Below are 144,179 nucleotides of genomic sequence, written 5' to 3'. Positions count from 1 at the left end.
GTTTGCGCTCCTAACACGAAGAGAGACGTTGTTTCGTATTTACCGGAGTGATGTGTGGCTTATGAGCAGCCCCTCGACCACGAAATCCAAGTTTTCTCACTTGCCGCCTAACTGTCATAGTACTTGCAGTGGATCCTGATGCAGTTTAGAATTCCTGTGTGACGGTCTGGGTAGATGTCTGCCTATTACACATTACGGCCCTCAACTGTCGGCGGTCTCTGTCAGTCAACAGACGAGGTCCGCCTGTGCGATCTTGTGCTGTAAGTGTGTATTCACGTTTCCACTTCACTATGAAATTGGAAACAGTGCACCTAGAGTTGTTTAGGAGTGTGGAAATCTCGCATACAGACGTATGACACAAGTGAAATCCAACCACCTGACCATGTTCGAGGTCCGTGAGTTCGGCGGAGGTCCCCATTCTGCTCTCTCACGATGTCTAATGACTACAGAGGTCGCTGTTAAGGAGTACCTGGCAGTAAGTGGCAGCACAATGCACCTAATATGAAAAACGTATGTTTTTGGGGGTGTCCAGATACTTTTGATCACATAGTGTACAAGTACTTAACTAAAATACAAAGTAAACGGAAATACTACGCAAATACATCTACTGCCTAAGAACTAAGGAACCTGTTGATATATGTAGATAGAGATTTAATTAAATACTAAACTATATACAACATATTTACAAGCAAGCGGAAGCATTATGAAAAAATTATAGGAGACGTGTAAGCTAAGGAGAAACGACAAAATAACGTGAGATACGTCAGATGATTTTACAGGGTAAATGATCATAAATGGTAACAGAATAAATGAATTTAAACAAAGTATGGAAATATCGGCGGACGTATGGAATGACCAGCAGCCACCGTGCTACGTAATGTAATTAGTTTTATGTTAGTTTTTTTCTTTCAGCGACCAGTGCATCGTCACGCCGCAGAAGAGGAGAATTACGTCGAGAGCAGCATGTACCAAATGAAGAAACGGGCCGCACCTTGAGTGAACAATTTAGTTTTAAGGATATTTATACAAAGGTCATAAGGCAAATGAAAAATGAAATATGCATCGTCGCAGTGTATCTCCGTGACAATTATCAGTACCTATTCGCTGCAGGGTAGACATAAACATTTAAACATGAGATTTTTATTGTGTCACATGAAAACTTGAATAATGACATTTCCAGGTATTGAGAAAGATAAGTTAACAATGGTTAAAACGTCATATTTCACACAAAGCTACACGTGAATTTAAGTAAATAGCATTAGCACATGAAAAACAACGTGATTCTACGTGAATGATTAGTCAGTACACATTATTTCCATGAAACAAAAGTTCCATTGCAACTAGTCCATGGCTATGTGAGTAACATTTCCTCATAAATCCTTGAACCACTAGATGAGTATTTCCTTTCTTTCCTCCCAAACAAAGGAGCCGGCGCCAAGCGTACTTAGGCCAGCAATGCTTAATGCTTTAGTCCTCTTTCCAGTGTTTTTCTCCCTCCTCTACCTAAGGAAGAAATGAGTTCCCGTAAGTGACGAAAAGTCTGTCTATAAAATGAAGCACAAATGTATCATATGCTGGTATTTGTATATGTAATGTGAACGAAGATAAGTTGAAGCTAACAAACAAACTGTAGTATCAGAACCCAATTACTCAAAATTTTATAACATTTAAAACTTAAGAAATTTATGCTCGTAGTATAAGCGATGGATGGAATGTCAACTATAGGTATAAGCTATCATGTATATTGTTGTAACTCAATGCTTGTATGAATTTTTATTGGAAATCAAACTCCAACTTAAGAAATGAACTTCAAAGACAAGCATTTTATACTATGTTTTGGACGGCTATATGTGTTTTTCAACAAGGGGATGGTCAAGTGGGGTGACATGAACGTGCGTGCGCAACGAAATAATTTCTGAGTATCGTGCTCACAACGCTTGACACATTAACAAGTGAACTATAGTAGTTCGAGCCGGTATTTACCTCTTCGACGGATGCTGTTGGTCAGATTTCTCTCCGCTGAAAACGCGAGTATGACGGGTAATAACGACGCCCGGCACTTAAAAATGGAGATCTTCTGCCACAGCGTCGGATTTTGAATAATAAGCACACACTCACTGCTCCCAGAACGAAGACAAACGCCATGGAAATTCTTCAGCATGTAACACTCAGATGAAAGTGTGACCCTCAATGTGAAATCAAAACTAAGAAAACAAGTGCACGCACTTGCGACGGTAGCAGCTGACATGTTGACCCTTGGTGAATAGTTTTTTGTCGCCAAATACGCCAGTGCGCAAGTGCGAAACCCGGCAGTGAGAATGAAGCAAACTGAACATTATTGTTAGCGTACTAAATTCAGATATGTAATGGACTATCATATTATGTATATAATCATTTAATTCCTTGTAGAATTCTAACATACACAGGATAAGCTGACATACCCATTCCATTAAAAAAAGGAGAATCCGACAAATAAAGGGCATCGACCCCTATCGGCCATTGTAAACATGTACAAGCATAACACACTGTACGTCTCCATACCGTGTTAACGTACAGTGTGAAATGAAAAAACCACCATTCTTTTTTTTTTGGGTCATGACTTTGTTACATACACTCTCTTGTATATAGAAGGCCTGTTAAGAAGTGTCGTTCGGAGGAGACGGGCTACGAGTGTTTTGTATCACACACGTTTCGAAATTTGGTACCAGTATTAAGTATTTTTTTGTGAAGTGAAACTAAGTGAGGAGGATTTTCTTAATTATGACACGCACTAGTGTACCTGGAGTCCATTGTCTGCATCTACTATTTAAATATAATAGAAGAAGTCCGTTAGCCTAAAAATTAGTACAAGCACAGAAGTTTTCTAATAACGCAACTTTATTACCCTTTTAAATGTTTTCATACGCATTTTTTATTTATTTATTTTATTTACAACACAAGGTGTAACTGTTAAATTCGCCAAGTTGCGTTTTGGTTGTAGCAGCATAAAATTGCCCGGACACATTGTAAGCCCTGCTGGTATACGACCAGATAAGAGAAAATTAGACGTTATTCAGAATGGTCCATCGCCTAGAATCAGGAGTAATTGAAATCTTTTCTTGGATTAATAGGGTCTTATAGGTGGTATATGCCTAATAAAATAATGAATTGTCTAAACCATAACCTTCTATGGAAAAAGTCCCACTGGTTGTGGGATGAAAAGTACCAGAGTGAATGGGAAACCGTTAAAAATGCATTAGGTAATTCAAAATTGTTGGGACACCCTAATTTAACAAAGTTTTGTATAGCTGTTGATGCATCGGTTGATGAAATTGGTTGTGAAGTATTTCAGGAACGTGAGGAAGAAAATGGTTTGAGATCTCATGTGGCTATAGCATTTGCTAGCAGGATGTTATCTGCTTTTGAAAGGAATTATTCTTCAGAAAAGACGACATTAGCTGAAGTGTGGGCTGTGGAAAAGTTCAAATATCTATTATATGATCATAAGGTGGTAATTGATTCAAAACATAAATCATAAAAATTTCTGATGACGAGCAAGTTGTTGCATACCTGTTTAATAAGGTGGGCATTGTTTCTTTAGGACTATGATATAGAGATAAAGAACACAAAAGGAGAAGAGAACAAGGTACCAGATGCCCTATCTCGATTACCATTAGGAATGGAAGATGATATTAATTGTTTCGAAATTGTGAGTCGATTTACGGTGTATAAAGTTAACCAATGAGTATGAGAAAGAGGTAAAGGAGATGTGCGTAGACTACAGGATTATCAACAAAGGGGTGATAGGTTAAACAGAGTAAAACCTAAGTTGTCAATGACTGAGAATACAATTAATTGGAAACAACAGTGATTATACCATAATGGGTGTGCTGTTCCATAAAAGCAGGAAACGATTAAAGCAGTGGCGTGTGTGTATTCCTCAAGCAAATGTGAGACAGTTATTATGGTATGTGCATTATAAGAACAGGCATTTTTGAGTAAAGAAGTGTTAGACTCTCATCCAAAACCATTACTATTATAAGGAAATCAGTAGGATAATATGAAAAGAGTTAAAGACTTGTAAGGTGTGTCAAAAAGTGAGGTATCCTAATGAAAGATGTAAAATAAGGTCTTATCCTATAATACCACAGCATCTGTATGATGTCCCGGCAATGGAAACTACAGGCCCCTTCCTCATGGATGTGGTAGCGTAGTATATGTATTAGTGGTCCTTGAAGTATGGTGTAAGTGAGTACAGCTGTACCCCATAAAAGCAGCTACAAGCAGAACCATCATACGTATTTTAGAGCAGGAATATTTATCCAAAATAGGAAAACCACCCAAATGCTGATCTCTGACAATCGTGCACAGTTTGTGTCTCAAGAGTTTAAGGAATTTCTGAAGAATAAAGGTGTAAAACATTTGTTAACAGCTCGATACCATCCCCAAGTGAACCCAGCTGCGAGGGTAATGAGGGAATTAGGACATTTAGAACGTACCTACGCACTCAGAGACATTCGAAATGGCCCATATTTCTGACTGAGCTTGAAAGTATATTAAACAAAATGCCACATGATAGTACCAGAGTAGCTCCAAGGGATACAGTAGAAGGAATGAGTGTGGGAGACCGGTTTTAAATATGATAGATTATCCACCCAAGGAAACAGGGTGGGAAAATCCCATGACAGAGTTTGTAAATAATAACTTGCGATAAAATGTGGAAATGAGATCTAAAATATGAAATAAAAATGTGAGGATGGTTAATTTTAAGATAGCGATGAGGTGTTAGTAAAATCACATTCAAAAAGTAGTAAATGAAATAAGAGCATTAAAAATTTTCGTCATCTATATGATGGTCCATTTGAGATTCAGGCAATGCTCCATCCTACGACAGTAATAGTAAAAGTAATGGATTCAGATAAAGATGTGGGAAAACACCACCTGAGTGAAGTAATACAGTATGCCCTTTCCCATAAACATAATTCTATTGACTAGGAACAGGACATCAAAATAGATATTAAGAGTGTTGATGAGAACGATTTGAATAAAATATTTACTATCAATTAGAAACCATAAGTAAAAACTATGAAAGGGACTATAAGAAGAGAGTGGACTTTTGTAGTTTGTGAAGTGAATCTACTCACCAAAGCTACCTGACAAAGCAATAAAGATACCGTGTCATATTTTAGTTTAATTTCTAGTGGTAATTGAATTGTTGATGGTTTATGTTTTAATGTTAGTGTGTTACAGTTATGCTGTAGAATCAGAGCTAATTCGCATTTAAAGAGACCATAGCTATAAGATGCAAGATGATTGTTGCAGCTATGGGAGGTATGGATCATTAAAAACTTTGAACGAATTACGGACCTCCAGTAGGGCTGTGACCACTTTTTCCATACACGTGAAAATTGGGAGAAGACGATGATGCCTATTGCTAACTAAGGCACTAAAACAGTCGTTTATTACTGATAAGCTAGAATACTGCAAAATGAGGCACTGACGAGCAAGGATTTAAAATAGAGTTTAATGTCTTATTGTCAACTGCTTCCTAGTAGACTGAAACGAGAAGGTAGCTTTGTAACATGACCAAATTAATTTTGAACAGTTTCATGTTGACACATAAATAATGTGATCATTTCAATCTACTATGACAGCAGCAAAATGCCGTAAAGCAGATAACATGTGCAAAAATGCTTTATTTCTTGTAAATTAATTCATTGTGAGTAGTAGGGCAACATGCACATTACCCCACTTTCCGTTGTTGTCAAATTTATTCAAGATGGCGGCGATAGATATGGCAAAGTCCAATGATGTCATGGCAGGAAGTTCAAATTTTGGTGGGAAAATAGATCAATTGGGCCACTTCCACTAACCTAAGTCATCCAACCACCACCTCTTCCTAGAAATTAATGCGAAAAGGACTCAGCTTGTACTGCGTAGGATGGACATAAGTCTTCATTTTGCAGGCAGTCTTTATTTAAACAATTTGAGGCAGTAGCTCCATCCAGTTTGTTCACCATGAGATCCAGAATCCAGCTGACCTAGTACACAGTACTGCCACCAGAGGGCATTGTCATCCCTCTTGTGACGTATTCCAAGATGCCGGTCTGGGGGGTAAAAACGGCTGGGAAAGAACTCAGCCTGTGCTGGGTTGCTGAAGAGAAGAAGGAGTGTACTTTATTCATTTTTGGAACAGCTTATTTAGGGATGGATTTCACATAGTTTATTTATTACACTGATACAAAACACTCACCCTGACGTGCTTGGGGTCACAATACACAGCATACAGACCTGCAAATTACTCGTAAATCACCCAAATAATGCAGTATCCTGATGTACAGACACGCAAACAACTCGTAAATTGTCAAAATGCTGCATGTATAACGCTCTGTAAACAAACTCACTAATTCTAAACTGTCCAAATAATGCGGTACATAGCCTACAGAGCTGTAAACCACTCTTAAATCACCCAAATAATGCATATATAACGCTCTGCAAACAAGCTCAGAATACTTAAACAACCGAAAATAATTTAGTGCACAAACACTCATTGCATGTAAAAAACGCTTTCAAACTACTGCCAGCCACAACATATCAGAGGCTCCAACATGTGCACATGCCAATGCCGCCAACAGCAGCCCACAGCCAGCAGGTTAAAGTCACGTCTATTTTCGGATACACAATTAGAGTTCTATGAGTGTTATACTGACATCACATGTCTGTGTAAATAAGAGCCAAATCACTCTCTTTACCACATGCTGAAGCATACCTACCGGTCCAGAGCCGAGAGAGATGTTTGCATAGTGACTCACCCTTGCAGATCAGCTGAAAGGTTCTCAATGTTATACTGACGTCACTGGTCGCACTGTAGAAATCTGTTCCAATGCTTCCCAGAACAGCACAGGGTGTATTGTTCGTAGAGATCCTAATGAGACATGTGAGATGCCTCTGGCAGCATATGTGTTTACTCAGCCAACATGTGCACCTGCTGGTCCCACACAGGCCTAATTGCCAAGTGTGACATGTTTGTGAAGAGGCTCACCCGTGCAGGTGAAGCTAAAAGGTTCTCAATGTTATGCTGACATAACACGTTCATGTAAATAAGAGCTAATTCTACCTCTTGGAAATAGTAAAGTGCTGCAGAAATAGTTAACGATCGCCTTTGTAGGAGCTTTCGTGACGTCTCAGCTTGTCTGAATGGAAATTCTTGTCCTAACAGGACCTGTTAACGAAAATAGCCCAGAATAACACCGATTGCATTCTTCCTGATGGTCCTAACGAGGCGTCATCTGTTACCCTTCCCATAAATTGTAATATCATGCTTTCAACATACGTCTCAGAAACGGTAAACTTCTCACCGCTAAAAGCCTTCATCGTGTATGTGCACGCTTGCGAAAACACTATTCATCATAAAAGCATTCTTGTTACTTGTAGAGTGAGGGAGAGAGAGAGAGAGAGAGAGAGAGAGAGAGAGAGAGAGACGATGGTTGCATCTAGCCCTTCCAGAAATAGTGACGTTTCATAAAAGCTCCTCATTGGCTGTACATTCAAATCAACCTCTCTCATTGGTCGCCTCGGTCTATATATAAACCCAGAACGAACCTCCATTGACCTCAGTCCGCTGCTGTCCATCTCGTTGTGCGTCCATCGTCTCTATGTGTACTTGTTGTTTTCTCTCCACAAAATGAAGAGATGTAGCTGCAGCAACGCTTCAGAGTGTAGCAGCAAGAGGTTTACAGTTCTGGAGATAGGATTACCAAGTGAGTAAATAATTTCTATTTTGAGTGCAAATTTTCGTGTGTATGTTAAATTCACCTTGTTAATTCTGTCTTCTTGTTATAGTAAAACTCTACGATTTTATCTTGGTGTGCGAGGAGAGACAGGAGTGGGCTGGATTGCGGCAGACTCTTGAAGTCGAGCCTCCTGTGGTGGATTCACAGCCAGAATTGCCATGAGAGTATAATTTTCATTGTAATTTGTTATTGTGTAGTAGCGATTCAAAATTTTCTTATTTCACGCTTCCCCCCCCCCCCCCCCCCCCCTAGCTTACTTGATGCAAATGCAAACTGAGCTGGAGGCAGAGCTGGGGGCTGAAAAGAACTATCCACTGCAGCAGCAGCAGCAGCAGCGGTATGTGGAAGAGCCTCCAGTTGTGGATAACCAACAAATCTCACGTAAGTATAGAAAAAATATCCATGTGTGATCTTTCTGTGTAACTCGACATTCGAAATAAATAAAATTGTGTCTCATCCTGTTACAGGAACAGCTCTGGAGGACTTCGATTTGTTGGACAGGCAGCTGGAGGCTGTTCACCAGATGCAGGAACAGCCACCAGCAAATAATGAGATGACATGCCCAAGTAGCATACTTGTAAGTTTAAAAAAAAATTACGTTTATATGTGCTGTAGTAGTAGTGGTGGTGGTGGTGGTGGTGGTGGTAGTAGTAGTAGTAGTAGTAGTAGCAGCATAGGAAATTTCTTCTGTAACAAATTGGTTTATGTATCTTGTTTGTTGTTGTTGTAGGCGAGACAGACCAACTGCCAGATGATGGGGACGATGACATGCCTGAATGGGTCAGACAAAGGACCACTCTGATCTGGCTCTATTAGATGACGACGATGATGACTTCTTTGAGTGTGTAGTGAAGTCGCCCAATGAAGTGTTAATTCCTTGGAGCCAGAGCGAAAAAGGTAATCACTCTGCTTGTAACCTTGTGATCGTCAGAATTCTTTCTTTCACTGCGCCAGCAGTGGCAAGCAATGTACTTAACTATTATTTATTTTACATCTTCTTCTACGTCGGTTGCGTCTCCGCAGCCGCAACACAGTGTGGCGCGCATACCGGTGGCAGGTAAACCTTCTTCCTCCCCAAAGCAGCGCCCCGTAAGGCACGCATCGCCGCTAGTCGCTGCGCGGGAAGCTGCAGCCGCCCCGGCACCGCCGCTCTGGCGTCTGGCACCGAGCAATGACCCACCACCCCTCAAGTTACCGGGTCGAGCCTGCAACAGGAGCAAGAACAGCATTGGGAACCATCACCACAGCCCAGCTGCTCCCATCGCTCTGACTAGATAGCACCGCAATATCCTCCTCTGCCGTCATCATCGGATCAGCCTCGTCAGAATCGCTGTAAACGCAAGGAATGTGTGCTTCGGCGCATACCGACTTGCCCGTCCCCAACACCATCATGAACGGGGTGGACTCAGAATAGTATTAATAGTAATAGAGAAGATCCTGTGGCTAGTGACAGTTCTCTCTCCCGTCCTTCTAGTGTAGGACATCAGGTTAGTGATACAATACCACAGTTAGAATACTCGGTGATTGCAGACGCCATTGAGGAGCGAATCTCGTTCACGAGGATTGAGAACCCGGCAGTAGGGTACTACAACCCTGTTGGTTTTTTAAGGGATTGCCTTCCTGTCGTGGAAACGGAACTGCTCAAGGTATTCAATGATCTGTGGTATCCCGCCATTAAATGTGGTGCGGTACTTTGCATTGAATTATCGCACCCTCCCAAAGTTGATTCTGGTGTTGAAAAGACAACTCTTCATTATCTTTGGGAGAAAATGGCATGATAACGTGGAGCACGCAATCGCTGAGTGGTTTCGTAAATCCACCTCGAGTGCTGTGCTGTTTTACGAGATGGACGTCAGAGTGTCAGCTAAAGCACTCAGCTGAATACAACACCTGGAATCCACACACATGTCTATGATCCGGTAAATGGTGGGTCAAGCTATATCAAGCTCCCTAAAGGAATAGCTAACAAGAGGGCATGCATTAATGTCAAAAACAGAACGATCAGGCTTGTTTTGCATGGTCAATCCTACTTACGAAAGAAATTACAATTACAGAGATCATCCAGAGTGTCCCAGTACATACCATGTAGGTGTAATATTCGTGGGTGTTATATCTTTGATAGTATCGAGTTCCCCGTCAAGATCCAGGACATATCTAAATTTGAGGTACAGAATACCGATATATCGGTTCGTGTTTATGCCCTGGAGAAGAAAAGCAAATTAGATCAGCAAGACAAGCATATTGTCGTTGGCCCCCTCCATTGCTCAAAATTTGCCGGTGAGCGTGAGGTGCATGTAAACATGCTGCTCTTCTCTGAAGTTGATAATTATCACTATGATGGCATCAAAGACATGTCCTGACTCCTTTCCTCCCAACTATCAACTGATCGTCATGTAAAGCATATTTGTTTAAGGTGCCTCAATTACTTCTCATCTGACAAGTTATTAGCTACGCATCTAGTAGCCTGTGCTTCCAAGGATCTGGTACGTGTTATTATGCCTACTGAGGAAAACAAATTCGTAAAGTTTAAGAATGCTCACCACCAGAAGCGATGCCCATTTGTAGTGTACACCGACTTTGAATGCCTCCTTGCTCCTCTGACCCGCTGTGAAGGTGACCCTACAGCTTCATGCATCACCTTTACAGAAAAACACTTAGCATATGCGGCAGCATACCAAATTGTATCGTCATATGATTCCAGTCTTAATCACTACAAATCTTATGCTGGGGATAATCTTGCAGTTTGGCTGCTCACTGAGCTCGAAAAGCTTTCGTAGGAGGTTGATAAGCTTCACAGCGACAATGTTCCTATGACCAAATCGAAGGAGAAGAAGATCTGTACAATAATGCGGTTGATTGTCATATTTGTGGCCTGTCATTAAACAGAAAAGTGGAAACTCCTCGCAGGGACCAATGTCATCTTACGGGGGAGTTCTGTGGCACAGCTCACAATGCGTGCAATTTTAAGTACCAGTTACCATTTTCTCCCACAAGTTAAGTGGGTATGACGCTCACTTTCTAGTTAAGCACTTGGCTGATTTCGGTTGGGAGAAAAATCAGGCCAGTGTCCTACCTGAGAGCGTCGAAAAATACATTTCTTTCTCCAAACTAATGACGCCAAGAATTACGCTCCGCTTCCTTGATATGCTACGTTTTATGCAGGCACCACTCCGGAAACTCGTTGAAACTCTACCTCAGGAGGATATGCACTTCCCGATTAAGAAAAGTTTCAACTTGTGACTAGGAAGGGGGTTTTCCCATACGAGTATGTGGATAGTTTGGCGAAACTCAAGGAAACCAGGCTACCCAACATAACTGCACTCCCCAGCAAACTTACAAGCGATACCATAATGGTCTGAGGGAAGGAGCATGCCACGTATGTCTGGGATGAATTCAACATCTCCACATTAGGACAGTACGCACGTCTTTATATGGACACAGATGTGTGCTTGATTGCGGACGTTTTCGAGAAGTTCTGGAGTCTATGCATGGCCACATATTCTCAGGATGCCGTCTTTTATTATATGACACCTGGGTTGTCTTTGGACGCAATGCTCAAGAAAACGAAGTGCGGCATTGAATCTTTGACCGATGCTGACATGCTCCTTTTCTTTGAGAGAGGGATCCATGGGGGATTTTGCCAATGTGTCCATAGGCACTTGAAGGTAAATACCCACAGATGGGTGACAGGTTCAATGCGTCCTTTGATTCTAGTTATATATTGTACCTGGACGTAAATAACTTATACATGCATGCTATGCAGCAATCACTGCGATTGGTGAGTTTCGATGGGTGCCCGAAGACGAATGCAAGGGATTAGATGGAAAAATCATGGGGGTATTGCAGCTGATTGTGATGTAGGGTATGTGGTGGAGGCAGAACTCACATACTCTATTAGGCTGCATGATGCGCACTCCGATTTGCCTCTGTGTCCAGAGCAACTAGTTCAACGAGAAGGCTCCCTGCTGAGGGATAAGTGGAGGTACATCATTCATTATCATAATCTCCAACAGTGTGTCAGCTTGTGTATGGAGCTGGTTAGAATCACCCGGGCAATCTTCTTCAAGTAGTCCCCCTGGTTGAAGGAGTATATTGATTTGAATATGAGACAGAGAGCTTCCGCGACATGTGACTTTGAGAAATATTTTTACAAATTAATGAATAATTCAGATTTCGGTAAAACAATGGAGAATTTGAGGGAACGACATAAAATTTTGATTAGAACCGATTAAGATGGGCGCTATGGCACAAGAAAATTCATTGCCAGACCAAATTGTAAGTGGGACACCATATTCAATAAGAACTTTGTTGCTGTGCAGACGGCGAAGACTGCAGTAGAGTTTACGAAACGTATTTATATGGGGATGTGCATACTAAACCTATCCAAACTCCACATGTACCGCTTACATCGTGAGTTTGTGAAAACTCTTTTCGCAGATCCTAAATTACTTTATATGGATATAGATAGCTTCATCTATTGGGTGAAGAACTGAGATCCATATGAAGTAATGTGATGTCATGGTAATGAATTCGACATGTCCTCATACACGGTCGATAATCCTTATGGTATTACTCCACAGAACAAGAGCGTTATCGGTCTAATGAACGACGAGGTGAATGGAATGCTGATTGTCGGATTTGTAGGTCTATGCTCAAAAATATATATGCGTATCACACATTGCAAGGGTCCACCTAGAGCACCTAGAGGCAGGCTAAGTGTGTGTGTCATATGGCATCGACAGCCCTCTCTATCAGACTATTTGCGGTGCCTGTGCAGCGGTGTTCATGGTGCTGCACCACAGCTACTGCATATGGTACGGCAGACCAGCATTCGATCGAGAGGACACAGAGTGTACACTGTACTACAGTCTGAAATCGGTCTGTCGTCTCATGACGATGAAAGGGTCATTTGTGATGAAAAAATTGAAATTCTCCCATACTCACACTACTCACTTCTAAGGAGAGAAGGGGTGGGGGACTCTGAGTGAGAGTGAGAGAGAATGAGACAGAGAGAGTGTCTGTAGAGTTGTAGTATGACCTTTTTATCCTAGTGTAAGTAGGTTGTGTGTGTGTGTGTGTGTGTGTGTGTGTGTGTGTGTGTGTGTCACGTAAATATTTTTGTGTAGTATGTACATTTATGTATATATACATAGAGAGAAGGTGCAGGAAACGGAATAAAAAGCAAAGGAAAAACTGTATATATATATATATATATATATATATATATATATATATATATATGCACACCCTGTATATGAAAGAAAGAAAAAATATAAAAAGACATGAAAATATTAAAAAGCATAAACAGAAAAAATATTTATATATTTGTTTATTCATATGCAATATATGTAGCATATACAGGGTGCATCAAAAAATGTATACACACTTTGAAGTGTCATAGATAATTTATTTCCCTTTCTACAAGGTTAAATATCTGTGAGAAAGTAATGTTATGTTTCTTCAACAGGTGGCAGCAGTGGCAAGGAAGTAACTGCAACATGGCGGACGTACGTTTGAGCTTTGAAGTGCGGAAGCAGATAATTAAGTGGTACTGGAAGTTTGAGAATGTAGCTGCGGTTCGAAGACAGTGGAGAAGTAAGTATGGTACAGAACCACCGTCAAGGTTAACAATTACATGTCTATGGGACAAATTCGAAATTCATGGAACGGTGTGTGATGTGCATAAAGGTCGATCAGGGCGACCTCGTACAGCTACAAGTGATGATTCCACAACTGCGGTCTTGGAGCTGTTACAGTGTTCGCCTCAAAAATCTTCAAGACAAGCGGCACGTGAGAGTAATGTAAGTGCTAGTAGTGTGCTACGCATTCTGAAGAAAGGCAAGTTTCGTGTGTACATTCCAAGGCTGGTGCAACAGCTAAGTGACGACGAACCAGATTGAAGGTTAGAATTTTGTGAATGGGTTCAGGAGGTGGTGAGACATGAACCAGGATTTATGGGTAGCATAATTTGGTCGGATGAAGCCCAATTCAAACTCAATGGAACTGTCAATATTCACAATTGTGTGTACTGGGCTGAAGATAATCCTCACATTACAGTTGAAAAGGCTGTGAATTTGCCTGGTGTAAATGTGTGGTGTGGTTTGCCTGCAAGGGGTCTCATTGGGCCTTTCCGCTTTGAAGGTACTGTTACTGAAGAAACGTACCTAACAATGCTTGCTGACTCCATATTCCCTGCCATTCGTGCATTATACAGTAATGATGAGTTTTATTTCCAACAAGATTGCGCCCCGCCGCACTATCATAGGGATGTAGGAGGATACCTGGATCACAATGTGCCAGGCCGGTGGATACGATGCAGAGGACCAATCGAGTTTCCTGCACTCTCTCCAGACCTCACGACTCTGGATTTCTTCTTATGGGGCACAGTAAAAGATGAGGTATATAAACGTAAACCACGTAACCTGAAAACACTTTGGAATGAGATTCAGGTGGTGTGCGCAGAAATCTCATTGGACACTTTGGCACGATGTACGGAATCAGTGGTGACTCATACTCAGAAATGTATTGATGCTGAAGGCTACCAGTTTGAACATTAATCACATTTGCAAAGTACATTTATTTTTCCAATTGGACTTTAAGCTTTCCATTTCCAGAAATTTAACATTGTAGAACGGGAAATAAATTTTCTATGATGCTTCAAAGTATGTATACATTTTTTGACACATACTATATATATATATATATATATATAATGAGGAAGTATTGAATAGGATTGGGGAGAAGAGAAGTTTGTGGCACAACTTGACCAGAAGAAGGGATCGGTTGGTAGGACATGTTCTGAGGCATCAAGGGATCACCAATTTAGTATTGGAGGGCAGCGTGGAGGGTAAAAATCGTAGAGGGAGACCAAGAGATGAATACACTAAGCAGATTCAGAAGGATGTAGGTTGCAGTAGGTACTGGGAGATGAAAAAGCTTGCACAGGATAGAGTAGCATGGAGAGCTGCATCAAACCAGTCTCAGGACTGAAGACCACAACAACAACAACAACATATAGGGTGAGTCACCTAACGTTACCGCTGGATATATTTCGTAAACCATATCAAATACTGACGAACCGATTCCACAGACCGAACGTGAGGAGAGGGGCTAGCGTAATTGTTTAATACAAACGATACAAAAATGCTCGGAAGTATGTTTTTTAACACAAACCTACGTTTTTTTAAATTGAACCACGTTAGTTTTGTTAGCACATCTGAACATATAAACAAATACATAATCAGTGCCGTTTGTTGCATTGTAAAATCTTAATTACATCCGGAGATATTGTAACCTAAAGTTGACGCTTGAAACCTCCGACGTTCAGTTGCGTGTTGTAGCAAAAAGCTGCAACATACATCGCGTTTCTACAGAATTATCTGCCAACGTTGCTCGAAAATGTCCCACTGGAAACGCGTCGACGTATGTGGTATCAGCATGATGGTGCACCTGCACATTCCGCAATTAACACTAGGCTGACCCTTGACAAGATGTTCGACAGGCGTTTCATAGGACGTGGAGGACGCATAAGTTGGCCAGCCCGTTCTCCTGATCTTACACCTCTGGACTTCTTTCTGTGGGGTACGTTAAAGGATAATGTGTACCGTGATGTGCCTACAACCCCAGAGGATATGAAACAACGTATTGTGGCAGCCTGCGGCGACATTACAGCAGATGTACTGCGGCGTGTACGACATTCATTACGCCAGAGATTACAATTGTGTGCAGCAAATGATGGCCACCACATTGAACATCTATTGGCCTGAAATGTCGGGACACACTCTATTCCACTCCGTAATTGAAAACGGAAACCACGTGTGTACGTGTACCTCACCCCTCATGGTAATGTACATGTGCGTCAGTGAAAATTACCAATAAAAAGGTGTTAGCATGTGGACGTAATGTGTTGTTCCAGTCTCTTCTGTACCTAAGGTCCATCACCGTTCCCTTTGGATCCCTACGTAATTCGGTGCTCTCCGATACACACGATCGAACAGCGGAGAAGTGGTACTCTAGCGTCAACTTTAGGTTACAATATCTCCGGATGTAATTAACATTTTACAATGCAACAAACGGCACTGATTACGTATTTGTTTATGTGTTCAGATGTGATAACAAAACTAACGGGGTTCCACTTTAAAAAACATAGGTTTGTGTTAAAAAACATACTTCAGTGCATTTTTTTATGGTTTGTATTAACCAATTACACTAGACCCTCTCCTCACGTTCGGTCTGTGGAATCGGTTCGTCAGTATTTGATGTGGTTTACGAAATATATCCAGCGGTAATGTTAGGTGACTCACCCTATATATATATATATATATATATATATATATATATATATATATATATATATATATATATATAGGGACTGGTGCAATTAGATCCTAAGCATGCACAGTCCATCAGAATTATTGTAAAAGCTATGCGGCTGTGGAATTTTTTGTTATAAAGAAATTATCCCCACGTTAGTTTTTAGTGTAGATTTATAAAAAAAAAATTCGTGCAGTATTGCCATTGCAATGTGTAAGTTAAAAGTATCTCTGCATTACAATAGCAGAGTCAATCTATACCTCAAGAATACTGTATTGTACCTCAAAAACTACGTTGTACCTCAAGAATTACATTGTGCCTCAAGAACTATATTGTATTTGTGTGAACTGAATAAACGAAGAAGAAAAATTTTCGCCATATGTCTTTGACGTTGTTATTTAAAAAAAAAAAAAAAAAAAAAAAAAAAAAAAAAAACCCGATCCCCTGTTGCATTATGCATGTATATGTATTTAAAGGCACAAAGTTCTCAAATGACATTAGTTTTTCTGAAGATGAGTGCTATCAATGAGGTGATGTTTAAGATGGAAGATAGAAAATTGTATATAATGGTTGCATGGAATTACGCCAATCGTGGAGCACAAGTTGGGTTATGGGAGCAGGAGGCACGTGACTGTGTCCGATCCAAAGATATAGGGCAGACATGCCTAAAATTATATCTCCTGTACATGAAGGAAACAACAGACATAGCATTTGGTTAAAACTTTACACTATGAAAGCGGGAACAGAGTTGACACCAAGAACACCAAGGCTATGAGGTAAAAATTCATTTATTTCTCATGCAACTTAAAAGTAATTTTGTAAGGTTTTGAGGTCAGAACAACAACTGTGTAAGTTGGAAAAAAATTTGGTTCAATGTTGAAAACTTATCACAGAAATACACGCATTTACACAGTTTACAATATGACGATGTTACAACAGTTGTCAATCGAATGCATCTCGTCCTCAGAAACAAAAATAGTCCTAAACACGACAATGATAAATTTTAACTAGAAGTTTCTTTACAAAATTATTCTTAAGACTACATCATGATGTTGGCCAGTACTACAATAAATCATCCGATTCAGGTTCAAAGATCGGTACTATTTAGGATGACAATCAAGTCTACGGAGGATGGTTAGTTTTGTGACAAGTTGAGTAAAAGATTACCCAAGGTCAGTCGAGTTTACAGTGGACACAAGTTTGTGAACCAACAAGTTTATGCCTCTGCTCGCGGTTATTTACCTTAACTGTGATGAGCTGTCGCCTGCATGGCCGCTCAAGCCCACTGAAATTCCTATAAAAACTAATTAAGCCTTTGCTGATTTTTTCAGCAGAAACTCTCCTTATGTTTCTCGTAATGCGAGAAAACATGTACTCATCCCTAGTCTAGGAATATGGTGATATGCACGCGCATGGCTGGAGCAGCGTACATATTAAAATTCCCTCTCAGTCCTCACAAGAACAACTAACTAATTGGCTGGTTCGTTTCTCCACAGTTGGAGCTCAACGACGCTACAGTTTATATCTAGCTGATGCCAGCCGCAGTGAACATAGTGTTCACTCAAATTTCTCCTCTGCATCATACAGAGTTAAGCGCCATGTTCTGCACTTGACGCCAGTTCAGAGAAGAGTCCTCGAAAATTTCACTCTTGTCTTTCTCATAGCTGAACTGTCTCCTCACCTGGGTTCTTTCATTCTCCACGTTACGGCGTTTTTCGACCAATAGGAGCGTTCCTCTTATTTTGTGGAAACTCTCTCTGCCAATTGCAAGGGCCCTACCATTGAACTGCATCAAAATCTTGGCACTTCACTCCTTCCTAGTTCGTTTCCTCCAATCGGACGTTTTATGCCCACTCCAGACGCCTAAAATTTACATGTGGACATCACATGTGTACCATTCGCTGTTCACGTGGTCAACTGTGTCACTGGTTTTGTTCGTATCCATTTGTAATTCCGAAACGCAGTTTTCTAAAGCTTCTTTCTGTCCTACTTCTGGTGGCCCGTTACTTGCTCTCCAGTAGGCGTCACCTGTCCGGTCGCTGACTCCCGCCGCGGGACACCCCCTAAGAGCTTTTCGTGGTGCTTCCCGTGGTGTGGCCTCTGCTTCTGCCCTCATCTGCTGCTACACAAAACGTTTCCTCTCGCTGCTTGTTTCACCTTCTGCTCATTGACATGCATTATATAGGACAGTTGTGTTAATAGCATCGGTTGAGTGTCATCCCTTTAGCATTACGTATTCATAGGCAAATCTGCTCATTACCGCCGAAGTACGTTAGGTGTCATATTCACCTTCCTGTTACGATGTATAAAACTCTTAGAGTAAGGTGTGAAATTGACCTTCATTTATTCTGCCTCCTTACAATTTTACATTTTCATAAGCGGAGACAGCAACACTATTTTCACACATCTTCTTCTTCTTGTTGAGCTGATAGAGAGGACACCAATAAAAGTTCAGGTCTTGAATACCAGCAAACTTAAAGATTCGACACATCCATGAGATCTTGTCGTTACCCTTCATGTAGATGATGGTATCTGTGTGGTCGAATAATTTACGTGACATCACCATATCTTTATAAGGTATGCGAGGATCATCCCAGTGAATTCCATGGTAGAAATGTGTTAACCACTTTGTACTCTTCCATGTCTTAGCACACTTCACATACTTGAAAGATCTCGGTGATGCAATGTTTTCTGAGAATGTCTCTGCATCTTCTGTGTATGCTATGAACACCACATCTTTAAATATTGACTGTCTATGCTCATCATCATAGCCCTGAGCGTCTGCAGTGATGTTCACACCTTGGGATGCCATTGTGAAATGCTCTGGGTATGGTGCAGCACCTGTTCATTTATACAGCTTGTTGCACAACATTGGCGAGCGGGCAATCGTTGATCACACTGTCATGTAGAACTAGAGCATATGCAGTAGTGTGTTTTGCGAAATTTGTCAAAGATTCAAATTCATTTCACACATCTATAAGTACAGACTTAATTATCTTGTTCTGTTTCGAGCATTCTGTTACGATGATCCTAGAACTTCCAGGTACTGAGTAGACACCCTCCTGATTCTTCTTCAGCACATTCATAGGAAGAAGCACGAAACCTTGCATACATGTATACATTTTCATTCCGCTGCAGGTGTAAATTGTCATATGGGTAGAATTTTGAATTCAGGTAGACTTTGGCATTAGTTAACTTGCAGTTGTCGAATACAGTGGAATCATTTGCTGTATTCCCTCTTCTATCAGTCTGAAACGTAAGTGTGATGAATCTAGGTGTCTCTAGCTGCGAAGATGTTTTAATAGCCCGTGTTTATCTGCTCGCAGTTGGTAACACTGGGTATTCAAAAACCTCCCACGAGCGAAATGTCAGTGGTAGAAATGTACTAGAATTCGGAACTTTTAAAGGCTTCAAAAACTTCTGATGTGAGGCATTTTCCATATTATCTTGCTGATTGTGATCATATTCTCCTCTTGAGCTTTTTGAATGTATGAGTTGTTGTCTGTCGCACTCTGTACCAGGATGAGTTCCTGTGTAGTGTTCAATTAATCTGCACCATGTGCTCGAAATACCCCATAAGCATTTTTAGAGGTATGCATGCGGTAAATCTTTTGTACTCTGCAACTGTTCTATTCTTTGAAGTTAAGTGACATGCTGTGGATTGTGTAGACTGGTTTTTGCCTTAGATGTAATTGTGTAATTGTACAATGATCTCTTCACCACAGAAGTCAACAAGTTGATTATTCTGGTCCACAATACGCAGCTTCAAATAATCCAGTATCTGAACTGTCACTGGAAGGTATCTTACATTGGCAGGAGTCTCAACTATCTTATACCCCATTGAAAGTGAGGGGAAGAATCCGTAAATAGTATGAATCAGACTGTCGTTGAGATAGGAGTTCGTTGCAATGTTACACTCGACTCAGATTGTGCTGACGGGCAGTATGTCCACAGTCTGATCTGACTTGTAAAATTTACTAGGATCCTTCTTCAAAACCTGCCCTTTCGCGAAACCCAGTAGGCGCCCTATTGAGCCTTTCTGGTTAAAGTAAATCGCTGCACTTAGTGTCCGTATTCCATACTTAAGTGTATTGATGTTTGCACGTAGTTCAATACCTTTTCCAGATTGTTTCAAGACTTCGTTTAAATTGTCGATATCGTATGCACCCGGTTCTACTTCCACATTGTCTTTTTCACCATTAATATCCAGGTGCAGCTTGTTGTTAGTCTCGTTGATATTCCAGATGCTGTTGTACGTCTCCAGTCCAATCAAGGTAATACTCCATTCACCAATGCTCAAATCAATTGGCTGGAAGTAATTTGCACACAATACAGAAGATCGTTTTTTTAACATCGAAGTGTACGCCATTGCATCTGAACCTCAACTGACAAAAGAAATGTTTAAAGCTCCTCCTTATATAGTCTGCTTCTTCTTCTTTGTGAACGTCAAGAGAAACATGACGCATAATGTCTGCAGAGGTGTGTATTAAAGTTCTGACAGCGCCGAAAATTGTAGAACACGTGTCTTCTGTGAGTGAAGCATCTTTTTAATTCTTCTGGCGGTTGCAGGTCACCAAATGAGTCGAAATAGTAGACGGTATCCGTATTTTTTATAGCATATGACACCCAACGGGTGCCGGGGCCTCCAGCAACATCTAAATTCACAATACCACATTCACCAGTTTTCACATAGTCTTCTGTAGTGTGTCCTGCATAAACACACCGCGGAATCTTGGAATGTTGAATTTTTTTCTATCAAACTTAAGAAGATCAGTATTTGTGAGTAGTCCATCTGGTAGGACCGCTAATGTGCCTTTCTTTTATTTATGAACAGACCAAGCTCTTTCCTGTACGGTTTCAAGTATAGTTCTTTACTGATGGCTGCGGTTCCCATCAAGCAGTTATGTCTTCTTGCCTCTTCTAACTGTCCTTGGGAGTTTTGCGCATTCTTGACTGTTCATGCATTAGCTGCAGCACTACCAGCGAGGGACCCTACTGCCGAGAGCGTGGAGAGGGCTGGGATGAGAAATGGAATAAAACCGCCAGATGACTAGGGTATTGGTAGAACTTGAGGTGCTTTAACCGATCCTCTTCTTCTTCTTCTTCTTCTTCCCTCATCTTTCTGCTTCCGTGCGTTTTTAGCTGCCTACATCGCTGTCAGGACACAGTTCTTCAAACAGCTTTGCTTCCCGAGCTCGTCCTTCTTCTTGTTTAGTGCGCAATGTGCAGCATTCATAACTTGCTTGAAATTCGTCACTCCTAAACCCAACTTAATTTTTCTATGCATGGTTTTATCAACTGCAAATGCTGTGATGCGTTGACCTATACCAATATCCTTTCTTCTCCGTATCGTATTTGCCTTATCAGCTAAAATTCTATCTGCAATGAGACTACTTGAGAGATCTTTACTTGCAGCGTATTAATTGTCATGTTCCATACACTTTTCATCGAGCAGATTATCCCCCTTATCACCTCATGGCAAGCGTTTCTGAAGCTTTGTTCCAGGTCCACGGCAGTTATACCCCGGAATGTGTAATTCCACTGGCAGTTTGTCTAGAAGACCACCACCTCCTCTAATGCGTCTCCCAGCATGCATTTTATGCTACTGCGTGGTTGTGGACTGTGCGCCCCCATTATATAGCAAGTCGTTAGCATCAATCCAGCTGTTTTGTGCTGCAGGAAAACCAAGTCATTTGACTAGTACTCTATTTCCCCGACGTCTTATGACTCTCTCCACGAGAAACATATCCAGTTCTGAGCTTTTCTGCAAGTTCTAGAATTCGTTCTTTGCACATTAGAAACTAAAATATCTCTGTTGACCTGTTTGGTAGGTATGGTTTCTCAAATGCTGTCTTGTGTTTTGAGATACATATCAAATCACCTACATTAAATTTAGGTCTGCATAGATCCAGCATCTTCATGCGATCGTACACCGTATCCATGAGTCCATTAACTCGAACGTCGATTGGTCTCATTTTTATTGTCCTATGTTTGGTTCGATTATGCTGAGCAATTATTTCTGGAAGGATATCTGTCCATTTGTATGAACCGCGAAGGTTAAAACGCATCCACATTCGACCTTTTATTGTTCTGTTCAGACATTCCACGATACTTGCCTTCAGTTGAGTGAATGTTGAGTAGTGATGTATTCCATACCGCTGCATCACAGTCTTGAAATACCTATTCTAAAACTCTCCACCGCGATCGGTTTGGAGGTTGTCCAGGCATCGATTCGTCCCTGTCTGTAGCAAACGCTCAAACACTTTCGCGACATTTCTACTCGTTTTTGTTTTAACAGGTGATGCCCAGGCAAATTTGGAGTAAGTATCAATAACCATTAAAATATATTTGAATCCGTTATTCTCATGTGAATATTCCTTCATATCTACAAGATCAGCTTGCCGTAAGTCATCCAAACTTTAAAACATAACGTGCCTACGAGGGTATGTTTTGCGCACTGGTTTGTGCAGTTCTCGTACTATTGTCTCCATCCGTATTCGATGGTACCTCTCTCTCCAAGCTCAGAGATTACTGAAACAGCCTCATTCACATGAGCTATATTACCTGCATTAGCTGATGCCAGGAGCAGCTGTAGTCGATCTATTAGCTCGTTGTGGTCATCATAATGTATATGCTGCGGGATTCTTTTGTTCATTGCTTTATGCTCAATGTCAATACCATCGCCGCTGCTGTTGTTGTTGTTGTTGTTGATTTCGCCATCAAGTATTGGTTTCATAATGGTTTTATGTTTCTTGTTGCTCAGCCATTTGCGATCTTATGTACATCAGTTAAATGCAGTACTTCACACTACATTTCCCTATCATTAACTAAATAATTTATAGGTTTTTTGGTAGGTCTTGGGAAAATAAGATTCATTAAGCCGGGTGTCCTCTCAAACCTCCTATCATCAATCTGTACTGTATCATCAGTTACATTTATAGGATGCATGCCTAACATGTTCGGTATCCCCCTACTAAAGCAGTATGTTCTATCTATCTGACCAGGAGCGTGACGGATAATGAATTCGTCAATGGCAACGCCATAGTTATCGTGTGGTTTTGTTTTTGCTGAGAGCTGCCTGAGAGATTCAGTAACCGGCTTAAAAGTCTCTCTTAGTGTTCGCTGTCGATCCATATGCCCTAATCTTAGCAACTGTAATTTCTCTCGAACAGCTTTTCGCGCTTGACTCACTTTCTGCTTCGTTGACATCTCGGTGTATACTAATCAGACGTCTCCGCAGCGTGAGACTTTGTATATCTGCTCTTCTTCTTCCCCTTACTATGTGCCTGCTCCCCCTTCTCAACAACAAGGAACGCTACATCTATTTTCCCCTCAATAGCCTCGACTTTTTCAGTTAAGTCGCTCACTTTCTTACCGATTTCATTAACTAACTCATTTAACACATTGATCATTCTCAGAAGAGTCTGGTAATAAGTCTCTAGTTCCCTGCACATACCTCCAACTTTATGCACAATAGCATGAATTTTCGCATCCATGTACAGACGAATGTTCTGTCTGTGTACACCCATTCTCTCTTGTTAAGCGCGAATTTGTCCATGGTACAGCGTATACTGATGTACTAATCTCTCTTACCGGGCTATATAAGCAGAAACCCTTGAAACTTTTGACTATACCTACCATCACTCAGTTTTATTGTTTTATCAATAACGAGGAATCCATACTGTGAATGATTCCAGCAATCAACACTTATCTTTACAAAATCATTGAATGACATGTCAGTTCCTACATGTGCCTGGTAAATGTGTTTTGAATTCAGATCGTCTTGTTTGAAGCCTATAATGAGGTTTGCATTATCCTTAACCAACTGTTTCGGGATTCTGGAATACGTTCCGCTTTGATAAAATACGTCAGCACTCATATAACGACCGAAACAGAAATATTTTCGAATTTGGTCTTGGTTTTCAACAACAACAACATCAAATATGAAGACTGTGTTTTGCTTTGCTTTTTCAGGTGTGGGAATATCACCGCTTTCACTGAATGTCGTGTATGTAACACCATCTACAACACGCAGTATCTCCTGTAATAGCTGATACTTGGGCTGAAACAGTGTTTTTGAGAATACACAAACATGTTCAAATCGGACTCCATCTACATATGTTAGCAGCGTCATGAGGACATTAGTCTTGCCACAATTGGATGGACCTACAATAATTGCTTGTATATTGTCAGGAAGGAGAATTCCGTTCTCCTCCTTCTTCAGGTCTTATTTTGCATCTTCACAGGACCAGTCACCGACAACAAAGTCCTTGTGTTGAGAATGTTTCACCCACCCTGCCGTCATACTAACTAAGCCAGGTACTGACCAATAGTTGGCATATATAGAAAGATACACTTGAAGGGATGGTGATGGTATGTGTAGCCACTACAGCTCCATCACTTAACCGAGTGAGCTATATTGGCTGCACAGAGAATGCAGCTATATATTTTTACCCATGAAGAATAACTTTATCATTCATTTTATCAATAACTGGTGAGGCACTCTTTGGGATAACTGTATGCTGCATCATTATAGGAGTAGCATTGAAAAATAATGATATTAATAAGCATAATACTTTGACTATAATGGGAGAAATAAAACACAAACACGGTTTGAAATTATATATACATACATTATTTATTTAAATATCGTACACAGGATGCAGAATTTCAAAAAAATCATCAGACTCTTTCTGTGTCTTCTTCTTTACACCTGTACAGTGTTTCCCAAACAAAGCTTTTTGATATGCAATGAATTCCACGCGTATCTCCCTCAAACCAATGGATGCCTCACAGCACCTGGGTTTTTCATATGCACTTTTCATCTGTTTCTCTTTTGGTTCAGTATTCATGTTCAAACAGAGGTACTGCTCCAAATCATCAACATGTACACTATGCACACATGGGAAGTTTACAACATCATTTTATGCAGACGCTATGACATGCAACCAACGATTCAATCTCTCCAATGCAAGATGTAGCACAGTATCCACATTGTATAAGTTCATAACTTAGGTGTGCCTTAGATAAACACAGTTGTCGCCTGATTTCACACATAGAGCACAGTCGTCACACACTGTTGTAATAGATAGTGTCACATAAGTAAGGCGAATGTCTGAGGGAGAACGAGTTGGATAATGTTCTGTAGTCATCTGCTGATTGATGTAGCGCTCTGCACGACATATTTCGTCCCACTAAAACTCAGAATTTGGCACTTTGACACCGTTCGATGCATTTTCAATTTCTATTCTCGCATGCAAGCCTCAACATGATGTGCTATACCAACATTTACACGTTTCGTTCCTCTGGAAGTTAAATTGTGTGTAGAACTGAAAAGCCAATGATACACTCGATGCCTTCTTATCCACAGCATCTTCACTCTGTGCCTACACTAGCACAAGGATGTTCTGCTGGGATGGGTCATATATTGGTGACCAGTATGTCCTACATCTTGCTGTTGTTTAGGACCACCAGTAGCATTCAATGTGTTGGGAGCAGATCGCGTGTCCTCATCACACAAATTGATGAGTGGGACAGACAACAGGTCCTTGTCCTGCTCCAGCAAGTGGGCTCTGTGCGCTACAGGATCCCACGTGGTCACTACAAGTCCAGACATGCTGCAGGTTGTTGCTGCCGCAGTTCCAGAGGTCGGTGCAGGTCTTGAGAAGATGGCAGCCGAGGTTGCTACAGGCCTGGGCGCAGTGCTCGACCCAGCAGGCTTGGATGCATCGAAGGCTACTGCTGAACAAAGACGAGGAAGCATTAGATATGGACTAAGATGTAAAAACAAATCTTCAAATGTGTGTAAAACCTTATGGGACTTAACTGCTAAAGTCATCAGTCCCTAAGGTTACACACTACTTAATCTAAATTATCTTAAGGACAAACACACACACCCATGCCCGAGGGAGGACTTGAACCTCTGCCGGGATCAGCCACACTGTTCATGACTGCAGCGCCTTAGACCGCTTGGCTAATCTCGCATGGCATGCAAAAATAATAATAATGATAATGATAATATTAATAATGATAACCACAGACAAAGATGTGATGGGGGTACTTACTTTTCTGTTTCTTCCTGATCTGTAGGATTGTGTTGGATTGCGACTGCTGCTGACGCTCCATGGTTCTTCTTCTACTGCTGCTGGCTGACTGAGTGAGACTGAGGTCCCCGACCTGCTGTGCCTGCCCTATATACCCTCCAATGACGTTACCAGATGCCGCCATCCTACTGGCTGAAGTCTAACACATGACTGGATTAAGGGTCCCTATTGGTTCCTGCCATTTTCCCCCTAGACCGTCATCTTGGATTACATCACAGGAAGGATGACAGCACCCTCTGGTGGCAGTACTAGGCCAATTGGACTCTGGACCTCATGGTGAATACACTGGATGGGGCTACTGCCTCAAATTGTTTAAATAAAGACTGCCTGCAAAGTAAATCCTATCCAGCACAGGCTAAGTCCTTTTCCTGTCAATTCTTAGGAAGAGGGGGCGGTCAGATGACTTAGATTAGTGGAGGTGGCCCAAGTAACATATTTTCCCACCATTTTCTTAGGTTAGTGGAGGTAGCCTAAGTGACCTTTTTTCCACCAAAATTTGAACTTCCCACCATTTTCTGGGAGTGCAGAGGGGAGGGAGGAGGGGAAGGTGTTAAGTTACTGGAGGTAGCCCAAGTGTCCAAAATTTGAACTCAGTGCAGTGGCATCATTGCAATGTTGCCATATCTATTGCCGCCATCTTGGATCCGCCATCTTGAATAAATTTGGCTACAATGGAGAGTGGTGTGATGCACAGGTTGCCCTACTACTATTGTGTGTGTATATGTTCTAGTGAAACCAGTACTGCAACCAGCTGTACAATTGTTCACCTAGGAGCAGCAAAGACCATCTATGCAGCGGTGGCTAACAGAAACAAAGCGCTCCAGGGAACATCCTGGGCGAGCTGGTCGCTATACAACGAAACGACAGCTACAAGAAATTATATATTGATTGTTAAACAATAATGATAGCTCGCTATGTTTGTCTAGATTAAGTGTTCAGCTATGGTTTTTGGAAAGAAGCACTTAGTTACTATCAAGGAGCCGAAGAGTCAGTAAGAAGACTGTCGCTAGTAAGAAGACTGTTGTGTGACTGCTTTATTGTATGTGTGAATTCCAAAGGGACCAAACTGCAGAGGTCATCGGTCCCTAGACTTACACACTACTTAAAGTAACTTATGGTAAGAACAACACACACATCCATTCCCGAGGGAGGACTCGAACCTCCGGTAGGAGGGGCCGGTAATCCGTGACATAGCGCGTCAAACCGCGTGGGCACTCCGCAGGCACTGCTTTATTGTGACTGCATTTGCGTCGAGACCCGTTTACGCGTGTCGCTTTCGACACCTTGCTCGGAGAATAAGGTATAGATTATCAAGACAATTGGAGAATTTTCGTGTATTTCGTTTTAAAGGTTTCGGAAGCCTGTAATGAGTGGCTTTAGATTTTTAAATGCAAGATTAGATAATGCTGTAACGATACTGGGAGACAATCAATAGAACTATTTGATGAATTTTATTTGAAAGTACGAGTAGTTCCTTGCAATTTTGTTTTGTACTTAACCTGTGGTCGATCGAACTTTGAGTGTTGTAGCATTACTGGTATGTTGCGTTTGTTTGAAAACTGATATGTGTGTGTCGTGCGTACGAACGTAGATAAGTTTTAATGTCAGTAATTATGCATGACGAGGTCCAGTTCTGTTGCCTGTGATAGTTTGTTGCACATACAAAGGATTTGGTTGTTGGGTATATTTGGAGATTTTGGCATAAGCACACTCTAAAGTAGTTGAGTGTTAGCCGTTTGTGTAGATTTATGGAGGACAGTGTTAATATGACGTAGTAACTTGTTGCACACTGTGGAGTATTTAATAATCGAGCGTTACTCTCGAGTTTTTCTTGATCGTAGGATCGAGTACAGGAACAAACTGAATTGTGATTACCAGTGTATTTAGAGCGTACTCGTTGTTAGTGACGCAGTTATAGAAATTCCCTTGCCCTAGCTGACCCTTTGGGAGATGGAAAATCCAAGTGCTACCATTATTCTAGTAGTAGGTGACGATATTCAATTAGTTTTGTAGTGGGTACGCGAGAAGCCAACACCTGAAGTGGATGAGTCTTTGAAAATATGATTTTAATTGATCTTGAAAGTGGTGGTGGCACGTACATTTTATGTTGTGTGTGGGTGTTTTTTTTTCTATCTCGTTCAATGTGGGGATTACATAAGTGATCACTCGATCACATCAGCCTTTGTCTATGTAAAGATCTGATTCATTTTGAAGAGCTAAAATAAAATCTGATTCGTTAAAATTAGAACCAAGTCCCTATATTATCACTGTACTCACTATTCTAAATAGAATTAAAGAAAACAATCCAATTTTAGAAGGAAGTAAAAAAAAGGGCTGAAAGTCTAACGATCTGACTTGCAACAAGTAGAGCAAGCCCAGTCAAGTCAGTGGTATAATACAAGTAAATGAACGAGGAGTCTTTAAAAAGAAAGCAGAGAAGTATTTTATCAAAGTTTAATGACGCAAAGTTTACTATTATATAACTTTTTGAGAGGTAACACTCACTACATTTACATGTTACACAGCTTCTGGAAGACAAAAACCGAATTTCAGAAACCGTTTTCGCTGTCATGTCTACATGTTGAGGTCTGAAACGGACCTGCTAGCACAATTAAATAAGCTGGAAAACAGCTGATACAGTTTATGATTTACTCAGCACAATCGCTATTACTCTTTAGTTCGACGAGATGTAAACAGCTTCAGTCTAATATTTCTTCTTATCCTTCACTGTACAAAAAGCTACTCCGTCCGTATCAGCCAAAAATTTCTAAAAACAAGACGAAAACTGAAAGCCAAAACATGTTTCAAAACCGGTTGCGTTTACATGGGAGCAAAAATCGATTGTAGTTAGGAAACCAGCAACCAGAAGCGGATTTCCAAAATCGATTTTGAAGTGTTTTAAATGACCACCCAGAAGCGGAAATGGAAAACCGGTTTACGAAATCCGGTTTTGGGAGCACTATGTAAATGTGATTGAAGTTACAGTTGTTAAAAAATATTTTAGTTGATAATTATAACCCAATATGCAAAGATTTACTTACGAAGTAATCCTGATTTAATACAAAAGACTATATTTAAACTTTATTATCAGAGGTTGCGTTACTCAGACGATGTAAACGCAGAAACTTTTTATACATTTTGGAATGTATAAGCGCTGTAATTAAGAACTGGTATTAATTAACCGAAATAATTTAATATCAAGTGTAACATTGTCTTTATCTTAGTAACGAATTAAGAGGTATCAATATTACGAGAGAGAGTACAACTTTCAAGTATTATTTTCATTAATAATAATTTGTACAGTACATTCGTTTCAGGTGTATTGATGACCTTTATTATTATGGCTTAACTTAAAAGTTTGGGGGATGATTATAATATTGTTGTTGTTATAGTCTTCAGTCCAGAGATTGGTTTGATGCAGCTCTCCCATGCTACCCTATCTTGTGCAAGGTCCTTCATCACGGAGTAACTACAACAACCTATATCCTTCTGAATCAGCTTAGTGCATTCATCCTTTGGTCTCTCTCTGTGATTTCGACAGAATCCAAACTGATCTTCCCTGAGGTCAGCTTCTACCAGTTTTTCCATTCGTCTGTACAGATTTTGTGTCAGTATTTTGCAGCCATGACTTATTAAACTGATAGTTCGGTAATTTTCACACCTGCTTTCTTTGGGATTAGAATTACTATATTCTTCTTGAATTCTGAGGGTATTTCACCTGTCTCATACATCTTGCTCACCAGATGGTAGAGTTTTGTCATGGTTGGCTCTCCCAAAGCTATCAGTAGCTGTAACGGAATGTTGTCTACTACTGGGGCCTTGTTTCGACTTAGATATTTCAGTACTCTGTCAAATTCTTCATGCAGTATCATATCTCCCATTTCATCTTCATCTATGTCCCCTTCCATTTCCATATTACCCTCAAGTACATCGCCTTTGCATAGACTCTCTATATACTCCTTCCACCTATCTGCTTTCCCTTTTTTGCTTAGAACCAGTTTTCCATATGATCTCTTGATATTCATGCAGTACATTAGTTTTGGGTGTGTTGATGACCTTTATAATTATTTATGGCTTAACTTACAGATAGCATTACTGTAGGTGCCACCACAATTACAGGGTATCTGTTGAGAAGCCAGACCAATCTGTGGTTCCTGAAGAGGGGCGGCAGCCTTTTCAGTAGTAGCATGGGCAGATCTTTCCTCCAAAGGTATCTTTAATTTTCCTGTTGGCTGTATCTATCTTACCCCTAGTGACATATGACACTACATCCTTACATTTGTCCTCTAGCCATCCCTGCTTAGCCATTTTGCACTTCTTGTCGATCTTATTTTCGAGATGTTTGTATTCCTTTTTGCCTGCTTCATTTACTGCATTTTTATATTATCTCCTTTCATCAATTAAATTCATTATTTCTTCTGTTACCCAAGAATTTCTACTAGCCCTCGTCTTTTTACCTACTTGATCCTCTGCTGCCTTCACTACTTCATCCCTCAGAGCTACCCATTCTTCTTCTACTGTATTTCTTTCCAACATTCCTGTCAATTGTTCCCTTATGCTCTCCCCGAAACTCTGCACAACCTCTGGTTTTGTCAGTTTATCCAGATCCCACCTCCTTAAATTCCCACCTTTTTGCAGTTTCTTCAGTTTTAATCCACAGTTCATAACCTATAGATTGTGGTCAGAGTCCACATCTTCCCCTGGAAATATCTTACAATTTAAAACCTGGTTCCTAAATCTTTGTTTTATCATTATGTAATCTATCTGATACCTTCTAGTATCTCAAGGCTTCTTCCATGTATACAACCTTCTTTCATGGTTCTTGAACCAAGTGCTAGCTATGATTAAGTTATGCTCTGTGCAAAATTCTACCAGGCAGCTTGCTCTTCCATTCCTTACCCCCATTCCATTTTCGCCTACTACTTTTCCTTCTCTTCCTTTTCCCACTATCGTATTCCAGTCCCCCAAGAATATTAAATTTTCGTCTCCCTTCACTACCTGAATAATTTCTTTTATCGCATCATACAATTCTTCAATCTCTTCATCATCTGTGGAACAAGTTGGCATATAAACTTATACCACTGTGGTTGGCTGCAATAATGCATTAACTATGCTGTTCATTGTAGCTTACCTGTGCTTATATTTTTTATTCATTATTACACCTACTCCTGCATCAGCCCTATTCGATTTTGTATTAATAACCCTGTATTCACCAGACCAGAAGTCTTGTTCCTCCTGCCACCAAACTTCACTAATTCCCACTATATCTAACTTTAAGCTATCTATTTTCCTTTTTACATTTTCTAACCTACCTGACCCATTAAGGTATCTGACATCCCATGCTCCGATCTGTAGAACACCGGTTTTCTTTCTCCTAATAACGATATCCTCCTGAGTAGTCCCTGTGTGGAGATCCGAATGGGGCACTATTTTACCTCCAGAATATTTTACCCAAGAGGATGCCGTCATCATTTAACCATACAGTAAAGCTGCATGTCCTTGGGAAAAATTACGGCTGTAGTTTCCCCTTGCTTCAGCCATTCGCAATACCAGCACAGCAAGGCTGTTTTGGTTAATGTTAGAAGGCCAGATCAGTCAATCATCCAGACTGTTGCCGCTGCAGTACTGCCTCTCTTCAGGAACCACATGTTTGTCTGGCTTCTCAACAATTACCCCTCTGTTGTCCCAGCGGGGTCAGGGATTTTCTCTGCCTCGTGATAACTGGGTGTTGTGTGATGTCCTTAGGTTAGTTAGGTTTAAGTAGTTCTAAGTTCTAGGGGACTGATGACCATAAATGTTAAGTCCCATAGTGCTCAGAGCCATTTGAACCAACCCTCTGTTGTGGTTGCACCTACGGTATGGCTATCTGTATCGCTGAGGCATACAAGCCTTCCCACAAATGGCAAGATCTATGGTTCAAAGACCTGCAGAGAGCCAACCATGACAAAACTCTACCATCGGGTGAGCAAGATGTATGAGTCAGGCGAAATACCCTCAGACTTCAAGAAGAATATAATATTATAGTTTGAAAAGCTTATTTACCAAATCGATCAGGTGCACGAGTGCTGATTTCAGAATTGGTTCAAATGGCTCTGAGCACTATGGGACTTAACTTCTGAGGTCACCAGTCCCCTAGAACTTAGAATGACTTAAACCTAACTAATGTAAGGACATCACACATATCCATACCCGAGGCAGGATTCGAACCTGCGACCGTGCGGTTCCAGACTGTAGCGCCTAGAACCGCTCGGCCAATTTTAGAATTGTTCATACAGTGTTTCAAAGAACCTGTTATCTTCTAAGAGGTTAGATTGAGATCTATTGTGCTTCTCCACGAATTATTAGCAATTTATTGCATCTACATTTTTTCTCGATTTTCTCTTGTATTGTGTCCCACAACATCTGAACATTTTATCAGGGCTTTGTAAGTGGAGATTCGTAGGTAACAGTTCCAACACAGCGCACACATCGAGTCTCAAGTCTGGTTCCAAAATCTCTGTCTTGCAATTACATAATCAATGTGTAACCTTCCAGTGTCTCCAGGTCTGTTCCATGTGCACAAACTTCATTCATGATTCTTAAGCCAAGTGTTAGTGATGATTAAATTCTACCAGGTTGCTTCCTTTTACTTTCCTTTCCCCCAGAGCACACTCATCTACATTTTTCCTTCTCTTTCTTTTACTAATGTCGAATTAGTCTCCCGTGACTATTAAATTTTCGTCTCCATTAACTGCCTGAATAATTTCTTTTATCTCATCACATATTTCTTAAACGTGGAGCTAGTTGGCATATAAATGTGTACTATTTTGGTGGCTGTGAGCTTTGTGTTTATCTTAGTAACAATAATGCGTTCACTATGCTGTTCATAACAGCTTATCTGCATTCCTATTTTCTTGTTCATTATTAAACCTACCTATATTTGATTTTGTATTTATAATCATGTATTCACCTGACCAGAAGTACCGTTCCTCCTGCCATTGAACTTCAGTGACTTCCACTATTACTACTTTAACCTCCCATTTCCCTTTAAAAAATTCTAACATACTTGTATCATTAAGGGATCTGACATTCTATGCAGCTCTCCATAGAACTCCAAATTTGTTTCTCCTGATAACGGCGTCGTTCTGTGTACTTCCCATCCAGAGATCCAAATGGGGAACTATTTTACATCCGGAATATTTAACCCAAGAGGACGCTATGATCATTTAACCATGCAGTTGAGCTGCATGGCCCCAGGAAAAATTTTAGCTTACTTTCAGCCATTCCCAGCACCAGAACATTAAGGCAATTTTGATTGATATTACAAGGCCAGATCAGCCAATCATCCAGACTGTTGCCCATGCAACTACTGAAAAGCCTGCTGCCCCTCTTCAGGAACCACAGGTTGGTCTGGCTTCTCAACAGATACCCCGTAATTCTGGTGGCACCCACAGTAATGCTATCTGTATCGCTGAGGCATGCCAACGGCAAGATCCGTGGTTGATGTGAGGAATTTTCTGATTTTATTTTATTTACATGTTATTAGCACTAAAGCATTAGTAACTACAAGTTTACATCTTCATTTTCTAACAGTTTTGACGTTGTGCCATATAAGGGACCATATATGAGATAATAAAATATTGGTGCTCCAAGAAAACTGGCATCCAAAACCACTCTGAACGCCATACTACCAGGTACTTCAGTGTTAATCTGGACATAACAATGTGCACTTTAAGTCGAATTATGCATTTTTTGTATTGTTTACGGAATTCCGATGTTCCTGGAGTATTCTCTGATTTTCTGTTTCCTTTACGAGACAACATAAGCTCCTGCAACCCTACATAAGTACAAAAGTATATTGATGTTCACTTGATGGTGACTAAGAGGCCAATTTGGTCGGTAGTATTGAATAAAATATTTTGTTTCTTAATTACATCTTTAGCAGAATAAATGGTTCCTTTTAGGAATCTGCTTGCCATGAAGCGCAATGTTTTTCGATCACAAGATGTCTTTCAACACTTTGAGAGGTGGCATATTTCTGTCTTACAATTTTTGTCTCTAATTGCATGCGGTGAAAAGTTGCTATTCCTTCACACGCGGACTTCCCATGCAGCGTCTCTCGTCACCCAGGTGGCCCAGAGACAGGCGGGCACCACTGATCTCGAGAGGGTTAAGCCGACGTGTGTGAGGCAGTCGAGTGAATGTTTTCCAGACGCCGACATTGTCAAGAGACACGCCCACCGGGGCCTGAAGTAGCGGCTGGGCTAGAGGTTCCGTTACTTCGCAGAAACTTAGCGAAAACACTTTCTGGCGGGCTACCAGCGAGGCGTGGGAATGACTTGTGTACCCAGGCAGTTGTGGCGGGAAAATTCCCGCGCTTTCTGCAAAATAGTAACTGTGATTGGCTTGCTCAGGGCATAGCTCTGTGACGTAGCAAAACCAGCGCAGAAATTGGCGCCAAGAATCTCCATTGGTGGAATGGTAGTGCTCCGGCAATGGAGTGGAATTTTCCGCCGGTTTTCGAGTTGCTGATTGGAACGGTTAACCATGGCCACTGTCGTGGCGGCGGGAATGTTCTGTGTTCGGTTTTGTACGGGTGCTCTTGTGAGTAGTCGTCTCTCGCTTTTCGGTCGAGGACGTCGAAGCATCCAGCCATCGCCTACGGTATGCCAGATCGTGTTCTGGCAGTTAAGAAGACAGTTTGGTAATGTATGTCCGCAGCACCGGCAGATAGGGATTTTCCTAGGTGATAATCAGAGCTCAGCAGAGCGCGCCTGTTCGTCTTTTTCTAACTTTGTTCTGTCCTGAGTAGCAGCAACTACTGTTGGGTTAGCTGTGTGTCTCTCTTGAGATTTGAGTGGCAAGGAATTGGCTCCACATACCACTTCGTCTTAAACCTCACGATCTAGTTTAGGGACAACTTCACCTTTACAGTGTTTGTATGAGTATCCGAATTGAGCCAATTTGATATATTGTAAATTTTTCATGTGTTTTTGTTTATTATTTTGTGTTTAGTCTTAATAAATCATATTGTTATTTTGGACAGAACTTTCATTCTGTTAATCGGTAGAGCAACCCTATCATTCCTCACTATGTTAATGAAACCTTCGTTTATTTAACTTATTTATCAAATTAAATTATTGCAGGTGCCAAACTCTCTTCTACTCCACTGGCAGGGTTGATTAGAGTCAGTTCGCGTATTTTTTTTAATCCTTGTGCAACAGCAAAAATCGGAGTTAGAATAGGGGGGGCTTAGAGCATCATTTACATATGTAGATTCTAGAAGAATTTAGTGTTAAATACACTGCTAGCCCCGGCACCTCGCAACTTCTCTAGTATTTCTTCTAGGCTTCGCATTAGTTCTCTATCTGTGTTGTCTGTGTCTTACATTTATAAATTGTTGTTCTTCGCTGAATTATAGACTGGCAGCACACCATGTTTTATCATTGTAACTCCTCACATGATTTTTTACTCATTCCCAACTAGTAGAACATAAAGTACCAGTTGTACAATTTCTTGGCTTCACAAACAATCTTGTTAATTTTTTATACACTTCGAAATAGTCATGAAATAACTTACTGTCCTCAATTCTGGTGATTATAACCAACTGTTCTTTCTTTGTTTTTGCAAGAAATTTGTGTTCCTTTGTACTACTGTAGCTTTTTACAGATTAGATTAGATTAGATTAATACTTGTTCCATAGATCATGAATACGATGCTTCGTAATGATGTGGAATGTGTCAGGCTGTGTAGATGTAAAACTGATTGGAAATGCTACATAGCAGTATTTCAGAGTACACATTTTAAAAAAAGTCTACATTAAAGTCACCATTTAGGAAAATATTAGGGTACTTTGAGCTGTAGGGTACTTCGAAATGAAGATGACGCCAAGAACTGCTTCGGCATCTACATCCGTACTCTGCAAACCGCTTTGAGGTGCATGGCACAGGGCACATCCTACTGTAGCAGTTATTAGGGTTCCTTTCGGTTCCATTTACATGCAGAGCGCGGGAGAATGATTGTTTGAATGCCTCTGTGCATGCAGTAATTATTCTAATCTTGTTCTCACGACCCCTGTGTGAGCAACACGAGAGGGGCTGTAGAATATTTTTAGAATAATCATTTAAAGCTGGTTCTTGAAACTTTGTTAACAGACTGTCTCTGGATAGTTTACGTCTATCTTCAAGAGTTTTCCAATTCAGTTCCTTCATTACCTCTGTGACACTCTCCCATGGAGTTTTTTGTAAAAAGAAAAAAAAGGGACCAATGACCGTAGCAGTCTGGTCTCTTTAATCCCACAACCAACCGACCAACCAACCATTAAAAAAGCCTGTGATCATTCGCGCTGCTCTTGTTTGTAAACGTTGAATATCTTCTGTTAGTACGATCTGGTACGGGTCCCACACACTTGACCAATGTTCTAGAAGCAATCTCCTTAGTAGGCAGACTGCACTGCCACCGGCTTTACCTCAGACAACGTATGCGATTATTCCATTTCATATCCCTACCAGTGTTACACCCAGATATGTGCATGAGTTGGCCGATTCCAACAGTGACTCTTTGATAATATAGTCGCAGGATACTATTCCTTATTTTACATTCATTATCTGAATAGCATACGAAGAAACAATTGCCATAAGTACAATAACTCTATGTCCCCCTCTGGAAAACACGCTGCAGTGCTGCACTCTGTCATGTGATGCCCCAGTTCGCTTGAAATTCCAAACAGAAACAGAAATGCAACGAAATGCATAGCTGACAAGCAAAGAGCACGGATACTACGTCATCGTAGTTGCGCATGCGCTGATATTCAGCTTTTCTATGTGGTTTTCTATATACCAATTTTCTTGGGGCACCAATATTTTATTAACGCATGTTTGATTCTTTCTTATGGTTTAATGCCATTCGTGCCAGAAAAAGACATGTGCCCTTGAAACTGAACGAAGTTGTAACTATCCAATAGTACGGAATGAAGCACTTCGTTTCAAATGAATTGACTGCCTCAGCAGAAAAGATTAATAGAACTAAATTTCTCCAGGAAACGGACAAAAATAACTTTATCAAGACGATTAGTGGTTGTTTGCTAATAACGGGGAAAAAACACAAAATCAGAAAATTGATACCATAACTTATTTTAGTCTTACATGATAATGTATATAAGTTCACTTGATGACTCGCGGTCACAGAGGTCTGTTTTGTTTTCATTTGACGTGGGAGCTCTAAACGAAGAGTGTACGTGGTGAATGACCCCTCCCCCAATACAACTCAGATTGCTCTGCGCATGCGCGAATCTTGCAGCTTGGGCGCGCCAGAAAAATGTTTCCGGATGGCACCTGACTATTTGCTGTTACTGCTCGTGCGGCGAACAGCCACACTTTTAAGCAGCCAGTCTGCCAGAAGAGGGAGACGGCACTGCTCATATGCGGATTCAGCGCTGAGCAGTTGCCAGCGGGCTCGTGCGCATGCGCAGAGCTGAATTCACGTATGAGCAGTGCCTTCCTCCCGTTTCTGGCTACTTGGAGCGTGGCTATTTGGTGTATGAGCAGTAGCAGCAAGTAGCCAGAAGCTACCCGGAAAAATTTTCCTGGCGCGCCCAAGCTGCCAGATTCGCGCATGCGCAGAGCAAGCTGAGTTATAGTGGGGGGTCCTTCCCCACGTGACCCGTGACCGTGTATATGTTTCGTGTCTTCGTTTACAGCTACCACGTCAAATGAAAACAAAACAGATTTCTGTTGCCAGGAGCCATCAAGTGAATTAATATACATTCTCATAACCATGAAAGACCTAAATAAGTTAGTACTTTCAATTTTCTGATTTTATATTGTTTCCACGTTATTAGCAATCAACCATTAATATCTTAATGAAGCAATTTCTGTCCGTTTTATAGAGAAATAGGCTTCAGTTTTTTTTTTTTTTCGCTGAGGCAGTTAGTTTATAGTTTATTTGAAACGAAGTGTTTCATTCCGCGCTATTGGCTACTTTCAACCTCGTTCAATTTAAAGTGCAAATTTTCATTTTCTGGGACGAATGACGTTATACCATAATAAAGAACCAAGCATGAGAATAGAGTACTGGACCTCCAAGAAAATTGGTATCACGAGAACCACATAAAAAGCTGAATATCGGGTACTTCAGAGTCCATCTGGACATATAAATGTGCAATTAGAGCGGAATGAAGCATTTTAGTATGGTTTATGAAATTCCGATGCTGGCTGGAGTAGTCTCTCATGGCCTGTTCCATTAATGACACTGTAAGATCTCTTAATGCTGTATACGTATGAACATAAGTAAACATTGACTTGAAGCTAAGTAGGCAAAGTTGGTCAGTAGTTTTGAAGTAAATATTTTGTTTCAAATATAATGACAGCTGTAGCAGAATTTTATAGATCTGCCTTCTGTGAAAGTGTTTTTCGATCACAAGGCACTTGTCTAGTACTTTCTCTGGGCCTGAAGTTATTTCTTAATTTGAGTTTACGTCTTAAATTTATAGAATGCCATTCTATGCTAAATTTTAGACTGGCAGCTTGCAATGTTTTATCGTTTTAACTCCCCACATGGCTTCATATTTATTCCTAGAGTAGAATATAAACCGTCAGTTGTACAGTTTCTTTGCCTCACAGACAACCATGTTAATTTTTTCACATTTTGAAATAGTCATGAAATTTATTGTTCTTTATTCCGGTGTAAGCTACACAAGAAACTGTCTCTTTTTTGATTGCAAGTAATTTGTATTCCATCCTAGTAGCATTTTGCAGTGCTGTGTAGATGTAAACCTGTTGGAAATGCTACATAACAATATTGCAGAGTACGAATTAAAAAAAAAAAAAAAATATCTGTCAAAGTCACCCCTTATGGTACTTCGAGCTGTGTAGTCTAATTTTGAAATGATATTTTGCCAAGAACTGCTGCCTTATTCGCATCCTTTATCTGTGTGGGATATGATAAAACAATTGCTGTAACAACTCAGTACGTCCTCTCAACAACATGCCGCACGGGCGGCACGGCTACACATGGTCACGTGATGCCCCACCAGAAATACGACGAAAAGCGTATGACCAGAGCAAGCACCAAGCACGGGCTGCCTACGTCATCTTAGCTGCGCATGCGCAGTACAGCCTGTTGTCTGGCGCTTTCTGGCAACTGCGCAAACGGACCAAAGATAATCACTGATCTACGTTGTGCATCCTTTTGATTGGTTTTCCTCTCTACTGTTACGACGAGAGACGCTGACGCCATTTGTGTTGCTTTGGCAAGTGGGTTTTTGTGTGAATTTGGAAAGGGGTTCGAAGTTTTATTACAAGTATGACAGGTAATAACACAGTGTATCATTTTTTTCTTTACACACGTTTATGTACGGAATAGTTTTTGAGAAGACAGGAAAGTTGATGCGGCGTCAAGGCGTTGTTCTTCCCCGATAAAAGATCATTACTTATGAAAGTCCGTTTGCCGACCCGTAATACATACCTCTTTCCAGAGCTGTATGGACGTTTTCATTATAGACCGGAGTTGAGGCAGCCTTCTACTTCCTCAGTGTTACTGCTGTGTGGGTGTGAACAGGGAATTTGGTAATTGCTAGGCGACCTAAACTAGGAAGCCATGTTTGAAACTAAATGCAGGAGAAAATTTGGTTACGTGTATTCGTGGATGTTCACTATTGTAGTATGACAAAGAATGAATTTCCGTTGCATCAGATGTTTTTATTCTTTTAGTGTGGCCTACTCTACTTTGAATCCTCGTGAAACAAAGGGGTTGGGGATGGCGGGAGGAATAGTAGTAGTCTGTTTTAATGCGATTGCGACGAAGCGCAACTGAAATGTAAAATTGAATATAGCTTTCCCGCTTTTGCTTCTGGTGGATTTTTTTGGGGAGGGGGAGGAGAGATAATGCCTGTTGTACGTACTGTCTAACTTATTTCTCCTATATTCTCTCCGTCATTTGGACTCAGTTGTGGTGATTAACTACATTCCTGATCCAAATCTAAAATCATAGGCCTTTCTTTATGGAGGTGCCTATTGGAATTGTGTAGTGACTAACTTGTGTGTTGTTCGCTAAGGTAGTGTTAATTAGATTTTTAAGTAACGTTTGAGATGCACATGGGGAATTTTTTAAATTGATGTTGGGCTACTAAGTAAGCCGTAATAAAAAGAGAACTAATAGCAAAGTTTATAAATCTGATTTAGCTGTTTATTTAATATCCACTCCTAACTACACCCGTAGGATATCGTCACACCATTTTACCTACTACTGCTTGGAATGCTTCAGTAGATACTGTGAAATTTTGACTGTTGAATTTTACATGTAAATTCAGTTTAAAACAATTCATTGATTAAATTCTTTGTGTAAGTTAATTTGCATCATTTGCAGGTAGGGCATTAACAGTTAGTTAGCTTATCCATGAACAGTAATATGTATATGCTGATGGATTAGTCGTCAAACACATTTTCAGTGAGTGATGCAATATAGTACACAAGGTGGACCCTATTTTAAACACTGACAAACGACAATGATGTGCTTTGGAAATTATGTACAGGAAGGTAATGAGGTAGAACATTTTCTATCGACATAACTTAAAAGAGAAAAAGCAACTGAACAAACATAACCAATGGAGAAAATGCACACCTAAAATTAGCAATGAGTCAGTAAATATGATTCTTTGTTATTGCATTAGGTAGTGTACACTGTATAGTAGGCAATTCTTTTGCTATTTCAGTGTCGTTGACAATATCGCACACTAGCCAGTTTAATGGCCACAGGTAATACTGTTGTAGTACAGGATTACAAAGGAGCTACCAACAAAGAAACTACTAAGTGAACTGGATTTTATATGAAGACCGAAGTCAGATATCGTTAGTACTGTTACAGTAGTGATTTGATTTTAGTTTTTCCTTTTTAACTACCTCCATGACCTTTTTATATAATTTTCTTCTATCTTTATCAGAACACAGTTTCCCTGCCTTTAATCTCTCAAATATTTTGTCTCCTGCCATCCTCTTCAAATGGTATGGCTGACTTATTGTGTAGTCTGATATATTTCGTGACACCTTTCCGTTGTGAAAGTTCGTGTTCATGATTGTTTCATATTTTCTAATGCTCTACTTCCCTCACCACCCCTTAGATGTATCTGATTTTTCTCATATAGAATGTATGCATTTATTGATCTTAAACGACATGTATTAACTCTGTTCTGATTGGTGCCTTATGACTATCAGTTTTGCGGTGATGTATATTTTATTAGTTGAGGAATAGAACTCCATGGGCTATATTTCACTGACATCTTAATATTATTTGTGTTAAATATGCTGGCCTTGCATTTTATAGCTGCTGATCTGATCTGTGTGTTTGAAACCGATAGTGAAAACTAATAGTTTGTTGTTAGGTTATTTGCATGTGTTTCTCTTTGATGTCCACACTCATCCATTGTAGGATCTACTTTTTTTAAAAAAAAAAAAAAAAAAAAAAAAAAAAAAAAAAAAAAAAAAAAAAAAAAAAAAAAAAAAAAGAAAGAGTAGTTGCAGTGTTAAACCTGTACTGAAGCTGGAAGCTGGCCAAATTACATACCTCAAAGCATCTTCCAATAACAAAGATGCTACATTGGGCTGCAGCAGCCATTGATTTTAATTAGGATGGGATGTAAAGCTAACATAAAATATGTTTAATCATAGAAATAAAGTAAATTTTAATATAAATCTGTTGGGGATTACAGGAGTGTCAAATTCCACCCGTTCCTTTGATCCATGACATCAGTATGGCAGAAATGGCTTATACTAAGCACCTCCAATATGGCGCCTATTATGTCCCTACATACAAGCGGCAACAAATACGAAAATATGTATAAATTGGACAATAACATCTCCCGCCAAAAATACAATCAAACTAACAGGATGACTGTGGGAAATTGGAGGTTTTAGGGTGGGGATAAGTTAAATATAACAGTAAAAACACACACCAAGATCCCAAAACACACAAAATGATGAACTAAAAAACTTCCCTTGGCGTATATAGGTCAATCACAGCTGACGATGCCAAAACCTACAGCAAAAACCCTGAAAATTGGGATCTGACATTTTCATTGACCTACAGCAAATACTATGGAAATTGGAATCGTTAAACATTCAAAGTTCTGACGCAAAGAATACTTTATGAAGCCTTCTGAATCTTCAGTTGTGGCAAAAAGTCTGAATTATCGTAGTTGTAACACTTAGGTGTAGTGTACATTTGTCACTTGGCAATTACATTGGCAGTGCCTTCTGCATGGTCTCATGGAAGTTTATGATAGAATTCAGTTAAGTTATTAGGTTACCCTGGAATATTATGATAACGCTCAGAGAGAATGCATACCACTTTTACAGATATGTGGGAAATTTTCATTGCATAAAAGTCGTGTGTTACAGATCTAATCATTGGCTACCTCACCATTCTCTCATTGGCTACTTTTAACTTGATGCCAGCTTAACAAACCAGCATGTATTATTATTTTTAACTGAGTTTGTGTTATCGGTGGATGCCCATATGTGTAAAAGTACTATAAACACAGTCTAACCTCACACTGTGTGGGAGATGAGACTGGCTGTAAGGGATTCTGCTGGCCCCAGCACCCTATTTTTGCAATGTCAAGTTAAACTGCATATACCATTTATGTTTGAGCAACAGCTGTAGCTATAGTTGTAATAAGAACTGTTTTGTGTGTGAGAATGCCATGGTTTGATTTACATAGTACTTAAAAAATAAATTTCTTGTTACAGATATCAGGACTTCCAGCACACCTCCGGTAAGTCCTGATATAAATAATGAACACACTGTACTTCTAAGAAGTACATCAGTTTTGTAGTTCCATTGTTGTTTTGGTTTAATGTAATCCTGATGTGTTGATCCAGTCATGACTTGCAATTAATAATAAATGACAGAACTTGCTATATGAATACTTCTTTTTATGTAGCATTGGTTGTCAGTTCCAAAAATAAGAATAGTCGTAGGCACAAGCAATGGTGGTAGAGTTTAGGCTAATTCTACACACCTAATTCACACATTCTCAGACAGCCAATGACTGTTCAGTGGTGTTGTGAGTGCTCTTTTGTAAATGCTGTAAGTAATACTACCAATGTATATGATTGCAGGAAATTATTTAGTGACTTTTATTCCACTTGTTGTGATTTGTCATGGCTGGTGATGTTGGTAGGTAACAAATTCTACACCAGCAACCAAGAGAGGTAATTTGCAGGACACACACATTCATCAAGCACAGAGCACATGTTTGTGCATTCCACGACTGTCGTGTGAAGCGGGCAACAGTGCAATCCCCCTTCCCCACCCTTGTCTCAACAAGGACGAACCACCATTGTTCATGGATTGGGCTAGTGACCTGCCATCTTAGGTGTGTTTCACAGAATTTGCTGTTGGACTTCATTGGTTATCTTTTCATGTAGCTGTGTAGGTACTAGAGAACACTTACATTTTTGTATAATTTGTAAATACGTGGATCTGTTACCTTTTTATGCCTCAGTTTCTGTAGTGTACTTGATCTCCAGACTCATACTAATAGCTCCTCTTTTCCTGTTGGTCTTCATGAAGTTTTAAAGTTACTTGCTTCTCTTCTCATTTTCACTTATTCATCACATACTTTGCACCAGTCAATTTATTGCAATAGATTTAGTGCTCTTTGTTGCTTTCTTTTGGTGCCTTGCCCAAAATTTTTACAACGTAGTATCTTTTCTACAGATAGTGTAGTATCACAATACAGTGTAAAGTTATGTATCTTATGTCAGCTTGCATGCATGGTTTATGTTGCCTGTCCTGTTGTCTTCACAAAATTCATCCTGTGCCGTTTAGTCAGCCTATATATCACTTCCTCTGAGTAGTCTCAGCCCTGTTCCTGCTGTCCCTCCTGATAATACTTCCATCCATCCTGGAAGTCATGCTACATACCATAAATCTGGGTGCCACTATCTCATTATTCTGTTGGATGAATCTAGTGACATTGGACACCCATGTTGATTTCCTGGAGGTAATTTTTGCTCTCCAAAACTGTAATGCTTGTCTTTTACACCTCCTTACTTTCCTACTTCAGTGAAGAATTTGGCTATATTCTTCTTGCTTTCCTTTTGTAGGTCTTCCATACAATAGGTTGATATCTTAAAAGTTTCAGAGTTGGCAGGGTTTGTGACATGTGGGTTAGATTATGGCATTAATTCTTTCTATACTTTGTGTCTAATTGTTGTATATATTTAATGCTTTCAGTGTCTCATCACACCTAAATTCTCCTAGATATCTCATCTCATTGAACCACACTTTTAAAATTTCTATTGTCACAAGTCTCAAAGTTCCAATTGCACAGAGCTGAGATGATTGTGCTTACTTAGAGGTCGCCATCATAGCTGTTACGGTCACTAGGGCCGTATCCAGTTGGAGCTCTTAGACAATCCACAACTCTTTTGAGGCAGGTGGAACAACTTGTGTACCACCACCCTCCTCGCTTAAATGCATGGTGGTACAGAAAACACACCACTTAATTGTGAAGTTATGACACATCCAGCATAAAGATGTGTGTAATAACCACCTGTTGTCTCTAATGTTGGTAGTTCCCACTATGACCAAAGTGGTTAGAAGTAGCATTACTCCAAGTAGACAGTCTATGGTGATATATCCCACAGTGAGCACTGTATTCTTGGTCTGTCCGGTGCGTAATTGCTTATGTTTTATGTGGTATATTGGTGATTACAGGTGAGACAATGGCTTCTATACATTCATAGTCACTGTAGCATTAATGGTTTTTAGATATATCCTACAGAAGACAATTATTTCATGACTAACTCTGAGTTTAAAACATGTCCCACATGCATCACTGTCACTAGTAGTAGCTGTGTGGAATGTCTGGTATTGTTAGCGGTTTTTGCAGTAAAATTGCATGAAAAATTAATGAACTTCATATATGTGCTTTGAGATATTGCCGTACATTTCACTTTATAATGAATCAGTGTAGGGAAAAAATAAAAGATAAGATATACTCTAAGCTGAAATACCTTCACGTAGTTATCAAAGGAGATCAACATAGGAAATTTTCAAGAAGAGTTGAAGGTTGTATCTTCTCATACTTGATTCATGTGAATATTGTGAATGCCTTTGTACTTCACAAGAAACTGAAGCTTGATACAGTGATGATGAAGTTTTGGAGCGAAGTGGCCAGAAGTCTTCTGAGCGGCGCACTGGTTGCTTCAAGGAATGATGTCAGGTGCTTCAGTAGTCAGTCCAATGCAGATTAGCAAAAAGTATACTTGTGTGTTTAAAAGTGTGAGAACAGAAAGTCCAGTACATCTGCTGCAATGAACTACATGATGAATGTGTGCAAATTCAAGTACCAAAGAAAAGCAGATAAGAACAAAATGGATATGTAGCATGTGCCAGGTACCTCTCTGCTTATGAAAAATATTTTGCTTCCAAATCTACCATGCTATTTGATGAATTAAATGTGGCAGGTTTCTCATTCCTGCAAGACTAAATATTCCATCCAGTACTTCCACTTGAAGAGTGACAGTATCCATCATGTACAACCATTGTTTTTTGAAAATCATCATACTGTCTGTTCACATTCTCCATCTAATGTAATTGTATTACATTTCATCATTTTTATAAAATTGTTCAACAAATAGAAGTCTTGTGCAATAAGAGTCAAAATTCCTCATATTCCTCTGCATGAAAGCACCAAACTTGTGTGCATGATCTTTTTGGGTGACTGTTAGGCTCACTGCAATTATATTTTTTCATGACATCATTGTGATGTGTACATGCCCAGTTTCTACATCTGTCAGCTTTCGTAGCCATGTCAAGTTCTGATAAATAAGGACCAGGTGAACATCAGCCATACCAGGGTGCTGATGACCATGATGTTGAGTGCCCCTAACCTCAAATAATCATCTGCTGTACCATGATTTTGTTGATGCAACACTGCCACCTAGGGGACATTTTTATAACAGTAGTTTTCTGATTTGTACCAAGTATAGTACGGAAGTCACATCTGATATATTTCGTGCTGTGACTGAATGATTCTTGCAAATAATGTGACAGGTTGCTGTTTTCAGTAACTAGTTTTTCCAGCCATGAAGGTAATACATGGCTAAGCACTTAAAGTTCATTTCAGAAATGCTGACTGCAGGTACAGAATAATTTTGTGTGCCTGATTAGTATTAATAAAAACTTATTTATAGCTTGTGCACCAGTGGGTAAGTCGTATCTTCACTCATCTTATTTGACTTGATCAGTTTGTTGAATTCATTTTAATTGCTCTAGTTATTCATTTCAGGACTGCATGCATAACATAATGCTGTCTAGTTAAGCATACATAATTATAACTATTTTGTGCAACAGAATAATAAACGTAGTATTGCCATAATACTGTAAGGTATAAGCCATATCACTTCAGTCAGGGGGTGTTGCCTTCATAGTCTTGGCTGCTGTATCTCTGTAACAGTTCTAGATATTTTGTTAGGATTTTTTTATTTGAAAGATGATTGCTTTATGATTACAGTGGTATCCTCCATTTGGACATACCTGTAAGTCCTTTTACTGTTGCCTTTTGAATTTTTTTATAATTTACAGATTTTTTTTTCAAAATGCCAATCCAGAATAGTTAAAATTTTTCCTGTTGATTAATACCTTGTACTGTATTCTATGTAAAGGAGAGCTTCTGCTTTTAACTTAAACAAGTTTTATTTTAAAAAAAAATTATTTTCTGACTTTCAAGGGAAATGCATGTCTTCACTGAAGTTGTTTCTTACTAGTTTGTTTGTTACAATGTTTATTTCTGTTGTCTTTGTTGCTCATATTTCTTAACACTTTCTTTGTTGCAGATATTTTTTAAACTTTTTTGTAGTTACTTGTCAGTTTCTTTGTCACAGTTGTTCATTGCAGGCTTCTGTATTGTAGTTATTCAGTGCTAATGTGTTTACTCAAGAGGCTTCTAAGAAATCTGAGACTATCCAGTGAGTTTTGTGTTTTGTGAGGAATTTGCCAGTTGTCACTGCAGTGTGTTTTGTGAAAAGGATTTTTTGAAATGTCTTCTGACTGCGGCCACTGGAGAGTGAAGTGTGCTGACTATTTGCATATCCATAAAATAGTGATATATAAGACAAAAAAGAGACCTTGTTCAGGTTGGGAATAAGTGTTCTGATTTGAAGACTTTGTTTCAAAGTGAAGATGTTTCCAGTGACGTCCAGTCACGACTTTTTGTGTTGTAAATGTTTTGACAGAATAACAACATTGATAGTATCTGAACAAGATGAAGCTTCCCATGGTGCAGATGATGCAGATTTTGCATAAAGAGAGCAAGAATTACGTACCCTGAATCAGTCAGCTACAGCGGTAGGTAGATGTGAGTCCTGTTAAGAAACTGTGGTCAGTGAAGTTGAGTCACAAACTCTATGCATGAATAAATTACTAAAGCTATGAATGAAAGCATTACAGAAAACTAACCACTCTTCACAGTAGAAATTCCATCTTCAGAAGAAATTAACCAAATCACTCTTGCACCCCTTGCCAGGAATTTTTCACAAATATTAGTTCAGCTGTTGAATAATGTGTCTCCTACAGTGAAAAGATTCAAGTTTTAACTATTATTCCAGAGACATTTCCAAAGAAAACAATTTTGAACCATGTTCCATTAATATCAAAGTACATGGTAGACAAATCAAGAAATGAAAGGTCTGTAAATAAAAGGAGTCTTTGGAAGACCAGATCCCTATTATGGTCATCCTGTAGGAGCAGCTCAAGTTAAAATAGTGCAGTCATTTTATCTGGAAAATAAATGGGACTGTTCTCGCCAGAGTGCCAACAAAAAACACTATAACTGCAGCAGTTGAAGGTCAAAAAGTTGCGAAAGTGATGAGGTACATGACTCGCAGTATTAAAGAAACTTTTGCAATTTATAAGAGCAACTGTACAACTTCACATATCGGAAGATCAAAATTTTAAGCACTATGACCTAAGTGGGTTGTTCCACACCCACCTAGAGATGTCTGTCTGTGTGTACTGTGCAAATTTTGAACTTTGTGTGGTAACTTTGAAGAACTTACTGGAGCACTGGACATGACACCTTGGTTGGGCGTATGAAGCCCTTAGTTGTCTGTGACGTAAAGCGAGAGACTAGTTTGTTTCAAGAATGTAGTGACTGCCCTGGAAAGGGAGGACTGTTTTTACAGGCACTTTGCCTGGAAGACATAGCAGATAACTCTGCGGAAATAACATTTGCGACATGGGAGGAAAATAAACTAATCAAGGAAACTGTTGCTTTTGACAGTTTCATTGATGAACTTGGTAAATGGTCAGTGAAAGTAGTAACACGCCAGCATCTGAAGAAATTGCAACGCCAACACAGTGTGGAAGTGAAACGCTGTGTACAGGCTTGAAGAACTATGTTCAGTGCTTCACTGTCATTTTGCTGAGAACTGGTCTGTAATTCTCCCACAAGAAGTAAAGGGGTATCATTGGAGTAATGAACAGGTTTCAGTTTTTATGGGAGTGACATATTTTTCAAAACAAGATCACAAGTGTTGCAGTTGTTAAGTGATGACACAGGACATGACTCAGCACATGCTTTGCTGGAAATGTGAAAAATTCTTCAACTGCAGACGGGCAGAGAAGATCATCGTTATAACTGGTGGTGCTCTTAGTCATTTAAAAAATCGTTACCAGCTGTTTGAATTGAGTAAGTTTCTTGTGTCAGCTGACTGGGTATACAGTGCTACTGGTCACAGAAAGGGGCCTTGCAATGGTGTAAGAGGCCTGCTGAAGCACCATGCTACAAAACAAATCTTTACAGACCAGATACAGCTGTGATTCAGAATGCTGAGGATTAGGGATTTTACCATAGTTGTGAAATCCACAGCCCTCATTCTTTTGTCCAAAGATGAAATCGAAGAATTCTGTGAGCAGAAAAAAGAAGAATGGTCCAAACAAACTACTCCTGTGAAAGGAATCCAGAAGACATTTTTGGACTCAAGGTTATGGGCGATGTCATATTGCACGCACTGGAAAGAGCAAGAAAGAAGAAATTTCGTTCTTTCATTCAACACCTCAGAAACAGCAGGATAATATTCAGATTCACAACCTGAGAATGGGGATGTTTGTGGTGTGTGTCTTTGACTGTGACTGGTGGATTGCAAAGTTTATAGACACCAGTTATGAGTTAAACGAAATTGTAGTGAACTTTATGCTATCACATGGACCAGTTGCTGCATAAAGGTTTCCAGCTGAAGGACAGCAACGCCATCAGTGCTAAATTCCTGTTCACAATGTTTTGAAGATTGTAAGTGCTCCAGTTCCTAGTGGTTCAACAGGAAGGCATCACTCTACTTCAAAGGAAGATACGGAAGCAGTGGGAACATTTTTAGTTCATTGACTGACTAATTTCAGTACAAAACAGAGCACACAGAAGTTGTATGAATAGTCTTTGGACCTTTCACATATATTTTGGAACCATTTAAAATGCTTGAAAAATGAGTCTCTTTCTCATCTTTCAAAACTAAAATTATTTAAAATATAAATAAGACTAGGTTTTGATTTTTACGAGCCTGTTATGTGATACCGTGGTAGCAAAACAGGTTTTGTGTATGGCAAAAATTTCAATTGTTTATGAAACCTGTTCAACCTAAAAGTGTAAGCTCTCCTTTTCAGGGAATGTAGAACTATATGGTACTAATCAACAAGACAAAAAATCAATATTTTATGGGTTGGCATTTCTGGAAAAAAAATTCCATAAATTATAAAAAAAGTTCAGAATGTAAAAATCTCTAAAAGAACTTTGACAGGTAAGTCCAGTGGAGAATTTTTTTGTAATCATAAAGCAATTATCTTTCAAATAAAAAAAAACAATGAAACATCTAGAACTGTTCCGGAGATATAGCATTTTAAATTTTTTCCAAAATTCGCATCTTCAAAATAGTACTCCCAGCGTCATCTTTGGAGGGCTGTATCTCGGAGCAGAAACTTTTTTTGGAGAAAACAAAAAAAGTGTGTTCCTTACTTAGTCCTTCATTTTAATATATCCTAAATTCAGTAACATCCGAGACTATGAAGGTAAGATTTTTTCCTAGCCTGCCTTAATTGATACGGACTATGCTGTAAAAACATTGTAAAAGTGGAGGATTGTTGTCTGTGGTAATAATTTTTGCACGCAAATTTCAGCAGCAACTCATTGTATCTTCAGTTAATGCATTCATTGCAGTTTCGGAAACCATTGCTGTGTTTTCTATCTTTGAAAGTGAGAACCTGCCAACTTCATACTCATTATTTACAAATGTGTTACGAAAAGTAGTCTACAATAACCTCTCCAGTGGTAAAAGTATGCTGATTGTGAAAGTATTTTCTAATTTGTGCAAAAAATTACAGTTAACTATGAAAAAAATGCCTTCCTTTGCTCTTGAAAGTAACTGAAAGAATGAGACAAGCAACAGCAGGGACATTCATGTACAGCACCCTGTTAAATTTGTAAATTATTGATAATGACAATTTGTTCCTGGCAGTGACGGCTCTTACATGTACTTATCGAATATTACAGGAAACAATTCTGTTAATTTAGTGAGGCCCAAAATCTTTTAAAAGTGAACACTGAAAATAATAATAAATATTCTGCAAATACCAAGAAAATTGCAAGAGAAGTTTTGTATGTCTATTATGTGTCTGTGCAAAGGTGCTGGATATTAGACGGTTTGTGGTGGTCAAGTGATCAGCGTTCAGGCTTCATGAGAGGAATATGTATGAGGCGAAGGTCCAACTTCTGCTCAAACTTAATAATTAATTTTATTATCACTTGTATCATTATTTAATTTATAATGTTTGAGGTTATATAACGGTAAAAACCACAGCTGTTTGCATGAAGTTCTGTTTTCATTGTCTGTAGGACAGATACCATCCTTCAACATGTGATGTTGAGATTACGTCTGAAGAATAATTGTACATTACTCTTGTGGTTTGGCACGTTGTGACTAACGACGTTACTGACTGTGAATAACATCATTTGCATTATTAATTATCACAGTTTGAGATTGGCTTTCCAAGCCCATCCTGAAAATTTAGTTACAAATAGTAAATAGTCAAATAACATATGAAACTCACAACATCATGAAAATACACATGGGTTTTCTTTATTTTATTACCTCTCAAATGCTGTATAAATTAAGTAGCGCGACCAGTGATGAAAAAAATATAGATTAAAAAATAAGTGTTTGTGGAATTCGAATAGTCGCTTCGTGCACGACCCTCTTACAAAGCACAAATGCTAACTGTTTGGCTACAGTGACTTCTTACGTATGGCAGCTTTGCACAAACACATCAGTTACATAATGGATGGTTAAAACTTCTCTTATGATTTTCTCGGAATTGTCAGCGTAATGCACATAACTACTTGCACATTATATTGTTTTTATGCCCTACTAAAAGTGTACAAAGTTTGAAGCAAGTCTGTGATCCCAACATTGTGAGGCCCCATTGTTATATTCTGTTCATCATAATTATAAACCTGATGTAAACATTACACCATGCATTCTTCTGTGTTTTCTTGACTCACATTGGATTTGTTTCACGTATAGCGGAAGCCAAGCTGTAACCAATACAGTCAAGTACGATCATAGGGATACATTTTATGCTGCGTTACACGCATATAGACTGAGTGATAATGTGCGAGACAATAGGTTTACAGCACTGGTTAACCAGCAGTCCAACTAACCTGCAATGATGTGCGCAGTTGCAATTCAGATGTAAAAAGAGATGGGTGAAGAAACAATATAGCTTCAAATGTTCTTTAATTTTTAAAGAGAATGGAATAATATTCGGCAAAAGTGCAGCACTACCATGCGCTTCTTAGGTTACCAGATGGAAAGCATAAAATGCTCTCGTTCTCATCTGACATAGTATTTTAATTACAAACAAGATTTTTCTGACTGAGCTATGTGCGATGGGATTTCGACATACTGTTGAATACTGAAGCCACTGATGGATGGTATTGATTACAGTCAATCGTTTGGTAATCTCTTAGCTCTTTTCTTTTCTGGATCCAAGAAACACATTCCAGTTCTGGAAATGTCATCTGCTATGTTGGTAACGGGTCAATCAACAGCAGTATCCACGAAGCCATCGAGCACCCCATTTTCTCCTCCTCTTTTATGACATGCCATTCTGTACCCTGCCAGTGTTCAGCAGTGACAAGTGAGAAAGCTGTGTATGTTAGTCTCAGTACGTCTGGCAGCTCAACAGTCTTGTAATTTTCTCGGGCCAAATCAGTTCTGTTACATTTGTATTGTAATGGTACAGTAGCAAGTGTAAAAATGCAGCATTTATATGGTGCGCTCGATGCTGTGAAAATAATTGTTTTTCATGTATCTACGGTACAGCTCTAAAACTGTGGTATAAAACAATGGATGTAATCCAAATAGGGAGTATTTGGTTTTTCATTTTTCCCTTAAAAATTAAATTTTTATGTTTTCTTAATTTAAGCAACCTTTATTAATAGCCTTTCATAGAATATTAATTACTGAGAATTTATATTTTAAATGAAAAGAGGAATTTTGCATGCAATATTTAATTAAAATCAAGACGACGTGAATTATTCATAAAAAATGGTGATGAATTTACAATTACGAGATGGAGGTGTTTCAAATTGAACGAGAAAAAATTTGTCACAGGCAAGGCTTGAACCAGTGAACCATGAAACGTAATGAGTTGTCAAATCTTCAAACTACTACGCTACCGATTTCGCTATAAATTGCTGGCCATAGTGGCTGAATGGTTCTAGGCGCTTCATTCTGGAACCACGCGTCTGCTACGGTCGCATGTTTGAATCCTGCCTTGGGCATGGATGTGTGTGATGTCCCTAGGTTAGTTAGGTTTAAGTAGTTCTAAGTCTAGGGGACTGATGACCTCAGACGTTAAGTCCCATAGTGCTCAGAGCCATTTGGACCATTTCACTATAAATCAAATGTGCAGCTGTTCAGTATCTAATACAGTCCCTCAGAAAACTTCAAAGCCAATTATATCTCTAAATTTATGACAAACATCAAGAACTACCTATTTCTCGGTACTTTGTAACCGTGCTCCACACACTTGTTTCACTAAGGAACAGGAAGCAGCCTCAGACATTTTCATACTGCTGTATTAACAGCATGACAATCGGAGCATAACAGTGCAGAGGCTGTGACTGGTTACGATTTTGGAATAAAAACTAAACAGCTGAAGGATAATTAGGAAAATCGTTGACAACTGTTAATACGTTTGAATATCTTGAAGTTTCATTTAACGTAACTTAGTAATAATATATCTAATACTATGTACGACTTCTTTCCAAGAGCGCAACACCAACAGTGTGGGCATGCTACGGCTTCTGACCAATCATGGGGTTTGTCTTTGTTTACATCAGATACACATCTGCTCAGTATGCTGCTGTGAACACACACAACTCGTAACAGATCCTCGATGCGCTGGTGTTTTTAAACAGAGGATATTTGTAGGACATATCCTATAAGGTATCTCTTTCTTCTCAGTTCATATGACCATGAAAGTCTATACATATCCGAAGTGGTTAGAACTGGGCATGTACACCTCATAATGATGGTACAGATGTTTCACTGTGATGATCCTAATGTCTCCCAATCTTCCTGGCTTCAATCTCATTTATTCTTTCGTTACTGAGGCCCCCCCCCCCCCTTTTTTTTTTACAATTTATGCTTGAAATAGCTATGTAACTTTTGGAAAATCATGTCAGATGAGCCTGAAAAGGTTTGAAAACTGGTTTGTGGAGTGAGTAAATAACTATATCAAAAAAGTGACTGGTGGCAGTTTTATGTATTTGACAGTCACAGGTTCTGAAACATCCATACTGGGTAAGCTCAATCTTTAATTTTTTACAATTACAGCATACAATTTTCAGGGTTCATTTAATATATATTCCAAAATCAGATTGCCAATTTTGGCTGAACACCAGTGTTTGTAGTGTAGCTTGAAGTCTAGGTTTGGTTGGGAGGTAATAATTTGGTTTAGAGTTGAAGCCAAAGAATGTGTTACATAGGAAATGGTAACAGATTGATCTGATGCAAATCCTGATGTCTTCATTTTGTCATATTTATCAGAATCTGTCATATTTGATGCACTTTTCATATTAAAAACTAAAATTACGGGGTAAATTCAGAAGTTACACAGAACAACGGGAAAGTCTTTGAGAATTTTGATGCATATTATATATGTATTTGTGTTGTATGTAAACTATACATAAACTATGAAAAATATATTTGGGGGGGGGGGGGGGGGGGGGAGTCTCCACATAACTTGTACCAGCCATACTTCAAAACTCCATGGTGAGATATGAAATGGTGTTGCAATGTTTTAGTTTTTACCTTTTCTTATAACCATCTCCAATTCTTGGTATTTATACAGTTCAGATGAGATGAACTTACTGTTAACAGCTTGTATCCTGCTGCCTCAGTATCCACCAAAGCTTTTTATAATTTGTTTTCAGTTCTTGGTCAACAGATGTGTGTCAGCAACTTAGGCCTGTAGCTATGTGCACTATCCATTGGCCTTTTTTGAAAATAGAGTAGCCTGTATCTGTTCTTAATTACTATATATACTTCTTTGCCCCCCAGTGACACTCAATAAATTGTTTCTAGAAAGGGAGTAAGTTGTTCTGCATAATTTGTATATTATTGACCGTGTTATGCTTCTGGAAAAAAGAAATATGCTATTGTTATGAGAGTGAAGGCTGGACTTGCACTTTCACATGGCACTGTGGACATAGAAAGGGGACTCCCATTATCAGGGACCATCTTGAATGCATACGCTGCAGATATGTACAAAAAACAGTGGATTCTCATTTGACTGCAAGAGGGGATGCTATGGTGCATATTTTAGAGGCAAAGGCTCACTTTGCGATTGCCACTTGCAAATCGTCTAGAGTAAGTTTTAAAAACAAAAAGTAAACATTGAGCACAATGAACAGACATTTAAGAAAGGATTTGATGGGAATTAGTGAGGCCCAAACAGTACTGTGGGTGCTAAGAAAGGTAGGGAACATAAAACAAAATTAAAAACATAGAAAAGATATAGAAAGCTATGTCAAAATGTTTTTTCAAAGAAACAAAAACAAAATGTTTCTTCAAGAAATTTTGTGTTTGTTTTATTCTGAAAATGGCATTGTACAGCTGCACTTTAAAGATTTTCCTAGTTTGATATATTTCTACCAAATAGGAGCATTTTAGTATTATAATAAAGTGCAACAATTTACCTGATTATTTTTTTATTATTGTATATAATGTTGTCGTAGTTTTGTGTGTTAAGAGATGGGTGGCTGTGGGGATGGTGGAGGCCAGATTTTGATCCTTCTTTCCTAGTGAGGAACTAGTCAGTTTTGTTAGTTTATGCCCAAATCAGGAAAGTTGGCTTTTGTAATGAAAGTGTTCAGTAATTTTAGTCTTAGGTTTGTTTTCCATCCCTGTCTCTATGAATACCATTTAAGCACTCAGCTTACAATCATAGTACCATGTTTTGCAGTCATGTACAGAAAACAGAATTAAATATTTTGATCTTTTTTCTGTCATGTTCTGATGCTAATATGGTTGATGATTGTAACTGCAAAGATAACTTTGATACATACCCTGAATATCTTTAAGATGAAAATTTCTTAGTGTGCTTTTGAACAACAGTTTTTCAGGTCTTTTGCCTGAAGTCACTTTTTAACCATTGACTGATTTGTCAGTCTCCTTAGAAGGTAAAGTGTCTTACATTTACAAATGTTATTTGCTATTCTCATTTCTACTTTTGTTTCAGAAAACAAAAATATTTGTGGGCCGTTTGCCAGAACATGCTCAGGTTCAAGAGTTAAGAGCTCTCTTTGAACAGTATGGTGTAGTTACTGAATGTGACATCCTGAACAGGTATGGGTTTGTGCACATGAAAACGGAGGAAATGGCTGCAGCTGCTATTGAAGCTCTAAACAATGCTGAATTCATGGGTGTTCAGATTAGTGTGGAGGTAATTCATTTGCTTCTTACATGATAAATATAATTAAGTTTGTAGACACTAATTTCACTACTGCGCTTTCAGCAATCTACAGGGAAAAAAAGTGGCAGAGGGGGAGGCTACAGAGGGGGTTTTGGACCAATGCGTGGTCGAGGTAGTTTCAGAGGAATGGGACGAGCAACTCCTTACATGAGGGATTCAAGAGAGTTTGAAAGACGACCCGGTATGGCACCACCACCTAGCATGAGGAATGGCTTTTATGAGGGCTATGAACGTGGTTATGATAATTACTATCCTTCACATGGTCCTCCACCCATGATAAGTCCAAGGGAAAGGTACGTGTGGTTATAGTATAGTGTTAGTTGCTCTGTAATATACTTAGTCTGTTTCTTTAAATATATCATTGACAGTAAATAATTAACCTGGTCACATGCTAATTTCAGGGAAGCAGAGAGGAGGTCATACCCAGACATGATGCGTGCACCATATGAACGACGTTCTTTCTCTGAAATGGGTAGTCCATATGAACGAACTAGTCTTCCACCAGTTGCATCATTTGAGCGTCGCAGTGAATATGGTGGCGCAAGATTGGGCTCAGACATGTATCGCAGGCGTACCCCTCCTCCTTCATCAGGATATGGAAGTTCAGGGTAAGATAACTTTTCTTTTAGCTCATGCTGTTTGTAAAATGAGTTCTGAAATAGAGATCATCTGATTTCACTTAAAATTGATCATTTTTGTCTAAACTGTCATTGTTCGTTGAAAGGATATGTATATGAAAGTGGAGTTGTTTCAAAGTAGACAGCTGAATCTGTTAGTGATAAATTTTGAACTCTGTTTGTTAATTTCTCTTTGCCATTGCCACCTGTATTGCACCATCTCTGTCATATAAAAATTTCTGTGCGTGTGTGTGTGCGCGCGCGCATGAACCACATTATTTCTAGCAAAGTTCCATTTAGTGCTTTACAGTAGTATGTGCAACAAAGCAGTAAATTTTATTTTTTCCATTGCTTAAGGATCTTTAATTTTATGCTGGATACCTTCAAATATTTTCATAGTGTTTGAGTCATTCATGTGAACTGAACTGCAATGACTGTTGTTAAAATATATTATTTAATCTGTCTCCACAGGTACGATCGTGACGAAATGGATCCTTATGGAGCCCCAAGCAGACGGTAAGTTGATGCATCAAAGAAAAATTAGATTGCAGAGCTTGACACATCACTGCAAAGTGTTCACTTGTTTTTGCTGGTGTCATTGTCATCTCAGAATGTCAGATGCCAGAGCAATTTTTTTATCAATAACAAATTGTAAAATCATTTCTTTTGAAATTTTATTTTGGGCGGTCTGTTACTAACATGCAATATTAACCGAGGAATTTGCTCAGGCGGAAGACAGTTTGTTGGGGGCATGTTTTGGCTGCACTTTGTTCTGTGTTCACTATCTGTTTGTTTACATTTTTGTGTTAGGCTCTTGTGGTATGTGTTTCATCATAGAAAGCCATGTAAGTTATTTTTGTGCTTTTATTGGTGTTTTGTTGAAAGTGGAATGGTAGCAGCTGTTTGATATTCAGTGTTGTTGTTTTCACTTTTTGAGAGTCAGAGGGGGAGATTCTGTTTTGAAACTCACAAATCAAATTCCTTACAGTAGTGTAAGTTATTTGTGACTAAATGAAACAGCCGTTAGCAAAATCATCAGAAATTTTTGGGAGTAGTGCAGTGTTTCCTGTTGAAACTTTGAACAGATTGTAACCAATTTAAAGATTTCACAGAAAATCTGGTTAAGTTCTTGTAATGGGAGAGAAATCAGTTCAGTTAATTGTAGTTCTCTTACACTACTGAAGTGAAATGAAATTCTGAATAGAATGTGGCCACTTCCGGGAAGTTCAGTTGCGCTGCCATCTCACCTGATCAGTTAATACCCAGACTTACCAAGCAAGCCACTCTCTTCTGTTTTGAATTAATGCTTCATCTTAGTTTCTTTACTATTGTGGTAATGTCTTCAGATTAAGTTGGTCAGATGGTCTTTATTTTTGGTTTCATGTAAAAGTATTTTCTTAGACTTTCCTAGTTGCATTGCTTGTGACTGGATAATTCAGAACATTTGTAATTCAATTTTAAATTTTGGGAGCTTTAGTTGCAAGTGAATTTTATAATTGCAGGTGTTCCTTTTCTTCTGAATAATGTATGGAATAGTTGTAGGCATTTCCTGTAAAACTACTCTATAAAAAGATAAAGTTGCTTGCTATGTTGCTCTTATAAAAAGAAATTTATTAATATTATTATTCAGAATTTGTGCAAGGTTGGAACCCAAATCCAGATTTCCTGCCTTTCACAAGCTGTAGCTGTAACTATTAGGCCAAGTTATTTGAGCTTGACTGCCTAGTGGAAGGCAGCTGGATGCTCACAGGCATAGGTGGGCAGGAATGGGCAATTGGGTTGCTGGGCTGTAGCCTATGTGACTGTACTGCACTGGCATAGTGCTCATAGACGGATGATCAAGAGGCTGTCACATGTGCAGAAAGTCTGCAATAGGCCCACCTGGCTGATCCCCCATACTAGGTACACCTGCCTGGGGGTTAAGGGTTGCCAGGAGGTACCTTCAACTTATGGGATAGTGTTTTAATAGTGTGCATTAGGTATCTGAGCAAGGCTCCAGGATTAACTCACTTTCAGTGTCACTTAATTTTTCCACCTGTGTTTTCTGAAGACTTCTACCAGAGGTTCTTATAGTATATGTAGGAATAAAGCCGTTGGGAACCAAGTCTATTGGGCACCATGGATTACACTGCCACAAGGAATATGTTTGTTGAATTATAGTCACACAGTGTCTTGGTGTGCCCAAGTTTTCTCTTGCCACTACATATTAAGTTCCAGGTTCATTACATCTGAATAGTTTGCACTGGTATCATTTCATTTCTTGCATCATCATTGATTTTCTCCATTGATCCCTTCATTTCATTTCACTTCAGTACATTTGATTAAGTAAAGAAAAAAGGGCACGCTGTCTTCATGATACTAGAAATGCCAATGATTTGAGACGGAGTAAAGTTATTTTGTAACAAATTGTTGCAAATATTGCATTATATTTGAGAGAAAGATTTCTCCCTTTCCAAGAATTTTTCATGTGAGTTGATACTTGGTGATTAGCTTTGGGCTTTGAACTATAACCAATTAATAGATTATTTGTTTAGTATTTGGCTATTCATTCTGGAAATGATTCATTTTATTATTATTATTATTATTATTATTATTATTATTATTATTATTATTATTTGGAGAGAATTTTCTCAGACAACTCCCCTGGCAATGGCAGAATAACAGCTAACGATGTAACCCATAAAAAAAGTATGTTGACATAAGGTTAAAAATAAGATATGCATTTGTCGTGAATGTAGCTTTCAAGGTGTGCGTATTATTGCAGTCAATGTGAAAACACTTCCCTAAAATATATTTTTGAAGCTAATGGAATAAAAGTGAAGAAATAACAAAAACAGTAATAGTTCATTTGCCCTGACAAAATAAGGAAGAGAAGTAGCTAAATCCGAAAAAGATTTTTCAGTGACAAAGGGCAAAACAGACTTGATTCATTCAAGCGTTAGCCACATTAAAACAGTCAGCAACATGAAGTAGTTACCAATTTGCACACAATAACTAGCATTACATTTTTTCTAAAACTAATGTTAGGTAAACTATTTCAGCGAGTTGGGTTTGTGATACAGAAGTAAATTACTGCTTCCATTCCTCTTTCAGTCTAGTGCAGAACTTAAGAATGGTTTGAAGCAAAGATCATCAAAATTACTGTGATACTTAAGTGCTGGGCAGTGCCTGGATTGTTAGACAGAACATTCCAGGTGGACCTTATTGTTAATGTAATTTTATTTTTGAGAAATTGTATATGTATAAAATGCTCTGAATTATATATATGTAAACATATGAGTGACACACTTGCCCCTTCACATGCTGTCATGGTACATGAACGTGTGTACCGTAGCCTGTGAAAAAAGGTTACAAGCGAGATATGTAATTGCAGTAACAGGTTTGCGTCTTCTTGTTGTGTCGTAGCTACCCTGCACCGTCACCTCTCGATCGTGACTTGCCGCCGCCACGCCGATACTAGATGCTCCCGAATATCAGGCGAATGTGTACGTCGTGTTGCTGTTGCGATAAAACAGCGAGAAGTGCGGACGGCGCTCGGATGGTGGCAGCGATACAATTCACGACAGGCGTACGGAGACGACACCCCTTTTTGCAACTTCGCTTTCATTCGTATAATTTAGCGTAGGACTTATGCTTAATAGAAAATGACTAAACCAAGCAATGAGTGCAATTAATTTAAGTCTTCGGATGCAAGCTGTAGCTGTGGCGTTCAAAATCTGATACATCGTAGGTGTGTACTTCAGGGGTAAACGGGTAGCTTACACAGTTATCGTCAGTTTGAAACTGAACAGGACGTAGGGAGTTATTTCTCACGAAACCATGTAAATATTTCACGTTCGTTTCACTAAATTGTGAAAGTCTATGAAGATTGAATCGTTCTGTACCTTTTTTAAAGTCATATTCGTAGTGATTACCTTTATGTTTTCGTGAATTTTACGTGCGAAACTTTAAGTGTAGGAACCATAGATATTCCTTTCGAGTACTGCAATTTTAAATGTAGTAGTGTCCTGTCTGTGCGATAAAACCATGCGATTCAGAAAGCGACTTTGTGTTTTGTTGTCCCACAAAAAAAAACTTTTTTGTATGTGTAAGCATAAAAACTGTAAGGAGACTACCACAATTGCAGATTGACAAGGGTTATTTAATATTTAATTTCAGAATATTATTTTGCCGTTCTGTGTAAACTGTTTTTAATACATGCGTCTGTACTGGGATGAAATAAAATTAAATAAATAAAGGTTTATCTTTTCCTTTATCCTCTTAAAACAAAACAAAAATACCTTTATTAGGAGTATTTGTAAGTTCTGTCTCAGGGAATGTTTTGACATTATAATGTAAATTAAGTAACAAGAGTGTGTAAAGAAATGGAGTGGTGTTGGTTAACAGGAATTGAGTGTTAATGGTTCCATGGTAAGTAGAATTTTTATTTATGAGTTTATAAATTCTGCTTCCACATTACAATATTTCTCTTGTAGAATGGGGTTTATTTCAATGTTTTGCATGTTTTTGTGTTGTGACAGTTGACACTTCGCACTTGTGTGGAACAGCACCATTAAATTCTCATGCTTTGCAGTCCAGGTTTTCTGTTATGTGGGAAAAGGAATTTTTTCTTAAACTTGGGAAGTTGTGGACATGTACATATATTTGTAGCACATCACAATATGACATGAACTATTAAGAGCACTTTTTTTAACTATTGGAGTTATTCTCGTGTGCTCTTTTTAAAGGATTCACTTTAAATTTTATTCTCTAAGAGTATCCTCTATCAGTAATCTGTCTATGTGAAGTTCCTAATTCTAATTTAAAAATGCATATTTCTGTTACGTTTTGAATTAAGCCCAGATTGTAATATAATATTGTAAACATACATGAAATTGGTTCTTTTTAAATGTGGTAGAATGTTTGAAATGAACGGTTGGAACATTTTTGTGTGACTTCAGTTGTGTGTTTTTAATTATTTAAAATTTTATATTTTCACTCTAGATGCTTGAGATAGAACTGTACTTGTAAGAACATAGGCTCTACAGCTAATAATTTTAAAACAAGTTTAATTCTAGCCATGTATGGAAGTGAAACATGGACGATAAATAGTTTGGACAAGAAGAGAATAGAAGCTTTCGAAATGTGGTGCTACAGAAGAATGCTGAAGATTAGATGGGTAGATCACATAACTAATGAGGAAGTATTGAATAGGATTGGGGAGAAGTTTGTGGTACAACTTGACCAGAAGAAGGGATCAGTTGGTAGGACATGTTCTGAGGCATCAAGGGATCACCAATTTAGTATTGGAGGGCAGCGTGGAGGGTAAAAATCGTAGAGGGAGACCAAGAGATGAATACACTAAGCAGATTCAGAAGGATGTAGGTTGCAGTAGGTACTGGGAGATGAAAAAGCTTGCACAGGATAGAGTAGCATGAAGAGCTGCATCAAACCAGTCTCAGGACTGAAGACCACAACAACAACAACAACAAGTTTAATTCCAGAACTCTAAAGTAAGAATTCAGATCTTAAATTTGTGAGTAGCAGAGGTTGAATGAGGAAATAGCAGTGAGTGAGAAATACATTTTAAAAATTTGTTCTGACATTAGATATACTCTTCCTAGAACTTTGTTGTAACAGCAGTCACTGCTATGGTGAAAGGAATAATTAATGAATACCTACCACAGTTTTCATTGATTGCATTAGCCAAAAAGAGTTATGTGTCCCTTTAGTCACAGTGATTGCACTTTACTTCTACCACTTCATTCATTGATTACTTTTGTGTTTTTGTCCTCTGTTGTGAAACTACCTTATTTATCATGGCTGTGTGTGTGTGTGTGTGTGTGTGTGTGTGTGTGTGTGTGTGTTCTGCTGCATAGGTAAATCTGGATAGTTCTGGAGTGGTTGTATTTTACGAATAAAATTGAACAATATTATGTCTTGAGATGCAGTTCATACTTAATCCTTTGTGATAATTAAAATGTGTAGGTTTTGCATTTAGCTTAATACACTTGTATGATACTAACATAGTTCATTTTAAAGTTATTTTAAATGCAACTTCAAGATATTGTGAAGGAAATCAGTCACAGACTTGTGTCCAAGAGCTGCACAACACACATTTTCAGCAGGTGTCTGAGGTCTGCCATAATTGTTACATTTAATACAGTTCTAAATAATAAATTTTGAAGTGCATAATGAACTATCAGGGGTCCAATATTTGGTAGAGCACGCCACACCACAACACTGTTTAAGATCATTTAAAGTTCAGGTATACATAATAGGTAGTGGTTACATATGAGAGTGCTTGCCAGGTTTTGACTTGTGATGCCATGCTGCTGTTGATATACCCTCACCATTGTAGACCATCCAAGACATAGGAAGACTAGGGAGAGGGAAATTGATTTGGGACCAGAGAGAAATCAACTTAATTATTTCCCAGTTATTTTATTGTTTTTGGTCTGTTGAATATTTCCTGGACTCCTGTATTTGCTCATTGTTTTTGCTGGTCACTTTATTTCCTGCTTCTTGCTACCTCATCCTCTGTCCAGCTGGTTTTGTGTAATGTAACTGACCACTAGTCTCAGAGCAGTGTAGAGCAGTTTGTATCCTTATCCTGCTTGTTGCCTCTCCCTTTATTTGTTACACATATGCGATTTCCTCTTCAACATTTCATCTGTTCCCACTTAATGATCCACATATTATTAATTGTCATAGTGTGACACTAAAGAATGTTTGAGTAAACTACTATTTTGCTCTTACGTGTCACTCAGTTCATCTTGAAAATTGGTAGTGCCGGTCTTCCAATGTATTTATAAAAATTGATGTTATTTAGTGTAGTTGTAGTGTACGCAAATTTTGCTGTCATTGCATTGATTAATTGCTGTTTATAGTTGCTCACTCTTTTCCTTTTTTGTTAAGGTCTTCATGCAAGTATTGGATCACGTAGCTAGTAGCATGAAATATGCCCTGCTTGTCTTTACTGATTATGCTTGTGTATTAGTCTTTAACTGCTGAATGAAGTATTGTTAAAAAATTATGAAATAGCTTCAAACCCGTCATCAGCTGTTATGAGTAAAATACAGGTTTTTGTTTGTTGTTGCACACACCAAGGCAGAACTGTTGTTAATTTAGAACTTAAGACATTCTGATTGATATTCATTTAATGAATTAATTGTTTACTGTGATCATCAAAAGGCAGACAATGATTGACTTCCTTCCCTCAGTATAACACAACTTTGTTTTGCAGGACTGATTTCACAACAGTTTTCTCTGAGCACAGTTAAAATTTCCATTTTTAAGCTTAGCTGCTGCAAACCTTCCTGCAGAAGAGGTACTGGCATTAATGATTATGAAAGTACAAAATTCTGAAGTAAGAATATACATAGGTCCGAAGGTAACCTACCACTTGATTTTAAGATGAAATGTTGTATGAATAATGACACACAAGGAACTCAGATAATGCCAGTTTGCCAATTTTCGGTGCACGTATACGCCTCTCTCTCTCTCTCTCTCTCTCTCTCTCTCTCTCTCTCTCTCTCTCTCTCTCTCTCTCTCTGTGTGTGTGTGTGTGTGTGTGTGTGTGTGTGTGTGTGTGTGTGTGTGTGTGTGTGTGTTTTAATGGACTTTAGTTCTGCAGGAAAATGCAAATTTACTGCCCATCCATTACCTGAACCAGTGTTCTTCTCACTGATCATAATCTCAAAAGTGAGAGGTGGTAAGTCCTTCTTTCATTGTGAATGCATTATGTATTCATGCTACTGCTGTAGGCTGTAACGTGCATAAGAAAGGAAATAAAATTTTATATCTCATTCTCTAAGATCATGAAGATTTAACTGTTTACATAATAGAGGAGGAGGGGAGGTGATATTACTTGCATTCTGGAGGACCAGTATTCATTATTCCACCCAGACTTAAAAGATTTACCTGTTCTGTCACAGACAGGAACAATGAAAAATAATGCTAGAAACATTTCATCTTTTAGACAAACCATTTTTCAGAAGTAGAAAACTCCCACACGTTCACCCTAGCACAAAAAATACCCACATGGCCACCGTTTCTGAGTGCTGTGGTTTGACTGCGTGTGCGGTGAGCAGCAACCTAGCAATCTAACATGCAGTAGATAGTGAGTAGTGGTGCTGCCTGTCGCCTGTCGGAGTTTGCAGGGACAGGATAGGACTGCTAAATGCAGCATTGGGAGGCTTCACTGGAAAAAGGGGGGGGGGGGGGGGGGAGAGAAGAGGAGAGACCTATGTAGGTATGTTGGTGGGATAGATGCTTGTGATATTGGAGTGGGAGCAGGAAAAGGGGATAGGTAGGTGGAAGACAGGGAATAGTGAAGGTTGAGGGCCAGGGGTTAGGGTAATGAAAATATCCTGTGTGGAAAATTCCCACCTGGTCAGTTAGAGAAGTTTGTGCTGGTGGCAAGAGGCAGATGACACACGCTGTGAATCTGTCATTAAAGTGAAGACCATTGTGTTTGATGGCATGTTTAGCAACTGGTTGGTTCAGCTATCTGTTGGCCACAATTTGACATTGACCATTAATGTGGACAGATAACTTATTAGTTGCCATCCCAGTGTAGAATGTGGCGTGATAGTTGCAGCTAAGTTGGTAGATCACATGGTTGTTTCCACAGCTGGCCCTGCCGTTCATGGGGTAGGAGATCAGTGTGTTTTCACATGTAGCCCTGAGATCACACCTGTGGGTCTATTGCCGGGGTGAGAGCCATGAGGAAAGAGATTTGAAGCAAGGGTGAAGTAAGGATGGACAAGGATATTGCTTAGATTGGGTGGGCAGTAGAATATCAATGTTGGAGGGGTGGGGAAGATATTTCTCATCTCAAGGAAGCATAAAATAGTTGAAACCTTGGCAGAGAATGTAATGCAGTTGTTCCATTCCTGGGCGATACTGAGTGTTGAGAGGAGTGCACGTTTGCGGCCAAAGGGTATGTGGGGGGTGATGGGTCATTGGTTAGACAAGACATGGGAGAGATGTTTCTGGACAGGATTTAAAGGATAATTTCAGTTTTTGAAGGCCTCAGCTAGATTCTTGGTAATTTGGAAAGGGACTGCTTCTCACTACGGATGTAACAGCCATGGATGGCTAGGCTGTGTGGTAGGAATTTCTTGGCATGGAAAGGGCTGTAGCTGTCAAGTGGAGACACAGTTGGGGTTGGAAGGTTTGATGGGGACAGAAGTACTGATGTATCTTTCCTTGGGGTGGTAGACATAGAGGAAGGTGGTGTATTGGACTGAGGAGAAAAAAGTGAAGCAAATGGGGGAGAAGCTGATGAGGTTCTGGAGAAATCTTACATTTGCAGAAAGAACTGCCATCCATCATCTAAAAATTGATGCCAACTTTATATACAAAGACTCCAACTCTTATCAGATCTCTCACCCTCCCCACCTGTTCCCTTCACCCCTATCTCACCCTCCCCACCTTTTCCCTTCACCCCTATCTCACCCTCCCCACCTTTTCCCTTCACCCCTATCTCACCCTCCCCACCTTTTCCCTTCACCCCTATCTCACCCTCCCCACCTTTTCCCTTCACCCCTATCTCACCCTCCCCACCTTTTCCCTTCACCCCTATCTCACCCTCCACGCCTTTCCCCTTCACCCCTATCTCACCCTCCCCACCTTTCCCCCCTATCTCACCCTCCCCACCTTTCCCCTTCACCCCTATCTCACCCTCCCCACCTTTCCCCCCTATCTCACCCTCCCCACCTTTCCCCTTCACCCCTATCTCACCCTCCCCACCTTTCCCCTTCACCCCTATCTCACCCTCCCCACCTTTCCCCTTCACCCCTATCTCACCCTCCCCACCTTTCCCCTTCACCCCTATCTCACCCTCCCCACCTTTCCCCTTCACCCCTATCTCACCCTCCCCACCTTTCCCCTTCACCCCTCTCTCACTCTCCCCACCTTTCCCCTTCACCCTCTCTCACCCTCCCCACCTTTCCCCTTCACCCCTATCTCACCCTCCCCACCTTTCCCCGTCCTGCCTACCCCTCACCTGCTCCCTCTTCACAATGCCTGCTCCCCTCACTCCTACTTTCTACATGCTTTGTAAAATCCAACCACAAAAAGAATTTCTAACCTTGTGGGCCAACACCTTCAGCCTCTTACCTGTAACTCAACCTCCTGTATAAAAGACCTCCAGCAACTCTTGACAGTACCTGTTCCTTTTCAATCGGCACCTTATTCATCCCTGTTGATGTCACTTCCGTCTACATTAACGTATCCAGTGTATTTTAATGTCTGTAGGGTAGACAGTAGTCTGTGCTGCAGGCAATGATTGATAACTCCACATTTGGTTTCACAACTAATATTTATTGCAGTCTCATAATGAAAAGTAAAGTTCGGTGTAAGAGAATAACAGAAATGATCGTCCGTGATAAATGTGAATGTAGCAACATCAAGAGTTTGATATAATGCAGGTTGTGACGTAGATTGAGACAGAATCACTGCTGTGCAACTATACTGTAGCACTGGGTCCCAGGGAGAGTGCTGATGGCTTCTGGGCAGCGTATGGAGCTAGGTGGCATGGTGGAGTCACTGTACTCCAACAGGTGGGACACTGTAGGCAGCTGCAGTGAGTGGCCTGGAGTGAAGGTGCGACTGCAACTGGCAGTTGGAGCATGCGCCACAGCTTAAGTACACTGCAGTGGAGGAATATCTGCGTGCTCTAGAGGATCCCATGATCCACAGGGATGAGAGAGTCTCAGATAGCAGTGTTGCTGCATACACTGTCAGTGTGGTGCTTGTTAGTGGTGACCTTGTAAACAAATTGTTTACAATCTATGCTGAATACACACACCAGACATACAGGCAATGCACAAACTATTTGTCTCTGAAGGAGGGCTGGTTGCGGTTGGCTGAGCGGTTCTAGGCGCTTCAGTCCGGAACAGCACTGCAACCGGTCACAGGTTCAAATCCTGCCTCAGGCATGGATGTGTGTGATATCCTTAGGTTCGTTAGGTTTAAGTAGTTCTAAGTCTAGGGGACTGATGACCTCAGATGTTAAGTCCCATAGTTCTTAGAGCCATTTGAACCATTCTGGAGGAGGAGTGCCTGCGATATAGCCGCAGCAGCCTGTAGGTTGTAACATTGTGCCAGAACAGGAGTGGTTGGGGTCCAAAACTGCATACACTGCCGGGAAGGAGACAGGCAGCATGAGGGTGACTGTGGCACAAGAGGTGCCAGTCGTCATTATAGAAGGGCTGCAGAAGGCGGCAGGGGAGGTGTGGCCTGTGGCGTGCCGAAAAAACTTCCACAATGGAAGCATTGTAGGAAATTGTCAATGGCCAGGTGGGGTGGCCAATGAAGGTGTCTTAAGTTGGAACAGAGCTTAAGGAGGACCTGTGGAAGGCTGGCCCAATGCATGCTGGAGAGTTGCCTGTTGAAAGAGAGAAACAGAACTTGAGACATGGTGCCAAGGCGATGGGAAGAAATTGTGAAGGAGCATGATGTGGCAGTGCCCAAAGAGGTGTGGAGGCTGGCCACAGTGGCAGCAGAGATGGTGCCAGTGGGAGCAGTGCTGGCAGAGACATGGTTGGCCACAACTAGACCAACAAGAGATAATACATTGTAGAGCACAAGGCTAATGTTCGTAGCAATGGGGCCGGCTGTGGTGGAGACCAGGGCTGGCAGCAGCACAGACCGAACAACTAGAAGGAATGGCAGACTTGGTGATTGCGGAGAAAGATGTCAATTGAAAAGTGGGTGAAGGAGGTGCATTGATGAGTGGCAGGCTGGAGTTATCTGGGAGGATGTTGTCTTTGCGTGTGGATCACGACCATCCGTCATTGGGGAAAGTTGCTAAAAATGAAAGGGGCGAAGAACAGGCAGGAGAGATACAGTGCCCTTGTATGATAGCAATGGGTCCGGTAATGCGTGGAAGAGAGCTTGGAAGGTGCATGCACAGAGGGCACTGAGGAGAGGAGTCGTTGGGGAACGAAAAAATGAGAACAGAACAAAAGGACGACGAGATGCGGAATGATGTTGGTCACCCTCCACCCCTTAACAAGTGAGGCCTCCCATGGCTGCATCCCTGAGGCAAGGGTATTGGAGAACAGGGACAACATCGGGCTCACAACCAGAGGGGGCAGCAGCTGGTGCTGGATGGGCGCGCATCACTGTAGTGAGTGGTGCCGCCACTGATGATGGTCATGATGGCGATGTCAGAGCCAGCAAGGGTGTATGAGGTGCCGGCATTGACTGATGAGTCATGTGACAGTGGCATGACTGTCTGCACTGGGTGAACTAACAACAGACAGGGTAAGGGCGCTAGAGCTGAAGGCGCAGGAGTTATTGGCGAGCATTGGAATAGCCATGGGCTCTCAAGGACCATATGATCTGCGGATGTAATGCAGTTCGTGTTAAGGAGCTGCACAGTTGTCGCTTCGCGCACTGTCTGTGTGTGATGGTAGTGGTTTTTGATGGTGCTTGTTAGTGTTTAGCCTGTAAACGGATTGTTTACAGTCAGTGCTGAATATGGACAGAGGAAGTATTGGCAAGACGCAAACTGTTTACTCGAAATGACAAGTGCCTGCGGGCCTGAGGAGAGGCAACACTCAGGGCGTTACGTTGTGCAAGAGTATCAGGGGCCCAGAACTGCGTATACTCCAATGTCCATGGCCTTGCTGCTGTTGAATGTTACCTTTCCCAACTTTCCTAATGCCCGACTGAAAAGCTTGAATGTCCTTCCTGGTCACCTTGAGCAACTATATCCTCATTCACCATTACTTCTCATTTGAAGTTCACGCCTACAGACAAATACATGGCACAGCAGTGGGCACCTTTGTGGCATCTTTCTGTTTTAACCTATTCACAGGCCATTAGAGGTCTCCTTCCTAACAACCGAGAATCCCAAACCCCTCACCTGGTTCACTGAGGCTACAGAATATAGTAGTCACATTCCTCCAGAGCCTCAGCACCTGCCCCATTTGCTGCACCTGATCCTATTTGGCCTAACAAGCCATCTCTTCCTTGACGTCAACCTCAGGGATGGCTACATCAGTTGCTCCATCCACACCAAACCTATCAACCACTAACAGTACCTCCATTTCGACAGCTACGACCCATTTCACACCATCAAGTCACTTCCATACTTATTAGCCACCTATGGTTGTTGCATCTGTAGTGATGGGCAGTCTCTCCAAATATGTAAAGGCTGTTACTGAGACCTTCACTGATGGAAATTATCCTCTCAACTTTGTTCAGAAACAGATCTCCCATCCCTTGCGTCACAAGTCACCTAACTGTACCCCACATGTCCAGTGATAAAGCAGTGCTCGTCTTGTTCTCTGGATCAATTGAATCGCATTCTCTGCCAGGATTTTGACTCATTCTGTCCTGAACTGAGAATGTCTTCCTATTATCCTCCCCATCCCTCTCTGTGGTATTCTGCTGCCTATCCAGTCCACACAATATCATGAACGTCCCTGCTCCATCCTTTTTCCCAACCCTTACCCTCATGGCTCATATTCCTGCAATAGACCCAGTTCAAAGACCTGTCTCATACACCCCCTCCCCCACTGCTGCCTATTCCAGCTTTGTCACAGGTATCTCCTATCTCATCAAAGGCAGGGCCACCTTTGAAAGCAGCCATGTGAGCTATTAACTTAGCAGCAATGACACTGCGACAGTCTGTGTGGGTATGACAACTAACAGACTGACTGACTGCAAGAGTCAGCTGAACCGTCCAGGTGCTGAATCGTGCCCAATAGGATGTGCTTCACTTCAATGAGTACTTCACAACCTGTGCCATTTTCATTACTACTCATAGTGGGAGAAGTTCTTTACAGAAGCCTACTCTCCAGATTTTTGTTCAGGATGGCTTATATAACTGACAGTTCCTGTCTGGAAAGATCACCACTTACAAAATGTGGAGTGGTGAGCAGTGTTGATTTTCTCTCAAGTGGATGACACAGGATGTCATTTCGATGAATGTAAAAAAGAGGAGTCAAACCCATAATCCTGTTTATACAAGTCAGTTACTATATCCACTAGTCTACCATAACTTTGTAGATTCGGTGATATTTTTATGGTGATACTATCCCATGTTCCTCAAATTTATTAAAAAGGTGCAAACTTAGCATTACAGTATTTAATATTCAAAGTTGAAATTGAGATAGTATTTACAAACCAAGCTTACATATTTGGATGAAAACTACTTGTAACATTCTACACATGGTTGTGTAGAAAAAGTGACTGTATACTGAGATTTGAAATAAGAAATAACATAGAGTAAGCATTTATCATACCAATCAGCAAAACAATTGCTGTCTGTTAATGCTTTAGAACATCCTAGTTTCATTAGCAGTAATCTTAACACAGAATATCTAATACGTAATTTGGGGCTACTTCTGATGGCGTAGCAGCACCTGTGAACACATGCTAAGACCACTGTCTGATTGCCACACAAGTATTTGTTTACATCAGGATTGATCTTAAGATGAATATCCTTCCCTGCTCCGATTTCTCTTCCTTACTCCCACTACGTGCCCCATTCTACATTGCTGCTCATGTCCGTTGCCTTCGGGTCTTAGGAGCATATTACGCTGTCAGAGTTCTTTCACAAAGCTTTCATCAAAGAAAGGAGCACACTCCTTCATAAAACATAAAGAGTACCCCCCCCCCCGTATTCCGTCAAAAGATTTTGTGAAATCTCTCATCATAAAAAGAAAATGGACAGAGCTCTTTTACATTATAATTCTGGCCTTAGCACACATACTGTGTGTGTGTGTGTGTTTTTTTTTCTATTCTATTCTTTTATATGCTTATGAAGAGTACTTTGCCCAAAAGCTGAAATATTTCTATCATTCTTTTTCATTGTGCCTATCTGCTGCTCAGTGCCACCTCTGGCAATATGGAGCCAATCATTTCCATATTATTGTTGTTCAATCCAGACTTCCATTTGTTAGATCTAGGTATTCAGTTATTTGCTTTAAATGCTTGGGGCAAATTCCTGAGAAAGGTGATTTGGCGTGTGTGCGACCCAGGAAAACTGGAAAAAACCCCAGGATTTTTTCATCCGGGAAAACTTGGAAATTTCATTGTTTGTTTCCAGTTAAATTTTTGACTTATAAGACTGTGTAATTCTAACAAAGAATTTTCCTTTAGTGTTCTACTGCAGAATAATACTGCAGCAATAAAACAACAAGAGAATAACACCAAAATAAAACTGAAAAAAGTATCTGCCGACAGCAAAATGTGTCAAAGGCTTTAGGGCAACGACTGCAATACTTTGTAACAACAAACTGCTTTTGACAAGCATGACATCACAACTATTTGTTTGTAATAGGTAGTGGGGAAGTATTGCAAATGGAGATTTGATAAGTGTTTCTTTCGAAGCAAATTTCTTTTACGCAAGATGAATTGTTATGTATGAGTTTGTAAATTTCTTAAGTCCTGGAGCATTTTAATCTCATTCATAATTTAACACTTTTGAGGATCAGCCACTTAGTAAAATTTTGGGCCCAGAAGACTAGACAATTATGCCATTATTTAAAATTTTACTGGCATATTTGTTTGCTACACCTTAAAGGGTAACACATGCACTTAAAAAAACCAAGGGTCCATAAATTACACATTATGAAATAATGGTTGCAATAACTGTAGTGATCCCCTTTTTTTTTTTTAAAGTCTGTGGTGAGTTGTATAGCAATTTCACATGATTAGCTTTTCCATTCAGACGTCTAAGTGCTCAACGGAACTTTTATTCAGCCACGTATCCCACAAAATGTTTGAGGCACAGCACTGAAATTTATAATCGTGGTTAGAACTATTCAGCTGCTGTAGCTTAAGCTGTGCTCTTAGTATCCTGCCTAACCACATTCTCAATTTCTGTGTTCACACAACTTAACAGCAATGTTGCTATTGGCTGACTACATCACACGTTCTCTGCTCTGAAAATATGTTGTCATTGGCTGACGAAATTGCAGCGCAGTCCAAATTTCAGTGTTTCAGAAGCTACCGTGCTGCGTGTGGTGGAATTTGTAATTTATACATTTGTGATATGAAAATATGCAGTGTACATGTACCGGCACATCTAAATCTTTCCAAAATTCGTAGATTTTTTTGCCGAATGTCATTTCCTAAAGTGCCGGGGCATTCTACACCATTGTATAAAACCTTTGCCATTCAAGGGATTGATAAGTTTTACACCTTCGAGAGAAAGTATACTATTATTTAATGTGGAAAAAATGTTCTTTCACCTGGGGAAAAATGTATTCTTAACTGCAAAATCCGAGATTTATTTTAATCAGTCCGCATATGCAGCCTGTGATTGCCAATTTTCTTCCTGCGTCCTACCTTGCACTCTGTTTCTAATTATTTACTTTTTTGTTTCAAAGGGGCATATCTGCAATGTCATGTATTGTCAGGTGAGTCGTTCCTTTTGCCATCAGATTTAAGTTTTCACTGCTTTTCCTAAGTGACTGCTGGGATATTTCTCTGAGGTCATGACCAGTTTCCTTTGTGATACACAGTTGACTCTTTGGGCCTGGACTCTGTCCCTAATGACCTGGGCCGTAGTGGGATGTTAAGTTTCTTCTTCACCACCACCCTCCCTCCCCCCTCCTAAATAAATCATTGGCTTTAAGTCACACCATTACAGTCTTAGTATATTGATACAACAATTGTCTGTTGATAGTCGTATGTGATAACAATTTAACATGTATTCAGTGTTATCTTTGTCTCTACATTAATAAGCTTTAACAGCACTAAGAATGACAGTGCTTGTTCATATCTTATGCTTTATGCAAAGGGTTGCTGCCATCCCTCTCCCACCTCCTTCTTCCTCCACATGGAAAAAGAAGCTGCTTTTGAGGGTAGCAATTACAGTACCACAATAGCTTGTCAAATACCAGATTTGTAGGAGTCAGAAATGCTACCTTGTTTAGGTCACAATCTGTGCCATATTTCCTATCCAGGCTTTCGAACCATCACCTTTCCAGGCTTTCGAACCACCACCTTTCCACGCCTTCGAACCACCTCCTTTCCAGGCTTTCGAACCACTTTTTCCCCTCCTCCACTACTACTTCAGTACTTCATCTGAAGTCATGAGATAACGGCTATAGGTCATCTTTTACACAATTATGTATTCACTACTTTTAATAATGGCTGGGAAAAAATTTCCCATGCACAGAATGTAGGTATGAAGAATGCAAGTTGGTGTAAGTACGTATTTTGTAATTTAGTATTTATTGTACTTTGCTCTGATATTACATTAATTGTTCATCTGGGAAGAGTATCTTCCTTTCATTACATGTCCATGATAAGGTTTGAGATTGCATTTGCTTTGTGAATGGCAAGATTTGTGAGAGTGTTGTCAGTTTGACGCGTACGTGGCTTTGATATCAGTGAAGTTTTGTTTTTGTCGTGTTTGGACATAGGTACATAATAATGTCAGATAATAACTGGATACGCAGAATAGTCTTGTTTTGCACCTAAAGTAGTAATAATAATTGTAGTATTTGTTGCTTTTTTTCCTTCAAAAGGATAAACTTTGTACACTGAAACACCCTAAAATTCTTTACTTTGAATAGTTTATTGGCAGCTGGAATATATCAAAATTTGAAGGTGCAGTAGAAAGTAGGTCCACTCATTTAGTTCCAATGGTTAAGAAACAGGCAGCTGAATTCAAATGTGATGGTATTCTTCATGAAACTGGTTCACTTTAAGAAGGTTGCAGAATTCCAAACAGTGGTTAGTACAAAAATGAAATGCACAAAATGGTATTGAAATCGATAATAGCTGTGATGTAGCTGCTTACTGACCCATATCAGCAGGACGACTATTCTCTACTAGAATAATAAAGTCTGAGAAAACTTTGTGTACGGTGGATGCTGACTAAAATGGAATTTCTCAGCAATGTGTAGGCCATTTTTAAAAATGTTCAACTATGTGTTATTTTGTTTCTATGGGTGGAATTTGACTCCATTTCATGCAAAGAACTTACCACAAATAAAAGTAATGAGCAGAAGCTGATGGCCCAGTACAAAAAAAATGGGAATCTGTGCTCTGGTCTGCAAGAAGTGTGAATCATCTTACTGACTTCCTTAAAGGACAAAAAAGTGAAAGGTTAGTAGTGGTACCAGTTGTTTGCAAAAGTTCCTATTCACTAGATTTGACAGAATCTGCAATTCATGTATTCCCACATGTAAATAAATTTGTGGCTAATAAATGTTACAGCATCCATGTGAAAGTATTATGCAGACCTTTCAAAATTGTACTCCTGGTGTAAAGTCTTTTTTACTGGAAAAGTTTGACAAGATACATTGACCTAAAAAGGAACTACACTGAAAGCTAAGTGTAATTTTGAACGACAAACATATTTCCCTACCAAGCTATTGGAAATAAATGTATGCTAGAACACTCGAATGTGTTATGTGATTGACTCCCTCTAATAGTTTGAGAGTTGTACTAGCTCTGAACACAAGCCAGTAAGATGTTTTGTGAGTCATGAACAATTGTCAGTGTAGACCACAGAAGGTGCAGTTGTTGCATTTCTCATTTTGAGTTGTGTTCGCAAATTTTTTCCTACAACAGCATACAGATAACCCCTAATTTTCCTGCTTTTGTATGTTTACGGATGAGCCTATATTTACAAGAGAGCGCATCTTGAACATTAGGAGTAGCATTGTATGGGTTACATGCAGCCTGGTACAGTGAATGGAGCTGTGTACAAAAAGTTCCTCAAAACATGCCCTACCACAGATCCTAGGTGATGTGCGTGTGAGAATTTGTTAGCTTCTGTGGTTTTGGCATGATGGGGTACTAGCACTCTGTGCTCTAGATGGTAGAAGCCACATTGAAGTGCTGTCTGTGTAACAGTGGATTAGTTGCTGTGCTCCTGTTTCATGGCCAGCTTTGTCGCCAGACATGATAGCAAGAGACCTCAGGGGGCCTATGAAGAGCCTAGTTTACAAGACTTGTGCCAGTACTGACAGAGACTTGGTTGTTAGGATTGTTGCAGCCGTGGAAGTAGTATTTGAAACTAGTGGCCTTCTTGAGTGTGTAAGACAGGTGATGGTGCCTCGCTAATCTTGGTTGCAACATTACGGTACTTGAAATGGGATGCCCACTGGTGGCAACAATTGCAGTGGGTGCAGTTGTTCATCGAAATTTTGAGCAGTATCGATAAGGGTGACAGTTGTGCATTTGTTACATGCCATGCTGTACACTTACAGGACAGACTGAAGTCATTCTGATAAGTCTACATGTTTTTGTCTGAGGGTTGTTGTATTACAGTGTGTTGTATATTTTGGTTATTACATGTTAACAGGCTTCTTCACTGTTATCAAGTTATTTTCACAAAAACAAGGGTGACTGTGGTAACAAACAAAGTAAGTCATAATTACATATTACTCTGTAATGAGCAGCTGGAGACCATGGGTGCCTTGTAACAGAATACTCAAAAGGTATCCCTGAACAACCTCTGAAAGTTGGTCATGAGTTTTAGTTCACTCTGTATTTACTGTAGCAGTAGAACATTGTGTGTGAAGCCTTCATGGCAATCTGTCAGTGTGATGTCATATGAGAAATGTTGCGTATGAAGATTGAAATTTAATAAAACTACCTCAGTCCTTGAAAGTCATATTTTTGTGGTACACGTAGAAAAAAACAGTTGTGGTTCAATCAATGTAAATAATTTTTTTGTTTTGGAGAAAACAGTAATAGAGAACTGTCAAGTTAGCACTGAGATATGGAAAATGGGTACTTACTGGGAAGATTATTGAATTTAATTAATAACACACTAAACAATGTATCTCAAAATTTATACTCAGCTGAAAACACTAGACAGGAAGAGAGAGAAAAGTGAAAGTTTCAGTGTGTAACACAGAGGGATAAAACAGAAGAATAAATGCAGTGGATTTCAGGAGCAACTGCCTGGAGAGTTCTGTTGAGTTCTGCTTTTGCATGGGAACAAATGATTGGTGACTTCGTAGTTGATGAATTATTGCGAGATTTCCCATTCGCTGATTGAGGATACGAGTGATTCACGGCATTTAACCATTAATACGGAGAGATTATGCATTACTTTAACTTTTGTGTATGTTTACAACACTCAAACTGAGTGGGGTACATATATCCCCCAGGGCTGCCTTTAGAACAGTGATTCCACCACTGCCAAACTGGCCTGTGATTGTACCACCTGCTAATTTCCCTCCAGCCTAAAATGCAGTGAGAATCACTGTAAAATTCAGAGGGGTTCATCCGTGATGAGAATATTTCATCCTTTCGTGATCCTATCTCGGTGTTAATGACTACAAAATTAATGGAATCCATCTACACTGGTAGGTTATAAAACTAAATCCTTTTTTAGTGATTCCAGCATAAAGCTTTCACATAGTTCGATCAAGATGTCCAGACTGATGGAAGATAAGTAGTTTGACATACATCTGCAGTTCAACTCATAACAACAGTACACTGGCAAATAAGATATTTTTCCTTATGTACATTAATTTATTGAATAAATGTTCCTTACAGCTTTCACACACTTTTAAAAGTTATATTCACCTTTAAAATTTGATCCTAGATGTTTACAGTGAACTGAACAGATAAATTACTTACCAAAACAAAAGAATTCCTTAGAAAGAGTTTGTGAATGTCTTGAGCTATCAAAACAATGTGTTACAATCCCCACATGCTAAACATTCATTGCATGTCCTTATGCTTAAATGCACATATTTGATAATATGCAATTTGCATTTTCATGTCCAAAGATGCGGTAGTCCACTGTGTTGTGGTCTTAAGAACAATGTTTACACCATATATTTACGTCTGTTTCAGTTGTCTTCAGGGCTAATAAAGCTTTAAAAATTGGTGGTACATGATACTGAAATGTTTTTTAATGTGTATAAAGTGTTAAGTGTGAGTCAGCTGCTTTAGGTTCAATTTGTTTAAAGGACTTCAGATGTTAGTTACACAAAACAAAACTTGAGTGTTAAGAATAAACATTGCTTATTGATCTGTTGGGGTGACAGCTAATTTGCAAGTTGTTGTTTCCCCTCAACATCATTGGTCTTGTGGGCTCGAAACTTGTTAAGTTAGATTTGTGAATGTGTTTGGCAGGTTAGATGGGCCCATTAATTACTGAGTTGGCAGCATTGTTATTGGACTATGAGTGGGTGAAGGAATATACTCTTCACATATGAAACCCTATGAAAATTACAGAATGATTCTCATTGCATGCTAGACTGGAGGGAAAGTAGTAGATGGTACAATCACATTAATATTGTGGTAGGTGACCAGTTATGTGGTGCTGGGGTCATAGTGTGACAAGACATTATATTCATAAGACGACTGGATAAAGTGGAATAGTGGCTAAAGCACTGTTCTTGTATTTCAGAAGAACGACGTTCATATCACAGTATGGTCATCCAGATCATTTTCTGTGGTTGCCTAAATCACTTAGATGAATGCCTGAATAATTCTGTTGATTAGGCTGAGGTTAATTTATTGCTCCATCCTTTCACAATCTGAGCTTGCACTCCATCTCTACTAACCCCGTCAGGAGGGTGTTAAGTCCTTTGGAATGTCATTTTTCGAAAGGCAGTGTGCAGCATTGTATCCAGACTTCAGACTTAGTTCTTTCAGGAATAGGATCAATTCCTTTTGGGGAGTGTGTGTCACCACTTAACATGTATGGTGGCTGGGATTAATCATATCCCCTGCAAAGTATTTTGATGTGGATGAGGTTTTCCAGTTTCGTTATCGTATGGCTTGAGTTGATTCATTTTTTACTATTTGTGTGCCATACGTTTTGTGATTAAGCTTCCTTATCTTATGCTTTCAACAGTCTCTTCAGAGAATATAGTTTCATTTATTGATTTCTAGTACACTTGTAAGAACATGTGATTTCACTAAATGTTGCTGTCATAGACCATGTAAGTAAAAGTTGTTTGTTATCAGTATAATTAGGGGATTTTCATAGCTGAAAAGTATTGGAATTGTGAGTTGAATACACTTATGGAAGATGTTATGTTGTGGGCATTTTGTGCATCAGAGGTAAAGTACATTGATATGAAATTAAGTTTCCAGATGAGCACAATGTCACTTCTTCAGTTAATATTAAGTTACATGCATAAGAAATTGTATTCACAACAGTTAATGCATTTGATATAACTCATTTTGCTTCTTGTGTTTTGTCAGTAGTTTATCTTGTGGTTGTTTGAGAAGTACCAAAATCAATAGTACTGTTGCCATTCTTTAAATAATGTGTTACAGTTTTATTATAAAATAATTTGACCTAGCATCATTTAAGTATGATGTATAATACCACTCTCTTCCCTGTGGAGTGTTCCTTACACAATTTGGAAGTGACTGAACTGAGCATTGTGTTTTCTGAAGATAGTGTGCTGCAGGTCAACAAATGGATATACATGACCATGCTCTACTTTCAGCAAGCAGGTTGTACATAGTGAAGAGGGGAGAGTAACTGTTGCTGTTTCACCCCCACCCTTTTTGCCACTGATGTCAATCACAATCACACCAATACTAATTTTTATATGCTGTGCCCAGCAGTTAGCAGATGCTGCTCAGTTGGGGCAGTGCATTTGCACCCAGGTGTCAAAAGGTGGTTCTAGGATGGTACCGCCGGTGGTGCTGGATGGTATTGCTGCTCGTAGGGGTTGTTTTTGTTGTTGTCTAGAAATGTATTGTTGAGAGTTTTACAGCAGTGTGGCCCACACATGCGCTATTATTATTGGTCAGTAGTGACTCCTGTCAAAACTTCGTTGCCCAGTGTACTCTAGTAGTGGTATTTATCCCTATGTCACGGTATTCTAGTGACAAGAGGCTAAATCAAAAGTTCAGTGTTTCTGTCATCTTGGAGATAGTGTCATATACGTTGGGCATCCACAATCCAGTTCACTCATATTGCTTACTTTTCCCATAAGGCACTTAATTGTTGTGCTGATGCTCAGTGTAAAGGCCTAGGAGTTCTGCTGTGTCATCCCAGGTTATTGCATTTCATTTGCTGTGGTGACATGCCTGCAATTAAATTCCTTGTGATTGTATGTCTTTATGGAATAAGACCATGCTTGGAAAAGTAATATAAAAATAGATTCTGTAAATGTTTATTTACAAGCAGAATCACAAAATGTTACATACAAAATAACTGATATCACCATAGTTTGGCTGTCTTCAAACCTTTTACAGCAAAATATAAGTAATTACAAATAAATGAAATTTGCAAGAATGTGTTACTGCCATGACAGGAAACAGCAATATGTTTCAATGTTACTCACATTGTGAGCTAGTACATAGCTGAAACATCTTGCATATTGTCGGTGAAAAAACAATGCTGTGTAAGTAGCAAAACATGGGTTTTGCAGGAGAGAGAAATTGTCTGTACCTGATACAGTTTAAAGGGACACTAAATTTGTGTTGTAGCGCAACAGTGAAGTTTTGAATCATATCAAAATTAAAACAAAGAAAATAGTCTTTAGATAGTGTAATTATGGCAGATACGTCGAGCTGTCTCTGTGTATTGGTAGAATATGTTACTTACACAGTACTTGTCAGAGTATTCTGTATGACTTAGTGCTTTTATGTTATGTTTGATGCTGAAAATCTAGTAACAGCACTGTTTTGGCAATGTTAATTATTGACTATTGAAAGACTTCACTGTTCATTTAATTCTGTTACTGTTTGTACATTTCTTCAAGAAAAAACAGCCATCGCAACAAACAACTACATTGCACTTTCACTCCTGAAACGGTAACCTCAATGATGATCATTCATAAGGGATGTTGTTGTAATAGCAACGAAAAGTCTAAGGAAGACTGGCTTTAAGTTGTTGTAAATGGTTTCCTGATGTTCTGTCTTTCTTTGAATAATTTCAGGAAGCAAACTCTTCCAGTAATTGCATTCAGATGTCTTGGTATATCTTGCCACACTTGGTTGAAAGTGCATTTGTAGTGAATAACTCATTTTGTTCAGTTCTGTATTGCTCTCGGGTCTGTAACTATAGGCCCCCTTTTTTTTTTTTTTAAACAAAAAGCTCTTCCAAGCCTATTTAATATGTTAAGCCACAAACTTTTCTCTGCACAGTTGGTGAAAAAGAAGTAATCTATCTAATTGGCTTTGTAGGGTAATATCTCTCTCTCTCTCTCTCTCTCTCTCTCTCTCTCTCTCTCTCTCACCTCTTAAGATAACAAGGTGTATTGGATGGGAAGTGTAACTTGACGTCCTTTAAGTTTGCACCCTATGGAAAATTATCACATTCCATCAGAGCATGACCTTTCTCCAAATTCTTTTGTGTAATTAGAGCTTCTGTGTCAATTACTAATTTTGAAAGAGCATTTGATATTATCACGTTTCTGTTCTAATATGTGCAGCTGTCAGAATACAAAATGACTTGGGCAGGATTTTCTGTAATTGTTTTGGACAGGGTGTTACATGAGGCAGAACTTGATGCATTCAGTTCACCTTTTGTTTTATCAAGCCATTAACATACTGTATCACAACTTCATAAATTATGCAGTGTAAAGTTATGAATAGCCAATTTTGATTTATAATGAACTACCTTTGCCTGTAAAAATGGAACTACCTTCACAGTCTGTAAGTCTATGATGTAACTGAGCAGAGCTGGATCATTTTGTAGCCTCACCTGTTCTTTCCATCCCACCTGCAGCTTGTGTGTGCTTTCACTCAAGTTTCTGAGCCTGTAACTGCAACCCAAGTCAATTGGTCTTCCTTGGGGGGAAATAAGCTAAGGTTAACACTCTTTGAAAATCAGATTAAAGACGGCCCGGCTTAATTGTGGAATCCTCTGCATGTTACATGTTTCCTTGTGGAGTCTGTACAGTTTTGTTTGCATCATAGAATAGGCTGAAGGTACAGCTTGGAAGGAAGATTCACTGCAGCAATGCAGTGGCAGTTTTGGAAGGCAGGCCTGGTATTTTCTGGAGGTTTTCATCTGTTTCCTTCGTACATTTTCTTTGAGACTGTTATGGTTCTGACTCAGGGCTCATGTGGAATCTTCTGCCTGGAGTTCTGAGATTTTTTTTTTTTTTTTTTTTTTTTTTTTTTTTTTTTTTTTTTTTTTTTTTTTTTCCCAATTTCATTTCTCAGAAGGTAAATCAGTTTGCCTTTTCTCTTGGATTCACCTATTATTTTCTGTGGATGTTTGGATTGGATTACATCTGCAAGACAGTTATGTAAATCTTTCTTCGATCCCATGACATCATTTCCAATAGTGTGTTAAACACTGCCTGCCTGTCATCAGCAGAAAATGGTTGACATTTCGTGACACATCTTGGGAGTACACATTGAACCTAATTTTCATGCCTCTCTTAGAAAATTATGATTAATTTTACTTCTTTGACTTTAATATCCAATTTACACCTGTCTGTCAGACATGTTCTCGAATATGCAGCAGGTATGATCCTTGCTCCTGAGAAGTGCAAAGTGAGTGGGTTGGCATAGGTTAGAGTGAACGGGAAGCTGGGTAAAATTGTTGAGATAATGATTCCCAATTGCAAGGTAGAAGTCTCCACCCACCCGCAGGGAGGATCAAATTTATGTAAAGCACTGTTGGTACTAGCCCTACCACAAAGGTCAGTTATGTTTACCTCTCTGCTTGTAACAGGCAACATAATGTGCAGAGAGAGAGAGAAACTAACTGGTGTTGCTAGGCGGGCGCGCGCGCGCGCACACACACACACACACACACACACACACACACACACACTCACTCTCTCTCTCTCTCTCTCTCTCTCTCTCTCTCTCTCTCTCTCTCTCTCTGTGTGTGTGTGTGTGTGTGTGTGTGTGTGTGTGTGTGTGTGTGTGTGTGTGTGTGTGGCGCGCCCCACCCCACTTGTGTCTGTTAATCACAAAGTTATTTTATTTCAGATATCTCATCATCCTCAAGCATTACACAAAGTGTAACATTCACAAATGGAAATAGCAAAACTTGTTAACAGCTTTCTCTGAGAAGAACAGAGATTTGGGACCCGTTGTAATTTATTACAGTAACTAGCTGACATGAAAAATGTGACAGAGAAATTATAATAATTTTAAAAACTGTGTTGTTTGCTGATGACTGAAATCAGTTCGATTGTAGCTAATTACTGCGTAGAGTTCCTCCTAATTGTATCGAAAGCTGGATCATCCCATAAAATAAATGTCCCAGAAATAGACACTAATGGACACACACTATTAAATGCAAACATTTTAGGTTGGGCGTGATCATGACTGTTTATTTAGCAATTGTAAAAAAAGAAAAGTACTGTTACCAGTCACATTTACTAAATTAAACTTTCTGGTCGGCGTTTTGGAGGATTTTACCCCTGTCAGGTAAATTTATGTATTACTGTGCCATAAGACATAAATTCATCTGACAGCGGTATAATTCTCAAAAATGTGTAGCAGAAAGTTAAATATAGTAAATGTGACTGGTTACAGCAATCTTTTTTCCTTCAGTTGCTAAATAAACAGTCTCGATCGTGCCCAACCAAAAAAAAATATTGCATGCCCGTTAATGTGCCATGGATAACACCTGTGGTCTGGTATTCAAAATGTCCTCGGTCCAGAGTTCAAACCCTGACACTGCATAAATTTTGATTAAAAATTGTCAGCCATGGCCGTAGACTTCCGGCATAAGTAGTTTGGGTTTAGGAAAGACAAAGGCATCAGATAGGCTGTTCTGCTAATGGAAGGAAGACTGAAAAATAAAAATTAAGATACATTAATAGGATTTGTCGACCCAGAGAAACAACATAAAATGGTGCAAGATGTTTGAAATTCTGAGAAATGTTGGGGTAAGCTATAGGGAAAGATCGTTAACAAGTAATATATACAAGAGCCAAGAGGGAAAAATATGACTGGAAGATGAAGAATGAAGTGCTCAGATTATAAAGATCATAAGACGGGATGAAGACTTTCACCCCTACTGTTCAATCTATACACCGTAGAAACAGTGACGGAAATAAAATAAAGGGTCAAGAGTGGAATTAAAATTCAGGGTGAAAAGATATCAGTGATAAGATTTACTGATGAAATTGCTATCCACTGAAGTAAATAAGAATTACGTGATCTGCTGAAAAGAGTAAACAATCTAATAAGTACAGAATATTGATTGAGAGTAAACTGAAGAAAGACGAAAGTAATGATTAGTAGCAGAAATGAGAAAAGCAATCAAGGATTGGTGATCATGAAGTAGATGAAGTTACAGAATTCTGCTATCTAGGCAGCAAAATAACCATGATGGGCGTAGCAAGGAGGACATAAAAAGCAGACTAGCACTGGTGAAAATGCCATTCCTGGCCAAGAAAAGTGTACCAGTATCAAGCATAGGCCTTAATTTGAGGAAGAGATTTCTGAGAATGTATGTATGGAGCACGGCATTGTATGGTTGTGAAATGTGGAGTGTGGGAAAATTGGAAAAAGAGAGAATCAAAGCATTTGAGGTGTGTTGCTTCAGAAGGATATTGAAAATTAGGTGGTCTGATAAGGTAGGGAATGAGGAGGTACCCCAGAGAATTGGTGAGGAAAGGAATGCATGGAAAACAACTGACCAGAAGGGGCAGAATGGTAGGATATCTGTTAAGACATCACAGAATAGCTTCCTTGGTACTAGGGAAAAAAAAAAGATGTGTAGTATGTATGGACCTTTTGATAACCTGTGGCACTGTCTTTCAGTGGGGCAAAACTTTTTCAAACGTGTTGTGGAGAGTATAGCATAATAAATTTGACTGGTTACAGTAACTTGTATCTATGTTGGTAGAGAGTTTAAAGGAAATCTATTCTGGTGGAATAACACACACATAATCTCTGTGCTGTATTGACAAGAATTCTTGGTGGTGTAAGCAGGACAATAGCTTTACTAACAGAACATGTAACATAACATAAACAAATACTGCCACTGAAGATCGCTCAATAAATTAAGGCAATAAGCATGTGGTAAACTGTTCATTGTATTTATTCAATAACAAATAGACTGACATAAATGTAAAATCAATAATATAATATAAAATCATTAATATAATAATACAGGCAAGTGAAGATTGACACATCAACATTAAAGACAGAATTCCATACATTTATAAAATAAGTAGCAGCCAAAAGGTTGAAATTTTTATACTTTAGTGCTTATTCTGTAAGTTCACTGTCAGATGTTTTTAAAGTATAAATAGATTAATGAAATATTATTTGGTGGTGTGGTCCTTAGTATGAAGACCGGTTTGAGGCAGCTCGCCACACTGTCTTGTTCAAGCCTCTTCATCTTTGCATAACGACTGCAACCTACATTCATTTGAACCTGTACTGTAGTCGGCTCTTAGTTGTCCTCCCCAACATTCCTCCCCTTCTGCTGTCACACATTTCAAAAGTTTCTGTTTTGTTCTTGTCTCTCTTCTCTTCTTGCATGAACTGTTTATTACCTACATTTCATTTCCATATGAGACTACACTCCAGACAAATACCTTCCCAAAAGACTTCGGTCACTTTATATTTGATGTTGACAAATTATTCTTTTTCCATAAGCACTTTGCTTGCTATTGTCAGTCAGCAGTTTCTATTGCCTCTACACACACACACACACACACACAAATGTCATAGATAACATTAGTTTTGTCATGACTAGCTAGACAAAGGATCTCCACAGTTCTGATGGTATGTCTACTTCAGAGACCTAATTTTGGCTGAAGTCTTTCAGTGCTCTGTCAAATTCTCCCCTGGTATCATAGCTCCCATCTCATCTTTATTTGCTTCCTCTACCCTTTCTGTAATATTGCTTTCAAATTCATGTTCCTTGTACAGACCTTCTATATATTCTTTCAGCTTTCCCTTCTTCAGTTAGTACTGGTTGGCCATATTCATACAGTTATTTCTCTTGTCTCTAAAGGTTCCTTTAATTTTCCTACAGGTGACATCTAGGTTTGCTCTTGTCATGCATGCTTCTACAGCTTTGAATTTCTCCTTTAGTCATTCCTGCTTTACCATTTTGCCAGTATTATTCTTGAGATGTCTGTGCATCCTTGTGCTGCTATTTTTTCCTTCAGTCAATTAAAATTCATTATCTTGTATGTTCAAGAATTTGTGCTGGTCTTTGCTTTTTTTCTGTGAGATTGTCTGCTGTCTTCTTTTATCTCTTAAAACTACCCAGTTGCGTTATATTGGATTCATTTCACCTGTTAAGTCGATTGCAGTTGTTTGAAACTCTCAGTAACGTTTGGTGATTTCAATTTAACAAGATCTCACGTCCTTAATTGCCTACCGTTTTAGCAGTTTCACCAATTTTAATCTGTAGTTCATAACCAATAAATGACAAGAGTCCAAATCTGCTTATGCAGTTGTCTTGCAGTGTAATCTGGCTTTGAAGTGTTACCATTACATAATCTATCTGAAACCTTTCTGTGTCTCCATGTCTCTTCCACAGACTATGATTAAGTAGAGTCGTTAGTGTAGAGTTCAAAAGAGTGTGTGGTACCTGCATCTCTTCTAGACTAATTACGCATCTTTAAAAGTTTTATCTCATCCTGCAGTCTGCAGAATGTGTATCAGTGAATGAAAAGAAGAGAGTAAATTGACCATAAGTAAAAAAAATAGTGAAAGTACACGGATTTCTGCAATCTTTCTTATTCACTCAACCAAACTTGGTGTAGCAAGGAGTGGGGGCAGAAGTAGCTGGACATATTTAATGGTCAAAACCCTTGAAGTTGCCACAGTCCACCACTCACAATATTCTTTCATCCAGTCTGTAAGACTGATGTCCTAGGAACCTGCACTTCCTAGTGAAGCCTTTGATGAGCCTGCTCATGGTGCACAAGCCTGCCAAAGGATGAAGAGAGTTTAGACCGGGCTTGAGTGTTTCTCAGTTTCAAATAGGGACATATATTTTGTAAGGAAACAATAAGGAACGTAGGGAAATTCAAGTGTAAGCTTAATTGTGAACAAGAAAATTAAAAACATTGTTTTCGATGGTGAATGAATCCCAGGAAGAACATAATTCTTTTTTTTTTTTTAAAAAAATGTTGAAGTAGAAAACCTATACAAAGAGTTAAATAGCACCAGATGTCAGTGCAAGAGTAGTGGGGATTTTAATTTTAAAATGGAGCAAAAATTAAATAGGCATTCTTCATGGGGAAACTTTAAATTTGAGATCAGTATTGACAGACATCCAGCATTTGTAGAATTTGATAACAGCAGCATGTTTGTTCTTAACATATTCTTTGAGAAGAATCCATACAAATAATAAACTTTGCAAGGATCAAATGGAAATAAAAATGAAACCAACTATATTACATAAATCACCAAAGAAACTGTGCAGGACGTAATGGTTCTAAACCATTCTTTAATTGCAAGTGACTATGGAATCTAAAGCTGCAGAATAAAAACAGATACAGAAGTTGATAGACATAGTCTCATTTGGCAAATATTTAGAAATGTACTAAATTAAATTGGGCAACAAATTCAGCTTCCTAGAAAATGAAAATCGTGCAAAGATGGAGGAGCAGCTAATTAACAGAAATACATGCAAACAACGAAAGATTTTGTTGTTACAAAGTAATCAACTTAAAATCTCAACCGCAACTAGCTAATTAGTAAAGATAAGTATACCATCATAAGTCAGAGCAATGACTTGTTTCTGCCACTTTTTGGATGATGCAGCGCGTCGAGTACACAAAAAGGCTTAACAAGATATTTTGATCTGCAATGTGAGGAGGGTGTAGTTCGGTCCAGAGATAGTCTGCAATGTTTTGGGGGTATTTATCATGCCCCAACTTGGGCTCACCCATTCAGATTATTGAGAGGGATACGAGGGGGGGGGGGGGGGGTTCCATAAATCAAAATGTTCTGTATTAAAAAAAAAATTGCCTGTGTCATTTCCAAAGTTCATGGCTGTTAAGAAGTTAACTTAAAACACAGTGCCAGTCCCCAGATACTGTCTGTGAGTTTTAAGTATGGCCTTTTGGTTTTCCTTCAGATAGCCAAGTGCTGTTGACGAGTTAAGGAATGCAGTGGACTTTCCACCCTTATCTCAGTAGCTTTCTACAGTTCTGACCACTACTGTGTGTTGGGCTTCTACAACTGTTGTGTTCTCATTTTGCTGCATTTAAACTCTTACCTACCATCGGGCTTCAGAGGGCTGTCTGTGATGTTTAATATCTTCTCTGTTAGTAACTACACATTTTATTTTAATGAAATTTTATGTTTTTAATTTGTCAAAAACTGCAAAATTTAAACAATGAATGTTCGTCACAGTATTGGTAGAAACAATTTTTCAACAACCAGATGTCTATCTTTGCTGTGTCTGTTATGTCATTCACCATTGTTGACTTGCACTGTTATTCTTTTCATGTTCAACAGTCCTTGTTATAAGCACATGTTTATTTTGGTGGCGTATTTCATAATATTTGTCTGTTCTAAAAACTTAAATTGCTATGAGGAAGAGTAGTATCAGATGAGGAGAAATTGTTGGAGCAGTCTTCTGATTCTGAAAACCTGGCTAATGAATCTGAGTCTTTCAGTGATGATAACAATGAGATCAATGTGTGCTGGAAACTCAAACTACATGAATATGATGATAATGAAGAATCCCATTATGAAGGTGGAGAAAGCAATTTAGGGCACATTCTATCGAGTGTGTCTCATTGTGTTCTCATAATGGGAATGAAATATTGTCTACAGCTTCTCAAGCTGGAATTTCTGGTATACAGAGCAAAAAATAATATATTGAAAGAAGACCAGGAACCTACAAGTTATTTGTTTAAGATCTGTGATAATGACGAAGCCTGTTTTATGTTGTTGTTTCACGTAACCCCTCACTGACAAAGTGTTTATTTCGACCATCAAGGAAGGTCGAATCATTTACGTTGGATAATAGATATGTATGAAATGAAAAACATTCTTGGTGTTATGATTCTGACTGGAGCTTACAAATCAAGAAATGAAGATATCAGTCAGCTTTGGTGTGTTAAAAATGGGTGACCACTGTTCGATGAAATTTTCTTGCAACCACTTCCATGCTATTGTGAGAGAGTCACACTTTGACTGTGTAGCAACCTAATCTTAACATAAGTCAAGGGACAAATTGGAACCAATCAGAGAAATTTTTGGGATGTGGGAAATTACCCTTGGGGATGCCTACATTCCAGGATGGTGCGTGACTGGATGAACAGTCGCACTTCGAGATTGCTGTACATTTCGACAATACATCCTATCTAAACCTGGTAAATATGGAATAAAGTTCTGGGCAATTTGTGACAGTGCAACAAGCTACTGCTGGAAGATGAAAGTGTAATTGGGGAAGGAGGAAGAAACTAGCACCATGTGGTTGATGAGAACATTGTGAAATCCCTGGTGTTTGAACTTGAAAAGTCTGGATGTAATCTCACCTGTGATCTTCTCCTTCTTCTGTCACTCTCACATCTTGATTTAGCTCATTTCTTGTGAAAAGATCTAACACTAGTCAGTACTATCCATGAAACAAAGGTGGACTGCCTGCTGATTTTATTACACCTAAAGGATGTGGAGTATAATCTTCATTATTTAGTTTTCAACTAGAAGTGATGATAGCTCTTACGTTCCTATGAAAAACAAAGTTGTTACCATTCTTAGCTCTCTTCATAACCAACCAAAGATGTCATCATCACAAGTAAAGAATCTTGAAGTTATAATGGCATGTAGTGCGAGGAGGGCGGCATTGACACCATGGACTAGAAGAGACAATGCTACAGTGTGAAGAGAAAAACTCGGCACTGGCCATTGGTGGATATCTTCAACATGATCAATGTAAGTGTAATGAATGCATATATAATTGGGATCATGCTGACTACCAGTAAAAAAGGAAGTGTTGGACTTTCATCATCAATTTGGGAAAGCATCTAGCAGTGAATTCATTAGTATCATGGGATTCAGGAAGGGCAGTGAAACCACCACCTAAGAAAAGATGACGTGCCTATTTTGTAGAGAACAAAGATAGAAAAAGTCAAATTACGTGTTATAAATGTACCAAACCTGTATGCTCGAAACGTTCTGCAATAAGAATAAAAGCCACCAGTAAAAGTACAAAAACTTTTTTTTTAAAATGTAAACTGTAAATAAATAAAACTATTTTGAAAGTCTTTATACCTCAATAGTTATTCTCATCATAAGTAGTCAAAATAGTATCAACTTAAAAAACATGAGCCTGAGAGGCCCAGATGGTAGGGAATGCTGTACAGATTTGCTGGGAAGCAGAGGGCTAACTTCACTTTGTGTCTTACTGTTCATCAAGAATGGTATCACTGGGTTTTTGTCATCATCTATTCTACAAAGAAAATGACAAGGCATTTGGGCTGCACTGAGGCGACAGTGAGGAAAAATTGTTTGGTATCAAAATTGCATGAAGATAGTCTGAGGGCCTACATGTTGCCTAGGTTGTTTTGACTACACAGCACAAGTTTCACTGAGAAGCCCATCCCTTACACATCCCATACACTGTCCTGATCTCTCCTTACACAATTTCCGTATTTTTGGAGCCTTGAAGAAGGGTTTTCACGGCTATTGGTACACTTAGGATGAGGTCATGCACACCTGGGTACAACCATGTTTCTGTAGGCAATCCCTAACATTTTTCTCAGTGGGATAAATGTATTAAGGTTATGGAAATTACTTGTGGAATAATAAAATGTTTACTTAATTTTTTTCCATATGTCTTGCTTTTGTTTTACTGCCCCATTATATATTAATCATTTAACAGGGGAAAGTACATCTTATGGTCAAAGTTGATGTAAAATCATCATGGTGACATCACAGTTTATGAAGTTACTGGTAAGAATTCTCTGAACTGTTAAGTTTGGGAAGTACGAGAGGGGATTGACAAAATTGAAACTGTGACCTCGAGTCATGAATCGTGCCAGGATAGCTGGTCAATAAGAGAACTTACGAAAGTCAATGTTTCAGGTTCAACTCCTGATCCAGCATGTAAGTTTTAATATACAACTTAGTCTTTTCTGTGATGTCTTCTGAAAAGGTAACTTAAGAAGCACACATGGATAATGGGACCTACTTTGACCACAATACTCTTCTTCATCTGTGTCTCATCGTCAGCTGTCGGAATTGACGGGGGAGGGGGTCAGGGTCGGGACCACAAGTATTTTAGTGCGTATGTTTTAGCATAGCTGTGGACTGTCTCGAGAAATGTTAACTGCAATTGGCGTAGAGGGTGAGTTTGCTAAATGGGGACAATCTGGTAGGAAATGATTTCTGAGGGGAGAAAAAGCAAAAAAAGTCATACGGACAAAAGTGTGTTCCGAGGCTCGCTCACTTGAAGATTGGGATAAAAAATGTTTGACAGTGTAAGTTTCAGTGATTGGAAACACCCATGAGGATACACCATGCAAGTTTGACTGTTCTGTCTGTTTTTGTAGTGTGGTGGCAGTGAACCATCAGCAGTGGTTCAGCCTTAATGTGTGGGTGGGAATTATTGGCAACTGCGTCATGCTGTGGATGACCCTTCTTCCCCCCTCCCCCTTTCCCCCCCTGGAAGACACACCTTTCTTAGTACAAAGGTAAGCTTACTGTATTTGACTGAATGAATGGAGTAAGCTTTGATGGTAACACTTAAGTTAGCATGTCAGAATTGTGTGCTTTTGAATATGTGAGGAATGATTTGTGAAAAGTCAGTAAGATAAAATTATTCCTAATCTTATATTGCTGTGGGTATTGGGCTCTTTAATTTTCTTCTTCATCATGTTTTTCTTCTGATATACTACTTTTTTTGGTAATTAAATTGTTTAAAAATAAAAAATGAAATGAGATCAACTCACGCACACCAAATAGCAAAGGTGTTGATTGGCATACAGGCACACACAAAAGAATGATCATCTGCAGTGATTTTGGACAGGTGCTGTCCCCTCCACACACACACACACACACACACACACACACACACACACACACACACACACACAGTGACTGTGAGCTAATTTTATCCAACAGATTAGTAGTCTTTCATCCCCTTTTCTATCTGTCCGTCAGCTATTCAGTCATCGTAAACTGCTAAGGTCCACCTGTATTTTGGTGAGTTGTGATGTATTTTCATATGTATCACTGATATTTTGTCACTTTCATCTGACATTACTTGAGAGCCCAGCAAAGCTATTGTAAAGTAATTGTTTTTGTCTTTGAGTGTCTGAGCATCACTCCTGTATCACATGTTTATGCATATTAAGCTGTTGCATTATGGTTGTTAGCTCCCGTGGCTGTGTTATTTGCCAGAACGTGTGCTTGAATTTTCTGGCATGATTAGATAAAAGCTGTATGTTGTAACAAGATCTGGGCATGGATGCAAGCCTTTTGAAGTCAATTCTCTTATTGTCAGAATTATTGTTGAATAACTCACGATCAGCCTCACAACTTCAGTGTGAAGTACCTCCTTTCTCCTATTTTCTGTGCTATGGACCATGTACATTTATTCCTTTGTGTGAAATATCCAACCCTAATCCACTATAGCCAAGAGCCTAAGCTTCTCCTGTAAGGTGCACTGTAGTTGCAAGAACAGTCATCAGTTTTGTAGATTATTTTTCTTGTGGGCTGGCTGTGCATACGTCACTGTGCTTGTAGGCTACTGTCCACATTGATCTGCTATTTTCAGTTGGTTTGAGAGAATCACTGAGCAAAATTATGAAAATAGTTGACAGTTTCAATTTATTAAATCAAACTAGGGTGTTGTACACTTATCTGGTAATTTCAAAACTGCCATTACATTAAAAATGTTCCCTGGCAAAACTCACAGTGCAGGTGCTCAGTAGGGAATCAGTTGATCACGCTGCCTTAGACACCCTACATATCTGAGCGGTCTATTAAAATATGTCACTGAGAAACCACAGATTTTCAAATGTAATATTAAAGGTTGCTTATGGTTCCCTATTTTATTATTTAGAGGATTCCATTAACAGTGTAGAGATTTTTCAATATGGAGTAGTGCTTGTATGTTCATATTACAGAAAAGATCTTGTTTTTTGTGACTTTTTTCTTTTATTTAGTGTTATTAGGAATCATATATCTGATGATTCTTTCCAAGACTGCATCTGTTAGTTTGCATTTGAGATTCAGTAGTATTACATGTGCCATTTTCAGGTATCTTTTACAACTTCAGTTTCTTCATCATCATCATCATCATCATCGCCACCACCACCACCACCACCACCACCACCATGTCAAGGCTTCTCTTTGTCTGATCTGATTGTAATTTGTTAACAGTATTATGCTAGATGTTTTAGTAAATCATCACATTGTAATTGTTCTTTTGTGTGATGTATGTATTTGGCTTTTGCATGTACTATAAACTTAATAGAAAAAATAATTTAACAGAAAAAAATAATTTAACAGACAATGAGATTAGCTATTACATTTATAGATACTCTGAGAATCAGTGATAAATTTATGTAGCTTGTATCTACAAACAAAGGGGTTAGTCAGGGGTATAGGCTATCATCAAAAGCTTTTTAACTGACAAGGTATTTCAGACCTTAAGAATGGTACTCCAGTCTATTTCAGGTTTTTTTTTTTTTTTTTTTTTTTTTTTGTAAACTGAGTAGGATGGATTGAATAGCATACCAGTACGGTACCTTATAACATCTAGGCGTTGCCAGCATGGTAGCTCAGCGTGTTCAGTCAGAGGGTTTGCTGCCCTCTGTAATAAAAAAACTGAGTTAATGGATCAATGACGAACTTAAACAGATGTCTTATGATGTCCACCCCAAGCAGATGCAACGAACAAAAACAAACAAAATAAAATTAAAAAAAAAATTGCTGATTGAAGATGGTGAAAACACATAACTTCAGAATTTCAAATGGCATCATGGTACAGAATTGATATTGAAAAAAGCTATGAAAACTTAATGGTCTTGGCCCAGAAAGTTTTTTCGTATTTTCTCTCATTGAGTTATACCATTATAACATTTCCTGGCACCATATCACAACAGATCAACCAAAACAAGAATAAGACTTAACAAGAAATATTTTGGCGATACATATTAAAGTTGTTACTGGTGGTGTTTAATCTATTTGTTGTTTATTTAATATTGTCACGTTATAATGAACAGGCATTTCGTATGACTACCAAACAGCAGGCTTGTGCATAGGGATTTAAGAATGTTTACTCTGGTCACTACATGGTCTTTGGTGACATCTGCAATAGAGATACAAGGAATGAGCAAGTCAGAAGCCATGTTAGGGGCAGTAGAAGTATGGAGAATTTTGGCGCATTAAATCTTGACCTCATAAAGTGTGGATCTTGTGTGGGCAGAGTACCATATGGACAATTCTGCATGATGGTGTTCACGTCTTTCATCAGGCATTAAGCAAAGTTGAGTTCTAGATTAGAATCACATTTTGTACTAATTTAAATTGAAAGGTGTATTTTCCTGACTTTCTCATGTGGACTAGAAGGGCACCCTCAGAAGTAATGACAAGGTAAATATCCACAATGCTCACCACTGATCAGAAAAAAACATTCTGTTTGTGAGCAAGACAACCAGCATATTTGAAAGTTTTAAGATCTGTTGTGGTCCCATCCATGACCATGTTATCAGAACTCAAGTCTTTGATGAACAATATACTTGCCCGCGAAAGGCAAAGGCCCCGAGTTCGAGTCTCGGTCCGGCACACAGTTTTAATCTGCCAGGAAGTTTAATATACACTAAATCCAAACTCTTGTCACAGGACACCTCTCAAAAGTCTGCCAGTGTATTAAAATGATACAAGATTGAGCCCAGAAATTTAAACACTTTTTAATGATCTTTGAACTTAAATAGAGACTAGAAGTGAATTCTAAGGTGTTACATTCTTTCTTCAGATGTTCTTTCACTAGTAAAAATCAAGTTATGTTGTCGCCATTTAATTTTTGTGACACAACAAAGATGAGCGATATCACTACATGTACTACTAGCTTTAAATTAAAATTTAAAACTAATTATTGGAACACATATTCTACAGAAAACAAACTTTTGGGCTTATGTATTACTGACAGTGCATTTTACAAATATTGAAGTTGACATAGTCTTAAATTTTAAGCACTTTTTCTGAAAATTTTTATTGCTTTCCCCAGCTTATTTTTTGCTGAACCATATTTTGTTTCAAATTGTTTTTAGCCTAGGTCACATCCATATCCGAAAATGACAGTAGAACTGATTCCTAGAACCATTAGCCTAAATCACTCACCACTACATTGTTTAATTTTAACACTCTGACAGTTGTCTTGTTTGCAGACTATATCATGAAAATTCAGGTCCTCCTGTTGTACAAAGAACTAATTTTTCAGGGTTGAAACATGTTTCGGCACCACATTTGTGGCATCATCAACGTGTACTTTAAATCAGGTGTCATTTTCTAGACTATTTACATTATTCTAATGATTACCATGATTTTTGTAATTGTTCTTGTCTTCACCTGCATGTTCATCTATTGTATATGCATAGAAATGTATGTTTATAGTTAACAATACTTACAGGTTAAAATGCCAAAGTTCAAGCTGGTGAATTCAGTGTTTATAGTCTTCCAAAAAGCTTTCATTGCTGTAGCAGATGGATTACCACTGAAGAAATAATTCATATTAGACATCTTCCATGACCACAACTCTGTTGAAAACATGACAGGTGGAATCCCACATTTTGTATTGGACTAGCTTTTTACCTGCAGCTTTGTCTGCATGCATCCATGTCTCATATATCGCACACATACATGTCTGGATCTCTTACTCTAGAGACACCGTTAAATTTATCTGGGGTATTCAGCTGTGAAGGATGATCTGGTCCCAAAACAAGTTGACAAAAATTTGGCTCGCTGCAGTGCCCATTCTCGTAAACTGGTTGACACACCGAATGGCACAATTAAGAGGGGAAGTGCACTTCATACTTTCAAAGTATTTTGACTGAACTAAATCCGTGATGGTAGATGTGAGATACAGTTCCAGCAAAATAACCAGAAAAATTTAAATCTCTTCCCTTCTCTTATCTTCTCCCTTATATTTCCCTTCCCCTTCATCCACCTGCCGTCACACATCCTGTATCTCGTCTTCTGTCTCCTGACAAAGTCTTCCTCTTCCACCTGCCACCCAACACCGTCTTCCTCGTACCACCCTCTCCCTCCTCCTCTTCCACATGCTATGCCACTCCCTCCTGTGTCTCATCCACCTCACACCTTTTCCATCTTCTATCTGCCTCCTCGCACCCACTTCCTTTTCCACTTGCCCACTATCCCTCTCCATCTTACACATGCCGCCGCCTCCTGCTCCTGCTCACTGTTCATCTCCTCCTCTTTTCTCTCTCTGTCAACGGAGGTGGAACTGTGGTTAGTACACTGGACTCGCATTCAGGATGACGATGGTCAAATCTATATGTAGCAATCCATGTTTAGGTTTCCCATGATTTCTGGAAATCAGTCCAGACAAATGCTAGAGTTGTTTCTTTGAAAGCCAGGTTTGCTCTGTTGAAAGGGCACAACAAATTTCCTTCCCCACATTTAAAAACAATCTGCAACCCTCACAACATGCCCCCACTCCTCTCTATCTGTCCATCTTCTCCTCCCACCATCTGTGACCACCTCCTATCACTCTCTATCCAGCTAGACAAGTCCCCTCCCTCTCTCTGCTCAGCACTCCCAATCCCCATATACAGCCTTTGCAATGCAGGTCCATGCTATCTGCTAAACATGTTATGTAGGGCAGCCTACATGTTAGGATTTGGGAACCCTTTTTTGCCCCTATTTCAGCTTCCAGGGCTGCTTCTCATATAGCAAGCAACATGTGTATGAAATTTGGTTGAAATCATTCCACTGATTTAGGAAGAGATGCTGGATGGACGGAGGTGCCCCCCCTCCCTCCCCCCCTCCCCCACAAACACACACGCACGCATGTGCATTCGACACATGTATTTTGCACATCACCTCCTCTGTGTCCATCTCTTCCTTCTCCCAGCTATGTGTCCACCTCATCTTGCCACTTTCAACTGACCACCTCCTCCAACCAATCACTCTGACTATATATTCCTCCCAGCTCTCTCTATCTGCGTCCTCGTGCTCCTCTCTCTCTGCCCTTCACGTGATCAATCTTACTTTTCCACCTGCCCATTGCCCCAATGCACCTTTCACCTGTCTTCTGCAACGCCCCCTCCTCCCCCCCCCCCCCTTCTCCTTGCCCATCTCACCCTTCCTGTCTGTGACCATCCCTTCCTCACTCCTCTATTTGCCCATCACCTCCTCTGCCTCTCTCTCTGTCTGTCCATATCAAAAGCTCAGATGGGAAATCATTCCTAAGAAAGAACAGAAAGCTGAAAGGTGGAAGGAATGTTTAGAAGGGTGATGAACTTGCAGGCAATATTATAGAAATGGAAGATGATGTAGATGACCAAGAGATTATAGATGTGATACCATAAGAAGAATTCGATAGAGCACGAAAGACCTAAGTGGAAACAAGGCTCTGGGAATAGATGACATTTCATCAGAAGTAACCTTCATCAGAAGTAACCTTCATCAGAACTACTGCTAACCTTGTGACTGTGAGCCATGACAAAACAATTCCATTTGCTGTTAAGATAAGGCAGGCGAAATACCCTCAGACTTCGAGAAGAATATAATAACTCCAGTGCCAAAGAAAGTAGGTGTTCATAGGTATGAACATTACCAAACTATCAGTTTAATAAGTCATAGATGCAAATTTTGACAAGAATTCTTTACAGAAGAACGGAAAAACTGATAGAAACCAATCTTAGGGAAGACCAGTTTGGATTACAGAGAAATGTAGGCACTTTCGAGGCAATACGGACGCTATGACTTACTTTAGATGATAGTCACCTTTCTAGCATTTGTAAGACTTAGAGAAAGCTTTTGACAATGGCACTAAAAGTAATAAATGAGTTTTGTTGTTTGGGCAGCAGAATAACTGATGATGACTGCAGTAGAGAGAATATAAAATGTAGACTGGCAATGGCAAGAAAACTGTTTATGAAGAAGAGGAATTGGTTAACATCGAATATAGATTTATGTGTCAGGAAGTCCTGTCTTGAAAGTGTTTGTTTGGAGTGTAGCCATGTCTGGAAGTGAAACATGAATGATACACATTTTAGGCAAAAAGATAATAGAAGCTACAGACACTGCTGAAGATTAGATGGGTAGATCATGTAACTAATGAGGAAGTGATGAATAGAATTGATGAGAAAAGGAATTTGTTGCATAAGCTGACTAGAAGAAGTGATCACTTGATAGGACACATCGTGAGACATCAAGGGATTACCAATTTAGTATTGGAGAGAAGTTCGAGGATTAAAGATTGTAGAGGGAGATCAAGAGACAAATACAGTAAGCAGATTCAGAAGGATGTGAGTTGTAGTTGTTATCTGGAGATGAAGAAGCTTGCATGGGATAGAGTAGCACAGAGGGCTGCATCAGCCCATTTGTCGGACTGAAGGCCACAAAAGAATAACAGATCTTCATCTCTCTGACCATCTCTTCATGCTTCCCTCACCTGCCCAACACATCCTGCCCCCCTGCCCAACCCATCTGTAGCCCTATCTCTGCCTGTCGCCTCCTGCCCCCTTCTCTTTGTTCATCTCATTACCCCCTCTCTGCTTGTCCCCTCCTGCCCCCTATTCTTGTCCCTCCCCTCTACCCCTCTCTGTTCATCCACACCTGACCCACTGCCTGTGTACGCCCCTCCTCTCCCTATCCATTTCCTCCTTCCCCCTCTCTGTGTCTGTCTTGCCCTCTGTCTATCTCACACTTTGCCCAGCCGTGTCTATCTACATGTATAGCTCCATAGCTCCTGCAGAACATGTTGATAAAGCAATCCTATACTACTGCAACAACACCCTAGTCGTGCTGGACAATCTACATGCCACTGGGCTTGAAAAGTTTTTTGTCTTTAATGTGTAGACTGCCCTGCAAAGCATACTGATTCTACTCCCACAGAATACATGTTGTCCTGGGCAGCCTGTGTGTTAGGGGCTGATGTTCCTGTTGGAGCAAGGAAGATTATAAAACCAACAGTGCTGATACTTGTGAAGTTTGCTGTTTGTATGCCGAATTTGGTTGAAATCAATCCAGGGACTTGGGAGGGAATCTCTTACTTACACACATACTGCCTGCTTTATATCTCTACTAGCCTTTTCCTGCAGCTTTACCTGTATGTGTATTTGACATGTATACTGTGTATATTTTCTCCTTCCCCAACCCTTGGTCCATCTCCTCCTCCAACCGACTCTGCCCATCTCCATTCTCTCTTTCTCTGACCATCTCCTCTTCCCCCATCTGCGTGTCGATACCATTCTCCCTTGTCCAGCCCCAGCCTCTCTCTCTGCCTCCTCCTCTCCTGCTCCTTCATCCTATCCATCTCTTTTTGCCCACTTTCCCTAAACCACCCCCTCCCTGCTTCACTATTCGTTTCATCTGCCTTTCCCTGTCTGCTGCCTCCTCCTCCTCCTCCTCTTCGACCACGCCTCTCTCCCTGTCCATCCCTTCTGCCCCCCTTCTCTCCCTTTGCATCCGTTCTGCCCCATCTTTCTGTCCATCCCGTCATATCCATTCCAAACTCCCCTACCCATGCCCATCTGCACCTACAGGCCCTGCTAAACAAACACGATAAAACAGGCCAATACGGCTGCCATGACATCCCTGCCTGCTAAACAAGGATGATAAAGCAGGCCGATACTGCTGCCTAAGCATACCTACTGTGCTGGGCTGCCTACACACACACACACACACACACACACACACACACACACACACACACACACAAAGCAAACTTTTTTCACCATGGCTTCGCCTGCTTACATGCATGTCGCACATAATGTGCACATCTCTTGATCCATCTCCTCCTCCCCCACTCTGCCCATCACTACCTCACCTCCCTATATTTAATATCTGTCCATCTTCTCTTCTGTCAGCCCATCTCCTCTTCCATCCCGTCTTTCTGCCTATCTACTCCTGGTCACACCTTCTGTCCATCACATTCTCCTCTCCCTTCGTCCTTCTCATCCTGCCCCAACCTCTGCCCATCTCATCCTGCCCCACCCTGTGTCCATCTCCTGACCCAACCTCAATCCACCTTTCTACCCCCTCTGTGCATCTCCTCCTGTGACATCACTCCCTTTCTGTCCTCTCCTCCCGTCCTCTCTGTCTCTCTCTCTCTCTATCCATCTCCTCCTCTATCCATGTTCATCCATCTCCCAGGCCTGTCCATCAGCATATGTAGCCCCTGCAAGAGTTCAAGAAAGCAGGCCGATACTACTACCACAAAACGCTGCTCGTGCAGCACAGCCTATATACTCTGATCAGCCAAACAGTATAACCAGTGACGTATTATTGATGTAAACCCATCCAGGTGATAGCAATGTTGACGAATGCATACTATTGAGACACACGCACAATGCTTGCAGTATCAGTGAGCGTGCTGTCCACGTGTAGAATGGGGAAGGCATGCGATCTATCAGAGTTTAACTGAGGGCAGGTTGTAATGACCTGGAGGCTTGGAACAAGCATTTTGGAAATTGCGTGACATGTTGGGTGTTCAAGGAGTGCTCTTGCGAGTGTCTTCGATATGTGATGAAACCAAGGTGAAACCACATCCAGGTGTCATGGGTTTGGGCGGCCACCCTTCATAACAAGTTTCGGTTTCGGGCGTCATAGGCTGGGCAGACTGGTAAAACAGGACATATGACAAACTTTGGTGGAACCATCATAGGCTGGGCAGACTGGTAAAACAGGACATATGACAAACTTTGGTGGAACTAACCTCAGACTTTAAAGCTGGACGGAATACAAGTGTGCCTGAACACACAGAGCACCAAATACTCCTAACGATGGGTCGCCACAGTCAACAACCCTTGCATGTGCAAGTGTTAACACCGTAACATCAGCAACTATGACTGAAATGGTCAGGTGACCACTGGCACTGGATGTTGGTACAATGGCAGAGCATTGCGTGGTTTGATGAGTCCCGATACCTTCTTCAACATGCTGATGGGAGGTCATGACTCCATCGTCTTCCAGGGAACAGCTCCTTGACACTTTTAGTGCTGAATGGAGACAAGCTGGCAGTGGCTACAGTCACGTGGGCATCCATGGGTTCAGTGGAGCTTGTGCAAGGCACCATGATAGCGAAGGAGTATTTGCAGACCATGTACACCCCTTCATGACGATCATGTTTCCTAACGGCTGGGACATTTCTCAACAAGATAATGTGCCATGTCACAAAATCAGAAGTGTGAGTGAGTTGTTTGAGGAACACGGTGGTGTGTTCCAATTGATGTGCTGCCCCCCCCCACCCCAACTCACCAGATCTGAACCCAACTGAACACATCTGGGTTGCGATTGAACGTGGTGTCAGAGCTCATCGCCCCCTCACTAGACTTTACGGGAATTAGGTGACTTGTGTGTGCAGAGGTGGTGCAATCACCCTCTAGCAGTCTACAACGGACTCACTGCTTCCGTGCCACGACAGATCACCACTGTTATCTGTGCTGAAGATGGACATACCACCTATTAGGTAGGTGTTCATAATGTTCTGGCTGATTGGTGTATACACTGAAGAGCCAAAGAAACTGGTACACCTGCCTAACATTTTGTACAGCCCCCACAAGCACAAAGAAGTGCCGCAACATGACGTGGCATGGACTTGACTAATGCCTAAGGTAGTACAGAGGGAATTGACACCATGAATCATGTGGGGCTGTCAATAAATCCATAAGAGTACGGGGGGGGGGGGCAGATCTCTTGCGAACAGCACATTGCAAGGCATTCCATATATGCCCAATAATGTTTATGTCTGGGGAGCTTGGTGGCCAGCGGAAGTGTTAAAACTCGGAATAGTGTTCCTCAAGCCACTGTGTTGCAATTCTGGATGTGTGGAGTTTCGCATTGTCCTGCTGGAATTGCCCAAGTCTGTCGGAATGCACAATGGACAAGAATGGATACAGGTGATCAGATGTGTCACCTGTCAGAGTCGTATCGAGAGCCCTATATCCCTCCAACTGCTCACATCACACAACGTTATAGAACCTCCACCAGCTTGAAAAGTCCCCCGCTGACATGCAGGATCTTTGGATTCATAAGGTTGTCTTCATATCTGTACGTGTCCCTCCGTTCGATACAATTTGAAACAGGACTTGTCTGACCAGGCAACATGTTTCCAGTCATCAACAGTCCAATGTCGGGCCCAGCATTGAAATCTGCAGCAATTTGCGGTAGGGTTGCATTTCTGTCGCGTTGAACAATCCTCTTCAGTCATTGTTGGTCACGTTTTTCCGTCTACAGTGGTGCCAGGGATTTGATGTTTTACTGGATTCCTGACATTCATGGTTCACTAGTGAAATGGTCGTGTGGGAAAATACCCACTTCCTCACTACCTCTGAGATTCTGTGTCACATCGCTCATATGCTGACTATAACGTCGTGTTCTAACTCACTTAAATCTTGATAACTTGCAATTGTAGCAGCAGTAACTACGCTAAATCTAACAACTGCGTCAGACACTAGTTGTCTTTTATAGGCGTTGCCAACTGCAGTGCCGTATTCCGCCTGTTTACATATCTCTGTTTTTGAGTATGCATGCTTATACCAGTTTCTTTGGCACTTCAGTGTATATACTAGTCTTTTCCCCACAGCTTCACCTGCATACACGCATGTCACATATAATATGCACATCTCTTGGTCCATCTTCTCCTCCCCCTCTCTGTGCATCACCTCCTCACCTCCCTATCTGTTAATCTCATCCTCTTCCTCCTGAATACCCCAGCTTTGCTCGTGTCCAAAACTCTACCAACCACCAGCTGTGGTCAGAAATCGATCTGAGTATGAAATGCAGACACAACAGATGCTATGTAGGGGTACGTCGTAAGTCTCATGAAAATAGGGGTGCATGAGGTATGCATGCTGACTCATCGATACCCCTGCCTGTTTTTGCAGTTGCTTCTATCACATTAGGAAATGTGTTTGTCAGGGACAGTCATGTTCAATTGCACAGATTTGCTGCATTCACATTTTGCAGTAATGTAATGCTTGCACCTGCCTTCAGTGCTGTACGGCATGGTGGCATGCCAGGCAGTGTCAAAGACTGCAGAAATTCGATCTAGAATTGTACCATGTTGTCATCAACTGTCATGTCATCAGATGTGTAGTTTGTTATGTTACCATGTAGCGTGTTCAGGGTTTCACTACTTATCACAGGTTTCGTGTTTATGGGATCAAGGATGGCCATTGTGTGGAAGCAGTTGACATTGCAGCAATTGGACAATATGTTGGATACATACAGAATATGAGCTCCATAGGTCTCGATACAACATTACATAGCTCAGATGATTGTGTCACCCTTCTTTCAGGGTCACGGACTAGACGTCCTTCCCCCAGTACCAACTGATGTTATCGGAATATTCTATCATTCTTCCATGCAACAATGTTATGGCATTACCAGAGCTGGCAATGACAAGTGCAGTAAATCATTGTGATCATACTTCTGCCAGTACTAGATTTACAAAATAGATTTTTCCTATACCAGTAGCTGTATCTAGAAAGAATAGGCCACAATGTTCAGTCTGTAAGCACCCCATTAGCTTGTATGCCACTCGTTGGGCATCATTCAGAAGAGGTTTATGTGAAACTATGAGGAAGTAATGCACAATAATGTTATTACCAATGTGTTTGAAGCGTAACAATACGAAACAAAACAAAAATCACAAATGGATGTACACCTTTAACATACTTTTATTCATAGATTCCAAAAGTTTTCCACACATTTTTCCCATTGTGGACCAGTTTCAGTACGTCCTGTTCATAGAAGTCCGTTAGGTTGTAGTATAACCATGTATAGACTGCTAATTTCACTTCTGCATCTGTTGCAAAGCTTTTGCCAGCCAGGAGTTTCTTCGTGGGACCAAACAGATTAAAGTCTAGCAAAGTCCGGACTGTATGGTGTATGCTGGAGCCCCTCTCACCCAAATTTGGTGCTTTTCTCCTGAACAGGAGCAGCAACATGGGGCAAGCATTGTCATGAAGTAGTTGGACACCAGCAGTGGTGTTTGTTGTGAAGGGCATCATGTAACTTAACCACAGTTTTAATGTAGTTTACAGTGTCCACAGTGATACCATGTTCAGCAAAGTCAGACAATTACACAATATGCATATCCCAGAACACTGCCACAAGCACGTTCCTAGCAGACTGAGTCACTTCGATTTTTTTCATGCTGGGTGACCAGCATGTTTCCACTCCATAGAGGATTTGGGCGTTAGTGACAGATGCACAATTCATCACCAGTGATGATTCCTCTCAGAAAGTCATGCCTATGTTAAGTGACCTAAACTTGTCACCATTCACTGGTCCTTGTGGTTGGCCGTCAGGTTCTTAGGCACCCAGCGAGCACTAACTTATAAAATTTCAACTTGCTGTGAACAGTATTGCACATCGCACCATAGGAAATATTGAACTGCTGCCATAAGGATCTCAGTTGCAAGTGTCGGTTGTTCAAAATTGCTGCCCTACTGTCTCCAACATTCTGTTAGGTTGCAGCTGTTCCTGGTGGCACAGGGCATGGCAAATCACTAAGGTTCACAAGGCCGTCTTGGAAGAGTGCACACAACCTGGACACATTGCTATGGCCCATATACTCATCCCCATACAAGCCACACATTTCCCCGTGAATTTCACTCGGTTTATGCCCTTTGGCCCACAAATATTGAACTATACTTTGCTGCTCTTCACAAGTTGATGGCCATAGCATGTGCACTATGTTTGTTTTGTAGTTCAGACATGTCTTGCTTTAGCTACACATGAAAACAAAATACCCTTTGCAGTGCAAACTTCAGACTATATGTTAACGAAATTTCAACATTCCAGGTTCAATATCAGCAGAGAAAAAAATTGTGGTGTTACTTTCCGATCCTCCCTCGTGCATAGGCTTGGAGGTCATCGTCATCGTAACTTATTTTGTGAATGACCTCACTGTCAGAGTGCAGTTGGATTGAGATGTGAGCAAGCCAAGGTCTGCTAATCATTTATTGCATTTGGCCATAGATGGCTCTCCTACAGGCACTAACACACAGATCAACACGTAGTCACTTGATTGCATGGTCATGGTTGCGAGATTCGTTTTGTATTGAGAAACATACTTCGACAGACATGGGTTACTTATATTTTCTCATAGAGGTGGGATTTTTGGAGGAGAAGTACACACGTTGACTGTTCTCTAAGTGGACAGTTAGATGTTTCACATAGAAGTAATGCTCATATACGGGTAACTCCAGTGTTCCCATACAGCCTCATTACTGCTTATATATCTGCCAGTCTTGTTCTGCATGGTCTTATCTTCCTGTTGCACATCCCGCATACCAAAGATGGCCAAGTCGCTACCCTTATTGACATACTTACATGAATACTTTCTAGCTTTGTTGTTACTGCACAGTTCCTTATTGTTATACATGTGGACCATTGGTAACAGTAAAGGAGAATACTGAAATATCCATTGATTGTTTATTTAGACAGCTTCAGATGTGCGTGTAAGATATGTAGTAGTGAAACCAGCATCTTTGGGGTATGGTGTCTGTAAAGAGGGTAGCCATCATGTCCAGTATTAGTACCTGTGAGTAGTGTTCTTGGATATTTCTTGGTACACTGAACTGGCTCGATCACAGGGCGCATATTGATTTATGTATCTGCGCAAACCATGAATCGTGTTGTGTGATCAGTTCGTATTGTGGTTGATCGGGTGCAGGGTCTGATACTACAGCAGAAATAATGTCATCAATACTGGGTGGATGGATGAATTCTGTTTACTGACCACAGTAAGTTTTAACTACTATTGATGGAATTCCCATGCTATAGTGCCATAGTGATCACTGGAAGTCTGGCTGTGCGTAAGTGACTGCATGACCTCTCGTCACTGGGGTTGCATGTAAACATGATAAACAGATTTGGGTGGCCATATTTCTTGATAACCATCTAGGCATCCTGTGTATGTTCATACGTCTGGGGGGGGGGGGGGGGGGGAAGGTGCTACTGGTGAATATAACATTGTTGACATTTCTATCTTTTGCAAGTGTATCCTTAAAATATATGTCATGCTTGACACTGAAACGATGTTGATGTGGGCATATGTATTGGAGGTTTCAGTCTCAGTTTTTGCATACATATGCACTAGAAAATGTTGCAATGATTGGCAGCAGTGTAATAGGTGGTTGGAGACATCAATGTAAACCACAAGGTGGTACACATATAATTCCATTGCTGATATCTTCTTTGGCATTGTCTCACCAGACAATGGGTCAACATGCTGGAGGACATAATGATAGCCATAATCTCCTTAGGGAGAAATGAGGGGATACTGCAAATGTCATATAATAGGTGCAACTTGGATATGTGTGTCAGTATAGAATGGTGTCTTGGATGTTATTGCCATCTGCTGATTTGGCCATTGCAATCATGGGGTGACTGAGACGGATTGAAGTGGCATTTGAGCTCTCGTGGCAGTTGTTCATTGGATCATATAACGAATTTGTACTCATCACTCTGCGAACATTCTAAGGCAGTTTTAATTTGTTATGTGTGTGGTGAGTACATGTGGCATGCTGTGCACTTTTTCTGTAATGTAATCATGATCTTGGAGTGAATGTTGATGTTTTATTTGCATCGTCTGTGTACCTTGAGGATCCCGTTACCTAGGAATTTAGGTATTTGGGCGCATTGCCTTAAGGTGGCAACATGGACCCTGCCACTGTATCTTGCAAGTGGCGTCCACTGTGGTATGTGTACAAGGTGCTGTTGTACCAGACATTATAACATGGAATGCTGTATTATATTTTCCTATGAGCCGTTAGAAATGTCTCAGCTGTGGCATGTCCCCTTGTGTCAAAGCATGTAATTCGGGCGGTTGTCAGCCAGGTTATTCAGTTTAATCTGGTCCCATTTGCACAGAATGTTGATATTTCACCCCCACAGAAACAGTTCGTATCTCTGCACATTGTTCACGAGGTACGTAATGATTGGGCAGCCTGGAGAGGTGTGAACATACCTCTGCTTGGTGATGTCTCATGTTTTTCAAGTGTGTCTCTTGGTGTAGCAGAGTCTCATGTTCATGAGTGGGTGAAGTACTGTCTTAGCTTTAGAAGCCTCGCAGCACAATAATTGCTAGACCTGAACACTTTGTGTGTTGCTGCAGTTGAACACATCTGTGCATGATGTCTTTCCATGTCTTCAGGATGTTGCTGTGCATGCAACATTTTTTTGTGTTTGACACAGGTGCACATTTGACCCATCGGCATGTGCTTTTGTCTCAGTATGTTGCACCCATGTACACTGTGTCTGTTGCAGTAAAGGAGTTGCAAAGGGTGTTCAGGTCCGGTATCAGGATATGACAGGCCATTCAGCTACAGCGCACATTGTACCATGTCGTCCTTGCTGGACATGTAATGAATGTAGAATCTGTATGTAAATATAATGGAGGTGGAAACATGCAGGTATTTCACATTGGAAGAACAAAGTGGTACATACCTATGCTAAGTACCTGACTTATGTCCGGCAACCTCACGACATGGGCCATCCTCTGGGTGTGTAATTGCAATGCATATGATTTACTGATGGTCATCACCTTGGAAATGACACATTATTGTCTGTGGTAGGATGAGAATGGATGGGTATATGCTGGGGGAGGCAATGCATCTGTGTATGTTGAGTTGTCTGCCCAGTTGCCTATAAGCAGCCTGACATGTGCACTGTCCTGCAGAGAAAGTTGATAGTTCAGGTTGTTACTACTACCACGACACCACCTGTCTTGCAGGACATCCTATATGGCAGGGGTTTAAAAATATGTTGTGTGTCTATATATGTAAATATTGTAGAAGCAGCCTGACACGTGCACTGTCCTGCAGAGAAAGTTGATAGTTCAGGTTGTTTCTACTACCACGACACCACCTGTCTTGCAGGACATTCTATATGGCAGGGGTTTAAAAATATGTTGTGTGTCTACATATGTAAATATTGTAGCTAGAGCATTATAAACCTCCATATCTTGGTCCTGTCAGGGCAAGGAGTTTCTATGCCAAATGTAATCTGCTTGGGTCCAGCGGTCTGTGAGGAGTCCCCAGACACACTAGCCTCACTCGCAGATTCTTCCCCACCTCCCCTCCCCCTCACCTCCCCTTCCCCCACCCTCTTTCTTTGTCCGCATCTTCCTCCCCCTTGTCTGCCACCTCGTCCTCTCACCTCTATCATTCCATATCCTCCTCCTCATCTTTCTGACCATTGCCCCCTCCATTATCTCTTATCCATGTCCCCTGCCCCCCCCCCCCCCCTCTCTCTCTCTCTCTCTCTCTCTCTCTCTCTCTCTCTCTCTCTCTCTCTCTCCATCTCCTCCTCCATCATCTCTCTGCCCATCTCCTCTCCTCCATCCATTGGAGCTAGGGGTGTATGAACCTCACAGTTATGATATTTGTGAAGTTTGCTGTTTGTGTGTCATCTTGGTTGAAATTGATCCAGGAGTTAACAATAGACATACATATATGTTTTACTTTGTGAATCCAGTAAGGGCCTAGGTCGAGACCCTTAGGATCACAGGATGGCAAGATGTGGAGTGCAGTGGTTTAAGGCCAGTTGGTGCTCCATGTTTAAATGAAACAGATTTGGCAAGACATACATTTATTTGGTTTAAGTCTTACAATTGAATCTTCTTCTCTAAGGCCGTAGCAAGACCAATGGATGCTGCATGCAGCCTGGAAACATGCTGACTAATTCACTTCAGTAGATTCTTGAGAATGTTGCCTCTGTTACAGCTGCTTACATACTTCGTAGAACCCATGCAGGGTAGTGGGCAGCAAGCATAGCTTGTACAGTGGCATCAACCATCAGATCATCTACTACTTGTTACTCGGGCACTCTCTTGGACATTGGAGGGGTGTGCCTGAGTAAACTTCAGCAGCTCTACAAATAATGTAGATTGTACTGCAGACTTACCGGCATGTCCTCTCTGTTAGAGGTAGGCCATGAACACCAGTGTCTGTTAACAGATGCAAGTAGTTGAAAGTACATGATACTAGAAGCAAAGAAGTGTCAGTAAACATAAGTCTGCAAAGGAACCATTTGCGAGATAATTGCGACTTTGTGGTTACCAGACACCACTGACCTCATTCTGTGTAAGCATCATCCCAGTTAGGAAAAGGTAACAATACTGTATAGCATTAAGTAAAGTTGTTAGAGATTACTTGGTAGAATGAATGTTCCTTGAATTATCACGACAATGTAGAAGACAGTACTCATATGTAAAGAAGGTATTCTTAGTGTCGTCCTTGTATCTGGATATGGCACTGTACCTGTCACCACATTGAGTTTTGAATCCTTTCAAACTTGCCTTGATCATTTTGAAATTCTTGTACAAGCATTGACACATCTCTGCTCCAATACCTAATTGTGTTAACCATAGTGGCATACACTACATCCAAAGGGGGCCCTAAACACAGAAATCCATGGAGTTCAGATCAGGTGAAACCATGGCATAGGTCCTCTTTACCCAATCCATCTTTGGCCGTATCGGTGTGTTGGGTGTCATCTCGTCATAACAGCAAAATATGCCAGTGCTTCATCGTGCATGTACCACATCCTCTGGCGTTGATCTAACGGGACAGCCTCATGCGGTCCTGAAAGATGGTGCTGCAGAAATCGTAGATAATTCTGTCCATTGAGTCGGACTGGTAACATGTACTGTCCAATAAAACAGTCATCTAGCACTCCTAACAACATGCACAGTTAGAAACATCGCTGAGGAGACTTCGTGCACAGAATGTGGATTGGAGCCTAGAGAATTAATTCATAAACATGAGAATTGTGATAGTTAAACACACCTTGACAATTGAACCTTGCTTCATTTGTAAATAAAATGTTATTGTTAAATATAGAGTTGCCTAAAGTGTGTTGTTGCATCAGCTGACGAAACATTAGTGAAGGACGAAAGTCCTCCTTCACTAAGACACTCAACTTAATGGGAGGTGGAATGAGTACATTGCATCACGATGGATTATTCTCCAAACAATACTGTGGCGCATTCCAGTAATTTGTGTAGCAAGTCTTCTTGTCGGGTTTCCTGGAAGTGTTCGCCTGTCTCCAGTGTCACATCTTCAAGCACAGGTATAATTCGTGCAGGCTACCTGCTCGCAAAGCATGTGCGAAACTCCCAGTTTTTCGGAGGCATTGATGGACCCTTGTAAACATTCTGTTCGTGCAGTGTGTGCTTCTTGGTATGAATGTGCAGCCTTCCACACATTGCTGTTAGCTGTACCGTACATGAAATGCTTATCTGGATACTCCTCGTTATTGTGATGTTCCATGTTACCATCAGCACTCGTACAACACAACTGACGTTCTGCAAACAGCTGTCATGAGGGGCACTCTGACTGTGCACTGCAATATACATTTCGTTTACAACTCCACATCTCAAAAATGTAAACAAAGACGACACCAAGGTGTATCATGCAGTTTTTACACATAATCACGTCAGTAGTGGCTGGTAACCAGAAAGGGTGGAGACTCCAGGGACTAAATACCATGCATAAGATGGATCATGGATTCTATAATGGGTTTATTGGTACAGCAGCTGGTCTCTATAATTTTGTAAAGAGACAGTCTGCTTGGAAAGTTATTTTTATTACAAATAATGCATGTCACCTGGTCAAGGCTTCCTCAGATTTTTTAAAACAAAAGCAAGAAAGTAATTACATAAAATTACAAGTTAATTAGCATGGTTCTAAGCTTTGCTAAACTTTTAAAAATTATCTTAAAAAAAAAACCAAATGTATAAACTTAAAAGGATAAAAACTGAGGATAACTGTATGAAAGCAAACATAAAGTGGAGGAAGGGACACTAATAAAGTAATGGAAAATACTTTAAAATAGTCAGAGCTGCCAGGTGAAGCACAGCACAGAGCCACATGTACATCGAATGACAGAGATATCAGGTGACTAAATGGTGCAATAGATGGTCACATTGAAACTACGGTGCAGAGAAAAACTGTGTTGCCCATGCTAATGGGGCAGTACATCAACAGAAGGCATTAGTATTGGTAAAAGTTAAATTTGTTTGGATAAGTCATGAACATAATCTGTCCTGATATGATTGCATAAGTGAAAATAATGAACCCTAAAGCCTCATAGTTGTTTGCCCAAATTAAAACTCGTAAAGAGAATTACCTGATACTCCCCATATAAAATGATACTGATAATGTGGGTCAACCAATCTCAAAATAAGTCTTGAGACTTTTGCAGGAAAATTTTGTGTTTAAGGAGAACTTCACAGTATGTAATCAGAAGGAGTTAGTTGGTTCACTCACTAGTACCGCGTCTTTCCAAAAAATTGACTTCCACTATCATTTGATGTAAATAAATAAAAAACACCATACACCAATGTTCCAGTCAGTAATAAGTCACCCTAATATTATGCAATACAGCTGACTTACACGAGACGAAACCAATGAAATTTATTCTATCCTTTCACCTACTTCTCATTTAACAACAAATGCTGTAGACAAACCAGCAGCTTGGCTATGGGTAGTTCGTTGGCAGGTTTCCTATTTGATGTTTTTGTTGACAATCTTGAATGCAGGTGTTTTAAAAATAACAGAGAGAATTCCAAACAAGTCCTTTTTTAGTGTCGATATGCCAATGACTTGTTTATTATCTTCAGTAGATCAAGGGAAGAAGTCAAAGTGTTAGTAGAAGGCTTCAATAAACTGCATCCCAAAATGGAATTTACCTAAGAATTGACAGATAAATGTGGTGTACTTAACTACTTAGATCTGCAGATACAACTTTGCAACTGAGACAGACTCTTAATATAACGACTTTTTTATGATAACTAAGCAAACATTGTTTTCTGCCTTGTTTCACAATTTTATTACTAATGTTACTGCACAACGTAGGTTTGGGTTATGAGCCCACTTATTTATGTGCTTCAGAGACTGCAGCAAAGCATTTAACAATAAGACACTAAAAATGTAGGAAGTACTGGAATAGGCTTTACTGGAATATCAAAGCACCTTGTACAACCAATCAGAAATCTCTACAAAAACCAAGAAGCAACGTTAGTAATACAGCAATAATATACAGAAACTTTCTGTTGGGAAAAGGAATCAGATAAGGATGCATACTGTCACTATTTTTTCTTTTTATGGTGAATACGTAATGTGAACTTCAGGTCTAACAGATATGGAGATGCGCATGTGACGTAGTACTTAATAGCAGGCAGTGAAGAAGGTATTAAAAGTGTGCTGGGAAGAATATGAAAAGAAAGAGAAAAAGTTGTTCTGAGGCTAAATTTGAAGAAAACAGCATCATTAACAATAGGAATTAAGATTAAATTGGTGATCAATGAGGAAAGCATTGAGTAAGTTGATAAAAATGTGTATTTAGGATCTACATTAACAAAAGCAGCTCCTGCACTGAGAATATAAGAAAGCCACTGCAATTAAATTAGGCATATGGCTAAAGGGAAGGAAACTGTCGTCTTTGAACAAAATAAAAATGGCTGAAACTTCGATTTTTTCCCCATAGTTTTGCATGTCTGAATCATGGGAAGATAATGGATTCTTTTGAAATCTGGTTCTGGAGAAGGATCCTGAGGATTTCATGGACTGAAAAAATAAAACTGTGCTGGAAAAAATAAAATATATTTAGGGGCCAAAATACCACAAATGAAACAAAGGTACTTAAGGCATATCGTGACTGCAGAAGACTTGCTAGGAAACGCTGATGCTTGGGAGAACAAAAGATCAGTGGAACAGAGGACAACCAAGCAGAAGGGGTAGAGCACATAAAAAAGCACTGGAATGATCCTGGAAGAAATAGGACCAATGCAACATGTGTAGGGGCATCATTCATAATGTCACCAGGAATTGGTGATGACTTGATGGATCGTAATCATAATTTGGTTAACTGTCTTGTGATGCTTTTAGATTTCATAGTTCTCTATATTTCTTTGTCCTTTCTTCTTCATTCTTTGATAACCTACTTGCAGTCTACTGAATTCACCCAACATCTGGCAAATTCTTCTGCCTTTCACTCTCATTCCCGGAATAAACCTTTCAATTCCCTCTATTAGAAGGCAGTCTCGAGTCAAATGATGACCAGTGTAGCTTCTCATTCTTCACTATCAGCAACGTCCTCTGATCTTCTGCGACTGTTCTCAGTGCTGCCTTATTCCTGACTTCATCAATTCAGCTGATCTGCTCCATTCTCTGCCAAACCAACATTTCACAAGCTTCAATTCTCCTCCACATTTCACGAGCTTCAATTCTCCTCCCATTCTGCTTTCTCAGTATCCATGTCTCTGCTTTATAGAGTCCATCATTAGTTGCTTTCTGAATTCTGTTAAGAGTAATTTCTGCTTTTGAAATGTCTCTTCCACCTGTGCCGATTTGATTTTGGTGTACTGTTCACAGTGCATATCTTTCCTAATCCAACTTTCCAAAAAACTTAATGTTCACACCTCTTGTACAGTTTCAGGCCCTAACTTACACATCATACCACCAACACAAAATACTTAATCAGATTTTGTCCTTTCTATCTTGATTCCCATTGTTGTCACAATTGCATCATGATTGCTGATCTCTGTTTCCGTGAACAACTTAAAGGAGATTTTGTCAGTTGTAAGTTACAATTTTTAAATTCAGTTGTGGGGTGATTGAAAATATCCTGCAACTATTATAATATGACTTGGTTCTACACGTGCAGGGGGACAGATGTTTTCTCTGAAGCTTGGTGCTAATGCTAAAGACTACTTTTTCATGATATTTGAGTGATAATACAGTTTAACCACTACATCCTCATTTTTAAGTGAGCCGAACATTTATGGCATGAATACTCTTTGCAGTAACATCAGAAATTGTATGTAGTATTGCAACTTTTCATATTTTTGTTATGAAAGAATAATGTTTATTGTTCCTTCTTTGTGAAGGCATGTTATCATCAAGCTACAAACTATCCTTATTTGCTTTACAGAGTCTTGTTCTGCCTTAATATTTCTGTGCTATACATCCTAGCAGGTATCTAATTATAGATCCCACAAGCCTCTGGTGACTAAGGATACTTCAACCCATTATTAACACATTTAATTACCTTTTCTGAATTACAATTACTTTTTAATTACTATTATTTTTGAAAGTATTCTAATGTTATTTTCATGTATGTGGTTATGTATAAATTATGATCAAATTAGATTATTGCAATGTCTAATACAGTAGAAATATTTTTATGTAAACAAAGGAAAGGTAATTAAGATCATTATGTTTCTATAGCCATGAACCATGGACCCTGTTGCAATGAATTAGCTTGTGCCTCAGAAATAACGATAGCCCAACCGTTGATGCTATTACGTCGAAAGGGTGTTAAAGGGAAGTATATGGTGCAGTTGCCACTTCAGTAGTTGTAGACTGTTAGTCTGGATGATTCACAGTTGTGGCCTTGTAACACAACATGGTGGTGCTGTGTTGGTACTGTGGATGGCAGAAAATGAGGGGAAACTGCAGTTTTATATTTCCCGAGGAAATATAGTTCTACTGTATGGTTTAAGGAAGACTGCACTCTTGTGTAAAATAGTCCCCTATTCGGATCTTGTGGTGAGGACTTCTCAGGAGTATATCATCAGATAAAAACGTATCTGGAACTTAGTGGTCTGAAATGTGGAATATGTTAGATCCCCCAGTCGTGCAGGTGGGTTAGCGAACTCGAAAAGGAAACTGGATGGGTTGTAGTTAGATATAATGAGAATTAGTGAAGTGCAATAGCAAGATTTCTGGTCTGGTGAAAACAGGTTTATCAACACAAAATCAAATGGAGTTAACGAAGGAGTAGCTCTAATAATGAATGGAAGAAAAGGGTTACAGGAAAACTGTGATGAAAATTTAATTCTTTCATGTTCTAATTCATGCTATCTTGAATATCTTATGAATTAAATTTTGACAGAGTTAAAGAATGTATCCTGGTGTAATTTCCTATAATGATTAGAAGACCGATAACAAGAAATCATACAATTTAAGTTAAATAAGTGAAATATTACTACAGTAGTGGTGCCCCAATTGTACAGCTGTAGTTTTTATTTTCATTAAGCTGAAATCTAACAATCATGTTAACAGACTGAACAATAGAAACAAAACTGAACTCAAAATTTGGAGAAAAGCAAATATGGCATTTGCTAAGGTACACATATGCACCATACCTCTACTTAGTTACATATGTGACCTTCCGAGGGAGTTAAAATGCTTTTAAAATTTTTCTTTGCGAATGAGATATAGGATTTGAATTAGACTACTACTTGAATAAACTTGTAAATGGTTAATAGTGAAATAGTGTTCTTAGACTAAAGTCATTGTATTTGACTATCAATAATGTTTGATACATGTCACAAATATATGTTCGTGGCTACTAACTACAGATCAACTGCGTTGGTAAGCTAACGGAAAAAGTCTGTATGGTTAGAAGTAACGCTTAATCTGTTGACATCCATCCAAGAATATGAACATACTTCTAACAATTCCTTGCTGTCATAGGAGATGATTATCGAAGACAATGCAACTGAAATTACTTAATATTTATTTACCAAAAATTAAAACGCTAATAACACACTCTGTTTGCAGAAAAGAACAGGAAAGGGTATGATTAGTAGAGGTACAAGGTACCCTCTGCCATGCACTGTATGGTGGCTTGCGGAGTATGTATGTAGATGTAGTATTTCTTTTGGATCCTGTTATATATGAATACATTTATTTCTTTAATGTTGTTCTTGGTTAATAATAGCCAGTTTAAAAGAATTGTACTGTAAAATTAAATATACAGTAATGGAAATCAGTATTGAGGAATGGATATTTGAAGGAAAATTAACATTGTTGGATGGAATAGTTCTGCACATTGTATATGCAATAGTATGAGATCCAGTGTATCAACAAATGCAGTCAAATTGTATTGCATTTGATGGCAGTTAACCAGTATATGACACATCCAATGATTCAAACAAGACACCATTAGTGACAGTGTGTGTCGTGTATATAGACCATGTGTGTGATGGTGCCATGCAAAAACATTTACCATTGATGAAAAAGTAAAAATTGGTGCATACAAGGAAGTGGGACACTCTAATCGTCAAACCACCAGAAGTTGAACAGTTCAAGTGCAGTGATCAATAATTTCGTTAGATTGGGCACACAATATGAGCAGAGTGGAAAATATGACTAACATAGAAAATTATCTGCGACATCGCAACAGTTACTTTTGCGCAAAGCAAGGGGCAAAAGCCGGTATTCTTTTCAGTACGTTGCTGAATTACAGTTTCTGATAGCTGCCAGACACGTATGACAAGTTTTGTCTTACGAAAAACGTCTTTCATTCAAGAAATGACTGCCAGAAGCTGCTCTTAACACCAAACATAAAAACATGGAGTTTGCTGAAAAACATACGCTGTGGGCTTCAGAATGGGATAAAGGTACTTCAGTGATGAGAAAAGGTTTAATGTAGATGGGCCAGAGGGATTTCATTGTTATTTGCATGGTCTGAGAACAGAGCAGCAGGTAAGAATGAGCAGAACTTGTGGTAGTGTGAGTGTTATGATTTGGGTAGCCTTCTATGCCTAAGGTAAATCATCTGTTGTGTGGCTGATCACTAGAATGAACTTTTAACATGTACACTAAGATGTTAGAGACAGAACTGATGGAATGTATGAGGACCTATTAGGCGAAAGTCTAATGTTTCAACAAGATGTTGCATCTGCGCATGTTACTGCTACAACCAAAAAGTGGTTTGGAGATACAGATATCGATGTCTTGGCCTATCCTGCACATATGCCAGATTTGGATCCTGTCGAAAACCTTTTAGGAATATTTGCAAAGGGTGTGTTTATCACAATGGAAGGCAATTCGTGGTCATATTGGAGCTGAAAAGAGCGATACAAGAGGAGTGGGCCACAATTTCACTGCAAGAACTACGAATCCTAACAAAATCAGTGCCTAAAAGAATTTTTTGAAAAAATAGGAAGAACGGAGTTTGGACAAAGTACTATAGATTGACCCACAAACAATGGTGGTTCGCTCATGTAGAAGCGTGGATGGGGATGCATTGTTGATGATTCCAAGTGACAGTTGCGCTACGTGCATGCTCGTGCTTTCCGCTTGAAGAAAGTGTATATCCTGCAAATTATGTCTCTCGCTTACTTAAGCAGAATTTATCTTACCACCACAATCAGCAGTGACAACTCGCAACAAATGGAATCAGAATTCATTAAACAACTTGCTTACGATCACATTTAATGTTTGCATTAGTATGGCATTCACAGCAGAGTGCTCAGAACATATTGAACACTCATTTGATGTCATGTGACGTAGGTGTGCAGAAAAAGCCAAAAGACGACTGCCATCATTTGTGACTCCAACTAAATGCAATAACGCAACAGGATATTATCGTAAAAAGTTTATCCTGAATGTGCAAATTCCTGTTACTGCACAGAAAATAATAATCACTCACTGTAAATAAGTCTCGATGCATGGAACATAACTGCACACGCGTTCTCAGAATATTTGCGTAATTGTTAAGTTGCAATTGGTGAATAGTATAATTTGAAAAGGCATAGCCTTTTCACTGATTGGGTTACTCTAATGCTTAGACATGGGATTCTAATGCTTCTCAAAAAAATAAAACATAAAAAGTCAGGCAGTGCGAATATGCATATAAGTTACTTGCAGGAAACATAGTTACGTATAAAAGTACATCATGATTCATCAGTTGCATAATAACTTAGCTCATATATCCACTTGGTCTAATCAGTGTCAGTTTGCCTTAATGTGGGGAATTGGAGGCAAAGTAACGGAATATGAGAGAAGCCCCTGTTAGTATTTTATTGCAATATTTATCATCTGCTAGTGGATTCAGTCACAGTGATTAAATATCAAGGCATAAAATATGGGACATTAGAGAAACACAAAACAATGTAATAAGGTGGGACAGTTTACACGTTTGGTTATGATTCCAACAGCACACCTCAGAATTATTTTATGTTGAATTAAAATAAGGAAACTCACAAGTACTGAAGAATAGACGCTTGAGTATCATATATGTGGAATCCTTCGCATTACAAATTCCCAGGATTTACTTCAAAAATGTAAATTGTCTGTTTCCCTTTTCCACAGCCATACTACTTCACATTGTTTAATAGTGCTGTCCGTAGCTATTTAATCAGTGGATAAGAGTCAATGGGTTTATCATTGATTCTATCATGAAATACTATTTTTGTCCTCTTGTTAATGTGCATCAATCTGCATGTATTTAAGGTTGGTGTTCACACTGGAGCAAGTGAAATTTTCCTCGCTTTTGATAATGGAATTACATTGTTATTATGCAGTGGTCTAAATGCAGAATTTGTTATCTAGTGCTTGGAGCCCACTTTTATGTTTCATATTTGTTATGAAAATGGAATTTTAGGATTAAACAATGAACACAATGAGAAAAGACAACCACTCACCTGCAGATGATCAATAAGTGGTCATTAAGCGTATATTACCAACCGGAAAATTGCACGAACTTTCAAGCATTCCTTCCTTTTTGGTATAAATCCACACACACCATAGTGACTCTAAAAAGGGTGAAAGCTCAAAATGTACTGCAGTTTAATGATATGTTACTTATGTCTATATGTTTTTACACCTGTTTATATGCCCAATAGAATATAATGCCGGAAGAACTGGTGGACCACACAAGCACACTCATATCTGTGAAGGATTCCTCAAACAATGCTGACTCAGTTTGAGAAAGAGGGGTAGGTGCATCGTCAGGATAGCAGTTTTGCAAAAAAAGTAGTGACTTACCCCCAGAAGAAGCTTGAGGGTACAACTTACAGTTTCTGTCTGTGATACTGTTGAGAAATGGGACCCTCTTAATTAAAAAATCCTTTCATCAGCAAGTAACTCCCAAAAAAATTGTTCAGAGAAGATCCAGTTTTAAAGAGCTGCACTTCACAGTTGATTTCAGTATAGGTGTTGTGCCTTGCATTCACACGTAAAATTTTATAGCTGGAATTGGGAGAAGTAATCATGTTGAGGAGTGACAGACTGTTATAATTTAATGTGTCATTGAGGCTTTGGAAAAAAAAGAAAGAGAGAAACTGATGCTTTTGTTTTCGTATGTAAATATTCCGTCACTATTTTGAAGTGTGACTTGCCCACCGTGAGGTAAGACTGTACAAAGTGTGTCAGGAAACTTTTCCATTGAAGGCATATTTATTTAACTGTTATCAAAATTACTCACCAAACTTATTTTTCATTGTGGGTTCTTCAATCTAGATACTTTGTTGCACAGCTACATGATCTCTTCATTTGTAAATCTGTAAAATCTTGCACAATGGTAAGTATTACAGGTGAAGATAGGAATAAGAGATGCTCTGACTTCTAATGTGTCTCATACCAGTCTCAGAGAAAATTGTCCCATCATTTAATTACTGTTGTCCTACTGTAAAACATGAGGAGGAATGTATCATTTACAGTTTAGTGGTGTGTATTTCAGAGAAATGAATAAGTCAACACAACAAAGATTCTGCAGAAGTGGCACTGAGGTGCAGTGTGTCATACCTCTGATAGCCAGTATTAAGGCACCAAGTCATCCATCAATGGAGGAAATAATCTCTTACAGGCACCTTGGCTTAGCTCATCCCCTCTCCCCTGCTCTCTCTCTCTCTCTCTCTCTCTCTCTCTCTCTCTCTCTGTGTGTGTGTGTGTGTGTGTGTGTGTGTGTGTGTGTGTGTGTGTGTGTGTGTGTGTTGTATTTTTCTTCTTCTAGTGTTAGGAAATTAATCATTGTAGATGAGTTAACAATATTTACATGACATGGCACAGTTTTTCTCTAACTTAAGAGTAAAATTTGGACTTCACTGATTGTAACATCAAAATAAAATCATCTACAAACTTGGAAATACGTTACAGTGATGACACAAATTTCAACTCCAGTTATGTGATTAGTGCATCTAATAGAGAAGACTGCAAAAAGAATCATTTGGAAAAAGCTAATGTGCATTATTGGTTTGCATTGGAGAATAAGCTGCAAACTTTCATTTCATCAAGGAAATATTACAGAGGGCCAAAAGATGGGAACTAGAGTACATTTGAAGTTTGAGTTTTCATTGTCATGTATGTTATGTCAAGCTGAAAAATTAATTCTGCTGGATCACATTTTATTTCAATTCAGAGGTGGAGACTATTTTCAACCACTGGTGTAGCCTAGTTTGTTGTCAGTTAGCTTACTTTCTTTCACAATGGTAGCTGTTGGCTCTTGAACATTAAGCGATAGTTCCTTTTTCCATCATTGGTCTCTCTTTGGTGAAGTACATTGTTGTTGTCTCCCTTGTTGGGCGTCATCTTGTTTGCTCTTAACCACACTTCAAATTCATCCAGTTGCTTTTGAAGGCACCTGATTCCCTATTTGCCACCTCTCATTACTATACAGAATGACCCAACCTCTTGGAACAAAATTTCAGAGTGTTTCTTGTGTATGTTGTTCTGCAGCCTCAACAAATTATACAAAATGCATACTCTTGTAATAATAATCCACTAGAGCTGCTTTTATTAGTTAGTCATTTATATATATTTTAAACAAACAATACATAGAAATAAAAAATTATTGAGAACTTTTACAAAATTCTTGTTGGTGATGGATAATTCAGGACAAGAGTGTCCAAAATTTTACATACAATGTAAGTTGATTTTCATCAAACACATAATTATAATAAGAAACCAGTTATCTGACATACAAATCAGTAATATAACAGTGCACAGTGGTACAGAAATGTGGCAGTATAAAAGTAAACGATAATTAAAAAATAATATTTAAGATCTTATAAGATAAGTAAAAGTTATATATAATTGTGAATTATCACAATATTTGGTTTGTTACTGTAATTACCTTTGTTTCTGTAAAAATAGCTTCACAACAGTAAAATAGACTGAAATGTTCAGTCAGTATAATGTACAACCCAAAACACAGAGAAATGTAACAACCTTCAGACAGATGCAAAAGTTTTGTAATGTTCACCATTACCTCTTGGATACCTTCCGGTCATCATGCAAAACACAAAGATTTGGGTTGAAGCCCCAGCGCAACACATAGTTTTAATCTGCCAGGACGTTTCAAAACCACACACACTACGCTGCAGAGTGAAAGATTCATTGTGGTTGCTATGACTAAGTTGATGTTACTGCAGGAACAGCTCAGCTTAGCTTTGTGTCGCTCTTCCATTATTTGCATAACTGTTGACTTTTTGTCAGTAAACCTATCCATAGGGCTGTGGACCACTGTTAATGTACAACTAACACTGTGTAAAGTAGGCCTGAGCAGTAATGAATGCAAGCTTAGAAAAGTGTAAAGTGGGCATTACTGTTGTCAGCACAAGTACTGTGAGTGAATGGAGCCAATTTTGTTACCAAACATGACAGAGTATACTGTTGACATTTGCACTGTTGGACAAATATTTTCAGTAAGGTACAGATACAAAAATAAATGGAAGTAAAAAATCAAACTAAATGCAGTTACTCTGTAACGAGCTGCCAGAGACCACAGGTTCCTTGTTCTAAATTACTCAGAAAATATCTCAGAACTGTCTCCAAAATTATTCAGTGGCATCTGAGTTCAGCCTGTAGAAGATCGTCTCATCAGTGAACTGAACTTTGTTTATTTGCAGTGCTAAAGGGGTGGTGTTTGTACAGATATTGAACAGTGTCAGGGAGAGTATTGATTCTTTGTTTAATCACCTTATTGCTCTTCTTGCTTTCTTTCTGTTAAATTTGGCAATGAAGGAACATTTGGTCAGGTAGTTGCCTACTAAGTGTCCGGAATTGATGTTTTGTTTCTTATCTTGCTTATAAGTTCTCATGCCACACTCCCTATCATAGACTTTTTCGCAATTGAGGTACACTGCCACTGTCAAGTTTGATATTTTCATGTTTGTTGCTATTCACCCAGTCAGTCGCAACAACCTCAGTTCCAGTGAGAAGTGTTATGGGAAGCCAAATTGATTAGCTCTTATTATCCTACCCTTGATGAGGGATTTCTCTACTCAACTTGAAGTATTCTGTTGAAAATCATACCTATTGTTTTAAGAAGGCTGACTGATTGTTTGTTAGTTGTCATATTCACATTCGTTTGTGGTTTAGGGATGGTGATAAGTTTTACTTCTTTGCAAGATGCTGGGAAGTCGCTTAGTGACATACAGCTGTTGATTATTCTTGTCAATAGCACCATCTGTTTTCTAGGTAACTGGTTTCAAATGTAAGTGTGAAATTTTATCCGTGCTAGGTGTAGTGCACCTTTCCATTTCGTGATAATTTTTTTTTTTTATTTATTCATTTATTTTTGTGGACACTTGGCTTTGGTGCGGATAAAGACAGCATTATTCTGATTGCTATAACTGAGTAATTTACATAACCTTCAAGCTGTATTTGTTCATCCTTTAGTCTGCATATTGTGGCAGAGTGTTTTGTTTCTCATAGGTGTCAATGAGGAATTTTGCCTGCCGTAAGACATCAAAGACTGTTCCCAAAGGGCATTCAAGACCTCTCTTTGGATGATGCTCATTTTTCTATCTTCCATGCATCGTGATCCTAGAATTTAAACTCATTCATTCTGTCTTCCGCATTTTAGATTCCCATTCCATAAGTTAGTTTTGTAGTTTGTGAGTGGGCTGTTTCACTTTGTGCTTTTCTTGTGGGTCTCTTGTCCTTCGCCAGTATTTCCTCGTGTGATTTTTCTGCTGTTTGAGTTCTCTTGATAATGTGGTAGCTATTTGTTATTGTTGTTGGAACTTCACATAGTGTTGTGTTGCTTTGAAAATTTAGTTCAAGTCGTCTGTGTCATCATCGATTTTTGCTGCTCTAGTAAAATCTGTGTGATGTTGGATGTAGCTCCTTATTTATTCTAGTTAGCTTCATATTTCATAAATGATTTTTCTAATGGGAATTAAAACCTCTGAAATATGATCAGCACCAGTTACGGTCAGAGGTCAGATTTTTTTTCTGTTTATATTTTGACTTTGTTCATAATATTCTTTGTCAGTATAAATATAGCACATCTGGACAGTGACCTGTGGAAACTGGGATACACATTGGGTCATCTGTCCGTGAACAATGTCTCCTGATTGCAGAGAGAATTTCTGCAAGACCTCCTTCGAGGAGTTGCATGTTTGGAGACGGAAACTGTAACTATTCTGGCTTCTGTAGGTGAGGGTATCTGTTGTTGTGGTTTCTAATGGTTAAATGCTTCTTCTTCCATTCAGCTCTGGGGCTGCATCTTTTCCTTCTTCCCTCAGGATTCCATTCTAGTGCCTTTATCTCAGTTGCTCCATCTGGCTTTCTCAATATGTGCCCCATCCACCTCTACTTTCTCACATGTTGTGATCTTCAATACATGCTTGGTTTGCTTTTGTCCAGAGCTCCTAATTATTTATTTCTTCTGGTCCCCAGACATTCATGATGTTCCAGAGACAGCTATTTGTGATGCTCTGTAACTGTCATGTTACAATCTTGGCTATTTTCCAACTTTCACTGGCTTATAAAAGGACAGCCTTAACATTTGTTCTGAAAACTGTCACCACACTATCCAGGTATGAGAAGACTGAGTTGACAGTTTCCACCAACTGTTACCCTGTAAACAGAGGCTTTTCCATTTTCCCAAAATTTACTCTCATTTTCTATGCTGTACGTATATATCTTGAGGCCAGAAATTTCTGCTTCAGACCCAATTGAACATCTGATAAATATTGCTGTGCTGCCACCCAAGTGATTTGGCTTATTGGAATGGTAGCTAGCCATGTTTCATAGTCATAAAAAGAGTCATTAGCCCATAGATAGCTCACAATGACTAGTATCTCAATTTTATTTTCGGATATGCAAGTCTAAATCTTCATCTTATCACTTTTATTACTATTTGTTTTCTATTCACAGGTAAGTAACTTGTTTGTAGTTTTATCCTGCTAGGTGTCTTTTCTATTAAATGCATCATGAATCATGTGTGACCAATCATTCTCAGAGCACTGACCATTCTATCCGATTGATTATGGTGCGGTTAAACATCGATACAGTCTGATTGTATTGAAAGAAGACTGATGTCTTAAATTTGCTCTTGTAATTAAGAATTTCCTAAAACTTACTTTTGCATTGAAATGAGGTTTCACCAGTGTTCAACACTGAAAGGTGTATAAGGAGTACAATAACCGATGACTGCTGTGTGAAGTAGTAAAGTAAATAAGTAGAAGATTTTGCGTCGTATAAATGCAGCCAGTTGCCAGAAATTCAGCAGTTATTGAACGTGTTCCAGTAGCTGTTTGTAAAGCCTGAGATGATATGATTTATATTGGAAACTTCAATTTGCGTCTGGCACTCATTATTATGATCGTTGTCAGTTTTTCAAATCATTGAAGTTCTTGAGGAAAACTACCCAGAATACTGCAGTAGAAGTTAATGAAGATGAAGTGTAGGGAGTTGAATATGCCTGAAAGTTGTAAAAGCAAGTGTATTGTCACTCTCATAAGTACAAAGGTTTTCTCTTGAATAGGCAGTATACTACACAATTATGCCTTAGTTTTGTATTACATTATCGATTTGATCTCCATTTCCTATTACACTACTCATCTGTTTTCACTTTCTAGGGTAGAATTTAGATATGCAATACAAAATATTTAGAGATTACAATGTTGTACATATGCTTTTGTGAGGTAGTTTCAATATATTTTCAGGTTGGTACTCTGTCATGGTGGGCAAGCTGCTGCTGTGTTGACTATTTCACCGAATCAACATCATCTCTGATTTGTTATGAATTTGTTATTCATCCTAAAAAGGTATGATTTATGTCTTTGGGTAGTTACTGTTCTTTCTTATTTTATTTTTTGTAGCTCATAAAATCAAAATCAAAATTTGATGTTGAATTCTTAAAAATTCTGGTTGTTGTGCATGGATATTTATTATTCCCTTGAATTTTATTTCTAATTTTTCTAAAAATATTATGCAGTAGTTTAGTATTAGTGTCTGTTGACTATAACACATTAAGTGTTTTTATATATACTGATGCAATAGAATGAAGTAATCTGTTTACACATATGGCTTGCACTATTTTATGGCACAGGAATGCAGGAACTGTTCATTGGAAAGCAACTTGAATTGAAATATGTAAGAAGATGTTGCAACACAAATTTTCACTATTTGCAGATCTCATTAGTAGTTGATGTGATTTCATTGCTACTTAAAAGTAAGAAAAGAAAGTGGCTGTCGAAACAAAGAAACAGCCATCATCTAGAGTTGTGATTGAAAATGAACTTAATGACCATTAAAGATTTGTTTTATTTAAATAATTCAGTATTCTTGTTGGTGAAGGAATTTTATGCGATCAATGTCTCCATGCTGCAGGGGAATGTGAAAATGACAGCTCAGTTTATGCTGTATGTTCAGAATAGTAGATGAAATTGGCCCCACACATAATCTTAGTAGATGTCATTCAGTGTGTCTTTTCCTGATGTTTTACTGTCAGACCCACTCCAGTCAAAGCAAGAAAAATATGTTATTGTGAGTGTATTTCTACAAACTTCCAGGCTTTTGCTTCTGCATGAGATCGTCAGATAATTGACATAGTGAAGCATAAACAGAATTTGTCTCATAGGTGTACAGAACATATTCTGCAAAACACTACTGTACTAGTCATTCTTAACCTTCATGTGCTCGTGCTAGAAATAGTCACGTGAGCGCTCGCGCGGGTGGTCTCCCAACCGCCCAAGAGTTTTCATCAATCTCTTGAGGTTTTCCGTTTTTAAAGGTCATATTTCCATAAAATATCGACATTAGGATATCTCACACAATATTGCAAACACATTTGTAATCAAAATTATTTATTTAAGAATAAAATATACAATGGAATACAAAAAGGAAACCAAATACCCAAATGAAATATAAGAACATTTTTTTTTAATTGTAATATTTTGGGACTACATTATGTAATACTGAAGACTAGAATAATTCACTGTCTTAACTCGTCACAAGAAAAGCTAATTTTGCTTTGAAAAAAGAATTTTTGATTGAAAACGTCACAAACATTTCTGTCAGATGAAAAATGCTGATCAGTCTATATCCATTTCATTTTCGTTTTGAGGCTGACAACAATTATTGCACGTAACTGACGTGGTTGAATGTCATAGAGAGTCGTTTCTTCCACATTCACCGCATTCTCACTTTGTTTTTATATTCTTTTTTGAGCCACACAAATAACATATTACTCTCCTTGTAGGGGTTGATACAGCTGGATAAACTACGTCACTCTCTCTGTAATTTTTCAAAAATACTAACAAATCTTTTGGTAAACGCTTCAATTTAGCTCTTCCTTTCAGGTTTTCGCTCTTCAGTTCCAAAGATAACACATGTAAGAATTGTCTTCTCATTTTTTTCTTTCATATTACCTGTGTTGAATTGAAAAATGCGTAACAAATATATTCCTGCCAAGTCAAGTAAGCGGAAAAATATACATTCAGGCCACCTTTGTGTTCTTCTTGATGTTGAAATTCTGGATCACATGAGGTCTACAGTATCAACTCCACCTTTGATTGAATTATAGTCTGTGATTTGTACAGGTTTTTTGGTATCTTCATCAATGATGCTGGTGTCATGCATTGTGAAGAGCACTACTACAGCTTTCCTCTTTTTTTTAAAATCATAGAAATCAAAGTTTTGTCATCTTGACAACTGAACATGTAGTCTCCTGCCACTGCATTTCCATTTACTGTCACAAATTCTGGGGGAATTTCTTTTTTATTTTTTCTCATTGTACCTAAAAAAGTGAGGCCTTTTGCTAAGGAGGTATTCAGCCAATGGGTAACTTGAAAAATAATTATCAGTTGTTACATTTATATTTGTTCCTTCTATGAAGTCAACCAATCTAGTGACCAAGTCGTATGGTTTGTTAGAGAGTACGTTAGGGCCTGGCACTTGTTTTCCGCAGTACACTTCTAAATTATATATAAAAAAAGTGCTTGCATCACACAATGCATACATTTGGCTAGATTTTGATACATGTACTGGATGAATGAACATCGTCCTCTAAACGCAACCAACATCTCATCAACAGTGACAAATTCCCCTAAACTGAATGATTTTTGGCTGTTAGCAATGAAAGAAGACAAAATTTCTCGTGTAGGAGCAAGTTTGTCTGTTGCTTGATGTTCCAATCTCGTGTTTAGGTCATCAGATCTTATAGCTCGTAGCAAAAATCAAAATCTATTTAGCCTGAATTTGGCTCGCAAAATTGTCAGACCTGTTCCATTGCTATTGAAATATTCAGAGAAATTTGCACAGTTTCCTCTTTCGACCACAATCAAAAACAGAGCACCAAACAATGCTAGCATTTCAGCGGTTGTTGTCGGCTTATAATCCCTTTCACGTACTTTAGAGTTACTGCTTCCTTCTGCCAGTGCTTGATGTGCCAATTTTTTCCTTTCAATATAATATAAATATTCCTGTACTTTACGATCACTTCTACCATTTCGAGAGTTATTATACACTGAAAACTTTCCAGTCAAGTTTCACATTGTCAGGGTTGTCCTGTAGGACCTGGTAGAGTTTTGATTATATTTTTTATGACTTTGATTTTGTGCTGGTAATATTGGCACTACTAGCCCAAATAGTTTCCATGTCCTTACCTATATAAAATCTGATGTCATTTGTTGGTAGCTCCTGTTGATCTGTGTCATTTTCTCCCCCATTTTCCAAATCAATTTCCAACTTTGATGTATATCATCTTCAATCCCTTCTTGTTCATAATCTGGGTCATCGGAAACGTCATCTTCTAGGGATTCCTCATGGCTTTTCCCCTCTGCTTCCTCTCTCTCCAATTCAGCCAAGATTCTATGTATGTCATCAGACGTAAGGTTTCGTCGTTCCCTTTAAAAAATAAAAATAATTGTTACTTTTGCCAACAGAAATTTCTTAGAATGCCAAAGTGCTAAAGTAGAAAGAAAAACAGAATTTGTGAATGGCAAAATTTATAGAAAGTAATGCACATTCACTAGAGAATTGGAAGAGTCTATAAAATTGAGGAATTATAGGGGAATTACAAAAAGAAATACTTACATTCTGAAGTAGACGAGTAGAACAAAGTCTCGTAAGCGCTCACAAGGCGGTAACTGACCGTTTTTGTAAGTACCGTAAGTGCTTGCAAGGCGGTAAACTGATCGTGTTTGTAAGTGCTGTAAGCGCTCGCAAGGAGGTAAACTGACCGCCGAACATGTTCGGACCTATTTGAACTTGTCCTGAGAAGCAGAGAGGTGTGACTTGGAAGAACTTTGAGCAGCATCTGTCGGAAAAAAGTGCAACTAGAGAATACATGTCCCTCCTGCCGCCTTGTTACCTCTGTAGAGTAAGTATGGCGCGAAATTGCAAAAAGACGGTTACTTCACTGTCCGCCCTAGCGCGTGAAGGTTAACAAGAGTTTGTTGCATGGAGGTGGTTCAAACTAAAACCATGCTGACATGCTGTGGGTGCTTGACAAGCAATCAGAGCACTAGAGATAGTTTCGTGGGTTGTATGGAGGCTGGAGCATTTGCATCAAACTAGAACAGCTGTTTCTTTGGCAGTTTTAACCAAGCGCAAGAGGGATACAGAAATCTTCATAGTGCAACCTATTATAAATAATTTTTAGCAAAGGAAGGCAGTCAAAGAAAGGCCTTTCGGTGGTCCAGAAAAGTTTATAGTCTTCGTAAAGTTCTTACAAAGTCAAGTGTCATTAATGACAGCATTTTTGCTATTTCCAACCTTTCAGATCAGTCAGTAATTTTTTGAGTAGATGTGAAGAAGGTAAGGAATTTTTAATAATGAACTTTAAACTGTGAGGAGACAGTCCATCATTCAAGAGGATGAACATGGAGTGAAGGGATAGATGAGAGAAAGGGCACCAGTCAAGGCCTGAATTTGCATGTCATTGAGGAAAGTGTTAGTGACTGTCTTTTGGGGTTCAAAATATGTGTAACTAATCAGTTTGTTTCTGGCAAGAAGGGTGATAAAACAGTATATTTCTGCAAGTTTTTGGTCAGTGTGAAACCTCCGTATCTCAGGAAATGAAGCTGGCAACCTATTTGTAATGTTCTGTTTCTCCATGATAATATACGAGGTGTAATCAGAGAGTAACAGGAATTTTTTTAATTTAGAGGGCATTATACATCTGATTTTCAAATTTTTTTGTCCTGTTGGTACACATGTCTGTAATGTGTGTTTGCATTTTCAGCTGTTATGAATATTTAGTTTAATGTTTACAGTCAAAAAGGTTACACTTGTTTCTGAGTGCTTGTTGAATTTTTACTTTCGAAAAAATGGATCTAAGAATTTGGATTATCAAAATGTTGACTGTGGCTTTTGGCAAATCTACTGTATTCAAGACAAGAGTTTATGATGATATAGATATTTCAAAGAGCATCTAGGAGATGGTGAAGACGACAACTGCCTGGGACAGGACGCTTTGGCACATCAATTATTGATAACAAAATGGAACAAGTAAAGAAAATTTTTTTCTGAAAAACTGCCGAATCACCATCAGAGAGGTTGCTTACGATACCAGCATATCATTTAGTGGCTCACGCCAAGCAGTTTCTATGTCTTGTGCGTGAAATGTGTAGCAGCGAAGTTTGTTCCAAAATTGTTGAATTTGAACCAGAAATGACGTCGCATAACATCACTCAGGAATTGCTGAGTGAAGTCTGCAGTGATTCAGAACTTCTAAAATAGGTTATAACATGTAATGAAACATGGGTATATGGGTATGATGTCAAAACCAGGACCCAATCAACTTAACAAAAACTGCCTGAAGGACCACAGCTGAAAAAAATTCTGCAAGTTCAGTCACATGTGAAGATTCTTCTCACTGTCCCTCTCCCCCCTCTCTCCCTCGATTACAATGGGATAGCGCATCATTAGTTCCTGCCTCGTGGTCCTACAATCAATAAGGAGTACTACCTGGAAGTTATGCACCATTTGCATGAAGCAATCTGAAGAAAACGACCAAAATTGTGGCTGAACCACTCGCAAAAATTTCATCATGATAATGCTCCCACTCAAACCTCAATGCTTATTTGTGATTTTTTGACATTAAAACAAGTCTGTTATGTTGCCTCAGCAACCATATTCACAGGACATGGTCCCCTGTAACTTTAGATTCCTGAGGCTGAAAACCCATGAAAGTAGGTCATTTTGCCATGATTGGTGAGAGAAAAACAGATTCGTTGAATGAGCTGAATACTAGAACGAAAAGTGAGTTTCGGAAGTGTTTCCAAGATAAATGGTAGTGCAAATGTATTATATCTGAAGGAGATTACTTTGAAGGGGATGAAGTTGATGTTATGAATAAATAAAGATTCTTTAAGAAAAACAAAAATTCTAGTTACTTTTCTAACACATCTCATACAGGCGCACACAGTGGCTTTACACAGTGATAAATTCCATGAAACTCTCTTATAATCTTTTAAATTGCCTCTTGCAATCCCAATGTTTTCACTATGTAATTGTCACATGTTTGGTCCCTGAAAAGACGTGTCAAGAGCATATTACTCACTGACATCACGTCAGTTATGCAGTATGTAAGCAGCTGACAGGTAATACACAATATGTCCAGGAACCAGGAGGGAACAGTAAGATTTGAAGACAAAATTGCACAGATTAAAAAGGGTGTAAGGTGGGGACCAGTCTTTTATCACTACTGCTCAGTATTTACATTGAAGAAGCAATGAGAGAAATAAAAGAAATGTTCAAGATTAGGATTAAAATTCAGGGTGAAATGATGTGAATGATAAGATTCACCGATGACAATGATGAAATTGCTATCCTCGGTGAAAGTGGAGAAGAATTACGAGTTCTCTTGGATGGATTGATCAGTCAGTGAGCACAAAAAGACCAAGAGTAAACCAAAGGAAGACAAAAGTAATGAGGTGTAGCAGAAATGAGAATAGCTAGAAACTTGTTATCTAAGTTGGTGACAACAAAGTAGATTAAATTACTTAATTCTGCTATGTTGGATGCAAAATAATGCGTGACAGACAATGCAAGGACATAAAAAGCAAACTAACACAGGCAAAGATGGCATTCCCGGCCAAACAAGTGTAGTAGTATCAAGCCCAGGGTATAATTTGAGTAAGGAATTTCTGAGATTGTACTGGTAAGTTTGGAGCTTAGCATTGTATGGTAGTGAATCATGAACTGTGGGGAACTGGAAAAGAAGAGTGATACGATTATTTATTTCTGACTAGCTAACAGTTCATTACATACTCGAACACCAACATATAAAAGACAGAGAGGAAAAACACAGTTTTACACAGCACAGATTCAAATTGTCTTACATGCCTCAAAGATATAAAGCATCACAGGTATGATGATGAACTATGTAATTTTTATTTTAACACTTCCTCCAAAATATGAAAAAAAAAACACTAAATGTCACACGGATTTAATCTTCTGCACTCCAATTCCTTCACGCAGCATCTCGAATCGGACCCTTTCCAATGGCTTGGTTAGTAGATCAGCTAGTTGATATGTCCCATCAATGTGTTCTAATCCAAGAACCCCATTCAAAAATCTCTCTCTGATGTAAAAGTGGCAGACTTCAATGTGCTTCGACTTTCGATGATAACGTTGGATTTTTAGACAACTTCACTGTACTTGCATTATCAACATAGAGTGTGGCAGGTGTCACTTGTTTGGATGTTCCAATCAGCTCATACAGCAACCTGTTCAGCCAGAGCAATTCCTTTGCTCCTTCACTGGCTGATATTATTTCTGCTTCCATAGTGGATGTTGCCACTGTCTTTTGTAATTGACTGGTCCATGAGACAGCCCCATGGCAGTGTGTTGCAACAACACCTGTTGTTGAACGCCTTGTGTCTTTGTCACCAGCATAATCAGCATCACCGTAGACTTTTAAACAAACTTCATTGTTCTTGTAAATACACTCCTGGAAATTGAAATAAGAACACCGTGAATTCATTGTCCCAGGAAGGGGAAACTTTATTGACACATTCCTGGGGTCAGATACATCACATGATCACACTGACAGAACCACAGGCACATAGACACAGGCAACAGAGCATGCACAATGTCGGCACTAGTACAGTGTATATCCACCTTTCGCAGCAATGCAGGCTGCTATTCTCCCATGGAGACGATCGTAGGGATGCTGGATGTAGTCCTGTGGAACGGCTTGCCATGCCATTTCCACCTGGCGCCTCAGTTGGACCAGCGTTCGTGCTGGACGTGCAGACCGCGTGAGACGACGCTTCATCCAGTCCCAAACATGCTCAATGGGGGACAGATCCGGAGATCTTGCTGGCCAGGGTAGTTGACTTACACCTTCTAGAGCACGTTGGGTGGCACGGGATACATGCGGGCGTGCATTGTCCTGTTGGAACAGCAAGTTCCCTGGCCGGTCTAGGAATGGTAGAACGATGGGTTCGATGACGGTTTGGATGTACCGTGCACTATTCAGTGTCCCCTCGACGATCACCAGTGGTGTACGGCCAGTGTAGGAGATCGCTCCCCACACCATGATGCCGGGTGTTGGCCCTGTGTGCCTCGGTCGTATGCAGTCCTGATTGTGGCGCTCACCTGCACGGCGCCAAACACGCATACGACCATCATTGGCACCAAGGCAGAAGCGACTCTCATCGCTGAAGACGACACGTCTCCATTCGTCCCTCCATTCACGCCTGTCGCGACACCACTGGAGGCGGGCTGCACGATGTTGGGGCGTGAGCGGAAGACGGCCTAACGGTGTGCGGGACCGTAGCCCAGCTTCATGGAGACGGTTGCGAATGGTCCTCGCCGATACCCCAGGAGCAACAGTGTCCCTAATTTGCTGGGAAGTGGCGGTGCGGTCCCCTACGGCACTGCGTAGGATCCTACGGTCTTGGCGTGCATCCGTGCGTCGCTGCGGTCCGGTCCCAGGTCGACGGGCACGTGCACCTTCCGCCGACCACTGGCGACAACATCGATGTACTGTGGAGACCTCACGCCCCACGTGTTGAGCGATTCGGCGGTACGTCCACCCGGCCTCCCGCATGCCCACTATACGCCCTCGCTCAAAGTCCGTCAACTGCACATACGGTTCACGTCCACGCTGTCGCGGCATGCTACCAGTGTTAAAGACTGCGATGGAGCTCCGTATGCCTCGGCAAACTGGCTGACACTGACGGCGGCGGTGCACAAATGCTGCGCAGCTAGCGCCATTCGACGGCCAACACCGCGGTTCCTGGTGTGTCCGCTATGCCGTGCGTGTGATCATTGCTTGTACAGCCCTCTCGCAGTGTCCGGAGCAAGTATGGTGGGTCTGACACACCGGTGTCAATGTGTTCCTTTTTCCATTTCCAGGAGTGTAATTCCACAAGTTGTTATATTCTTCAGGTATCAAAAAATTCTTTTCACTCGATTCCAGTCTTCAGCTATAGGATCTTCCTTCGCCCTAGCCTCTTTGTTCACTGCAAAAGCAATATCCGGACGGGAGACTGTAGTCAAATACATCAGACATCCCACTGCTTCATGATAAGGAACTTTGGCTGTGATGATCTCCTTGACATCACTTCCTTCACGTCAAATTGGAGTAGAAACTCCATTAACTTCATCCATTCCAAATCTCTTCAGAATTTCCATTGTGTAGTCCTCTTGATTAATTGCTATTGACCCCTCTTCATTTTGCTGTATCTTCATACATAAAAAGTTGTTGAGAGATCCTCTAGTTGTATGAAACTCCAGCTTCAACATTTCCATGAACTCTTCAATATCTGCTTTATTGCTGCCCACAACTAAACCATCATCAGTATAGATGCAACATACAAACAATTTTTGTTGCTCCGACAGTAGAATAGACACGGATCAGCCCTACTGTTTTCAAATCCAACTTTGTTCATGAAGTCTATGAAACGCTTGTTCCAACAACGTGGTGCCTGCTTGAGACCATATAGACTTTTCTTCAGTAAACATACACGTCCAGTATCATCTTCAAAAACTTCAGGTTGTTCCATGTATACATCTTCTTGTAGTACACCATTGAGAAAAGCTGTTTTGATGTCAAACTGGTCGAGTTTCATTTTCTGTGCAGCAGCTACTGCCAACAGGGTTCGAATCATATCATAGCGTGCAACAGGGCTGAATGTTTCTTCATAGTCAGTTCCCTGCCTTTGTATATGTCCTTTGGCCACAAGTTGACCCTTGAAACATACATTTCTGCAGTTTCCTTGCACAAGCCCCAACGATTCTGCAAAACCTGTCCATCACTTGGGCACTGAGCTAATACCCAAGTATTATTCTCTTTGAGGGACTTCACTTCTTCATGAATAGCCTCTAGCCACTAAGCTTTATTGCTGGACTGCAAAGCTTCAGTATAAGAGCTTGGGTCCTTATCTCTGATTATAGGGGTTCCAGCCATGTACACATAATCTCCACTGGTCATCCATTCTGATTTTTTCTTCTCACGTTTGCTTCTTTGTTTCTCACTTAAACCTTTACTTCCTCCGGAACGTGACGTGTCTAAATCTTCTTCCTCCTCACTTAATCCTTCTGTCGTTTTGTTATGACTGACACTTTCTTATTCCTTTTCCTCATCAGAAGTCCCATTAGCTTCACTTTGTCTAATGGTTTCATCCTGAGCAACTTCAGGTTTAGTAACATTGGTTTGCAGATTACATACAACTTCAGCCTTAAATTTCACATCATGACTTAGTACAATCTTCTCCTGAGATGGAATCCAGACCCTGAAGCCATCTCTGTCATTCACGTATCCAACCAGAAGTCCATGCACAGCCTTGTCGTCAAACTTTGTGCGAAAATTCTTCTTTACATGCACATAACACTCCGTTCCAAAGATTCTCAGATGATTCAGGTTGCCATACCACAGTCCATATGGAGGTTTGTTTTCGATAGAGCACTTCCCAGTGCGATTCAAAAGGTATGTAGCAGTATTGCATGCTTTGCCCCATAGTTCTTTTGGCAGTTTACTGGGGTTCAATGTAGAACATGCACATTCCACAACGGTTCAGTTTTCTGGTTCTCAACACCATTTTGCTGTGGTGTGTAAAGTGGGGTAATCCAGTGCTTGATGCCTCTGCCAGCAATTCTGAGACCCTCTTGTTGTCAAATTCTTTTCCTCCATCACACCTGAACTGTTTAACAATATGACCATTCATCTTTGCTTCATTCAAGAACTGTTCCAAGACAGTACTGACTTCACTCATCTGCTTCAGGAAGAAAATTTTTCGAAATTTGCTTAAGTCATCTTTATAACATACATTGTAACGAGCTTTTCCAAGAGATTCTATAGTCATGGGTCCATTTACATCAGCATGGATTTGTTCACCAATAACCATTGAATGATTCATTCGAGTCCTGAATGGCGTTCTATACATTTTACCCACTGCACATCCATCACAAAATTCTTCTTCGCACCCTTCCATGTTGATGATTATCTGCTTCAAAACATTTTTCACATGTTGTTTGGGTTTGTGGCCAAATCTCTGATGATAAATTTACATTGTATCTGACGATGTCACCAAGTTCGCTTGAACTGGTTGGCATTGTTTAAATACATGTATGTCAAGAACATAGAGACCATGATTGACATGACCAGTCATCATTGTTTCACCAGTCTATTTGTCTTCAATGTGGACACTTTTGTCATCAAGTCCTGTGCAGAAACCTTTTTGTGCAGCTGCTTTGACAGAGAACAAGTGAGCACTTGCTTCAGGAACATAAAACACTTCTCTCAGTTCATCATTCTTTGTGGAATTATTCAACTGATTCTGAATTTTCGCAGTTCCCTGTCCATGAGCCAACATGCTTACACCTCTTTTTCCCAGTTGAAATCTTTTCAGGAACAGCAAATCTTGTATAAGACACAAAATATTTTTTATTTACAGTGATGTGATTTGTGGCACCACTATCGCAATACCAAGTGTTGATTTCAAAACCGTTATTGACTGAGGCACCAAAAACATGTGCCAAAAATGCAACATTCTTTTCAGACTGATTGATGCAAATGTTTTTATCTGACTTTTTCAGTGAACACTCTGCTGCCCAATGCCCTACTTGCCCACATTTATGACATGGAAATTTTCATTTTGCACATTCCACATTCCTTTTGTATTTTTCACTATCATCACATTTATTTTACTGAATTTTCTTCTTAGGACTATTGCGTACAACAAACACAGCTGATTCAACTGTACTTTGATCACACAATTCAGTGGTGCACAATTTTTCAATCAGAAGCTTCACACTTTGATTTTTGGACAGAATTGTGTCCCACAATTCTTTAAAGTTGTCATATTCTTTGCCTAGCGTGGATAAAATTCGACTATTTAAGATTCTTTCAGACAAAACATTTTCCCGCGCATATAATTGTCCCAAATTTCACTTGAATGTGAGTGCATGTTAAAACGAGTTCGGCTACTGATTTCCCTAGCACACTTGCTAACAAACTAGTCGCTTTTGCATTGTCTTTCATCCACTTGTGATGTGGCCCCCTTTTTTCCGCGGTCGCATTTTCTCCCACTTCAGGACACTTGTTCATACCTGTGACGATGTCTTCAAGTGCATATGCTCACAACAACATCAATATATGCCACTTCTATTTCGCCCGGTCTTCAGGAGCTTCGAACTTGTCCACATGTACTTTATAGTCACCAACGCTGGCTGCCATTTCTGTTGAAGACACACAAAAATAACGGGCAAATTCACGTTATTTATTATAAATTCATGGGCGAGCAAAAACAAACACCTCACGGCTTTTCATGTGCGGTCTGGGCCCATAACCTGTTAAGATTGTTTATTTCTGACTAGCTAATAGTTTTATTACATACTCGAACACCACCATAAATAAAAAACAGGAAAAACACAGTTTTACACAGCACAGATTCAACTTGTCTTACATTCCAAAGATATAAACCATCACAGACTGTAATTTTTATTTCCAATTTTAACAAAGAGATTTGGTGCTACTGAAGGATGTTAAAAATTAGTGAACTCATGAGATAAGAGATGAGAGTTCTGTGCAGAAGTGGTGAAGAATTGACTAGAAGAAGGGGATAGTATGATAGGACATGTATTAAGATATCAAAGGATAACCTCCTTGGTACTTGAGGCAGTTGTAGAGTGTAAACACAGTAGAGGAAGAAAGAGATAGGAATAACTGTAAATGTTGTATTCAAGTGCTGCTCTGAGATGGAGAGGTTGGCATGGGAGAGGAACTCATGGCAGGCCAATCAAACCAGTGAGAGGACAGATTGTGGCGAAAAAAAGTGGAAATTGCACATATTGCTGTATTTTGAATGGATAATAAATGTCTAAGTAGCAAGTAGAGTTATGAAGAATGGTGAAGGGATCACTGTTCCAGTCATATTACACCCACTATATTTAGATGTGATTAAAATGTCTGTGTAATAGTGATTTTTTCTCTCTTATTTGTATAGACACTTCTTGAGTAGCCAAATATAACTGATTTTTGTAGGTGATTGCAGTCTTTGAATTTGCATTGTTTCAAATTTCTATTTTCATCATTATTTTTGGAGTCTCATTCTATGTGCTTGAAATATCATTAAAAAGTTGATAAGATTTTGTGTCAGAATTAAGTTTTACTTGGCTAATTGAGAAAGATGGCACATTTCTGAAGATATTGGATTCGAATTTTGGAAGGAGCTTCGTTCGAATACCCGTGCACTATGCTCATATACATGTATTGTGTAATAAAATCACTTCAAGCAAATGCTTAAATGATTCTTCAGGAAAATCTCAGCTAATTTCTTTTTCCAGTTGTTTCTAACTGAGTTAATGTTCCATCTCTGGTTAACGTTTAAAGTCTATCCAACCTTCCATTTTCCACAGCTGTTTATGTGTTACTTAGCTCACTCATAATGTATCTTTAAATTTCCAAGTGTGTTAGAATGAATTTTCATAGAGAAATATAATAAGAGTAACTTGTCAGTACTTTCTCGAATACCTTGCAATAAGTCACAAAAGTAAAGAGCATGAGAAGCTCACAGGCATTTCCAGTGTTAGTTCCACATACATTATAGGCAATGTTCTGTGTTTGGATGGAGAGGTTTTCAGTTTGTATTCTGAAGCAGCTGAATAAAATATCAATATCACTTAACTTTCATAAATTGTTCCAGGCATCTTGACCTTTAGCCTTAAGCATTTTAATCTGCAGTGACTATCCTGTCAACAGTAACAAAAACATTTTTGTCACATTACCCATTCTCTCATTGTACTTAAATGTCATATTACACAAACTGTTGTGTAAGCAAATCATCAGTATCAGTTTGTTTGCATTCCTGTTTTAGTGCAATATTTTATAGTGATTTCTTAAAATATTTAAGATTAGTGCTGCATATTGATCACTGGCAAAACATATGAATTTCCTTACTTCAGTTCCACAGTTGACATCCTACTTCTGTACTGTAGAATGTCACCATATATGGTCACATTGTATCAGCCCTTGTACATGACTGTTAACTTGTTTCTTCTTTTTTCCATTGCTGAGTATCAGAATCTCTTTGTTTTTCCGTTTAGCACATAACTTTCACCAATAATTTTCTTACAGATCACTGTAGTTTATATATTGTAACTAAGTTATGACACTGTCATTATAAATAATTGTGCACTATTTTTGTTTTGTTCCAACTGAGGAATGTCCTGTTGAGAATTTTATGAACATGTGTATTGCCATGACTTACCTACTGATAACAGTTTTGTAGAATTATTACAAAGTGCACTGTAACGTTGCACTATACAGAGGAATGCTGTACTCAGAGAAAATGAAATACTCCGCAGGCAGGATAATCCACTTTGTTTGTCTGACGTTGATAACACAGCTACATGAATTTGTACCTTACATTGTATGACATGTTTTAGTTCAAAATTCGGAGCTCACACGCTGAAAACTCAGCAGTACCCACAAATCAAGGCCAATAATTTGGAAAGTAAGTCATATCATATCCAAAATGCAGTGGCTACATTTTTGTGCAGCTAAATGTTTCAAGAATAAATTGTAACAATCAACAGTCATTATCAGATACCTTGTGTTGTTGTTGTGCAACACCAGTTTGCTTCATTTATCTTTAAAAGGATATCTTGACTACCTCATTGTAATGCTTCATTCCACAAATACTTTATGTCATAGTGATAACTTTTTTTGTTAAATCAAACAGTAACAAGTGAAGAAAGTAAAAATAATGTATAAACTTGATTACATATACAGTCTTGCAGAAAAAAGAGAAATGGTTCAGTGATGTGACTGCTCTTGAAGAAGATCATAGAGAAGCAGATGTGCTGGCCAGTACTTACTTTCAGCAAGTACAACTCACAGTGCTGGCAATAAACACACGCAAGTCTAAATACAAGCAATCCTTATTCTTGTTAACCAGGATTCGATTCCCAGGGTGGAGAAGAGGAAACATTGAGCGTGTAAGATCGGCGGTGGGGGCAGGTCACTCAGAATCATCTTGTCAAAAGACAGGAGGAGGCCTTTCCACCTCAGCCAAGGGTGTCCCCTTTTGACCTAAGCTCTTACTCCCCTTTCTCGTCCTGACCCCTTCTCTCTCTCTCTCTCTCTCTCTCTCTCTCTCTCTCTCTCTCTCTCTCCCTCTCCCTCTCCCTCTCCCTCTCTTTCGATCACTACCGATATTTTTGTGGTCCTTTAAGTTGTACACCACTGAAATGATGGCAGAAATTTAGTAGGTACAGAGGACGAATAGCGAACAGAAATGAAATGGAATTGTGTTTGAATATACTGTTCCTCTGTTAGCATAATTGATTTTGCAGATACCTCACCAAAGAAATCTTAACAGTTGACAAAGATATGAGGTAGTTGTACAATAATACAGTGCGCTACAATTTTAAATATTGTATTATGCTTTGAGTATGTGATTCTCCAAGAAATGTTTTGATGCGTTAACACTTGGTGTAAATCAATTTTCAAGTATATTATTACAAATAAAGGGATGCAGACACTTCTGACTCCATTCAGGTATATTTTGCATATGATGGAGGAATCTGATCTGATGTAGAAATGAGGAGGAAAATCTTCCTCTTCAAGTCCCAACATTCAGAAAGGATTGCTGATTGTGGAGCTGAATTTAAATTGGTCTAAGTAAACTTACTTCTTAGTTATGAGGTCACGTGTTGACTAATTATTCTTACGGAAATAACAGAGATTCTGCACATTACTCGACGTCTCTTTTTTTCCAACAGTTACTGTGTGAGCTACAAATCGTATTTACTGTATAATTCCTAGAAAGCATCCGTGAAATCATCAGTACCGTTCAAGTTGATCAATGTGTGACCACTACTTGCTTAGTTCTGTAAAGAGTTGTCAGTTTTTTTGTACGATCATCACTCATTGGTATAATGGAAGGTAAGTTGATACACAAATCTTTGGTAAATATAATGAGAGTGGTTCTCAAACAATGGAGAGGTGTAGTCTCTTGTAGTTGGGTTATTTGATTTTTTACCTCTCAGATATTCAGATATGTGTTTATTGCAAAGTCATTTAACTCTATAAATTATCCTGGTTCTGGCTGGATAGAATGTTTAAATTGAGTACACCTGACTTGTTGCCCAAGAAACTGTGTAAGAAGTGGAAGTCCCAGAACAGACATACAGTCCTGAAAACCTAGACAAATTTATCTTTTCAAAAGCCACATATTGAAATATCCTCCTACGTAATTCTTAATAGTTTTATACTCAGCTAAACTCCATCAAAACAGGCCTTGGAAGGCCCAACGGTACCGACTGGGCACCGTGTCATCCTCAGCCACAGGCATCACTAGACGTGGATATGGAGGGGCATGTGGTCAGCACACCACTGTCCCAGTAGTATGTCAGTTTACGAGACTGGAGCCACTACTTCTCAATCAAGTAGCTCCCCAGTTTACCTCACAAGGGCTGAGTGCACCCCGCTTGACAGTGCTTAACTTCAGTGACATGACGGGAACCAGTGGTATCATTGCGGCAAGGCTGTTGGCGTAATAGTTTTATGGATTTTCAAAATAATGCAAAGAGGGGAGGATGCTGATTAGTAACTTAAACTGCTGCTAATAACAGAATGATCTTGTTTATATTGATTGCTTTTGGTAATAGAGAACAAGTAGAGATGAAATTATGTCACATATTGATCTTAATTCACTTAGGAATTTGCGATTCATATACTCAGATTTGTTGCCAATACAAATTACAGTTTTTCTTTTCTTGATTATTTTATACATCTTTCATAATGTTAAAATAACTATTTGTTGATATTTACTGTTATGTGAACATTTTTAGTGTGAAAATTTCTGTAATAAGATTATTTCAATACTATCAACTGGTAACTGAATGACTCGTAAAGAAATGGTTGTTAATCGTGTTCACTGTACTGTATTGATGTACAACTCATTTGATATTGTGCATCAGTACTAAAACAGGTATCAAATCAGCCCCTCCTTAAAATAAAATAAATTAGAAAATAAGTTTGTTTTCGTTACTTTGCCTACTAGGCCCATGATCTTCATTTCTTAAGACAAATCATCGCAAGAATTTGTTGATATTTCAATACATAAGAAGGAAACTCAGAAGCAGTAAAGTATAGCCTTTTAACTATTTTTATCAGAGAGCACACCGACATAAAATTAGCCACTTAATCTCACATTGTTTTTTCGCATGATCAATGATGCTTTGTTGTGTAAAAAAGAAACAGCACACATTAAAATTGCCTAGAAATTAAGTGTCAGGATCTTAAAATACATCACTTATGAGAGTATAATACAATTTATTGGAGCCTTATTTGATGTCCCATGCCTTTCCCTTCATTTAACAGTAAGGTATGGGCTTCATATCAAATTGGCACTCTTAAAATGTAATACATTTATACCAGTATCAAAAGGTGACTTTTTGCACTTGTGTTATGGCTGTTAAACAGATCTGCCATGCTGTGTGTATTATGATGAAATCTAACGTACATACTTCTTTATTGTCAATGTACATTCTTGTATACCGTTTGATTTGCACTTTATAAAATTTCGTAGGCTTCAGATTCTTTTGTATGTACGTCTCTTGTTACAAGTAAGTCAAATTTCTGATTATTGAGCCACAAGACCAGAGCAAAGTAAATTACTTTTTTAATCACAAATTTTTATCTCAGAAAATGATAAGATATGATGCAGCAGCTGAGTATTACTTTTTTTTTATTTATTTTATAGTAGTGATTGTTTAGAAGTTACTTGGGCATATATTCACACAATTATACTGTAAATAGTGGTAGCTAGTGCCATTTAGTGTTTAAATTTTGGTGCAAGTAAGTACATCTGTAAGAATTTAGTGTTTGCTTCTATTCTTGTCTGTGTTATCTTTCGATGATGCACAAACAGAAATAAATTACATGCATCATAATTTAATAGGTTTTTTCCCAGTTTTGTTTGTGTTGAACACCATCCCATGACAGATTCCCGCCTTCTGGTGTTGATTTATAATGTAAAGATCATCAGATTTTCTTGGTTGCATCAGCTTTGTATACATTTTCTGATAAATCATCTGTACATTTTCTTGGATACAACAGTTTTGTACATTTTTTATGATGAAATATCCTCATGTATGCTCTGATTTTCTTTGAGTGACAGTAAATTAATGAATGAATGCGTGAATTTCTGTACTGGTTATTTTCATTTTAAAAAATAAAAAAAATTCTTCATGGCCAAATTGTGCACTTGGTATAAGCTAGAGGCTCACTTGTGTATGTGATATAAGACACTATATAACATGGTCACTTGATTGATCTTGATACCATGCATATTCCTGACATTTGCAGTGTTGTTTGACATGTAGAGGTATCTTAAAATTCGCTGTAATATTCCTAAATTTTCCTAAAATTTAATAATATATTTTCACATTTATTTCATTGGTCTTCATTGTGCTTCAAATTGTTTGCGTAATATTAAATTAGATTAGATATATTGCTCCAAATTGATCCATAGTGATGAGATCCTCCAAGATGTAGAACATATCAGAATAATGAGAATAGACAATAAATATTTACAATGAAAACAAATGTGCTAATATACCTACCACAGATCCCAAGTGGAATGATTGTCATGGGTGTGGAATGAGTAAAAAAAATTACACATATTTTCATTTATGAGTTAATAACCACTGAATAGAAGAATCATCGTACAACACTTAGTTTCAGTGACCACATTACTGCACTGAATTTGTACAGAAGTCAGCTTGTACAAATATTCACATTATTTTATGTTATTAGTAACACACACCTGCATCAGTTGTTCCTACTAAGAAGTTTGTCAGTGTAGTAGAAAGGAGTTGGCCACCAATAAATCTTGTAGGCTTCTCCTAAACTGAAGTTTACTGGTAGTTGAACTTTTTAAAGCTGCTGGCAAGTTATTGAAAATGTGTGCTTTGTGATGAAGCACTGTTCATCAGATTTTGATGTGGGATTTTTTCATTGTTTATTCTCCCTTTATTCTATGTAAAACTATAGGTCCTGCAATAGTAGTCAGTACAAATCACCTCTGTAATCAGAGTAAGGGGAAAGGTCTTATTAACCTTAGTATGACTATATCTAATAAAGCAAAATGGTGTTCAAAACCAACATTCTGGACAGTGACTGTTTTACTTTAGCCCTCGGTTGCTCCACCTTGCATTTTCTTCTTTCATTTCTCTTTCATTTTGTTTTTATTTTCTTATAGTGTTATCTAGTATATCTCTGTTGGCTACAGCATCTAAACAACATGGTAATAATAGTGCTCTTGCTATTTTATGTGATAGAGTATTAAAACTAAACAAAAATGCTAAAATTTGTAAAATTGTTTCCTACAGCTGTTTTACAACACAAAAAACAACGCCTTCAATTCTTTCCATAGGTCTGTGTATCTACACAGAATTTATAAATTAAGTTGTAATCAAATTTGCAAAACTTCCTGGAGCTCATTAAGTTTATATTTCAACAATGAGTCACCTACAATTTTATGTTTTGTAATTCTTCTAATAGATTTATATTTAATAAATGTTTGACTCTCTCTCCATTATCAGTGCAAGAAGTGTGGATAATACTTATCTTGTGATTGCTTCACACGCGAAGAAAAGGGAAATAAAGAAATTACGAAAATATCATATTGTCACACTTTCAGATTTGGTGAATGGCATTTTTCAAAATGTGAAGCTATAAATAAAACAAGAGAATAAAGAAGAACTGTTTGTTTGATTCTTGATGTTTGATGTCCTAGTAGGAGGAATGTCAACACAATGACATAGGGCTCTTTTATACCACTATTGAGATGAAGATAACCTGAAGTGCCAAAGAAACGGGTATAGGCATGCGTATTCAAATACAGAGATATGTAAACAGACAGAATACGG

General features: G+C 39.3%; 1 protein-coding gene across 3 annotated transcripts; it reads left to right on the top strand.

Moving 5' to 3' along the window:
- The first annotated feature begins 39,348 nt into the window (after positions 1-39,348).
- On the top strand, positions 39,349-125,099 carry LOC124785711 (RNA-binding protein 4.1-like). Of its 3 annotated transcripts, XM_047254203.1 has the most exons (8): positions 39,349-39,476; positions 42,910-42,935; positions 55,967-56,170; positions 56,243-56,493; positions 56,602-56,808; positions 57,289-57,333; positions 124,508-124,609; positions 124,894-125,099. In XM_047254203.1, exons 1-7 carry the CDS (start codon positions 39,470-39,472, stop codon positions 124,575-124,577), a joined length of 810 nt encoding a protein of 269 aa, XP_047110159.1. In that variant the 5' UTR covers positions 39,349-39,469; the 3' UTR covers positions 124,578-124,609; positions 124,894-125,099. The 3 variants fall into 3 exon arrangements, with proteins under 3 accessions (XP_047110159.1, XP_047110160.1, XP_047110161.1); XM_047254204.1 differs by lacking the exon at positions 124,894-125,099 and having other exon boundaries at positions 124,508-124,656; XM_047254205.1 differs by lacking the exons at positions 124,508-124,609; positions 124,894-125,099 and adding an exon at positions 60,223-61,054.
- Positions 125,100-144,179: the final 19,080 nt, after the last annotated feature.

This window comes from Schistocerca piceifrons, chromosome 1, assembly GCF_021461385.2.
Source record: "Schistocerca piceifrons isolate TAMUIC-IGC-003096 chromosome 1, iqSchPice1.1, whole genome shotgun sequence".
Taxonomy (NCBI): domain Eukaryota; kingdom Metazoa; phylum Arthropoda; class Insecta; order Orthoptera; family Acrididae; genus Schistocerca; species Schistocerca piceifrons.
The sequence above is the reverse complement of the archived record's forward strand: the minus strand, read 5'-3'. Positions and strand labels throughout refer to the sequence as shown.

What these genes read in the sequence shown, in the direction of transcription:
- LOC124785711 (XM_047254203.1), top strand. An exon ending in TCAGGATATGGAAGTTCAGG is followed by an intron (nt 56,809 to 57,288) that starts GTAAGATAACTT and finishes CTGTCTCCACAG; the next exon opens with GTACGATCGTGACGAAATGG. An exon ending in TATGGAGCCCCAAGCAGACG is followed by an intron (nt 57,334 to 124,507) that starts GTAAGTTGATGC and finishes ATATATTTTCAG; the next exon opens with GTTGGTACTCTGTCATGGTG.